This window comes from Equus przewalskii, chromosome 1 (genome assembly GCF_037783145.1).
Source record: "Equus przewalskii isolate Varuska chromosome 1, EquPr2, whole genome shotgun sequence".
In the NCBI taxonomy this organism is placed as follows: Eukaryota; Metazoa; Chordata; class Mammalia; order Perissodactyla; family Equidae; genus Equus; species Equus przewalskii.
In genome coordinates, this window is record NC_091831.1 from 102,318,617 (window position 1) to 102,462,795 (window position 144,179).

Genomic DNA, 144,179 nt, shown 5'->3' on the forward strand with positions numbered 1-144,179 from the left:
CGCCCCTTCCTCTGTCTCCTCTCGGCCTGCGGGTCTCCTCTCTTGGCAGTCGTGGGGGACCTAGCATATAGGTTTGGAGGTGGGAAGCCGGCGGTTGGCAGTGCTAGAGCACACGGTGACATGTATGCTGACTTGGCTTTGCCCAGAGACATCAGTGGACGCCCTCGCACCCCTCTGGGTTTTGAAGTCATAGCAATTGTTCCTGAGTTTTCGTGTGGCCTCTTGAGTACCCTGGCTTTGACCAAATCTTAGGTCGTGGGATCCTCGCTGGGCCAGCAGCCCAGCCCTGGGCACCATTATAGGGGAGGCGGCTGGAGGACGGAGGCGTGGGGCTCTCAGGCCTCCGGAGGGATCCAAGTGTCCCCAGAGCGGGTGCCTTACGTGCCTGCCCTCCCCAGGCTCCTTGGATCCCGCCAAGCCAAAGCAGAGGCGGCTGTTCTCCAAGATTAGGGTGTAGTCTCCAAGACAGGGGCAAAACTTCCAGGTCTCTTCCCCTACATAGACAGGGCTTCTCTCCCACCTGCCCCGCCAGAGACCACCCGGCCATTTTAAAGTTTTTGTGGCTGTGGATTTTTAGAATTTGGTTTGGACTGTGATCGTCAAGGCGCACAGCCCCAGTGACCGCCACCTCTTTCTTTTTTGTCTTTTATCTTTCTTTTCGAGGGGGAGGAAAGTGCTGGCCTGTTCCATCAAGCCCAGTTCGCATTTGCTTTGGCCTCTGATTTCTCTTTCTTCTTTGGAAATTTCATTGAGATGTCTCTGTACTTCGCTTGTCAGTTATCTTTGTTCCTTTTAAATAAAGGGCTTTTAAATGGACTTATTGCTCCCAGCGTGGGTTCCTCTCTCTAAATGTTAGAAAATTGTGCCATCTACCCGCTATGCTGAGTACTGTCACACTCGGAGACCTCGGGGACCTCCGGGCCGGCTTCAATGCTGCGTGTCAGGGGCCGCGGGCAGCGGGAGGAGGGGGCGGCTCACGTGGATTTTTACAGATCTCCGCCTGCAGCCGGCTCGCGTGGCCACACCAGGGCACGGCCCGCAACGCGCGCAGCCGCCAGCTTGATGGCGGCCGCGAACTTGGCGGCCGCGCTGCTCCTGGACCGAATCGCAGGCGTGGCTGGGACTTTTCCCTTCTCCGAGATGCCCTGGGCCAGGGAGGGGGACGCGGGGGCTGGTTTCAGACGCGAACAGCCGCTGGGGGTCTGGGACGGCGGAGGACAATGGGGGGAGGCTACCTGGGAGGGGCAGGGGAGGAATTTCTCCAAGCTGCTTTGGAGCGCTCCAGCTCGCCTGCAGCCCCCTCTCTCTCCCTCGGGGGAAGCCGGGCTGAGGCCGGTGGAGAGAGAGACGGCCACAGAGTGGCTTCCCAGCCTCTCGCTGAGAGAGAGAGGAGAGCTCGGGCCAGGCAGTTCGGCTGCAACTTTCAGCTCCGTTTCCCGGGTAGAGATTTTTCTGGTGTCTTTTGGAAGGCCAGAACTCGCTTTCCTTTAGGGGAGTGTGGCTTAGATGCACCGTGTTTGAACAAGTCAGATGTCTGATGTGGGGTCTCCTTACCCCAACCCCTCTTCTGCCAAACAACCTGCCCGCAACCGCAGGTTCTTTTTGAATGAGTTAAAATGGATTAACAGTTTAGATTTTATTATGTGGCTACCCCTCTCAGATGCCTTTTTTTTTTAACCCCTTAGGAGTATTAGCTAAGATTTCCAAGTGTCAGTTGGGTATTTATGCTTGGGGTGGGGGGGGGGATCTCCGATACGGTGTATGACTTTTATTACATGCTTCACACTGTTCAGAAATGGAGTTTTAAGCAACATACAATTAAATCTATATTGCTCTTTGGAGAAGGGCCAAGTAACTCGACAATCAATTAGTTTAGATCTTTTGATACTTGTTGCTAAAATCAAAGTGTAAAACTACAACCCCAACCGGTCGCTGCCTCCCCATTTTTTCCTAAGGTAGGGGAGCTACTGTGTAGGAAATAGCAGTTGCCACCCTCTCAACTTGTTTTTCCTGATTATTCTGCACAGATTAATCTGTGCAGATTCTTTAGATGATCAAACCATTTTCTATGTTTTTCCTCCTTTTCTCTCTCTTACTGCAGTGTCTCATCTCCTGCCTTTATCAGCCAGGTTTAGTTTCTAATAATACACTTATTTTTAATTTATATTATTTGAAAATGAATTTTCCATTCATCCTCTCTCTCCTCGCTCCTCTCCTTGCCTGACACCAAGAAGGGAAACCGTGTTGTTTAATAACCAAAATAATATGGTGGTTTTCAGACAAAGGCAAAATTATATTCTTTATAACCACAACAAGATGGGTAGAGGAGATTCTCTCTTTTTCTCTCTCTCATCTCTGTCTCTTTTAAATAAGCAGTTTAGGAAATAATCTCCTGCATTGAAAAGAAACTGCTTCCTTCTTGAAAATACACCGTTCCCACATCTCTGGTTCTCTCTGGGCCTGCCTGGCAGCCGTGCGCCTGCCCTTGGCCCTGGCTGGAGGTGAGGGTGCACCCATAGAGACCCTAGGGGCATCATGAGAAAGCAGTGGAGTCCCGCCTGTGTGTACTGGGCAGCTGAGTGAGGCAGGCCTGATATCAAGTTCCAAAGAGGGGCTTGCTAGTTTATTAAGTAATTCTCACTTCCCCTCAGCATCTTCTCCCTGTAGCCACCTAGGTTCCCGAAAGGAGCAGGGAGAGGTCTGGGGCTTCACATCTCTTCCCCTATTTCCTTCTTGGCTTTCCAGGCCCCGCTGCCCCTTCACCAGCCTCCTCACTGATTAAAAAACCCTGTGGCTTTGGGACTGAGCAGCCCAGTCCTTAAAGTTGAACTGTCATCTCTACCAGGATGGAGTGTCTAGAACATCCTCTCTTCTCCAAAAGGAGGTTCTGAGCCAAGTGAAGTGATTGGGCGGAGTGTTATTAACCTCTGTCCAGAAGCCTTCCTTTTCCTCACAGGGAATGAGGCCTCCCAGGGTGGGAGGGACTGTTGCCTCCAGTCAGTGCTGTGGCCCTGCCGGGTCACAGCCTCCTTGCTAGACTCCCCGGTTGTGCCCATCCCTATGCCGCTGCCCTAATTGTGACAAAGGTCTGGGACACATTTTCTTTTTGCTAATTTTATATTTCCCCTTTCCCTCTTGCAACATTAAACATAATTTTGTGCTGTCACTGTCACTAAGATTGTGGTTTGTTGATGTCTTTACTTGGAAACACGACCCCTTTGCCTCCAACAGGGAGTCCTCCCTGTGCAGCCTCTGGGAGGCCCCTTCTCCACCGGAGACTTCAGGGTTTCTGTGAAAATGCTGAGAGAAAGAGAGAGAGAGACCACAGCAATAAAGGCCAGAAGGGTACCTACCGAAACCCCACAATCATTTCAAACCCCCTTTCCCTATGACAGCAGGAGCAAATGTGTTTTTGATGTGCGTTTGGTTGTTGGCTTGTTTGTTTAATAAAATCCCTGTGTGTGTGTGTGTTTTTAATGCCTCAGTGTCTGTGACGTGTAACCACAGCCACTCCACTTTTAAAATTTCCCTTTGAATTTCTTTTTTGTTTGTTTTTGTGTCTGTCCTCTTCGGCTTCTCTCTGTTCTTTATCCGCCCCCCCCCCCCCAATATATTTTCTCTGGCTAAGCAATAATCCTCTGGCCCAGTGGCCATGTTCCTGGAAATAAAATCCATTTATCCCTTGTGTTGCCTCACAGAGGCCCAGTTATCCGGGGCCTTTGGTGACAGACTGGAGCAGGAGAGATGAAGATATTTCTCATTTCCCAGGCCCTGCTCCTTCCTTCCTTTAATGTGCCAGCCTGGAGGGGCTCCGGAGTTGAGCAAGTGTCCCCACGGTCTCCTGATTTGCTCTCCCTGCCTGGTTGTGGTTCTGGTTGCTTTTCATTTGTTTTCCCTTTCTTTGGAGGAGCTGCTAGTTACTCTCCACTCTCCACAACAATGTTTCAGGGCTTGTTTGCACCAAGGCTGGTGGGTTTCAGAGCGATTATCTCATTTCGCTGGTGCGGAGCGAAGCCGCTTGCAGCCCTTGGGTCAGGCATTCAACCGAGGGCCCATGTCACAGACCCAACCCGAAGGTTAATTTTCCCTCATTAGCATCTCCATAGTTCGCTCCTTGCATGGGATCTCGGGTCCCTGCCGCTGTCTTCTCCCTGCTCCCCTCCCAATGTCTCTGGCATATTTGCTCACTCTTGTGGTCCCCTCTTCACCATCTTACATTCTGCCTGGTTCCTATTGGATCCATAGACTCTAATCACCGAAAACCCATTTCATCAATTTCCAAACAGTTTGCTTATTTTTATCCTAGGGCCCTTTCCTCCATCCACATCTCTCTCTCTCCTCCATGCACCTCATTTACAAACATATTCTGCTTTATTTGAATTAGTTCGCTTCTCCCCTTTTACTTTCTCCCCCCTCCTTATTCTTTCATTCACTGTTAGTAAAAGCAAAAGATACAAAATGGCAAAGTTCAGCTGCGTGTGTGTGGGGGGGTGGGCGGGGGGAGCCAACCATCTCAGCCACCTAGAAAGAAGCTGGAGGTTTGTAATGACAGAAGAAACAACAAAGAAAAGAGAATTGCATTTGCGGCTTAAGTGGGCGAGTGTGTTTGTGTGTCTATATCTGTGTGTATTTTTAAGATTTCTTTGAACTGCTTTTGTGCTGACTCGACAGAGGCGTTTTTCGAAGCTAGTCACGGTATAGGAACTTTGAGTTAACCTCTTATATCAAATGAATCTTTTCATTTAGAGACCAATAAATCTCAATCTCTAGCTACCTTTTGTAGACCCAGCCTGAGCTCAATGAAACAAGACTGGGGCTTATAATAAAGACCAGATAAAGTTTGCCAAAGTTATTTTTTCCCCCTCCATCCTTTTTTAACCCAGCTGAAAATTTCCCCCCATCCAACAAATAAAAGTTCTGGGAAGTAACAGCTCTTCCTCAGTGAGCAGAAGGTTGGGAATTTCTTTCCCTCTTCACAGTAAGCCTGTTGACTGAAGTGGTTTTCCAAGCTGAGACGCTGAAATGATTTATAGTTTTTCAACAAGTCATTATTTTGGTGTGTTGTTTAGGTGGGGCTGAGACAATCTAATAATCAATGTAAGACTGGGGGAGGGGATTGTCTGTGACTAAGAGGAGAGTTAACACGAGAAACATGAAAGGCCGTCGGGTCTCCGGGGATGGAATTTGGGAAAGAGCTTGCACACGTCTGCTCCTGGGCTATAAAGAAATACATTGTTAACAACAACAAAACAGACAATGCCCTGAGCTCTGCCTTGATTCAGAACTGAGCTACTTTCAAGATTTTTTAGCAGCACTGTTCATTTTGATGGGGTTCCTGGGCCATTTGAAATTCAACCTTTTGCCAGCCTGCTCATGGGGTATGGTTACAGAATTCATTTTCTGATTTACTACCCCTCCTCCTATATTTTCTTGATTTCCTGATGGCCTCCCATGGGGCTAATCTTTTTTCCCTTTCTTTTATATTTTCCAGTTTTGTTCTCCCCACAAACGACTCAGTGTTTTTCCTGTTTCTACAGATCACTCATTTGCTTCCTTTCTCTCTTTCCTTCCTTAAGAGACAGAGGAAAATAAAGAGAATCGGAGGGGGATTTCCAAATCGTTCCTCTCTAAGTGTTATTAATTACTGTTACAAGGCAGGCAATTCTTAACTAATAACAAAGTTGTAAATTACCACTGACTTTCAAATATTTCTCATTTGTCAGCTCTGATTGATTTGATTAATATTCCACTCTTTGAGATAATTTTAGCTGTACTTACAATCAGCTCTACCCATGAAGCAAAGAGCAGGTCATCCCCCTGCGTGGGACCCTGCCTCTCTGGTTTTAGTCTTCCTGGGAAGTTTTGGTTGTCATCCTGAGGCCCAGGGTTCTGACTGGAAAGGTTCATGGGCAGTTAAAGCACAGGGATGGTGTAGACCGACATAGCTGCATATGTTTGGTGATTTACATGTAATTTTGAAACGGTGTCAAAGAAATTAACTGTATTGAGAGAACTAAACAACATCATTTCCTAGGTCTCCTAAACATTTTTTTCTCCAGATTCAAGGCTGAAGGAATGGATTTTTAAAGGATTTCTAAACCCAGGAAACTCTCCCAAGCGGAGCCCTGTTTCTACTTATCTTCCTCTGTACCAATTCTAAGAAAGAGCCAGCCTCCTCTCTGCTCATCTATCAGAGATGGGGATTACTGGTGTGGGGGGTCCGACAGGGACAGGAGCATCCAGAAACCCCCACCTTTTGGAAAGGGAGTGATATTTTCCAAAGGTCTTTTTCCCTTCCATCATCATATCCAGAATGCAATTTTTGAAGCTATCAATACCCGCTGCCTCCAATACCTCTCGAGTTTTAATCTTAATTATATTATTAAGTGAAGTACTGTGCTGTCAGGGAATTGAACATGATTTATGACGTCTGCCTATTAAAGGATCGATTGTGAATATCGCTACTATCATCTATCAATATTCTTAGGCCGGGGGTATTCCTCGCTCCACGGTCGTTATTTGTAATACCGAAATGATAGACTGCAGGAAAAGACTATTTCTTCTTTGCAGGACTAGCTTTCCAAGTGCAGCGGGGAGTCAGTGTGGGGAGGCAGGAGATTCCCCGTGGTCCAACTACGTCTCACCCCAGAGAGGGATTTAAAGATTTTTTTTTTTCAATGTTAAAACCAGTGAATTCTCCCTCGGGTCTGGTAGAAGAAGGAAAGCCAGAGTCGTTTTTAGGGAAAGAAGTAACCTCTGTAGGTCGATATCGGGGGCGACCGTTTCCTAGCTGCCAGGTGATTTGCAATGAGACTAGGAAAAAAAAAAACAGCAACGAGGGGGCCCCTTTATAGGAGAATAGCTGGATGGGGGCTGACCAGGAGTGCTGGGGGCAGACGGCATCTTTTTGGAACAGATGCCTGACCTTGCCTCTGCCCTTGGACTCAGAGGTGTCCAATTTCTAGGATCAATCAAGGCTCTCTACTCCAGCCACCGCTACAGCACAACGACACATCCACCTGCTCCCGCCTCCTCTGCCTAGGTGGAGGCGGGTGCGAAACGCGCAGCGGCGGAGCCCGGAGGAGCCCGAGCTCGGAGGTCTTTTGTCTCCAGACCGAGGCAGGCCTGCTTCTTCCACCCTCGCGGGGCACGGCACGGGGTCACAGGCGAGGCGCAGCCCCTGCTTTAGGGGGATGGGAGGGAGAGGCGGGGAGAGGAGCCGTCCTCCCGCTCTCGGGGCTGCCTGGACCGGAGGCTGGAGCATCCCTGCGGAGTTGGGCAGGACGGCGGCCTGGCCACGCCGAGCGCTCGCCGCCGGCCGGGGCCCAGCCTCCGCGGCCGTCACCGACCGCTCTCCTCTCCTCCAGAGTTCCAGCGCGAAGAAGGGGGACCGTCCCTGGAACCTGTTGGCCTTCGGTCTCTGGCCAGAGGCCTGGGCCAACGTAACCCCGCGGGGGAGGCCTGCTGTCGGAGAGACGGCCCCGCAGGCTGGGAGGGAGGATGCCTCCGCCTGGCTCCAGTGGCCAGCAGCTCCCCGCCTCTTCCGGGGCAGAATGCGTTGTGGGGCACAAAACTCTACCCTCATCCCTGCAATCCCACCCACCGGGCTACCTGCCTGCCCTGTCTTTGCCTCCCTGCTCCACTCCGAGGCTTATCCTTGCCCACGATGGTTTGTTCTCAGGTTTCCAGGCTCCCAGGGGTATGGACGCAATAACTGGTACATAGTAAGCACTCAATAAATGTTAGCTGCTGTTATCAGTATGAAGCACATCTGGTTTCCTCCATGAGCGTCTTCTCTCTCACACACATTTATCCCAGACTAGCCACAGCTGTGGTCCCCAAGCTCCTCTAGGGGCCCACCTGCTGCTTCTGTACCCTCTGTGCCCTGGAGCCACAGCCCTCCGACATGCCGGCAGAAAAGCCGAGGCCCGGGTGCTGCCTCCCCCGGGGTCTTTGTCCAGGCCTTGGCCACAGTGAGCAGAAGACACTGGGGCCTGAAGCAAGTGTCAGCAGGTCCCAAATGCCCCCTGCCAAGGACAGCGCCAGGGGAGGGGAATTTCGGTTAAATAAGAACCTCCTGGGAAAGGGGACAGTTGTTCGTCATTTAAAAACAAACAATAAAAAACAGACCCTTCAGGGAAGAAAAGAAAGAGTGTGTGTGTTTGGGCTAGACGGGAGGGAACCAGGGGCAGGCCGAGGCAGGAGAAGCAATAGTAGCTGAGTCAGAAGCATCGAATGACACCTTTTTCTTCCAGAAACAATTATTTGGGCAAGACTTTAATTGGTCTGGGCCGAGAGGAATAAGTTGTCAGAGACAAAGCTACTAAACATACGTACAACGCCATATAGACGGGATTTTGTCTTGCGATCTTAAATAAATATAACCCTGCCTTCCTGATTCTTCTTATTAATAATACTAATAATATTGTTGTTGTTTTGCAAACGACGTTTCAGTCTCAGGCAGCCCCTGGAGCAGCAGCACGAGCCACCCCAGGATGGCGATCACCTGCTGCGCTGGTCTGGGACTTCACCCCCCTCATCGTCTCTTCCTTCCCCCTAAGCCCCCTGGCCTGATGGATATTCTTGGATGTGGACTCCTTTTAAAATGACAAATGTCTTGTCAATACAGACCATCCATCCCCTCTTGCGTTCTAATCATTTTTCGGCTCGAGGAGGGACCCAGGCGCAGGCCCAGCAGCGCGTGTCACGCGGCCTGCATTGTACCGTAATCGCCAAAACCTTGGCCTAATTTGCAGCTAATAGATCTCGAGCGAGGGAGTCGGAAGAAATCAGTAGCCTGAGGAGCTAGGTTTAAGCTTTGGAGGGATCGGACATTAAGGGACTGGAAGGAGGATGTGATTCATATTATTCTCCCTCCTCCCCCTCCCACACACGACCGTGTGTCTCCCTGCTCGCCCTTTGGGGACGCAGCCCTTAGCTCTCCGCGGCCTGTGTCCCTGTCGCTCGCTCCTGTCGCTCCGGAGCACTGTGCGTTGGGGGCGCCCTTCGGTGCGTTCAGACCCCGCGCCCTCCGCCCGGGCTTCTCCCAGCCCCCGGGAGGAGGCGCTGGTGCCCCGGGCGGCCTCTGGTCCCTCCCAGCTGGCGTCCCTGAGCCCCCATTCACAAAGCCCCGCTTGGAGGAGGTGACACACACACAGACACACACACACTGAGAAGAGGGGAGTTTGATCTTGTCTCATTGGCGTCTCGGGCCTGAAAGGAAAATCGTTTGGGTAAACAGCCAAGCTTCCAGGCTTACCGCCGGCTCCCGCCCCCGCCCCTCCGCCCCCTCCCGCCTCCCCCAGTCCCCTTCCACCCCACCCGCCACCCACACTCCGCTCCGCAGCCGGGCCGGAGCGAACTCCGCGTCCGGCCAGCCCAGGGCTCCCGAGTTCAAAGGGCCGCAGCCCCCAGGGAGTGCCCTCCTCGCTGTGCCCCGGGGGCAGAAGCGGACTGCAGGGCAGTGGGACCGGCCTGGGCCACGGTAGGAACCGCGGAACCTCCCGCTTCCCTAAGTAGAGCTCTTCCCGGGGGAGGGCGCCGGGGAGTTTCGAGCCTAGAGGGACCTTTTCGCCAAGACCGAGCGGAGGCCTAGCCCTGGGCCGCAGGCTGCGCAGGGGCAGCCCCCTGGGCCCTGCCAGGCCGTCCCAGGCGTGTGTCCCTGTGTGTGCATCGCCAGGGGCGGGGGAGTGGAGCGCTGCAGGCCGCGCTGTGCTCTGCACACCCTAGGATGATTCCCGGGTCCCCCTCCCTCCAAGCGCCCTGGGGTCCTGGAAGAGCCTTTAATCTGATATAAAGTGTTTTCCGAAGTTTGACTCTTTCCAAAGGAGAGTTCTTCAGTTAACTGGCTGTAAACATAATTAATAGTTATTAACATGCCAAAAAAAAAAAAAAAAAACACCTTTGTGGTGTTTAAAAGGATATTGGTCTCTCTCTAGCTCACACTCTCAAGTGTGGAAAGAACCTTGAAAGCTGAAAATATCCTGATTAGATGATTAGACCTGATTATATGGTGATCCCCTCCCAGCTTTCTCTAAAGAAATTCCTCTCTCTTCTCCCTTCCTCTGTCTCTCTCTTGTTCTCTCTCTTCCTCCTTCTCCCAGTCTCAATTTCGCTCTAATCCAGGAGTCATTAGTAACACCCTCTGGCTACATGTTTTGCATCAGTGAAACATTGTGACATAGTTGTAATACAAACTCTGCCGCCTTGCACTGCATCTTGTGGTAGGAAGTGTAATAGCAATAAAAATCATTTTTCATCTCCAGGCATTATTCGATGGAAACCCCCCCCCCCCAGAAAATCTGAATGTGAGAAGAGGAAGGGGTGAAGGAGAGAAAAATGAAAGGAAGAAAAGAAGGAGGGAGGGAGGGAGAGAGAAGCAAAACCTTTCCAATTGAGAGACTTCTCAAAACTGTAGGCATGTAGATTCAAGCATATCATTTTCTGTGCTCTCCTCTCCTCTGTTTTTGTCCCTGCTCCTCACTGGTGTCCCTCCGTGGACCCCAGGACCCTCTCAGGAATTCCCTCTTAGCTCCAAGGATCTCTCAGCAGCTCCCTTCTCCCCAGCTGTAGCATCCCTCTGGGAGAGAGGGCCCCTGGACTCCCAGGGGCCAGGCCATCTCTCCTCGGCTGGCTGGGGTGAGGGAATCCTTATTCAAGTCTTGCTAGGAAATTGGGTCCTCTTTCCTGTATGGTCTCCCAGGGATCTTTCCTAGTCTGATGGGGAAAGGACAAACCACCCAGAAAGCCAACCTGGCTATTTTCCTGGCACAGCCCTGTAATTTCTGAGTGAGGGCTCTCCCAGACCCTCCTGATCTGCAATGAGGAGTGCTGGTTACAGGGAGGAGGGGCGCTCCCTCTATCCCCTGCCAGCCTTTGGGGAGCTCGTCCTGCCATCTCTGGGAGTGCAAAGTTTCAAGAAAGGGTCTCTATGCTGGGTTCGCTCAGATAGGAAATGCAGGGGCTTATGCACCACCATATACACACTGTATTCCCACTCCACAGTTCCCAGTTCAGCCATCATCACATGTGGGAACCACTGAGCTCCTTACAACAAAAACAAACGCAGTCAAAACTACATTAGAGAAAGGTTCTGCATCCCCCTCAAAACGAAGAAACCACACAAATCCTCACAGGACCACGGGACGCTGTACGTTTAACACCATGTATGGTGTCTTCTTAGGAAAAACCTTGTTTTGTGAAATTTGTTTTTACATGTAACACCTATCTCTGGGGCTGTGCACTTTGAAAACAAATCCGCCATAGAAAGGAATTAAATTTTCTCTATGTTTTTAGTCGTGTGGACCTAAGAGTGGGGCAAACCTCTAAAGTTACCAACTGGATAAAATAGGGTCAAATGCCCACTTGCACCTCGGAGAGAAATGCTGTGTAATTTGTTACTCTTGCCGTTGTTGCTTTCACCCACCGGTAGGTGTACATGTTAGGGGCTGTTTTTTGTGGTTATTGTGTCAGCAGAAGCGAAGGCTGCGGCATCGGAGGCCCCAGTAAGCTGGTCAGTGGAGGGCAGAGCCCCTCTGATGTCCCACTGACCAGAATGAGTGGATTTCAGTGGAAATCGTAATTGGGACGGGATGACTTGATAGGCAGCCGCCTCATGGGAGATATTTGCATTGGCCACAGCTGGGCGGCCCAAAACACTCGGCGGCCCGAACCCGTGGCCTCCGAGAAGACATCTCTCATTTACTTTATCTTTTCTAAGAAAGCTGCTTCACAGCTTAGACTTGGTGAAATTGTACCTATATATTTTTTCTCTTTCTCTTCTTATTTTCCCTTCATCTCAATGCAGACTTTGTGGGATATATCGGCCACAGATTATGGGTTTTAACGGGTGGGAAGAGGCCTGTGCACTTCGGCTTCTCTTAGCGTTTCGACGAAGGAAAAAGTCCGGTGGCGGTCAAGTTAGGCTGCAGAAGGCTGGGAGCATGGCCGCGTAATTCCAGTTTCCGCAGCGAGGTGGCGCTCCAGGGTACGGCAGCGCGCCCGGCTGTCGGTCGCGGGGCCGCGGCGAGGGCGCCGCCACCCAGCACCCGGCACGCCGGGTTCCTAAACGTCGGGGAACCTCGATCCCGCTAGGCCGGCAGGTCCGCGGGGTGGACGAAGGCCCGAGGCCACGACCCGGGAAGGGTGGAGGTGGCTGGGTGCGCGGCCGAGGCTGGGGCACGCTCCTGGGCGCTCGGGCGCCGATGCTGCAGGGAATCTGCGAAGTTTCGGGTTCGCGGGGGCTAGTGGGGGGGCCACCCCGGGGGGCCCGACGCGAGGGTGCGGACGCCCCGCGAGGCTCAGGGACCCGCGAGCGGGTCAGCCTCGGGCCAACCTTGAGAGGCCAGTCCCAGACACACCAGGGAGTCGCCCAGCTCCACCACCCCGGGTTCGGGAGACTTCTCTTCTTTTTTCTTTTTCTGTTTTTTTTAAGAAAAAAAAGAAAGAAAATCTTATACACTCGATATTGCTTTGTCCCCTAAACCAGGCAGTTTTCTTGCTTGATAGGTTTTTCTTTCCCTGTAAATTTCCTTCCGTTCCTTTTCCGTTCTTTACATTTTCCCCCTGTTTTTCTTTTCTTTTTTCTTTTTTTGTCTACTTCTAAGAGTTGGTTCTATGTGCTGGGTGGGTGGGAGAGAGAGAGAGAAAGAGAGAGAGATTAAGACCAGCCCTAGAAGACCCAGCATTGGGCAAATGGTAGCAAAATTGAAGAAGAAACTATTTCGATTTATCAAATGCACTTCCATCCATGCCATCTCACAGGCTCTAAGTCAAAGCCGACGGGGAGGAAAGGCCTTTCACCCAGCCACTCTCAACCTGCTGCCATGGGGCCCTTTAAAACCAATTTTGAAACAATGATAGAAATAACAATAATAGTCACAAAGAGCATCCTGCATGTGTTGTCTTGTGGGTTTGCAGCCAGGCCCTGTGGCACCGGAGCAAGGCAGGCACGGGAGCAAGGCGAGCGCCGAGGCTGTTAGGCGGGGCCCTCTTTTCAGCAGTTCGTTCCACCGGAACCCCTGACCCGGGGTGCTGCCCCTCACCAGTGGCCTTGGGTACCAGGCCTGGGCCCTGGCGGCCGGCCCCCCGCCCCCCCCCCCGGAGCTTTGCTGAGCCTGCAGCCGGTCGCCGACTTGTCACCAGCTGCACTTCTTTTAGCTCGTATTTCAGGCCATCTCCTCTTCCTTGAAGTTTTCTAGTATAAATGCAGGAATTTTCAGCCCATTTTGGAGTCTACAGAAACTCAGAGGGTCAGGTCATTAGGAATGTTAATGTGGCGACCAAGAATTATAAACATGATCTAAAAGTCTCTTTCAATTCATTTCTTCAAGTATTTATTTGAGTTAAACGATGAAAAGTGACAGTTGTGAAATAGACAGCTTTTAAAAGTAATGAAGTCAGATGAGGCTTTAACCTGTCGATTGCTATAAATCAACTTTGAAAAAGACGAATGAAGAATATTATTTGGGCGCCTAACCAACAGCGTTTGCAGTGCAGGTTTCGGGTCCCAGAGTCGGCTTTCAGCGCCATGGGAGTGGCGGCTGGTGAGGCCCTGCACTTGTCCCCAGGGGGAAGGGGCCAGCCGGGGACTCGTGCTACTTGAAGGCGACATTTTGGTGGAGGCGGGTCTCCATTTCCGCCTAGACTTTGGCTGTGGATATGGGTTGCCATGGGCTGCTGTAGCATCTCTGGGTAGGTGATCCCAGCCTTCAGCACAGCTGGAAATTCAGAGGGGCCACCACCCAGGACACTAAATACCATGATATAGATGGGCGCTCAGCCCAGCTCCGCAGCCCGCTGAGGGTGTCTGTCAACTTTCTTTCGCCAGCGGGCAGAGAAGGGCCAGGGCCTGCATACCTGCCTCTGCGATCTCACCAACCCTCTGGAAATGGGGGCGGCAGGGGCAGTGGAGGAAGGAGAGAAAGAAGAGCAGGGAATTAAACTTGGCAGGGGCCCTGGGGGGAGGGCCGGTGTGAGGGGACATCGGGTTCTCAGTGACATCAAATGGCCCTCATCTGTGAGGAAATCCTGGGAAGGAGGAAGACAGGGGCAGGCATCCGGAGGTCTTTTGATGAGGGAGAGGGGTCTCAATTCTGCACCTGTCCCAGTCAGGGAGTCTAGACGTGACTTCTGAGCAAGGTGAACTCCTGGAATGTTTTAAAACAAACTTTACACATTTTCTTGCAGATCTCAGCTCCTCACAACTGCAATTTCGGTCATAGCCAGGCTTGGGGGGATGGTCCTCTTTCCAGTGACTTCAACCCCGCATCCCTATGCCATCCCAAGTCTGAGGGGGGAACATACCTGGGGATTTTGGCCCTTGGGGTCTGCTAGTCTCTCTTTCCTCCAACACTTCCCCCAGGAAAGGAGGGCCCAAATGCTTCCCCCTTTCTCCTATGCCCCCCTCCGCTGTTGCTTCTAGAAGCCGGGCATACAACATCCTCCCAGAGAGGCCAACCTGCTGGGGCATCAGCAACAGGTCCTGCGGCGCTTCCTCCCGTGCCTCCTCCACGCCTTTCCTCTCCATCCTCATTTCTGGGGTCAACTGGGATGAGAGGCAGCACCTCTGGCCTCTTCTCCCCCTTGACCACAGAGAGAAACCCAAGGAAGGCGGGGAGACCGTCCCGGGGTCTCTGGGCAAGCGCCCGGCCAGGCGGCTCTAGAGACTGTGTGGGGCGCCGCTTTCGCCTAGCTCAAAATTCCCAGACTCTTGGCTGGAGGCTCCACTTAGAGGACTCCTCTGAGGATGAGACCCAGGAGAAAGTGAGGGGGAGGGAGAGAGAAGGGGACCACGCCCTTCCCTGGACAATCGCTAGCAATTTGGGGGCAAGCTGGGCTAGTGGCTCCATTCGGCCCCACCCTGGCCTGCGACGCCTCCTCACAGCCTAGGGGACTGATGGCCACCTCTTGTAGGGTATCCTCGCTCCTCAGGTCGATTTCTCTTCTTGGAGACCCGGACATGGGAACTAAGGCGCCCAACTCGGTGCAGGAGGCTCCCCCTCTATCCGCACCCAGCTCGCCCTCCGGGTCAACTGGTGCTGGAACCTGCCAACTGGGACTCTGCTGTAGGCTGCGCAGCCCCCGCGCCCCGCCCGCCCCGTTGGCGCCAGGGTTCCCAGCGTCCCAGGCTGGGGCGTTGAGTGCGCGGGGCCCTCCTGGACCTGCCAGGACGGAGGGTGGGGAGTGGGGTACGACAACCTTCATTTTCCAGCCGGGCGGAGGGAAACTGGTCGGAGAGGGCCAGTGGAGACTCCTCCTCCACTCCGCTCCTGGGCAGCCCAGACTCCGCTCGCGGCGCGTCTCCGCCCGCCCGAACGTTTCCATAAATCAGGCCGCTGGCAGGCTGCTAATTAGCTCTAGCCGAAAAGAATAGGAAGAGGGAGAATCCAGTAGTGCTCTGTGGGGTGGGGGTGGGGGCTCAGTAGGTGGGAAATCAGAATTTCCCCAGGACCGTCAGCCGACTTCCTGGGGCCCCTCAGCAGCCCCCCGCCGAGGCCACCGCAGATCACTTCCCCCCAGCCGGGGCCTCCAAGCTGGGGCCTCCGGATCACACGCCTCCCGCACTGTGCGCACCCCCCTGTTGGACCTGGCCCGCCCACCCACGCCGAGGCCCTCTCTCCTACTCGCTGAGCTAGCTCGGCGTTAATTAACTCTCGCCTTGCCCCCTGCAATATCGGAAGACTTCCAAAACTCATCCCCAAGTGTTTCCTCCTTAAGCCTGAAGCCTACGCTTGGAACACCCGCCAGGAAAAGAGGGAGCTGGGTCTGAAAGGAGGGCCAGTCACTTCAAGGCTTTGGGATGACAGGGCTCCAACTCCCCCTAGGATTGCGGGTTGTGGGATGGGATGTGCTAACCCGATTCCTCCTTCTCCAATGAAAAGGCAACACGGGTCGTTCAAAATTAGAAATAACACTAAAGTTGGATTATTGATTTCTATGCAAATCTGAAGTAGAGGACACGGCGAGTTCGAGAGCGACTTCTGTTTCTTTTCTTTCTTTTCCTCCCCCACCCCTCTCCCAGCCCGCCGGGCTCTGCGCCCCTCCCAGTCCTCTCCGCCCTCGGCTGGGAAGGGACTCTGCGATGACATCACCGCGGAGACCCGCGGCCTCCCCGCCCCCGGCCCCGGGACGCCGGAGCGGAGATTGACAGGTGTCGCTCTCAAGGACAATGCCTTCCAGGTGTCACCGTCACAGTCTCGTCCCTCCTAACCCGCGCTCTCTGCCCCCTTCACTTCCAACTCTCCTATCGCCTTTTTATCCTCTGAGGGAAGCTCTCTCCTCCCCCTCCCCAGCCACGCGCATCTGGGCGCTGGGTCTTGGGTCTAGAGACGCGGGCTGGGGGCTGGCACTGAAGGGTGGGAGTGACGGGGACTCCGCCTGCTGCCTGCCGCGAGGCGGCTCGGAGATGCCAAGAGCTCCGGTGAGGGTCGAGGCGCCGAAGCCCGAGAGCGGCGAAAAGGGAACCTGGGAGTATTTTAAAGGAACCAGCGCGTTCTCCGGACTTCCCTGCCTTCGCTCTCCACCCCCCACCCCCCAACACACACACATAACATAACAGACGCGAAGATAATCTGCCATCTGGCAAATCCCAAATTTGGCGACCAAGCTCAGAAAGCAACAGCGACGTGTCATCCCGGGAGTAGGTGGCTGGTCCTGTCGGACTCTCCAGAGCTGGGGCAAGGGCGATGAGCTCGGCCCGCCCCCGCCCCCGCCCCCATCTCGGCCGAATCCCCTATCCCTGCCCTCAACCCATAGACTTTGTGGGGTTTTCCTCCCACTGTGGGCAGCGGCTCTGGAGGTCGGGAATGGGGGAGCAGGAATCGTGGGACTCCCGCTCCATTTTCAGCCAATACTGCCTCAATGAGCTAAAACCCAAATTCGGCTTCATTATGTAACACCGAATGTAATTTATAGCCCGGCGGCCTGTCGGCGGCGATTTAGATCATTTGGTGATAAGGATCACACTTATTAGATTTCTTCAAAGCCGAGGGGGGTTTCTATCTTTTTTTTTTTTTAAAGGAGGGCATTTGTGCTAAATTGCCCAGTGCTGGTGTGATAACTGTCAAAAGTTTGACATCAAAGGAGCTAATATTATTCAGTTACCAGAGAAGCTGTCTGTCTAAATAAGAATATCTTAATTACTGCATCACAAAGGTAGGAAAGGGGTCGGATCTGAAAAGGGGAGGCATTCAGCAGCTCCTTTTGATGCTCTATCTATATTAGACCGATGTGCGCTCTTAATCAGGCCTAGTCCGATTTCCTTTCCTCTCCCCGTCGGTCCTCTGAACTTTATAACTATATGTAAACACGTTGTCAGTGGGGACATAATCTTCTCGGGTTCTTATTAGAAGAAATTTCCATCCTCTCCGGTTCTAGATTAGGCAGTGGAGTCCGCTCCATCAATGAAGGGACTAAGGTTTCGTGGACAATAATGTGGCAATTGTTGATGGTTTGTGACCCATAAAATGTGGAGGTGACTGTTCTGGCTTTGGTATGTAATTATGCAAAACACTTTCCATAAAGACTTGCCATTCGATCTAATGGCAGTCCCTGCGGTCTATTTCAAAAAGGGAGGGTCTATGTACAGAGAGAGAAAAGTAACATTTGTTTTAACACAGGTTTTATGGGGGGGATGGATAAATACAAACACATCGCAACGCCGCCCAAAGTATTTTTTCGAGTCAAATTAAAATAATTACGAGGGGGTTTAATAAGTTAATCATAACAACAGGCCCATCCAAACACGGAGGGAGGGTGTCCGGGCTTCAGCCCACCACCTCCGGACCTGGGACGGTGCTAAGAGTGGCGATTCACCTCCCGCTTGTGCAGGGGTGGGTGCTGACTCTGTCTTTGCTCAGTCCACCTGGGTGCCCGGCCGGGATCTAAAGCCTCAGGCTGGGGCTGAGATTGGGGGAGGGGTGGCCAACGTCTCCACCCCCAAAATCTTGTCCCTGGAATTCTTTGGCAGAGGGCATTTTAACAAAGCAGCCTTCTCCCAAGAAGCTTTGTCCCCATTCCCTTTCTCTTCAGTGCCCTCAAGCCCCCAGGATTTAGGGATCCCCAGAAAGGCCGGTGGGAGTGGATGCCCGGGCAGGAAGCAGAGCCTGACTAATTTGGGTGGGTTGTCTAAACCCTGTGCCCACGCTCAGAGATGTCAGCGGCGGGGCAGACTTCCAGCAGCTAAGGCTGCCCCAGCACCTTTGCAAGCCACCTGAGGTTTTGTTTTGTTAAAAAAAAAATAGTAATAATATAAGGAATTTTAAAGGGCCTGAAGGAGGAGAGGTGGAATAAGATGAGAGTGTCGTCACTGTTTCCGACCCAGCCCAGGCTGCTGGCTAAAAAGCATTTCTCTGTCACCCCGGACCCCCACCCCGCCTCGGGACGAGCCCTCCACACTCGGAACTGCTCTGCGTCCAGTTCCGCGGCCTCGCCGCCCGCCGCACAGTCACGCTGCAGTGTGAGCCCCGCAGACGCGGACGACAGGGGATTTTTCAAGGAGGAAATGATGATTAAAAGAGAGAATCATCTAAATATCAAAGTGACACATGGGGAGACCTGGAAAAAATATTTAAGCTAATGAAAAGCAAATAAAGAAGCAGGCACTTAGGCTGGGAAATTAAATATTATGTTTAAGATGGTGCTTTTGTGCGGGCTTGAAGATTTCCGATTCATGTACACATAATAAACACTCAGGTTTGTCATCCAGAGGTGCAAATCTGAAAGATATTCCAACAAATGAAGTGCTGGCAGAGAGAGGAATAAAGAGATCGGTGCCTGTCAGGGGTCAGGCAGCCCGAGATTGCTTCTAGAGATCTTTTGAAAATTTCACACGATTGAAGGCTTAGGGGCTTCACTGGGCTCGCATTTCAAACTCAGATCAGTGGGATCACAATCAAAAATAGAGGTCTGGAAAATTTTGATGCAAAGATGGCCACGGGCTGCAGGGTTTCTCTCACTAGCTAGCTCTCTTTTTTTTCTTTCCCAGACAGACACCCTGACATGGCTGTGATCCCTTGGATGACAGAGTTGTCAGAAAAGAAAGAGAAAATTGCATCTTGTCTCGTAACTTCCTTTGAGTCAAAATAGATTTAATGTCTTATTTCCAATAAAAGAGGAAATAAGTGATTCTTTTCTAGCAACCATGGAACCATAGCTCAAGAGTTTTGGATTTCAGAATTAGTGATCTACTCCTAGACATTGAGGTTTGGCTCTCTTCTTTATTTATCCAGATTATTAAGATGATTTCTCATTAAGTTTATGTTCCTGCATTCCATTGAAATTTCTTACCACTGTCACTTGTATGCAAGTACAAATGTATCCACTTGCACATATATTTATGCATACGCATCTTTAATCACTAGACCTGGAGATTGGCCTGGTTGCCTCATATTTCGTGGGAGTTAATACTCACTCATATTTTGCTCACCCCCCAAGATGTCAGCACTTTCTGGTTCAAACAGGACACAGAAAATCAATTGTCTCTGTGATTGTGACCAGGGGAAAGAAAATAAAAGGAACTGGGGAGGGAGGTTCTACGAAAGCAGATCAAATGAAGGAATTCTGAAATGGGACTAGAGTTGATGCAAAGGAGTGGAGAACACTTTGCAAGCACCAGAAGTAATGCCAATTATGCCAAAATGGGAATCATCTAAAATTGATTTCCATTGGTTTGGCGAACTTTAGGAAGAGCAGGAGAAAGTATTAATTTATCATCGCTTTGCCCGTTTTGATTTTTACCTGGCTATCTTAGACCAACAACAAGATGTTCGGGGGAAATAATCTGAATTATAGTTGGATTGCATTAACTCTGAAACCTAGATGGGCAGAAGTCAGATTCCTGAGAACTTCCCCTAAGTACGTAGCTTAAGAAATCCCTCCTGAGAAGGCATTCCCATAGTCAACGAGAGGTCTTGAAACACCGGTTTGAAGAATGTCTCCTGTTTCCTGAATTATCGATTCAAACCGTTAACAGCGTATGCTCTTTAACAGGTGGGCAGAAAGGGAAAAGTGTAAAAGTTGCTCTAACTGGTTTTACAAGTTCCAATCCTTGACTCCTCCAGCGGCTGTCGGTTGGGGCAGCCGCTGTGGGCACCCCGGAATTGGGGCACAGCGACGGGACCCTGCGGGGCGCCGGGCGGGCGGGACAGGCCCCAGCTGCCGCAGCTCCGGTGTGCCAGGCCAAAGAGGGGGGAACTCGGACCCTGGTGCCCTGGGTTTGGTGATTCCAGACGGTAGGCGGGGAAAAGTGGAGTGTGCTTGTCCCACAAGTGCCACAGTTAGAGCCTTTGCAGACGCCCAAGTTGCCAATTCTGGCCCCAGAACTTCCTGACCTGGAGGTTTAGGAGAGAGCAGCCCTATGTCTGAGGGCAGCTGCTATCCTCAGATCAGCTTCTCCAACTTTTTTTTCTTTCCAGATCCAGGGTAGTAAAGGAATAGACAGCAGGTCCCAAAGTATAACTTTTAAAAACTTGAGCAGAGATGCAAACGAAGCGGAGTCTTCTCTTTGCAGAAGGGCCACCCACAGGGCTCTCAATCTCGCTCTTTTTCTGTTTCCTACGAAGGACCAAGGCCCCCAACCGGGCTTTAAAGGCGGGGTTTTGTGCAGTGAGTGCGAAGGAGCCTATCCTGGCTTCTAGGACAAGCGCTTGGAGTGAAAAAAGGCCGGCGGGATAACAGGAAGGAAGGGGAGAGAAGCAGGAGGGGACTCTTGGCGAATGGGGACAGTGCACCTCCGAGCCCGAGCCGCGCCCGGGCCGCAGCGGGGAGGCGGCGCAGCCGGGCGAGGTTCCGAGGAGACCGACGCCACCGCAGGCGCCCGGGAGTCCTCCTGCCCCGAGCCGGAGAGGGATTCATTGCTCGTCTGGTGGAATAGGGGAGGTCTTGGGGTAACCCGCCCTGCAGAATGCAGAGCTGGCAGGAGGCTCTGTAAAAAATACCACACGACGCGGTCTTGAGGGCCACCCGCTTTGCCCACCCCAGAGGGATTTTCTCCGGCCAGGAGGAGAGGTGAAACTCATGCAACTCGGTCCCGGCCAGGGACGGGCGAGGAGTACCCCCCCTGCAACCACCTAATTAGGAACTCTAGGGGCGGAAAAGAGGGCGACAACTCTAAATCACGGGCTGCCGGTGACCGCCGGTTATATTGATGGGCCATCGTCGTTTCCTACCATCTCCAGCCCTGGGAATGAGGACTTGCGAGTAACCTTCCTCTCGCCGTCGCATTCTCGCCTTACCTAAACAAACAAACAAACAAAAAAAGTCGGAGTCCAGGGAAGAATTGCAAACTGGAGGTCACAGGCTTCAAGGAGCTTGAGAGGGACCCGTGCCTCTAGGTTTTAAAGCAAACAAAGCGGAAACAACCCACCCGCCACTGGCTGCCAGTGGGCCAGAGCTCGGTGCGGCTAGGGCCGTGTGGGCGCCAAGCCCTCTGCTCCGGGATCATCCCGGCCAAACCAGGAGCTGGGCCCCGCGCCTCTCCGCCTGGCTGCCCGTGAGTCCGGAGACCCTGAGTGCAGCCCTTTTCGCAGCTGCTGGACCCCTGGGACAGGCTGGCTGTGGGGGGCGCCGCCCAGGGCAGGGAAGGCGCGGGGCTCAAGTGGAGAGCTCAGGGTCGCTGGAGTCTGGGCAGCCAGGGCCGGGGCCCCGTCCCAATACCTGTGCCGCGCGCCCTACTCTTCCCAGGAGTCAACACTAAAACACTACGGGCCTAGCCTAGTGCTGCGTAGGGAGAAGTGGAGCGACGGGAGGCATTTTCTGGCGGCGTTAGTTACACTGGCGCGGAAAACTGAGCGTTTCCGGAGTTGGAAACCTCCGGTATCCGCTGGGAGAGGCCCGCTCCGCGGGGCGGCGAAAACACACTCGAACTCCCGCATTGCCATCTTGGCCTTTTCTAAAATGATGCTTTTTTAAAAAAAAATTATGAAACCAAAAACTCCAGGAGAGGCAACTCCTTTCTTCCCGTTTTGATATGAGATCCACTAAACAAAATCCGCTTTTAAGCCCTCTACACTCTTAACTTCAAAGGAACGAATGTTAATTTTACCTTTATTTGAATGATTGCCGAGGCTGACCTGTGAGGGGCTCCCCCCTCCTCCAGTCCTCCCTCTAGATTTTAACATATGGAGGACAGTAATGATTTAACGCCACTCTGGAGAGCAAGCAGCTCTTCCCGCCCCACTCCCCCCAACACCTTGCCTCCTTTTTGTTGACATTATTAATTTCATGGAACTATTTAAAGTTTAGCATGAAATGCACGTGCCCTGACACAATGGCGAGTGTGTCGGTTACCTCCAATGAGCTCGAAATGGCAACACACCAAGGGCAGACCCGACCTTTCCGTGGGTGTCTGCAGACCGTGTCATGTGGGGTTTAGGGGCACCACGTCCTAGTAGGCGGCTCTGTGATCTAAGCCCAGACACGGATATTTCTGCGTCGTGCACTCCCAGGTGTCTACACTGCCAGCCGGCTTTGCCTCTGGAGACTCAAACTCTGTTCCTCGGAGGCAAGGGCTGTAGCGGTGGAAAGAACCTCGGGGAACTTTGGGCGATCTTTTTTATGCCATGTCCAGTTTTTAGGATCTCGTGCCAATTTTTTTGGCGTGTTTCTCTCCAGATAGTCTAAGCTCTTTGGAGTTAATTAACCTGTGGTCCAGCTACAATTAATACTGAGAGAAGAAAAGACGGAAAGAGGAGGAATTAGAAGGAGGAGAGGGAAATAGGAAAGTAACGTGCGTTTAGCCGCATTCCTTTACTCCAGTCAGTCACGGTTAGTTGCCGACTTTCCAGCTGCGAGGACCGTGCGCGCCATTTACTGTAATTGAATTGCTGTTATAACACCTTTCAGGGGGACAGCAATGTGTATCAAAAAAAGTTGCGCGCGGCCTGCGGCTGGCTGTTCTCCCGCCTTCGCCCGCCGCCCTCCAGGCAGAGCTGCCTCGCGGGGGACTCGGGACACAGGGCTCGACGCGCCCCCGGGCGGAGCTGGAGGAACCTGGCCCTTGACGAATCCAGCCCGGCAGTGGACGTCCCTAGCCCGGCTGATACTCTGAGGATGCTGGGGACCCCAAGAGGGCCGAACCCGAAGCTGAGACTGAACAAGGAATGAGGATAGGACCGGGAATTGCAGAAACTGGGAAATCAATATGCGTTCGGGAGTAAACTCGGCGCCACCAAGGCCTTTACCTTTGCTCTTCCTTTGGATTTGGATTCTCTGGCGCTGCCCGCTGCCTGGGATAGTTACACAGCGCCGCCTTCCCTTCCCCTTCCCCAGCCTTAGCCTGACCTCTCTGGGTACCTACTCTCCCAGAGGAAATAGGAATTTCCTGCCCGGGGGCTAAGAGCCTGAAGTTGGAGCTCGATGCTGTGACGCCCCGTGGGATTCTCCACACCCCGACCCCCACCCCACCCCACCACGCCTTGGCTCTGATCGAAGCCCTCAGCCTCGGATTTTGGCCCTGTGGGCCGGGGCAGAACCTCGGAGCCAGCAAGAGCCATCACCTCCATCTCTCAGCAACAGCCTCTGGCCTCCTTTTTCAGCCCGTGGATACTTTGCTCATCGCTCCCACTCTTGGTCGCGTCTGCCTGCCCCCCAGCAGGGTCCTCGGTTTGACCTGAGGGCCACCTCTTCTCTCTGCCACCCCTCACTCGGTACTGATTCTTCTCGCGGGCTCCACACAGCTTTCCTGGCAGAGAGCAAACTTTAGATTCACATGCTCCCTCTCCCCTCCTCCACCTCCCTCTGTACAGCCAGGGTCTCCTGGCGTTCAGTATAGCCTTTGGCCTGGTCACCAGGAGCAAGTTGAGAGAAGTGTCTGGGCGGGGGATGGGCAGGGGCATCTACCCACCCCACTGCCTGGAATGAGATCCCTATACCTAGTTTAAAGAGGCCCTAAGGGAAGGGAGATTACTGGAGGCTGGAGGGTGCTTCACTGGCCCTGGGACGTGTCCAGAGTGCGCCTGGGACCAGCGCATTGGGCCAGCAGGGAATCCCGCGGACTTGGGCATCCTCAGTCTCGCCGCCCAAGGTCAGCCAGACAAGGCGGAGACCCTCGCGGCCGCCCAGGCCCTTCCCCCACCTGCACCCAGAGCCCTGCGGGGCAGAAATCAGTGAGGCTCAGAAGAACTGTCTGGGTCGGGGTGGGGCTGAAACCGGAGGGCTGAAGAGGCGAGAAGATGCACATGTTCCCCCAGGAGGAACCATCGTGGGGTCTGGCCCTCCGCGGCTGCGTGGAGAAGCGTAATGGCCTTTGTTGGAGGTTCACCTATCGGTGTGTGTGTGTGTGTGTGTGTGTGTGTGTGTGTGTCCGCGCGCAAGGTGGGGTGGTGAGAGGAAGACATGGGACGAGGGGCTTGGCGTCCACAACGCACATCAATGTGACTTCAGTTAATCTTCCTTTTTCCTGGGAGATCTTCAGCTTCCTCAGGGGCTTGCTAGACCTAAGGTTGTCTTCGGGACCAAAAAGTTTATCGCTCTTGGAGGCATCCAGCAATGAGAGCGAGGGTGTGCTCAGCGATCCTGAGAAACCGGGCGCATCCCCCGTCTACCCACCGCCGTCTACATCTACTTTTCTGAGAAACTAAGTTCTTTGCCTTTCCTGCGTGTAGTGTCCAGGAGACGGAGTGCGGAGGATTCCCTGCTCCACGCTGTCCCGTGGCCTCCTGCGGCGCGAGCGGGTTGGGTGGAATTGGGGAGGGCGGTAATACCTGCAAAAAAACTCGGGAAAGTGAGGTGCTGGCTTTGATGAGGAGGCCTCAGGGGCGGTAGCTGGGGATAGATTGCTTTAAGGCTCAGCTGAGGACAGGAGGAAGGCAGGACCCACGCATCTGGACCCAGTTTTCTCTCGGGAGAATCCCGTGGTCTTTGATTTGCACCTTCGCGTTCCCAAGATGCTACAGGCCCGCGCCTGCCTCGATTGGCACCGTGGCGAGGGCGAGGAGGCGCCCAAGGGAGAAAGGGCTTCAGAGCACACTTAGGAGTCAGGGGCAAAACCTCGTTCTGCTCACCCTGGGTCAGTAGCAAGTCCTAGGTGGATTTGGCTGACATGGGGCGCCCTTCGCTCTCGGACCGCGGCCAAGGCTGGGCTTGTGAGGCGCGCCCCGGCTCCCGGTCCCAATGCTCCGCTCCGTCTACTCCCGCCGCCCATCTCCACCCACCCCCACCCCCAGTCCTGACGAAATCCATATTCTTGCATTTTTTTACCTTCCTGTCTCTAGCCTTTGCTCCGCGGTGATTTTCGCTGGGTATTAACCTTTGAGCAACAAAGTTGATTGCCTACAGCTAGAAAGATTCTTTTGGAAAAGACATTGAGAAAAATAGAAATAAGGAGAGCTGCAGGCGGCTAAGCCCCTTACCTGCGCTCTCTCTTTACATCCTTACAGTACCCCAATCCCCCAAGACATAGGTACTACTATTGTCTCCTTTTTGTTGTTGGGGAAGCTGATGCTCGGGGAAGTTAAGAGCCCTGACCAAGCTTAGCCAGCTAAGCTCAGGCCAGGCCTGAATGGAACCGGGCTGGCCCTTCTGGCGGCTGGCTTCCATCCCAGACTGGACTCAGGAGAGAACCCGGCTCACATGGACACTAACTGGAGCCTCTCTCAGGACAAGGTGGTGCCCTTCCCTGGAGGTCTGTCCCAGCCTACGGGGACCAGGAAGGGGTTTCCTAGTAGGCTCCAGCGCCTGGACCACTCAGCTGGGAGGCAGTAGGCAGACAGGCCAGTGATTCCCCTCTAAGGCACAGCCTACTGCTTCCACGGCTGGGAGTCAGTGTGACCCTGATCTTTCTGTATTTTAGGGATGAACCAGAGGTGCTTACTGTGTCATGTGTCCATGAAAAAGGAGTGCAGGATAATTATTCCTATTTGAGAGACCATTAAAAAGAGCACTTGTGTTTATGAGAGGGGTAGGGAGAGGGAAAAATAAAAGAAAGCACATATAACATGGGACAGCACTGGGACTTATTTATCCTGGGAGATGAACACCGGTTGCTACATGGCAAACGGTGCTATTTGCAACATCAGGACAGTTACATTTCAAAGACTCCAACATGCTTCCTGTTACAATGGGGAGAGACACTGATGTGAATTCACACAGGAGAACTCTCTTTTACTAAGAAGTCCCATTGCCTCATGGGACCCCAGGAACATGTTCTCAAGCTGAGGCAGAGAGCTGTCCGTTTGTGTCACCAAAGGAACCTGTCTACAGGTGCTAACGGAGGGACAAGTGGCAAGGAGGGCATCTCCCCACTTTTTCCTTTTAATCTACTTCCATGCTCTTTTCACAGATTTCAATAGGAATCAAAGACTTTAAAACTGATTCTTTTCAGCCAGGAAAGCAGATTATGCCTTGAGCATCACTGAAATAGATGGATGTATTGGCAATGACAGAGAACCATTGACTATCCTACTATATCAGCGTGGGTAGTGATCCACTTAACCTTTTTTCTTTTTGTTTTTAGTTTTTCTTTTTCAACTTTCTCTCGAGGGTGATTTCTTAAGCTAAACAGGTCCATATTCACTGAATTTAAGAAAATACCCTCCTTAGAAACTATATGCATCTATATATTTATAACGAGTAAACAAATAACAAACAAAACCTGTGATTGTACTGACTTTAACCATGTAGACCCAGCCAAAGCAAGTGGAAGCAAGTGGGCACTGTGAACACAATTGTGTCTGTATCGTATCACTTCTGATATTAAGACCTGTAGCATACGTTGTTAACTCTTATCTGAAGAACCTCTTGACTGTGTCATCCAGGCATGTTCCTACTTCATTTGTTTATGTCATTTAATTTAACTGTTGCAACAAGCATAGGACACAATTAATTGTATTATCCCCATGTTATAGATGTGGACACTGAGGCACAGAGAGGTTAAGTAACATGTCCAAGGTTGTACACAGCTCATCAGTGGCAGAGGTAAGGTTTGAACTGAGGTCGTCTCACCCCAGACTTCGTGCTCATAAAATCGATATCACAGTTTTCTATTTTAGGTGTATGCAAAAGGGTATCTAAATTTAAGAATCTATTCTTTATGAAGGATGGGTGCATCAAAGAGTGGGGAATGCAAAGGTAACTATATTCCTCCTTTTCGCAATTGTTTTACTTTTCCATTTCATAACTGTCTTCAAAATTATCACTTCCTTAAGAGATCCAAATGTTTTCCCTGTCTAGATGCAATGCCACGTGTGTAGGTGTCCACTAACTTTGAGAAGCTTGCCCGGATCTTTTCCTGTTTTGCTGCTAGCTTGGGATCATCTTCTCCTCTGAGAGAAGGATCTTTGCTTGTTCTTCACAGGGAGGGTGTGATTGCACATGACAGCCATGCTAGGAAAGGGTCCTTGATGAGCAGGACCTACATGGATGCTGGATGCTAAGGAGCCAAAGCCTTGTCCTCTAGGAAACCAGCTCAAGCTGTTCTACTAGGGCTGACTGACTCAAACCAGATTTGCCAACCTTGGTGCACAGAGGTAGGACAGCCCCGGCTTCCTTGCTCTTCCTCTTTGGCTGATTGATGGGGCACTGGAAGTCAACCAAAAGTGTGTATTCAGCCAAACAGAAGGGAGAATCTAGAGTAAAGTAAACTGGTGGTTCAGATTACAATTTGGTGGCCCAGTGCAAAGAAAAGTTACATGTCCCTGAGGCTAAGGCATCTATATGAGACTAAGCATTTAATATTTTTAAGGCTACTTTGAAAAAAAACCCCAGTGTGCCTAGGTAGTCATTATTTTTTTGATTCCAAACAACAGAGTGACAGATAGTACTCGAATCTTCAACTTGTAGGAAGGAACCACCCATGTGTGTCTTACTCACCTGGTGGGAGGTGGTCAGCTTGTGTGAGCCAGTCCTAGGGGAATATTGTAAGTCAAGATCAGCTGTGCCTACCTGGTTTTATATCTCAAGCCTATTCTGCATTTAGATCTTTCTGGCTTGGAAAGTGGGTCATGGGATGCTGGGAGGTGGGAGGGTGGGTGAGGCCATGTAGCATGGGGAATACAGGAATCTAGTAGGAAGGGGAAGAGTGATTATTTTTCTGCTCTTACTAGAAACTTTTTCATCTATTCTTTTATTTAACATTTACTCATTGAGTGGGTAGGATGTTCCCAGCATGGTACAAGGCACTTGTGGATACAAAGATTACTAAATCATAGGCGCTGCCCTCAAGGAGTTTTTAAGTTTGTGGGGGAGAGGCAAAAAAACATGACATAATATACTCTGACAACTGGTACAAGGAGTTTTGGCAGCTTGAAAGAGAGAATGTTCCCTCCTGCGGTGGAAAACTGCTTGGGAAACACTTTACAGTGCAGGTGATTTTGGCCTTGGGGACTCAGAAGATGTGGGAAGTGAGGCTGAGCAAGGGTGGGGATGGTAGAGAGAAATGGGAACTCCAGCTGGAGGGAAGCAAAGAGCAAAGACACAGAAGGTCAGATCAGTTTCTTATTCCCCTGGGGGAGAATCAAGGTCCTTGTTCCTTGCATTACTGGAGTTTTGTGTGAAGAAGCCATAGGGTTCTGACACAGTTCTTAATTAGAGTGTGTCTTCTGCCTCCCTGTCATTTTCATGGGGGGACGAGTGGGTTTGAAATTGTTTCCAAGAGGATGGAGTTTCTTTTTAGCCTAACTGATGAGCCACATTTAGGTCCTTCTAGAGTGAATAAGTTCAGCTCCTTGTGTCCTGAGCATTTACCAGAAGGTTTAAGACAGAGAGAAGGACACATAAAAGTAGACAAGGTTGTGGAAATATCAGAGGAGATTAGTACAAGGAGCACTGTGGCCAAAAAAAAATTCATGCGAGAATGTATTCCTAGCTTTGCATGCGTGCCAAAAGTATTGGTACCATCGGCTTCCTCTTGTGCTTCTCTCAGAACAGATGAAACATGCTGTTTTGGTTGGTTCTATGTGTCTCTCTCTCCCTTGGGGTTGGAAGCTCCTTGGAGACTGGGATATAGCTGATTCACTTATGTTCCCAGCCCTTGGCACCATGCCAGGCACATAATAAGAGCTCAGTACATTATGAATGAATGGCTGATGCAAGTTTAAGAATACTGGTTTTTTGTTTTTGTTTTTTTTTTGTGAGGAAGATTTGCCCTGAGCTAACATCTATTGCCAACATTCCTCGTTTTGCTTGAGGAAAACTGCCCCTGAGCTAACATCCATGCCAATCTTCCTCTAGTTTGTATGTGGGACACCACCACAGCCTGGCCTGAAGAGTGGTGTGTAGGTCTGTGCCTGGGATCCAAAGCCAAGAACCCCAGGCCACTGAAGCAGAGTGTGTGAACTTAGCCAGTAAGCCAGCCCCAAGAATATTGGTTTTTAATTTGTGTTAATGGTAGTTGGAGCATCTGAATATCTTTTTATGTTTGTCCTTTGGGGGTTTTAATTGTGATGCAATCATTGTCAGCCTAGTTCTTGTTTGTAGTGGGACCAGCCTGGCTGAAATGAAGGGCATGAGCGCAGAAGACATTAGATTGTGTACTCTGCCTCAGGCTTGGACCGTGACCTCCAAGGAGCTCAAGAGTCCCGCATTTGAAAATCCCTGTACAGAGGCTTCAAATCAGTGTTGTCCAATCCATAGCTTTGGTCACTTCTCAGCATGATAATAAACTTCAGTCGTGCTCCCTATATTGGTCTTTTTACCATTCAGAGCCGCAGTAAAATCTCATTTGACCAAAACTTACCTTTGTGCATATGTTTTGTTGCTGCTGCTGTTTCTCATTTACATATAGTCTGAACATTAGTCAAGATACTTTCTTGGTTGGATTAAAGTATTGTTAAGAAGACAGTATCTTCTTCTTCCTATTGCTTCCATATAACTTTTGGATGACCTAAGGAATAGGAATAATCTGGACTCTTAAAAGTCAGTATCTTATGTATGGCCACTTGCCTAGGGAGAGGCCGAGATCTGCGTAGGAAGAGGGATTAATCTTAGATGTTGTGATGGCCTTCTTTTGCACCGCTGTTCTGTGTTAACATTTTCCAACATAGGCACCAATTAGATCTTGGAAACAAGCATGAAGAAAAGCGTAAAATGAGATCAAAACATGATCAGCTCCCTCTGAATTCTACCTTATGTTTTAGCCAGTCTATTGGCTCCTTAGCTTGGAGTAATTTCAAATTCCCACTGGCTTAGTGGCGAGACATTTTCTCGTTCTTCTTTTCTAAATACACTCTCGCTTTAAAGAAGAAAATTTCTGCCCACCACCGCATCTCTCCTGTGAATTCTCTTTTTAGAATTCAAATTGCATAGGAATTCACAAGTGAGATAGAATGCATTTTTGAGCACTATATTTACTGTTGTTCACAGCTCTAGGGAGCAGTAGAAATTTTCAGTAAAGAAGTTTATAGCTTTTGTTTGCTTTGAGTTGAGGAGGTCATGTTAGCTTGATAATCATCTAGAGATACTGGCCTATGTCTTAGTATCCTGACATCTGAGGTACTGCACAAATGTCATCAAGCCACCAGCTTGTGACTCTGAGAAAGCCAAAACTTTGAGGGCTGTGGGCCTCCAGGGACAAAGACAGAATCCAACTCATTCTTTTTTTTTGTTAAATTTTTTAAAATTTTCTATTGAAATATAATTGAAATAAGGGATTATATTAGTTTCAGGTGTACAACATAATGATTCCATATTTCTACATATTGCAATACGATCACCATAATAAGTCTAGTTAACACCCGTCACCATACACAGTTACAAGTTTTTTTTGTGATGAGAACTTTTTGAGATCTACTGTGTTAGCAACTTTCAAATATACAATATAGTATTAATAACTATAGTCACCATGCTGTATATTACATCTTGTGACTTATTTACTTTATAGCTGTGAGTTTGTACCATTTGACCCCATTCACCCATTTCACCTGCCCTCTACCCCCTGCCTCTGGCAACTGCCAATCTGCCTCTGTATCTATGAGTTCGTTTTGTTGTTGTCGCTGTTCTTTAGATTCCACGTGGTGAGATCACGCAGTATTTGTCATTCTCTGTCTATTTTACTTAGTATAATGCTCTCAAAGTTCATCCATGTTGTTGCAAATTGCAAGCTTCTTTCTTTTTTATGGCCAAATAATATTGCATTGTTTGTGTATATGTATAGATCACATTTTCTTTATCCGTTCATCCATCAGTGGACACTTAGGTTGTTTCCATATCTTGGCTATAACAGTGTAATGAATATGGGGGCACACGTATCTTTTGGAGTTAGTGTTTTTATTTTCTTCAGATAAATGCCCAGAAGTGAAATTACTGGATTCAAATTCTCTTATTAGCAATATTAAAATATGATTCCAGAGAACCCATGACAAAAGATTCAGATGGGACTGGATAATGCAAATGCAAAAGATGGGAAATTCATTTTTCCATCAATTGCCAACCCTTCTGCGTTTTGATGGTTCTGTGAAGACTGAAAAGTGGAGACTTCCCTTGTGAGGTTCTGATATGAAGCCAGTATAGTATCCTCTACCACCTGGGAGAATTATGTTCACGCTATGTACACCTAGGAATCTAAATTGTTACAACAAATGCATCAATGTAAGATTCCCAAGAAATAATAAGGAAGAAAGATCTATTACATCATTATGAAATAATCAGAAATAACATTCGTTAATATGTGATTGTATTTATTGGATGAACAAAAAGAATTGGGAGGAAAATGAAAAATTCATTAATCATTGAATCGATATTTAATATCTAGATGTTTAGGAGTTTTTATATAAATCATGGAATACCTTCCTACTTTGCAACTGTAGGCTTGGCTGAGTGCACATAGATTCAATCTGTTTTCCATCCAGGGACAAAATAAAGGAAAAGCTGGTACTAAATTCTGTCTCTTGCTAAGAAAGATAAAGCTGGGAACAAATAGTTAATATTTACCTGTCAAGAAAGCAAATATTTCAGAGCACTGAGCTATTATCTTGGTATAAATCTGAAATTGAAAAAAAAAAGAAAGTAGAATGAGTTATAGAAATAAGGTTTTCTTGGATTTGCCTGGCTTGAGGAAGAGAAACTAAAAAGGATAGTGTCTTGGAGTTGGACCATCTAAAAAAGGATTCTATGTGAAATCGCAGGTATCCAAAACCTGAAATTATAAATTTATAAATTAAAAAGATAAAAATTATTTTAATTTAAAGCTCAGGATGCTAGTATGTTTCTGCCTGTGCTGTTTGTACTTGCTTGAGATGGCCTTTAATAATCTTCCATGGTAGTCAAAGAAAAAATGACTCCTATGTTGCCAATTTAGCGAGCATAAATTACTGGGAAACTTATGTAGAATAAGTTATGTTCTTAGGCTTTCTCAGATGTGCAGTGAATGGAGATTTTAAAGCAGAAAACAAAATGAAGAATTTAGCTCGAAGGGGCATTGGCTGCGTCTGGAATCCTCTCTAGAGTGGTTTCCTCTCTACCTCTTTGAGGGGGATTACGAGGACTGCATTCCAACCTGAGGTTTTCTTAGCCACACGTGGCTCTTCAGAAACCTGTGTGTGGTTTTCTTCTTAGACTTAAATAAAGAGGCGAGGAATATTGCAACGTTGATGTGGCAGTCGGCCTGAAGAAAAAAAGAACTCTGCTGGAGTCACAGAGAGGACAAAGAGGGAAGGTGTCACTGACCCCAAATGTGCCATTAGCCCTGCGTTACCATCTTTTTTTGTAAAACCATTGTAAGTGTAATTCATGGGTACTCGTAAATGCCAGGTAAGTTTAATTGATCTGTGGCATTCCACACTGCTGATGATGAAGTGGTACTTTGGCAGTTGAAAGGTGAGGGGAACTTGATTTCAATGCGAAGACGAGAGGCTGCATTCTCCAATCTGACAGATGGAAATTCTGCTTCAAAACTCATTATTTGATGTGAAGGACAGTGGTGAAAATTTGAATCTGCTAAATAGTTCAACAGGTCAAAATACAGTCAGACCATTAAAAGTTAAATGAATCGGAACATTGAAAATTATTGGGAAATACAATTATGTGGCCGTGTTTTGGTTCCCCAATGATCTTTTTTGCATAGACTTTTCTGTGTCATCTTAAGTTTTCCCCACGGTCTTTGAGCTACTAAGGTGCCCAGCTAGAAATTTGAGTCTATGCAATACCTTGAGACATGAATGGAAAATAACAACCCTCATCTAAAGATACCAAATCGCATGATGAAAAATTAAAGCTTTCTGGGTCTCCTATGGAGAACATGAGAAAAGGGACTAGCCTCACCCCTGGACCCATGTCTATCTCCCTTCCCATCCCAAGTCCATGGCTATATATAGTCTATTAACAGAAAATTAAGTTACAAAACAGCACATGCTAATTGTTGTTAGTCAAAAATTTAAAAAGTATATAAAGAAAATTTTTTTCCTTTCTACTCAACCCTCTTCCATGGTTTAAAAATTTTATCCTGGAATTCTTTGATGCTCCTCTCTTTCAGAAGCAGAGCCTAATTTCCAGAAGTGACATAGAACTGCTTTGGAGCCTAGGTAATAAAAAGCCAATTGTGGCTCTGGTTTGGTGCATGCTCTCCCTTTTTCTCTCTTGGATCTCTGGCTCTGGGAAGCCTCACAGAAAGGTCCACATGGCAAGGAACTGAAGTCTCTGCCAAGAACCAGCGAGGCACTGAGCTTGCCAACAACTATAAGAGTGAACTTGGAACTGGATCCTTCAGCTCCAGTCAGTCTTAAGATGACCTCAGCTCCGGTTCAGCTTGACTGCAACCTCACCTGCACCAAAATCACCCTGCCAAGCTGGCCTCATATTCTTGACCCTCAGAAACTGTGAGATCATATGGGTTTGTGTTTTAATTTGCCAAATTTGGGGTTAATTGGTTACACAGTAACAGATAACTAGTGTATCCCTAAGACGTAACTTGCGCAGCGGCTGGTATTGACTAGGAAATTAATAAATATTTGTTGGGCGCAAAAGTTAAAATGGATAAATGGAAAGTTTAATTTATATCCTTCCACATCTTTCCCTATTTTTATAGCCTCTTTTAAAGTAGCTTCACAGAGCAATGTTTCTGAGGGAGGATCTCTTTAATTATTAAACATCCAATCATTCAACAAATATTTATTGCTGTTACTATTTGTCCATGAGCCATTCTTCAACTATGAAATACTCGTGAGTCCATTCGAGCATCTGCTAAGCTTTTATAAAGAAATATTTATTGAACTTCTCTCTGCAAGTTTCTCTGCTTATAGAAGTTAAAACTCAGATTTTGGGTTAGGTAGACACAACTGACCAAGAAAAGTGGAGGATGAGTGGAAGGACAGGAGTTATCTGTACAGTGACATATTCAAGGTATTCATGCGTGAGAATGAGATCAATCACTGAACTGAGGGACAGGAGCAATGCAGGGCATTCAATAGTTACTGGGAGCAACTTGGAGGAAATGTGGTTTGCCCCTACTCTCTGTGATGTGACGTGTGGCTGGAGCTGACTTTTGGGTCAGATAATCTGGCTCAGAATCCCACCTCTTCCATTTATTAACTGTGAGAACTTAAAGAACTCATTTAATCCTTTGAAGTCTCATTTCTTCCTCTATAAATTAAGCAAACAAATAGTATGATATGGGATTTTTAAAAAGACAAGGAATGTGAAAGGTTTAGCTTACTTCCTGGCATGTAGGAGGCACTTCAAAAATTATTAGCTACTTTTCCTTTGGTGAGTTTTCATGTTTGCTACATCGTTAGACCAGTTTCCTGCTCTCATGCATCTCCTTCTCTTTACCTATATACAGTTTGGTGGGATTGTCTAAATATCTAGAGTCAAGGATATGATTAGAGCATAGTTGGACTTCTCTGCTACCCTAGGAGGAGGAGTCTGGTGAGATGGAATAAAGGTAGACATATTACAGACTATAAATATAAGGGTTCAACTCTGGAGAAGATACTGAACACTCATGCTACTCTTCTCTCAGCTCCATGTGGCCTTCTGTCCTGTTGTGGTTCTGCATTTTGAATCATCTCTCTTAATGCATTTGCAGGCTTCTCTTGCACTGCTCAAAGTGACCTTGATGGTAGGTCCTGCATGTCTCTAAGCTACTTTGCTGAGGTTTGAGATGTATGGGCCATAGCAGAGTTAGCTCAGCTAGATTTCTAGGCTATTAAGTGAAGGAATGAGGCCAAGAAGTGGTTCTCCTTTTCACTTGGCTGCTTCACCACGGCTCGACCATGTTTGAAACTGTGTGAGCCTCCCTGCGTATTCTCTTCTCCTTTCTATTTGTCTTGTTAACTCTTCTTACTTTGCCAATTTCTTCTACTCTCACCCCCCCCACCCCCGCAACTGCCCTCAGTTTTTCACTCCCTTTTTCCCTTCATGGTGAGGCAGGGGAGGAAGAAAACCAGGAGTGGGACTGGCATCACTTTCCTTCCTCCCTTTCTTCCCTTCTCCTTACTCACGTTACATGCTTCCATTGTAGAAGCATTTCGGAATTTGCCAAGCAAATGAGTTTTTCGGGTGAATCCAGTTGTGTTTCAGATAGAAATCTAGGGCTTATGTGAGTGTCAATAAAACAGGTGAGAATTTCAGTGGACAAAATATCCCTCTCATTTAGCTTGCTCCTTGGCTTCTTAGTGATTTTATGGTATTGATGCAGATCGTTTTTCAAAATATTTCAGTGGTACTAATTCACGGACAATGGGCATAAATCTATGGTTTGATTCACAAATTACAAACAGCATAATTCTTATTCTCAGCCTTTTGCTATTTTCCTTGAATGGGTCTTCTGACCTCCGACAAAAAAACCAAACAAAACATAGAAACATAAAATTTACCATACACCAACCAGTTTGAACACACTCCTTGGTTATGAGAGTAAAGATATAATGAGCACAGTTAAGATTTGATATTATTTATTTGACTTATTAAATTGTACTTATTATTCAAGTTCTTTGGGCCACATCTGCAAACAAATATGAGTAATAAATTAAATGCGATATCCAATTATATTAAACCTACACTCGTATTCTGTGAGGTTTTATATTAACATGTGTCTTTCAAGTCTGACACCTATTTTTTTCATACTTAGTAAGATAAAACACATCTTTTAATTAATTTTTTTAAAAAGTCCTGGTGAGAGGAATTGGAAGACATATGCAAGGAAATTTTGTAGAATGTCCCCTCTTGGGGGTAGAGAAACTCCATGGGGCCTCTCTTTATTCCCATTTCTCCCTGCAATTTACAAAGAAATATATCCCAGCAGACCTGCGGGGTTCATGGCTTTCAGCATAGAAAACGTTTATGCATAGCAATTTTAAGCAAGTGAGAGTTGAGAGAAAGAAACAAAATTATTGTATTAGTCAGAATAAGCTAGTTTATAATGCTGTAACAAACTAGCACTAAAATATTTGCAGCTTAACAAAACAAAGGCTTATTTCTCATTTACACTACATATCAATTGCAGATTGAATGAGGGAATTCTGTTCCATGTACCCTCTCAAGGTCCCAAGATGATGGAGGCTCCACCATCTGCAACTGGATCATCTTGAATTAGTGGCATCCACTGTGGCCGTAGCAGGGGAAGAGGGTACTAGAGGGTCTCATGCTAAGAAGTGACATATAGCTCTTCTCACATCCTTGGCCAGAACTAGTTTACCTGGTCAAGAATAACTGTAAGAAGTCTGAGAAATAGAGTCTATTATGTGCTTGAAAGGGAGAAGAAAGCCAGATATTGGCAAGCACCAGTGATGTCCACCATATTACACAATTCAACCCCTTCAAGGAAGCCAAGGGCTAGAGGGAGCTGTGTCCTAGGTCACAAAATAAGCTAGTGGCAGAGCCAGTACTAGAACTCAGCTCTTTTAATAGCACTAGAACTCAACTCTTTTAATAGCAGGTATTATTTCTGCTGTTACTTTTACAGTAGTTAACTCTTTTTCTGTATAGGAGTTGATGGATCAAAAATGTCACAGAGCTATAGAATATGTGGAATAAATCATCAAACATGAATCAAGAATGATGACCTTGCGGGGCTGGCCCCGTGGCCGAGTGGTTAAGTTCGCGCGCTCCGCTGCAGGCGGCCCAGTGTTTCGTTGGTTCGAATCCTGGGCGCGGACATGGCACTGCTCATCAAGCCACGCTGAGGCAGCGTCCCACATGCCACAACTAGAAGAACCCACAACGAAGAATACACAACTATGTACCGGGGGGCTTTGGGGAGAAAAAGGAAAAAATAAAAAATCTTTAAAAAAAAAAAAAAAAAAGAATGATGACCTTGCTTGATTTTAACTTCTCATTTCCTATCCCACTCCTGGCAAATTTTATTTTCTGATTGGGGCTTGGGGATTTCCAGACCATATCCTCTAGTACCATGGTGAAGGAAATTTTCTCTCACTCAGGCAAATGTGAATTTTTGACACTAGAAGTAGCAACAATATCTTGCACGTACTTAGAAACTTAAACCTCTCAAATCATTTTCTAATATCTTATCTCATTTGCTTCAGACATAATGTACCAGAGTAAGCAGGTTGAGTGTCAATGACTTAATTTTACAGATACTCGGAGCAATGACATGCTATGCCCAAGCTCACATAGCTAGTTAATGGTGACATTGAGACTAGAATCCAAAGCTCCGATTTTCCAGACCAACGCTAGAGCGCCAGCTGGTTTGATTCCTTTCTGTTTCCTGGATTTCCTGGTGTGAAAGCAATAATTAGGTGACTTTCTCTAAGCTTCAACAGCTTTTCAGGGGCAGGATGAGAAGTATGTTTTGACTCTTAACCTACAATGCTTTTTCTAGGTTCTTGTGTTGAGAAAAATACAACACGTGTTGACATCTGGAAGGTGTTACATTGAGGCTCAACTTATATCTTCTGTGCTTAGATGTTTTTTGAAATACTGAAAACAATTCTGTTGTTTTGGTTTCCTTAGTTGGTGCAATGGGGATGATAATTATAACTAAAATATAGGATTAGAAGAGTGTCCGTCACACTGTGTGTGCTGTACGCATGTTTGCTGCTACTATTACTCAATATTCTGGAATGATCAAGAATAGGGAAAGCAAATGAAACAAAAGGAGTAAATCCAGCTCTAAAAATTCTTTTTCTATTTCCATTTTCTATTCCTGAGAAGCTATTAGAGACCTGACAGACAATATACATAATCTGTAGAAACTTTGCTCAACTGGTAAATCTCCTTGGGTTAGTGAGGTTGCTTTCAGTTGCAAGTAATAGAACCCAATTAGGAAATGGCTTAATCAAAAAGAGAATGTAGTAGCTCAGATAATGGAGGAGAACAAAGGAAGAGCCAAGTGTGCAAATGGTGCGCCTAGGAAACTATTTTTTATTTTTTGGCTCTGCTTTCCTTTGTGTTAGCTTCATTCTCAAGTAGATTTTCTTCAAGTGACAGCAATGATAGCTACTAGTACCTCAAAGATTGTATCTTACCAGTTTAGCGTCTTTCTCAATAGTTGCATCAAACATTCCAGGGTTAGTACCCATAGGTCTTGATTGGGTCACATAGCCAACCTTGAAGAAAAAATCACCATCATTTTTATTGGACAAACTTAGGTTATCTGCCAATTTCTGGAACCAATGGGTGAGTCTGTGTCATTTAAACCTTAAGGATTGAGAATAGAGAAAAGGGTGATGTCCTAAAGGAAAATGGAGGTGCTATTACATAAAAAGGCAATGGAGGGGCCACCTCCGTGGCCAAGTGGTTAAGTTCGCGCGCTCCGCTGCGGCGGCCCAGGGTTTGGATCCTGGGCGTGGACATGGCACCGCTCGTCAGGCCACGTTGAGGCGGCGTCCCACATCCCACAACTAGAAGGACATGCAACTAAGATATACAATTATGTATGGGTGGGGGCGGGGGGGGGTGTGGGAAGTAAAGCAGAAAAAAAAGATTGGCAACAGTTGTTAGCCCATGTGCCAATCCTTAAAAAAAAAAAAGGTAGATTGGCAACAGTTGTTAGTCTAGGTGCCAATCTTAAAAAAAAAAAAAAAAGGCAATGGATGCTGGATGAGAAAAGCTACAGATATCTATTCTAGTACTCAACTATATCCTCAAATACTCAACAAATCCAGGATAGAAAATAAATTATTGTGGTCAAGGGTGTTATTTTATACTGAAAGCAAGGAGAGTTATGATGCTAAGGACAGGTGGAAAAATCTGATAGATGAAATTGGATCTCAAGTTACCTTCTTCTCTTTAAAGCTACATTTTCCCAGAGCTTTGCACGTGTAATAGAGGTAGATAACATCTTTTATATTTTCATGATTTTAAAGAAAATTGTATTGGGGGAAGATGCATACGCTATACAACAAAATGTTAAAGGCTTGTAAGTGACCAGTTTTCTCCAAATAAATAAGTATGAGATATTGGTCTGTTCTTTGGTTAAGATAATTTTTTAATCCCCAGGAAATTCCTGTTATTCAAATGGATTTACCTTTGCTTAATCTGTAAACAGTGCAAGTCCCAAGGACAACTGTGTTCAGAAAGGGAACCTTGTCTTTGATGTTCTGCTTTTCTGTAGGTGCCAGTTACAGGTTCCCAAACCTGGAGTGCACAGTTATGGGACAGCCGCTTCCTTCTTCAAATCACATTCATTTATCTGTGTGGGCAAAGTCCGTCACTTTCATCCATTTATCACATGTGGTTTTGGTGGAACTTATTTTCAACTGCCACACTTAAAACACTCCCTATATACCAACTAAATTCACACAAATTCATCAACAAACTATGCTTGTAAATAAACCCTATCAACTGATATTTGTATAGCAGACTCCTGTTTCCTAAGTGCTTGCATGTAAACCATCCCACTTGATCATCATGGGAAGACAGACAGGGCAGGTAGTAATATTATTATTCTCATATCAAAAATGATGAAATAGAAATGGAGTGATTTACTCAAGCTGATAATTAATGTGAGTCTTCAGATTCCAGACCCCAGGTTTTTCTACTAGATCTCATTACCTTGGTTTGAGTGAGGGCATAGTGTTGGTTAGAAGCTAAGAGGACAAACTCAGCAATCAAATAACCAAGGGTTTGAAGACCAACTCTGCTGATTATTAGTTGTATGACCTTGGGCAAATTTCTTAATCACGTAGCCTCAAATTATTCAGTTGTAATGTTACACTTATTCCATACTGCATAGGATTCTTGTGATAATTAAATGAAATAATACATAGACAGCTCTTAGCAGAGGCTGTGTATTAACCTTGCTTTAATATGCTAGTTATTGTTATTGTTGTTATCCTATATCTCTAAGTGCAGATTTAACCTGCTTTCACAAAGAGAAATAAAGAACTGAGTCGTTGACCTGCACTGCCCCATGCTTCTTCCTCTATTAACTGCATCTTTCAGGCACGGGTAAAATGGGAGGGTGAATCAGTCCTTTATCTCACTATGCTTACCTTCTAATTGCTTGATTTATTTTTTTCCATTCTGATTGCCCCCAATAAAGCCAAGTATATGCTATATGTACTCAAAAGATTAATACCATTTTGCATATTCTAGGAGGTAAGTGTAAACTCTGCAATATGATTAAACAATTAAGTTTAGACTTCTGCAAAAACACCACTACCCATTTGAGTCTTTCTTCTTAGACTAAATAACCTCAAAGAAAGTATTTCTCCTATTTTACTTTGTTTTTAACTTCTCCCAATTCAGACTACATTATAGATTTTCCCAGTATTAATATTATAAAAGATAAACCAATTATCTCCATACAACCCCAACACGGTTTCTTCTGTAATGTTGGTTTTAAATATAGAGGCCAAAACGTCCATTTCATTTGAGCAGTCCCTCATCAGAAGGTGGTTTTGCGGAGGAAAGGCAAATGAAAATAGAAAGCAGGGTCCTGAGAAGGGGCAGGTTCCTTTCATCCATTCGGGGCTTTGAACAGTGTGTCAGAAATGGAGCTCAGTGATGGGGAGCAGTGGTGAATGAGCTGGACCAATCCCTGCCAAGCAGAGCCTGCAGTCTCATGGTGGATATGGAAAGTGAGCAGAAAATGAAAGATGGTGATAGAAGTAGAGGGGACTGTGAGTGCATGTATGAGGAGCCCCTAACTCAGATTTGGGGAATATTTCCCAGAAGTGATGACATTTCTCCAGAGGTGGATGCGTATGAGTTAGCCAGGTCAGAGTTTGGTCAGAGGAGAGAGGAGGCAACTATTCCAGGCCAAGGGAAGAACAGATGCAAGGACTGTGAGGAGGGAGTAAACTTACTGGAAGTGGTGTGCAGAATTTAAGGAGAAACCTGGCAGGAGAGGGGGCAGAAGAAGGGCTGGGACCAGAATGGGGAGAGAGTGAAACAATGGAGACTTCTTCCACTCCCACCCCAAAATTCACAAAAGAGGAAATGATCTCCACTGTCCCTCTCTCTCCCAGAACAAAGATGATGTCCCTTAAAACTCAGGCTTTCTGGGGGTTGAAGGAAAATAACAGTGACTGAGCTCTTATATGTGCCAGGCAGTTTTAGTTACTTTTTTTACTGATTCAAACTTAAAACTATCCTATGGTGTAGGCAATATTGTTCTACTTATTTTACAGCTAAGGATGTTGAGGCAAAGGAAGTGAAATGATCTGCCCGACATGACCTAGCTTATGAAGGCAGAGCCAGGCCTGGAACCCAGGGAGTCTGGCTCCAGAGCTTGTCCCCTCCACAAGGAATGCTTGTAGCAGTGAGGCGTCCCGTGAGCTGATTCAGGAGTGCCTTGTAGAGCTTCCAACACAGTCATGGCGCCTCTAGAAAACTCTCCTGACATTAAAATAAGATATTTTCCCTTGCATCTTTTTCATTTTTGGTTAGGAAGATGTTTTAATAAAACGTGCTTATGAAAATAAGGATGTCTTTAAGCTCAAATTATAACTGCTATTGCAAACTATGGTGGTTTTCCACGGAAGTATTTCCAGACATCTTTATCTTTACTTTCACTTATTCTTTAACATGGATAATGAAACTAGACAGGGCGATGTCCACAAAAGTCAATAACACTTCCTGGTTCCTAGGAGGTGACAAGGATGCCTTTTCTTTGCCTTTTCATTACTGCTACACTTTATTGAAATTCAAAGACTAGATTTTATTATGACTTGTTCAGAATTTTATACATTTTTAAAGCAAAATTTCTCTTTTTTGTGGAATCTGTGATGTTCTTTTGTTCACAAAATGAAAATGCAGGGTCCAACGATACCCGAAATGCCTTTTCAGTGTCTTTTTCAGAAGCTCATAATTTAGAATGTCAAAGGTGTCATATCCCTTCTGATGCATCTCTAGTAGCATAAAGTGAAGTCCTAGAGATGACACCAGGTTTTCAAGAAAAATAAGTTGAAGAGGTCAGGTAGATTAAAAATAAAAAGAAGAAGCTGAATTTAAACTGTGCTGACTTTATCGAAGGACTTTATTACTGACATTCAAAATGACAACCTCAAAATTAACACTGCCTTGCTAATATTATAGTGCATTCACAACTTTTGACTGAACTCTACTCTCCTTTGGGAAGAAGAAATGCGTGCATGTTAACTGTTTTCGAGTTTAGCAGGTGTACTCTGAGAATGCTTGTCAGAGAATCAGATTAAAAACCCAAAACATTATGTAATATTTATGGCACCAGGAAAAAATGCTTCTGTGAAAACATATTTTAGGAACACTTATAATTAGTTTCTGGAATTGATTTTTGCCTCTGTCCAAAAACATTTGTCATATCGGTTCAGGTCATTTGATCTTTATGTCCTAGTTCCACTTTCCTTCTAGGACATGTGAGCATGGGAAAACACCTTTTAACTATCCTGATCAAATGTAGGAGACATCTTTTTGCTGACCCCACTTGTAATCAACTGTGATCACCTAGAAGCAAGTGAATTGATTGCTTCTATCCTCCCCAACTAGCCAGAAGGGTGCTTCATGCATTATCCTGCCCCTTTGAAAAATCCAACTCAGTGATTGATTTTATGACTGCCTGTGGCAGCAAACTCCTCAGAATGAGTTCTACTAGGTGAAGGAGATTTCCTATAACTTGCTTTAAATTTCCTTAGCATTAACTGCTCCAAGTGGCCCAATCTCTATGGGACAATGTAATAAGGATCTATCAGTTTTACTGCTCAGCACGTATCTTTAATGTCTAAGTAAATCTCTCTTATTTTCCAGCCCAGGCTTAGTAATTCTAACTTTTGAAATCTCTGGTCATGAGTGAATCTACAGTGCCCTCGATTTCTTGCCCTGCTCTGGAGCCCTGCCATCCCAGAACTACATTCCTTAAGGTGAAGATGTGAAGGATGAAGATGATAAAGCGGATGGACGTGTATTATTCTCCTCTATAATGTTCTTGTACTATGTTCCCTCTTATTTTTTTATTTTTATTTATTTATTTTTGCTGAGGAAGATTTGCCCTGAGCTAACATCTGTGTCAATCTTCCTCTATTTTTTAGTATGTGGGCGGTCAGCACAGCATGGCAGTCTAGGTCCTCACCCAGGAACCGAACCAGCTGCCAAAGCAGAGCGTACTTAACCACTAGGACACCAGGGCTGGCCCCTCCCTCATTTTTTTTTAATCTTCTTGATTTCTCTGCACAAAAAAGGGGAAATTCATCAAAAGTAATGGAAGGTGTTTTTTTGAAAGATTTTTATCTCGTTCATACTCACATACAGTTCAATGTTCCCTCTTACAGCACTACACAGCTTGGGATTTTTTTTATCCTATCGGAAATGTCTTAAAGGGCCTTTGACATATCTTTTCCAATTTCTGCATGCCCTGGGGTGGGGTCAAGAATAGACACCTAGGGGCCCGCCTGGTGGCGCAGCGGTTAAGTGTGCATGTTCCACTTCGGTGGCCGGGTTTCACCGGTTCAGATCGTAGGTGCAGACGTGGCACCTCTTGGCAAGCTATGCTGTGGTAGGCATCCCGCATATAAAGTAGAGGAAGATGGGCATGGGTGTTAGCTCAGGGCCAATATTCCTCTGCAAAAAGAGGAGGATTGGCAGCAGTTAGCTCAGGGCTAACCCTCCTCCTCCTCCTCAAAAAAAAAGAATAGACATCTATTTTATAAAGTAAATGGACACCTCAACATTGGTTACTAATGAAATAAAATGCCTACTCTGAGACCACATATTCTCCAGGTTTTTGCTGAGATGTGCCTCATCTCCACCTCCACTCCCAAATAGTATTATTTCTAGTGTCTTCCTTTTATTAGTTTTGCAGTGTCACTGTCAAGGTGGAATTATTTGAAGACTTCAGAAAACTTTTGTAAGATTTGCAAACCTTAAATGAAAAAATTGTATTTTAATAAAACATTTTTTATTTCATTTAATTATTTCATGTTTCATTTGTTTATTAAGATGTGTGTGAGAGAGACATGATACCTCGTGCTTGTTGAGTCAATTGGCTTGGAAATATATTTGAATTATGGATACGGGGCCCAGAATTACCAAGAAAAAAGAAAGAAAGAAAAAGAAAAACATATCAAATTAGGGTACACACTGAGGCAGGGGTGATTTTAATTTTGTTTTAATTTTCGTGTTTCTATGAAGAGAAGATACAGGAGGGAGGAAAAAAGAAGAAGGATGAGGCTGGGTGGGAGGAAGTAGGACCAATTCGGAATGCCTTGCCAATGATTTCTTTTATTTCACTTTTTCTAACATTCCTCTTCCCTTCCTGCCTTTCTCCCTCCCTGCCTTCTCTCTCTTTTACTTCCATCAAAGATTACTGACCACCTACCATGTGTAAATACTGTGCTAGGAGGTGGGATATAATGGTAAGACAGACATAGTCCCTGAACTCAGAGCAGGAACAAGGCAATGAAAAAACAATCGCATAGGGCCCAGCCTGGTGGTGTAGTGGTTAAGTTTGCACGCTCAGCTCGGTCTGTCTGGGGTTCACAGGTTTGAATCCTGCTTGCAGACCTAGCACTGCTCCTCAAGTCATATTGTGGTGGCATGCCACATAAAATAAAGGAAGATGGGCACAGAGGTTAGCTCAGTGACAATCTTCCTCAAGCAAAAAGAGGAAGATTGGCAAAAAATGTTAGCTCAGGGACAATCTTCCTCATGAAAATAGAAGCAATTGCATACAGTGCGTTAGGAATCATCCTACAGGTATGACGGGAGCATGGATAAAGAGCATGTGACGTAGTTGAGGGGGCTGTGAAGGTTTCTTGAGGGAAGCCATGTTAAAACTGATGCGTGAGGGATGGGTGGAAGTTGACCAGGGAAGAAGGAGTTAGGGGAAGACAAAGGACTTCCAAGAAGAAAACATTAGAAATTCAAGAATATACTAAACATCTGCATGCCTGCCTCCTCTTCCCCATATGGGGACCTGAGTATGGGGTCGGGGCAGCCAAGGGAGAACTAGCTGGGTGCAGTGGGGGTCACTCTATCAATAAACTGGCAAAGAGGCTCACTTGGTGTGGAGAGATTTCTCTTTAAGTATACTCCTCTCAGTACCAGGCATATACAACTTAGAGATACCATAGAAGATACTTTTTCAGGTACTCAATACTTTAACATTAGCTCTCAAAGGTTTTCTTTCTTTTCTTCTTTTTGTAGCCAAAGCCATAAAAGTCATAAAAATTAAGCAACTTTTGGGCTTTCCCACCCAGGGGGGAGGGTCACTCTGTTGACAATGAAAGAAAGTTAAAGGTCAAGGCCATGTTTCCCTTGCCCATCCTCCCACTGGTGCAGAAAGATAACTGCAGGAGGATAAAAGCCCCAGTCCTCCTCATTCATCCATCCAAGTCAGTGGATCCAGTGTCACCCATCCAGTGTCAGTGATGGTGATCCAAGTCGCCATCACTGACAGGATACCCAGGGACATTCAACTTCAAATGGGAAAGAAAATGTGCTGGAAAAGGCCTCCTTGGAGGCAAGCATAGCTCTGCCTGATAGAGTCCTAAATTACTGGACGTCAAGAATGCGATTTGGGACTACATCCTTTTTCCAAAGCATTCTTGATGAATCAGCTCAACTCCTCAGTTTAATAGACTATCTGCTTATCTATCTTGGTTGACTCCTTAATGTGTTTTCCTGTTTGGCTGAACAAAGGCCTTAGACACCTAAGATACAGATCCTCTTTTGCAAAGGTACGAATATATTCTGAAGCTTGGTTGGGGGAGTCAGTGTAGGATCATACAGTATTATTTGGTTTCTGGCTTCAACATCCTTTTATGACCGGAAAAAATTAAAGTTGAAGTAGAGATTATGTGCCAAATTATTAAGTAGCCATGACTCATCCATGTCTACACAGTGGCAAATAAATGCTTTGGATGCAAGGAACGAACAGCATACAATCCCCTACAGGGCTGAAAACATTTGGAACCTGTTTTCCTCAAGGAATATATAGGACAAAATTCTTCAGCTTAGATACATTTTAAAGAAGTTTGAAGATAATACTTTAAATGGATTTTAAACTGAAGTTATTGTATTAAAATACAATATATGTATTTTGGGGAGGATAAGGGTCAGGATAAAGTGTGTGTTAACTCAGATTCAGAGGCCAATCTTTTATTCTGTCATGTGTCTTACTTCACATGACATCACTTGAACTAGACAGCCATGTTTGTGGAATTCCCCTGCACAGACAAAGTGCTTGTGAGGCAGGGATAACACGTTGCTCACTTGTATCCTAGCACACTCTCTGGAACCCCTCACTGAATCTTCTACAGAGAAAGTCCTCAAAACACATTTATTGAACTGAATTAATTTAAATTGTTGAGCTGGCTGACCCAGCTCAACTGGTGGCATCTAAGGATGCTGAAATACCCAACCCCAGTGTCCATGCTGGAACCCTACAACTGCTAACTCCTCTAATGCCTATTTCCTGTTCCAGAGAGAAAAATATCCATAACTGAGGTAGTCTACTCAAAATAGCATTGATGACAACAATAATGCAATAATGACTTAGACTGAGCACTCACTGTGCATCAGGGACTGTGTCAAGCACCCTTATTTTCTGTGATCCTTATAGCAGCTGGAGGTGGCATGTTGCTATTGCTATTTCTATTTCACAACCAAGGAAACTGAAGCTTAGAGAAGAAGTGCTCAAAGTCATACAGCTAGTAAGGGGTGGACCCAGAACTCCAAGTTGGTTTCTGTGGTCTGTTTCTGGATACTGTGCTGTTAATCATTATCCAGACTTACCAGAGTGGATCTTAAAGCACAGAAGATTCTAGAAAAGAAGAGAGGTTCCCCTCCCTGGGCACTAGTACAGCCAAAGCAAATTTAGAGTGGGAGACCACTCTTTAGGACAGATTCTTTCCTTCTTTCCTTTGTTCTTCCTTTCTTTTTCTCATAACTCAACTAAGCTGTGCCAGGAACAGTGAGACACTTGTGGGGGATGAGAGAGATGCACAAGAAAGACCCTACTCCTTCTGATCCTCTGCCCTCTTCCTGTTCTCCTTCCCACAGGACTGATGGGCTGAACAGTCTTAAAACCTGGCTGTGGTCATCCCTTTGGAGCACTCTAGCAGACCTACGTGTCCTACGGTTCAACTTTTCAAACCTGCCCCGTTCGTAATTCCTAAACAAGATTCTGAGCTCTGCTGTCATATTTCAGTGTTACGGTTATTCAAAAATATTTTGATCCAAATATGCCCTCAGTGTTATGCTTTATTGATGTGATATGACTCATATTAGTGAGTGTCTGCTTTTGAGCCATATGCCCTGAATAAGTTATCAGGTTTCATTGTTTACCCTTAGTTTAAAAAAAAATTCCATACGTTCTGACCTCATGACACCTAAACCCTGCCCGTGCAGTTAAAACAGGGAAGCTAGTTATCTGATATCATGAAGGCAAATCAGCTGGTAGAGACACTCAGATGTTTCCATTTCCACTGGTGAGTGGGCCTTGTGGGGAGCCATAGATTATTAATCAGAAATGCATGGGAGAGAATTTCTTCTTCGTTTGTTTGTTAATTTCCAAAATAACCCAATACAATGAGATACAACTACAGATCATTTATTTTTCATTGTTAGTGCATATCATTATGTCATCAAACAAAAATTGCCCAAAGAAATTTTTAAAAATTACCACACAGGTTGCTTAACGGCCCTCCTTCTGCCTCTCTGTGGAGTTGTCTGAGAAAGGAAAAACATGAGCATGCGTCAAGCCCTCAGGGTGAGGAGCTGTCTTACCACGAGCCAGTGCCAGGCTAGCCTGGGTGTCTGCAGAGCAGGCTTTGGCAAGCCACTGGAGAGCGGGCATTTCATAATCCAGGATTTACCCCAGAGGATTTTGAGCCAGCAAGTCACTAATGGGAGCCCAGGGAGAGAGCAGAGTGAGGGAATTTATTCTGTGGACCAAAACCTATGAACTGAAAGACGGCTCCTTTCTAGCTCTGGTTTCCTTTTATTTCAGCGGCTGCTCGATTTTTCTCACCAGATTTCACAATCTATCAAATTGTTCTGTTTTTGGTGCTCCTGAATGCCCTGTTATAGAAATTCATCGCTAAAGAATGTACTAGATCTTTTTGGAGGAAAGATGCTGGTTTTTGTAATAAGATATAAAAATAGTTAATATTTACTGAGCACTTACTTGTACCAAGTGTTGTGCTAAGATGTGCATGGAATTACTAAGGGGATTCTCAGAACCTTAGGGTCTGGTTGTTCAAGCCTAATTTCAGTTGAGGAGTCTAAAGTATGGAAAGGGTAAGTAATTCGCCTGAGGTCACAGAGCAAATTAGTAGCAAAGGCAAGAAGTGATTGCCTGTAGCTTGAGCAAGTTCATGCTCTTGAGCGACAGTAAATGGAGGCAGCTCTTGGCTTGGTGCCCACCAGGAGCTGTTGGCAGGGCCTGGGTCTCCATCTTTGCTCAGTGCCCATTGTGCTAACAATGTGTACTTTAAAACCATAAAAAACAAACATTGGGTTAGAAGACAGTTTGGCAGTTTCTTCCAAAACTAGACACTCTCTTACCATCTGATCTAGCAATCACGTTTCTTGGTATTTAATCCATATGAGTTGAAGATTTATGTCCACCCAAAGACCTGCACAAGAGTGATTATAGAAGCTTTATTCATAATTGGCAAAACTTAGAACCAATCAGGATGTCTTTCAGTAGGTGAATGGGTAAACAAACCCTGGGATATCCGACAATGGAATAGGATGCAGTAACAAGAAGAAATGAGCTATCAAGCCGTGAACAGATGTGGAGGAATCTTATGGGCACATTGCTAAGTGAAAGAAGTTAGTCAGAAAGAGCTACATAACATATGATTCCAGCTACATGATATTCTGGAAAAGGTGAAACTATGGAGACAATAAAAAGATCAGCTGTTGCCAGAGGTTTTATGGGGAGAAAGGGATGAATGGGGAGAACATGGAGAATTTTGGGGCAGTGAAACTATTCCATATGATGCCATAATTGTGGGTACATATCATTATGCATTTGCCAAACCTCACAGAACATACAACACAAACAGTGAACCCGAATATAAACTATGGACTTTAACTAATAATAATGTATCAATATTGGCTCATCAAATGTATGACATAAAACAAAATGTTAATAATGGGGGGAAAGGTTGCAAGAGGTGTGAGGGAATATACAGGAACTCTTTATACTTTCCGCTCAATTTTTCTAAAAGCCTAAAATTACTCCACAACAAAAGGTCTATTTAAAAAAAAAAAGGATATTCATGTGTTTGGATGGGAGGGGCTGGAAGATAGGACTGGAGGAAGATTTTTCACCCTTTCCTATCTTGTTTTTGTCTCAATTACTTGTTCAAAACAATTAAAAATTTAAAAGCCAACAAAGGAAAGAATTCTCAACTTTAGGTGTGATCCTGAGGCTGTGACTCCAAGTTTGGCCTGTTTTTAATGGTGGAATCTTGGTCTCCCGTATTCTTGCTGCATTAGAAATGCCGTGCTCAGGAAGGACTCACTTGGTTAGGAAGTGGCCGGGGATTAGTCAAAGGGGCCTTCATATTGCCTGCTCCAACCCTTCCCAGCTTCACACACTCTCATGTGTTCCTCAGATACTCTGTGGAGAGCACACTCTGGTGGGCCAGTCTGCCCTCTGGGGTTGATGAGGTAAGACAATGCTGGGGAGACAGAGGCAAAAAAGAAGGCAAGAGAAAGAAAGAACAAAGAGAGAAAGAAAAGAAAGACAAAGGAAGGAACGAAGGCAAGGTGGGAGGAAGGAGAATGTAGTTTTGTTTTTTTTTTTTTTAAAGATTTTATTTTTTCCTTTTTCTCCCCAAAGCCCCCTGGTACATAGTTGTATATTTCGTTGTGGGTCCTTCTAGTTGTGGCATGTGGGACGCTGCCTCAGCGTGGTTTGATGAGCAGTGCCATGTCCGCGCCCAGGACTCGAACCAACGAAACACTGGGCCGCTTGCAGCGGAGCGCGCGAACTTAACCACTCGGTCACGGGGCCAGCCCCAGGAGAATGTAGTTTTGATGGGCCAGTCAGAAGGCTAGTATAGCTTCCCATAAAAGGTCTGGTCTTGGCAAGAGATGCTGGAGAAAGAAAGAAGGCTGCCTTCAGATTTTCTAGCAAACAATGGGGCTGGAATTTTTCCTGATCCCTCTCTACTTTGAACCTTGGAAGGAGTATCAAACCAAAAAGCGGATCAGCTCATGTCTGTCGCCATTTCCTGCATCCTCACCACCAGGCCTAGTAGATGCCATTAATCATACAACACGTCCATCTGTGTGCCTGTCATCTGAGCTGCTGCCCATGGTCAGAAAAGCAGACGCCAGGCCATTGCCAAACACTTGGATGTGTGGTTCTTCTTGGTGACTGGGTAGGGAAGTTACTTCTCTTTGCCTACATTTTAATTTTCACTAAATGTAATTCGCTCTTAAGAATGAGGCAGTCATGTTTAGAGAGAAAGGAGCAAACCCAGTTCCATTTGGCTTTCTTGCTGAACTGAAGACATTAGAAGTTTTAAAATTCACTGGACAGTTGCTATAGTGGAAACACATATATACACCAAATCTGATACAATGAATCAAGGATGGGGCTCTCTGAACAAACTGGTTTTCCATCTAATGCTTCAGGGAATGTTTGGTTTCATATACAGAGACAGCCAGGACAGGCATTTTATTTAATTGTGTTACACATAAATGGCTCAAGTTGGAAACTTCTAGTTCTTACCAACCCCCTCACCTGGTGAGGACACTATACCCATGAACTCTGATATACAAGAGAATCTCCCTTGGGGGCCGACCTGGTGGTGTAGTGTTTAAGTTCACATGCTGTGCTTCAGCGGCCCAGGGTTCACTGGTTCAGATCCTGGGTGCGGACCTACACACCACTCATCAAGCCATGCTGTGGTGGCATCCCACATAGAAGAACTAGGACTTACAACTAGGATATCCCACTACGTACTGGGGCTTTGGGGAGAGAAAAGAAAAAAAGAGGAAGATTGGCAACAGATCTTAGCTCAGGGCCAATTTTCTTCACCAAAAAGGAAAAAGAAAGAATGAAAGAAATAAAATAAAAAACCAAGAGAATCTTCCAAGCTATGGAATATTATTTTCAACATGAAATTTTATTCTGCATATATGGATCCCCCAAAGGCCCCAATAAAATTTAAATGTTGGCTCAATGCAAAGTTCCTAGAAAACCAAGACTGATGGCTCCTTCTCAGGCAGTGTAAGTTTTCTGAGAAATGCCTGGCTCTTTCTACAGGTGCTAGAGGCTGCTGGCTTCAGGGTTCCTTTAGGTTCTTTCAAGATGAATCTTTAAATGGCACCACGGTCTATCCTTAAATACAAACTCCAGAAAGGTCTGATCCTATTTTTAGAAATGAATTAATACTATCAGGAAGTACATGATACATTCCAACTCTCTACGTTCTCCTTCAGATCTCAAGACTCATCTTTGAATCAGTGAAACACATTCCCTGAGTTTCCTTTTGTCTGATTTCATCAACAGTTGAGGTGGACTTGGGCTGTCTACCCCCACTCACTCTTGCTGGGGTTTATCTCCCTCACCCAGTGGGATGAATCCATGAGAGGGTGGGGTATGAATTACAGTCATGGGACACAAGAAGCTAGCCGGGCATTGTTCTCAGCTTTGGCTTCATTCATGACATCCTCTACCAACTGAGTCCCTAGATGAAGACATGAAGAACTACCCAGTGGAACTCTTGAAGAATGGATTTCTTTCCCAAAGCGAATATTACAGTCATTTCCACTGGCGTTCTGAATAAGCCACAACAAACCATGCCCACTCCCTAAAGGCCTGCTCTGGTTCTGCCGCTGTGCCCAATGCTTTACACTCTGTCTACAACCTTACTGGTATTATTATTTGTGCTCCACACATGAAGATTCTAACACTTACATTACATCATCGTCATCTTCGTAAACAGCAATAATGATGATTTACTGACTGAGAAGTAATTCTGTTCCAGGAACATGGAAAGCATGTTATTTCATGAATCCTCAAACGAGTTTGTAAATTAAGGACGATTTATATCCCCATATTACAGATGAAGGAACTGAGGCTAACTGACCTGCCCAAGGTCATAAAATGTGTCACACGGAGGTGTAAGAGGCAGCCTCTTCTAGAGCCTTTGACTTTTTCTTTTTGCTTGAGGAAGATTAGCCCTGAGCTAACTAACATCTGTGCCAATCTTCCTCTACTTTGTATGTGGGGCGCCCCCACAGAATGGCTGATGAGTGGAGGAGGATCCAAACCTGAGAACCCCAGGCCACCAAAGCAGAGCATGTGGAAGTTTAACCACTTGGCCGCAGGGCCAGTCCCGAGAGCCTTTGCCTTTTATTAATACAATTTTCAGCAATGAGGTGGAGTAAAAATGAACTAAAAATTAACATCAGATTTACACAAATATTCCATTAAAAAGAGAAGAAAAAAGTTAAGGCAAAGGAGAAGAATTATAAAATCTTCTGACTGGAAGCTTAAAATTTTTAAATTTGGAATAACTAAACATTCTCAATAATAATGAAAAAGTTACCCCAAATTAAATGTACATCTCTTCAGTGTCAACAACAGTGACTCTTCAGTTTCATAGTCACATGTGCTTTTTCTTTTCTTGCTTTTAAAACCTTTTACAACTTTAAACAACTTTAATACTTGTGAAAGCAGAGGTTAGACAATAAAATGATGTCAGATCCTGGGGTGTTACAAAGATTGTTTTTTTCTTAAGAATATGACTCACTTCACTCAGGAAGTGAAAGTCATTTTGCATGGATAATAACTTGGGATTGTAAAGATTTTGCGTAAAAGGGAAAGGAGAGATAAATCCATTTTTAGATTTGACGATCGCCGCTTAGATAAATGTGATAAAATGTGACATTAGACACCGAAGACAAGACAGATACTTCCTATTTTGGACCAGGTATTCCAAGATGTGATTCTTACAGTCACCACCCCCTCACAGCCAATATTAAAAACATGCAGCTCATCTGACCTATAGAGGAGGAAATGAAAATAAGGACACTTTCTTTGAGAAAAGAAAGATGTATGAAAATAATGCTTATTTAACAATGTATAAAGAACTCTTGGCTTATTTTATGTGTTGAGACTGATAAAAGCATCCTAAGGAAGACTAAGTGCCTCTTATGGACTTTCATTTGTGCACTTCTTTGTACCACGAGTTAAAGCACAAGACGAACTGCAGGAGAGATGCAGTTGCATATGGCACCGCTAGGAACCAAAGAGTTTCAGCCTTCTTAAGTTTCATGGACCTATATCAATCTTTCTGCCTCCAGCATCTCCATTTCTGTCCCCTCCCCACTGCCAGCACTCACACATGTGCAGAGACATCGCAGGAGGGAGGAAAGTTTATTCTCCATAAACAATTCGCTCTTTGGCCACTCTTTGAGCTTGCCAACCAGGTTGCCAATTCTGATGTAGACACCTGTCCATTTGGAACAGGAATGAAAACAGCCACTCATTTCCTAGAAACCATCAAACACCCTGTCAGTGAACAACAGCTCTCCGTTAACTGCAATCTGGGCAAGACATGAATGGGTCACATCGATAGCCAATTACCAATCCTCCGAGCCGTTCAGCTTCCTTCAGATTGATGAAAGATTCTGATTCCTTCACTGCAATACAGTTTGAAGAGGGTTATCTTTTAATTGCGGTGATAATAAGCTGCTGAAACTTTAATTTTTGTCGTGCAATTGGGTCTTTGAAACAATGCAAACCAGAACTTGCTAATAAGAGCCAAAGTCAATCCATATTTCAAGGTGGCTTCCTGAATGACATTTTCATTGTTCAAACAATGACAAAAATGATTTCCAACCACATTTCTATTGGATTCTGGAAAATTTGCATAATTTCAAATAGAAGCAAGTATATTCTCCAGTGTGTGGGTTTGTGTGTGTGTTGAAGTTTCTTCATCTTGTTCTTTGTTTTTTGTCTTGTAATACACTGGCCTGGTGTTTCTCAGTACAACATTCTCATGAATCTTGGGTGAAAAATATTTTAGGTTAGTGCTGCCTACGACTTTCAGACGAAATGTCACTATCGAAGTGAACTTTTTGAGAAGCCTGGGTCCTGCGTTTAGGAGCTCCCGCCTGGTGTAGGCTGGACACTAATGTGGGTTTAATGTTGTTATGAGCCAGGCGGCCGAGCGGGGTAACAATACGAGTCTGTTGGACATGTCTTCTGGGTTGTCACGTTCAATTTGCACATGACCTCCTGGCCAAAAAATGGGAAAGAAGTGGTAGAATGTGGGACTGAAAGCTCATATTATTGCTTTGACAGCTTCACTCATCTAGAAGTAATGCAAAATGCAATTTATATTTATACACTCTGACCTCCTGCACAGAGAGGGAAAGTATCTAATGATGGGCCGAGGTAGTGGAGGAAGAAACAGATCTCGTACAGCTGGAATTTGTCTACATTTTTGCTTTTCAACCATTCAATTACAGTCAAAAGATAAATGAAAGACGAACAGTGCACTGGTGAGGTAGTGACACAATTATTTTATAGTGACTGGGTTCTGGCTTTGAGTCTTGGCAAAGGTGGCTGCAACACGCCTTATTTCACTGGAGACAGATAATCTGCCTGCTCCCACTGGACAAAGGCCCTCTGCTTGTAGGTGCATCATTATGCCCATCAGAGAGGAAAAAAGACACCAGCGAGTCAGTGACACTCCAGATCTGCATTTGGAAATTCTTGAGAGGGGCTGACACGTTAATCCTATTAACCAAGATAAATCAAGTCAGGCCTGGTGGTAACTGGGGCATTATTCACTTTCGAGTGGAAATAGGCAGTGGGCAGAAAGCACCATTTTCTTTTGTGCATGAGGAAATTTACTGGCTTTTACATGCCCCCAAATAGCTTCATTCTGAATAGAGCCTATGAGCTAACTGGGGAGAATGAGACTATAATTGTCAGCATCCTTAAATATGTCCTGAGTATTTCTGAAAAGTGTTTTAAATGAATACTGTTTTTAGCATCTACAGCCTCATAGTTTCTACAAAAGTAGGACACACAGAGGAAAAGGACTGTGGCTTTGTCCAGAGATTAAAGGGGACAGTGATAATCACCTTTATTCAGGCAGTAGTGCCAGCACCACTGACGGCAAACTACCACTTTATGGTGTCCACACCAAGGGCCATACTCGAGACCCATAGATCCACCTTAGAAACAAAACAAAAAGGGGGGGAGAAAAAGGGAAAAGTCGACAGTGCAGTAGAATATTCCTAAAATGCTTGCTCAATCACAAGTGCAGTTTTCTATATTCTCACTAACTTTTTTTTTCTTCAGGGGATAAAAAACCTTCACTGCTTAAGTTTTTCCTGGATATAGTAACTTCTCCCCACTACATCTCACCAGGGCCGTTGGAGGCTGAAGACAGAAATGCATTTGTTTTGTTAACTGAGCAGAATGGACTTCTATGTGGAGGGACAGCAAATAACCCCTATTCTCAAATCAAATCCTTCTACTTTCCTTCTCTTATCACGGTTTACGACACAAACTCTTTTTCTCCCTCCCCAAAGAAAATCATTTGCAGAGTTCAGCTGGCCAATATCTGCAGGTTCCCTTTAGGGAATAGAATGTGGTTTGGGTTTGGAAAGTATTGTTTTTAAGGTTTTACTAGCTTCCTCCAGTGCAGAAAGAAATGAGTAGAGAGTGAGTGAATTGGGGTGGGGTGGGCGCAGGAACTCTGGAATCTCAGGCACACGGGCCAGAGCCAGTGCACATCTCTCTTGGGGACACCCCTGCGAAGGTAGGGTGACAGGTCTAGGAGCAAGGCAATGATAGGCTGTTTCCATTTCACAGCTGGATGGGAACAATCTCATAGCTGTCACCTGTTTTGGGGACCTCCAAGAGAAATTCTGGGGTTGGACATGGAGCCCCAGGGTTCAGGGAGAGGACACTCAGGCACCATCTCCATGAGGGTCCACCCTATTTCCGTCTTGAAACAAATAGACCAGGACAAAAGAAGGGCCCAGAAAGGCAGCTGCAGGGGTTCTGGTTTGGCTGGCCTTTCCCAGTCATGTGCCCCCCTCACCCGCCTTCCTAATCCTCCTCCCTAATCGGGTTACATCACAGCCATCTTGATTCTCCTGTGTCACAAATGTAGAAGACACATGAAAAATGTCTGGGAGACTCCCTGGCTTCCATCTGCAATCCTATGGTATTCTGAGGTGACTTCTCCGGGGGTAGTCACCTAAGAAGAAATGGAAGTGGGGGTCATTCTAAATAGATAACTAACGGTGGTGGGAGAGGGATGGTTCAAGGAACCAGGGCCGCAGTGCCCCTCGGTCAGGAGGATGTGAAGCCAGAGGATGCGTTCAGTGGCACTCACCCTTGCTGTGAAGACCGCGCACCTAGCCAGGCCGCTTTCGGGACATCCCGACTCTCGGCCCTTTCTGGGGATGCTGCCCCCGACCCTCGAGCGCTCCCCCTCCCCTAGTGAGATTAAATCTCAGTCCATGTGAACCTTTAGCATTCACAGGTCGGATAGAAAATCTCGATAAATCTTCCCGTTTTGATTCCAGGCTTATGAAAATAATTATAGGATGGGTCTGACTATTAAGGAAATGGTTTGAACCAGTTAAATAACTAGCCCAGTGAACAGCTCATGGGATGTTGGTATCATTCTCCTATCTGTCCCCATCCCGTTCAGAAAAGTGCAAACAGGCTCTTCTCATTTTGAGGAACACGCATTAGCAGCATGTGTGCGCGCAGCCCCCGGGGTCCAGAACTTTCTCCCAGAGCCACGCCCGGAGCGCAGCGGTCCCCGCGGGGCCCAGCCGGGAACTGGGGAGGCAACTCCCCAGGGGCGACTCGAGGGCCGGGTTCCCCCCACCGGGGACGTGGGAGGCTACGATCGGCAGGATGGGAGGCGATCACGGGGTGGGGGCAGGGTGTCCCCCCGCTGGCCCCGCAGGAGTTAAAGCCCAAGGCAGACAAAAGGGAGGCCGCGCGCCTCCTCTTCTCGGCTGTCAGTTGAAAATAGAACCGCTGCCCTCTGGACTTTACCTCCCGCCGGAAAGGCCATTTTATTACAGGTTATGACAAGTTGCCGAGAGACACGGAGAACTCAATAAGAAGGCGCGGCGAGAGGAATCAGAAATGCTCGAGATGTTTGGACGACAGAGCGAAGATGGCTTCAAATGATAGGTGTGAGCAGGACCCGAGATGGAATCTGCGCGCTCGGTCGCTGGGAGCCGCGCGGCGTCGGCGGCCGGCCGGGGAGGGGACGAGGAGGCCACCCGGCGGCCTGGAGCCGCTGCCGCCCACCCGCCGCCACCTTAAGCCACTGCTGCAACCGATCCATCCATCGTCCGAGAAAATTCGCGCCAACCCCCTCCGCTCATATTTGCTACGTTGTGTTTTGGGTTATACAGAGGAAATATGCACTTCCCTCTCTCCGGGGCGCTCTTTCTTTCTGGAAGTCTGTGAGAAGAGGCAGGGCCATCCCGTAATTTACGTTGTGTCCCATACACACGTCCACTAGACTTTCTCTGAGTTCTTTCGGGTTTTCTCTGAGTTTATATCCTCTCACCTAGTTAAAACAGAAGAGAAATGAGAGCGAGCCAGAGACTTATATTTCCTGCCAGGTGGGAGATGCGTCTTTTGGGGTTTCTGCTAAATCAGCACTCCAGGCTTAGCACTTGCTCAGGGTCCCTCTGACAAGCTGATTTTGCAGGGTGGGGAACATGTCCTCCTTCTTCCTGGCAGCTTTTCAAATCCTTTTCATCACCCATCGCCAGTGGAAAATAGTTCTGTCTGTGTGAGTGCCCAGACCTGCAGAGTTTTGTCGTGCTCTGAACCCCGGCTGGGGTGGGGGACCCTAAACAGAACACAAAACCCGTGCCCCAACTGGAAGTGGAACGTGCAAGATTTGGGTTGGTCTGAGGATGCCAACTGAGTTCCAGGGGAGAGTTCTCTGGAGAAACGGAGGAGGAAAGGAGTAGGGGGCAACGTTGTGTTCCAAGAAGAATGATAGGTTTAACAAATTTCATTCCCATCGCCCAAATCGAGAGACGTCCTGGTTAGCAGTTTCAAAAGCAAGCTTCCTTACAAAGTTCGTTTCTTGGAAGGGTTTGAGCTCGATCAAAGCCGGAAACTAGAAACTTTCTACCAGCAACACTTAGCACACGATGGCAAAATGCTTTAAAAAACAAACTCTGCACATCCTTCAACTCTCCCCCATTTTCTAGTTAAAAAAAAAAAAAAAGAAATAGATACAAATAAAATGAGAACATCCCTGCCTACCTCTATCATTGAGGAGGGACACAACAGATAAACTGCAAATATGTAGCTAATGTCCCTCGTGTTTCCCATTCTCGGAATGAGGGCTGGGTCTTGCCAGGCGTTTGAAAAGTTGCACCAGCGCTAGCACGATGGTTGAATTGGATAAAATGTAACAACTCCCAAATGTTGTAGAGAGTGGTTTCAAAGAGGCAGTTTCTTGGAGTGACAATCTTGGACATATCTTACCCCTCGCCCCACTATGCGATAGACCAACGCAAACCCAATTTTGTTTTCTTTCCCAACCACAACTCAATATTTTACCATGTTTCTTTCAGAACTATTTATTCTCCCCATGTCAAAGTGTGCCTGATTTTTATAAACTTTAATTATTTGCTTTCTCTCTGGAACTCTCAGTTAAACCTCCCCTCACCCAAGTTATATCAGACATATGAACAGATCTCTATGGTAAATTTGTGGCTGAAGTTGGAGAAGGTTCATATTAAAATAACCGAGCTGGAAAAACAAGTCCTAAGTGAGTGCAGAGCAGCTGCTGCAAAAACATACGCTAAATTTAAAGAGCCATGAAACTGAGTGGAAAAGGCTCCTGGAAAATAGGTAATTTTTATGGCATTGAAGACATGAAATGACTGGAATGGGAGATAGTTCTTATTTTTCTGTCATGATGTGCCCTTAGTGATAATTAAAAATTATCTTGAAGATAAAACTATATTTCCCAAAAGATCGATTTATTGTGTTATTTTTCTTTTAAACTTCAGAACTAAAAAATGAAAAGAGTTGATTTAAAAATGATTGTCCATCAGCAGCTAGCCAGCTAAAAGGTCTGCTGAACTATAGGATTCTTTTCACTAAATAACTAACACAGAGAAAAAGTTTTAGCCCTTGTGATGTAAAACTTTTCTCTAATGTTTTGCTTTTGCAAAGATTGGGGGAGAGAAATTGTAAACGAAATCGCTTCCCTGGCTTGGTCTGTGTAAATTGGCATGCTTAAAAATCTGCTGAGGCAGCATAAGCAACAGGGAAATGCAAACTGGTCGAGTTTAATGCTCATTTCTGCATTTGGGCAAAGTCTTAACAGGTAAGAATTCAGCTTTCTTCCTCTTCTTCTTCTTTCTTCCTTTCTGGAATCTAGTTATATATCAATTAGCCCTCCAGAATCAAACTCACATATGCTTAAAACTCCATTGATTTCACACGTTCTTGTCCTTTCTCTACGCTGTGTCCCTCCCTCTTTCTGGAAACAGCAAATTGTTGAGAGTAAAGAAAATCGCATGTCTCAAACTTACCCCCACACCTGTCCCAAAAGAAAGAGAATAGAGAGTTTTAAGTAGAAGATATGTGAAGCTGTCACCAGCAATGCCACACACACAGACACACAAAACAGTTGTAAAAACAAGGAAGGTTCTCTGTAAGAAAGTTGAAACAAGAGGCGTCATCTGTAAGTGAAATTGCCCTGGCAGAGGTGTTCTATATCTGGGGCAAAAATATGAACAGAATTGCCACTTGGAAGTGAGCAAGGATGAAGGTACTCATGAGGAGGGAAGAGGACAAATTTGCAAGGAGACGTAAATGAAACTAGACAAAGTCCCCAGGAATATTTTTTTGCACCCTTATCTTTATATATCTTCCAGGTAGCTTAGAGAAGAACTGGAAAGCGAGGCTAGGAAGATGAGATGAGGATCTGAGGAAGGTTTAGGCTGCTTTAGCCCCTTTTTAAGAAGAATGAGGACCTCCCTTTCTATGGTTTTCCTCCCATATGAAGCTTGGGATAATAAACTCAAGTGGCTGCCCGTCAGCCTCTGTCTATCTTCTTTAGCAAACTTGACATAGTGGAAGGAATATGACACGTGAATTATTAAAGAGGAGCTAGTTGACTTTTCACCCTGCTTGCTTTTCTCAGACCCCATTACCTGAAAATTTATCTAGCAATACACTGCAAGAATTACAGGGTGTGGAAGCTAGGAGGAAGAGAGGAGAAAGCGAAGCTAGGGATTTGTGAAAATATCAAGGAAAAACAGCGTGTTTCACCTTCCCGTTTGTACCACCCAGGGGATGAGTAATATGTTACAGAAAAACAGACCTCTCTTTTAAGAAGGGGGTCAGTTTCTCTGTCCAAGAAAGCAGGGACAGAATTGAAAGGATCTTCGGCATCACCCCTTAAGTCTCTCTGATTCCTCCTCCATGGGAAGAACATCTCAGATTTTAATTTTCTTTATCTTGATTTAAATTAATTCTTAACTTTATGAACAATAATCGTATAAAGGAGGCTTCTCTTTTCTGTCTCCTCTTCCTCCTCCTTTCCTTTTCGGTACAACTCCTGTTTTCACTCAATTGCAAACACTTCTCAAAAGCAAAGACACATTTTATAGCACTTTTAAAGATAGCCCAAAGACCCTTTCTAAGTTAGACCCTTCTAAAACTTTAGAAAACTTCCAGAGACTATTTAATTTGGGCAACTGGTAACATTATAAAAATCAGCAATAATCATTCAAGCATTCAAACAAAAGTTTCTTTGTGCTAATTAAGGACCCATTATCCCCTGAAGTTGAGTAACTTGGCAGCTGTTTTTAAGCTAACATAGGAAGGAATTTTTGAATACTTAGGAGTTTCTTCTTTTAAAATGGACAAGAGGAAGGGAGAAGTCAAAATAATAATAATAGTAGTGATAACAGCAACAATGATAATTTAGTCCTTTGGGCATAGATTTGTATATCCTGTTGCCAAGGTGAAGATAATAATTGAATCTATCCCAAATCTGAGTGATGGAGTAGTCAGAAATGACTCTATGTGACAGAAGAGCCAGGAGGCAAGTGATGGATACTATTGTCCAAATGTGACCCTCCATTAAAACCACCTATCAGCATCTGGATCCTGTCACTATGTCCCATCCCAGAGCCAAGAGGGCTGCCTGGCATATTCCAAGCACTTCAAGGGCTTCCAGGCTGTGCTCAACCCCAAATCAACTAAGTGGGTGGGGAGGCTGACCCAAACCTTGCTCCTTCCATCCCCACTCGCCTTATACCCCTCTCCAGGCCCATTGTTCAGCAGGTGCTGGCAATTTGCTCCTTATCGCACCTATGTTTATGAGGGCTTTTTATTAATAACAAAGGGAGAAATGGTATTAATATTAATTAACACAATAAAATGAAACAGTTTTGGGAATCCACCAAGTGAATCATCTCATCATCTAATTGGCACTGGAGAGAAAGGGGAGGAGGAGGGGAGGGGAGGGGGGAGATACAGATGACCTACTGGGTGACAGGCACAGGTTGGAAGGGTGACATTTTATTGTAAGCCTCCCAATGAAAGGAAGAAAAGGAAGGGACCAGTCAATTTAATGCAGGGACCAAGAGTGCAAGAGTGTTGCTAAGAGACAGAGATGCTGCTAAAGTTCTATCAGAAGCACTACTCTGACCTTATGCAAATAGAGGCGGCCAACTCTTTGTGGAACGGCTGAAAATTCCACCCCCTGTGTCACCAATACCTGGCATCGAGCCTTTTATTCAAATGTTCTCTCAAAACACACACAGAGGATGTGACAAAGCATGACACATTTAGGGACTGTAAAGAAAAAAAAAACGGACAAAATGGGGGAATAATAATAATAGTAATAATTTTTAAAACCCGGAAAAAAATCAACACCAGATCTTCCTGTGGAAATGTCACGCATCTTTACCTTCTGGCACTGTCATTTTCCTTTAGCTGAAAAGTAACCTAAAGACTCAGGAATTGCCTTCTCATCGCAGAAATAGAAGCTTATTAAGACACCACACTGATGCTCAAAATACTGTCATTAATTTACACCCCAGGAGTATGGGGAGGGGATGGTGTGAGGGTGGGTGAGCAGGGGGTGTGCGCGCCGGGTGCAGACTACAGACATTTCATCATATCCTCCACTCCCACCCCAAGATAAAGTAAGTATGTCTTTCTTTCTACTTTATCCACTCTAGGGCAAGGTTAAATGCAGAAGGTGAGAGAGAGGCTTGGGGACCGGTTGGCTCTCCCAGGAAGTTGACTGTCCCTACAGTTTATAAAGTGGGAGGGCCCCACACATCTCGGCGGGTGTCGTGCGTGTGGCGCTCGGGTATCCGCGGTGGAAGGGCCGCGGGCCGGTCTGAGACAGGACTAGGAGATGAGAGAGCTTCTCCATTGGGGGAGGCGTGCCTGCGGCCCGGACAGAGGACGATGCTCTCCCTGGCCGCCCCTCTGTGTCAGAAGGCACGCCTCCAGCCGAAGCCGAAGCCCGCCACTGTTACATCCTGACCCCACCGCTCCACTGCGCGGCCCTTGAGAGGCCGGCGAGAGAAATTCTACGCCAACTCAGCGTGGCCCGGCCCAGAGCCTCTAGGTTTGCCACCCTCTGGGCCACTTTAGGCACCACGGCTTTGGGGTGGGTTTTGTGCACTAGTCCTTCCAAGGTCCAGGCCAAATGCTCTCTCCCTCTCTCTCTTCCTCACATCCCTTTTCAATCCAAGTTAGCATTTGTCCCTCTAGGATGGGTTACACATCACTTGGAAAAGGAACCACATTTCCCAGACAATCTTTCTCCCAGGAAAACTCTCTAACCTTGGGGTGCCAATCCTGAAAAGCTGAGAGACAGGTGAATCTCACAGTTGTTGGCCCAGTTTGTTCCCCCGGGGCCACCCCCGGGACTGGAGCTTTGGGAACTTCTGGGGCTCCGGACTCTGGGTGCGGGGAAGCTGGGAGGAGAGGACCGCCCCCCATACACACCTGCCAGCCCCGGCAGCCCTGGGACCTCCACCTGGGACCGGCTGCAGCTAGAACCCAACACGACCTAGAAATTTCTACTGGTTCCTCTTTTTTTTATCTGAGGACACTAGCTGTGGAAGAGTAGAAAAATCTATGGGGCAAAACACCAACACACACAACTTTGCAGACTCAGTTTAACCAGGGAGCTTTTTACCCACTGCATTCCCTCCCTCACTTTTGATTTCAATATTGATAGCACGCCCCCTGGTTCCCATCTTTATGGTAATAGTTGCAAATGAATACATTTAACGACTTGGGGGGCGTTTCCAGCGGTCAGCGGCAGATAACTTCCCAGGACCACTTCTCCCCAGGACCCTCCCACCTCCCCTCTTAATTGTGGGACTTTTCATAATGTGCACAATACTATTAAAATTTCATATTAGCAGTGTGTATGGTGAACTTTGTAATGGGAAATTCAATAGCTGCTGTAAATATTAATGGAATATGAAATGAAGCCGCAGCCTCGACCAGCCCTGACAGTAAAACGGAGTGAGCATGTGGCGGCCCCGGGGCGAGAGAGGCCTTTCCTCTTGTCGCTCTCGCTTTATTACATTAGCGCGGGCCTCCTCGCGCAGGCGTGGGCTCAGAAGCCGAGGCGCCGGGTCACCCATGACAAATGTCCCCGTGTCTCGCCAACAGGCCCTGCCTGGCCCTGCCACTCCATCTGCCCAGCAGGCCCCCGGAGAGTGCTTGCGGGTGTCAGTTTCAGGTAAAGAGCTCTTGAAAGCGCAAAGTCTCCAAAAAGGTTACAAGGATTCCAGCGCCTCCTCAAGGCCCCGCGGCCCGGGTCGCCGCTACCGCAGGAGGGGTCTGCACCCGGCGGGCGGGGGCAGGGAGGTGTGGGGGCGTAGAGGGGAACCCCAAGAGAGTTTCTGGGACGGGCAGTGCTGATAGGCCAGCCAGATCCCTACCTCCTACCTCACCTCGATCCCTCTCCGCCTCCTGCCCAGAAGGGCTTCAGAATTGGGTATTGGGCTGGGTGGGGCGCTTGGGAGGGGGCTGGAGAGGGCGGTCCAGACTGGATCGTCCAGGTCCCGCGCTGTTCTAGTCTCCACCTGCCCCCACGTGCGCAAACTTGGCACCCGCCGTCCGGGCGAGGCTGCTACAAGGTGTGTGTGTTGGGGGCGGGGACTGGTTTGCAGTAATCTAAGGTCGCTCGGACCCCAGGCCCCTGGGTCGCCAGGGCAGTCTCCGCCCTGGTGTGGAGCTTCGGAAACCCGGACGGGAGGGCGTGCGGGGAACCGCTGGGAGGAGCAGCACTAAGGCCGCCACTGCTGCCGCGATTGGGTCAGTTCCGAGCTGGGGGCGCCGCCGAGGAGGGTTCGGGGAGGCACCACGCGCTGACAAACGTGGCCGTCAACACCTCGAGCTGCCCTGGCGAGTTGTTTCAACAGGCTGGGAAAGATCGGTATTTTGAGTGGCAGGCGACGCCTTTCTTCACTCCCAGTATTTATGTTGTCCCGACCGCACTTATGAGAGCTTAGTTTTAGAGGGGACATTAATCTTCACTTGTTAAGAGATAGCCTGTCAGCATTTACCCGGGGCTTTCCCACTCTCGGCGTTGGATGCCCTCCCCAGCGCCGACACAGGCGCGCAGGGGCGCGGGGCCACGTGCGACAGGGGATACGAAGCCGAGGTTAAACTGGGGCAAGGTGAGCGTGTGGGAGACGCCTGGCGCGAGCCGAAGGTTACAGTCAAAACCGCCTGAAATGACAGCCCAGCCTGGGCCGGCGCTCTAGAGGGTCCTGGCACCAACCCCTGTTATTTTTGCCTATTTGCGAGTGGGGAGAGTGGAATACTTAATCATAACCAGGAGCTTTTTCTTAAACCACAAAGCACGCGGGCGCTAACACCCTCGCTGCGAACTCAGGGCGATTGTCTTCCTGTTTCCCTCTTGCTGACCCCCAAGTTTCACCGGTGTGAAGTCGTCCAGGATCTTCTCTTGACCATCAGCTCTATGGGGTCACTTTTCTCTTTAGTTCACGGGGGGCGCCCTCGTTTTAAATGATTTCCTGTCCAGTAATTTTCCCCCCCAACGAATTCAGAATAGTTCCCTCATCCACTCCAGATGCACGCACACTGCAGAGCTGAAATGAGCTGAAATAAGAACAGAATTGAAAGAACATGGGTTTGCTTTTGCACCAGGGGCTTCACTGCAGGAGTAGTTTCAACAAGGTATCCACGTTTTCGAGAGCCATTGAAAAGCTTCAGGCTTGGTTTGCATTCTCCCCGACCTTCTGGACAGTTCCTCCACCCCCCACCGCTGTTATTTGTACACCCCCTAGTGAAATAGCTGTGCCTCACTGTTTCTCTGGCGCCATTAAATCTTCTTCCTTCCCCGGGAACATGCAACTTCTTTCCCTTGCCCTTTAAAAGAGTTACACTTTCGGAGAAGACTTAAAAAAAAAAAAAAAAAAAGGACAAGAAATGGATATAGGTTTTGTAAGTGTTAAATAACTTTCTCAGCGTGTATTAAAGGAAGATTGTATTTTATCAACAGCTGATTGATGCCGCCGTGTGATCCTGTCGGTTTGTCTATAGTATCATATTTATTTAACCTGCTGGGGCACTGTGTTCAGGGGCAGCCTGCTCACGCTGACAAGAGCATGCACATTACACACTACCCCAGGTATTTTGATTGATTGTTCCCACCCCAAAGCCTTTGGTTCATAATTTAGCACAGCAGGTTCTGCATCACAGACTAGGTTTCAAAAAAAAAAAAAAAAATTCCTGTAAGAGATTTCAATGAACAACTACCGCCAAGAAACCTTTCTCCACCTGCAACCCCCAAATATTTTAAATACCTCTTGAGATGGTTCAGCTTGTATAATTACAGGGCACACAACCTTTATTTACCCTGGTTCCCCAAGTGTGATCAGATTATTCATTTTAATTTGTGGTTGGACCAACATTTCCTTAGCTGGGGGGTGGCATGGAGGTGGGGTGTGGGTGGGGAAAATGTGAAAGATTGTGGGCTTTCTGTTTGTTCTCTTCCTTTCAATAACAGGTCTAGGATGTGGAAGCAGGAGAAAGGCAGACAAAATGGTTCTTTTTCACGGGCAGTCTCCTGAGGTTGCATTGGGATTTAATTCATGAAGTCCTTTGGCAGCAGACTAGATTTTTCCTACCAGTACTCAGTCCCCACCCACAGCCCCATGAGTGAAGAAACATTTTTTTTACAAGTGACAAACTGTCCAGTGTGCAGAATAAGCTTCCATGATATTCGTGTCTTTTCAAGTAAATCATGTGGGCACATCCTAGAGGTTCTGGAATCTGTGACCTGAAATTAGTATCACCTGCTGAAGGACCAATTAATAATTATTTCCTATGAGATTTCTTTAAGGAAGAAGACTTCTCCTTGACTTTTTTTGATTACACCAATAGAGTGCATGTGTATGTGTACTAACCAAAGTGTGCTCAAAAAATATTTTTTATGCTATAATGAAAATGGGACACATTTTTTTCTGTGTATCTTCTTGGATTACTATTATTCTGGCTCGCAATGGTTGTGTGTGTGTGTAAAATGGAAACTTCAAATGTGTGCTATGTTCCAGTAATTGAAATGCTATGTATTGTGCTTGCTATTTTTACATGTGTCCTTTAGAAACTCTTGGGATGACTCTTGAAGACTTGAAAGGCAGTCTTAGCACTATTAGGTATCTTTGTCCATCATTCTAGCTCGGATGGGAAGGTCATTACCAAGGTGGTTAATTGGATATGTATATAATGCTACACCGGAGGGTGGAGATACACAGCATTTAAAAAGATATTAATTGCATAATTGCCCCCCAAATAAGTCAACACTTCTGAAGTATTTATTTTTCCCTTTAGGTCTTAGGTTAATATTGGGGGAAAAATTAATATTTTATTAATATTGGGCAACAACTGGCAACATTTATAATTAAAACTTTCTTCATCATTAATTCATTCATTCATCCTCATTCTTTAATATTATTAGTCACAAAAGTGCATCTTTTTTCTTGATTGTACTTTATAATGATGGTAAAGAAATTAACCAAGTGTGATCCACACTGCATTCCAGTTAATTTTTCCTTCTAGCAAATATCCCTTATGTTTGGGGCAGGTTTGGGAGACCCAGAGGGTATACCTTCTTTGCTGATAATATCATGTTCAGCAACTTTTTTTATCCCAAAATATTGCTATTTACCCTTGGATGATGTTCAATGACAAAACCCAAAATATTTGCAAAACTCCAGGAGATGCATCTTTCTGCTGAGAAAACAACCATTATCAAAAGTAAGTATAGACACAATATCCAGAAAGAAAGAAAAAGGGCAGGCTGACAAAGGAAATATTTACCTCTGACTCACTGGCATCCGGGGGGACTAAGGCAGGTCAAGCAAGTGAAGGAAAGGCCAGTTTGCTTGAGGTGAACAAAATCTACACATTTTAATCACTTGAGCTAAAGAGTTTTGAGATACTGTATGAGTCGATTTGCAGCCATTTTCCAAAACGTTTTAGAAATCATTGGTTTGCACTAAAAATAAACCTTTTAAAGCCACCGACCACTAAGTTTCTTTATTAGAATACAATGTACGTTCCCCATAATCATGAAGAAAATACTTTCACCTGTTGTCTCCTGGGGACACGAATTGGGCGCAGTCCTATTTCTTTTTAAGGAGATGCTTTTACCTGTTTAATACATGCTCACACGCAGACACACATACAAATTAACTTATTTAAAGTTTAGCCACTTGCTGGCTGTGCAGCCCTGGGTAAGTTACTCCCTTTCTCTGTTCCTCAGTTTCCCAATCGACTGAAATTATAGAGTATCCATCTCAGGGGTTCCTGTCGGGAGTGAGTTAACACATGTGAAGCTCTTGAAGCAGTGCCTGACGTGACCTTCTTTCTAGATTCGCATCAGCTATTATTATGGCCCATGGTATGCATTCGTGTCTTACTAATACCATTATTAGCAATAGTGGTTTTAGTTGTGGTCACCCAGAATGTCATGACCAGACTCTAAAACTTAAACTGTAAATTTGAAGTGCTTCTATTGAGGCATTGTGCTCAAATCTGTACTATCTGAAGTGTAAAATTGCCTCTGAAGAGGCAAAGTGATTTCTGTCTTTCTCGCTGTCTCCCTAGGCCCCAGACACACTGAGGAACCTTTTACATAAATGCCAAGCTAAAATGTAGCTCCAGAGAGTGGCAGGTACACCAGTGAAATGTTTGTACGCCAAATCACAGGAAGATGCCATCAAGAGCCCATAAAAAGGCCAACAGCCATGTGACTTGCTCTCCAGCCACTGTGTTTGGTAACGGTGCCAGCATGTTCCTTCCTCATTTTGCCTTCGGTACCTAAGTCCTTCGTAGCGTATTTTAACATCCTCTGGGCTTCATGATGCTTTTCCTATGTGCCAGGCACTGTCCTCCATTAGGCTATTCAAGTTTAAATTTATTCTTAACACAAAGAGTTATTTCCTGATAATATGTTAGAATATTGATTAAAAACTAGGATCTTGATGTGAAAACAAATGGAATTAAATAATAAAATGTTTCGGGATTTGATTTTTTCACATGTTGTCTTTTGAAGTTAAGACAAACCAGTTTCACTTGGGAATAATAGTATCAATAGTATCAGCATTCCCTTGACTATGGAGTATCTTTCTTTCTGCTTTTGAGCTGACCTACTGCCACTTCAGATAGTAACTTGAGATCAGAGCTAAAGTGAAAGCAGAGAGCTTGCAAGGCAGCTGACAGCTCCCCTCCCCTTTCCTTCTAGGTCACCCTGCACGGGCTACAGAATATGACTTGCTTGGGTTACAGTTAGATCACAGAACCCCGCGTATGAATAGTTTTCATTTTATGTCACTCCCCAAACTAAATCATGCAAACAAGCCAGGACAGGATCTGGTGTTTTCTTACACATGTTAACATTGACCTTGCCACTTTGAGCCACACCCCTCATCTCTTTAAATCAGCATTCCACATCCTACTCACATCTTTTCTTTTCAACCTGCTCCATGGTGCAAGACAGTCTGTTTTCACTCTGTACCTGTGCCAAAAACCCATGAGGTCCCCAGAAGCTGGACTTTGTGTGAGGTTAGTTCTGAAAAACAGGCATGTATTTTGCGCATCTGCTAAAATATTTCCTTCTAAATGTCATCTGTCATTGCTCTATTTGATAAGAAAGGTGAATCTCAGCAGTGTTAGATATTTTCTCATGTTTTACTTAATTTGCTGTTTTAGACCAGGGGAAGGTAACATTCGTGAAATATATGTAACATTCTATATGTCTTTTCATGATTGTTTCATAAACCCAGAAGGAACCTTTGGCTTTCTCATATTTGGACCAATAATAGGTTCAAAGTTGCCTCAAAGATACTAAACAGAGATGTTGGAATATTCGCAGAAAGGGAAAGCCACCATGGCAATCGGCTGTTTCCTGCATGTGACTGTTGAGATTTAGAGGGAATATCACGGTTCTCCTTTAACTCACATATAAATTCCTTTTTAAAACATTGCTCCCTTTGAGATTTGCAAATAGTTAAACTAGTTTACACAGTTCTTTTTCCCCTTCCTTTTAAGTACAGTTCTTAAGTAAGCAGACACTTTAACTCGCCACCCTATTAGACAGTTCTTTCTTTATTGCCTTTTCATAGCCCCACTATCAAAAATAAGATAATGCCCAAGATCTGGGACCTAATCAGCTTTCTAGCTGAGTTTAAAGAGTCTAGAGGCTGTTTAAAGGTAGCCCCGGTTGTGTGTGTGAGCCTACTGCGGTGTTTGCCCTGCCACATTTTGATGGAGAGGGTAATGTGTTTGCTAGATAAGGTGAAAGAGACCAGCCAAAAAAGCAAGGCTCTGTTTGATAAACCCTGACATTTTTAGCCATTTTTCACACACATGAAAGAAAGCTTTAAAACTCCAAGGAAAATAGGGGTGTCCATTCAAGCACGCTAATGTTTATCAAGACAAAAAAGGTAAATAAAGAAAATTGGCATCTTTTAGGCTATTAAATTAATTAGCTCTAGAGCTTATCATTAAATTGAAAAGGTGGATGAAATACAAGTCTATTTCTCGTTGTTGTTATTTCATGTGAAAGGTAAGTTCTTTACGTCAGTGTGCTTTAAAAAGACAGTTGTTTTGTTTGGCTTGGCTTGCCCTGGTGGAAGATTTGAGCCCTGTGTAAGGAAGTTCACAAACTGCAGTTAAACTTTTCTAAGGCTGATCTGCATGGACTTGGGATGAGAAATCAATCTGAAATTAGCATTAACGTGCATGATGACATTTTGTTAAGTGACCTGACAACAGATTGATAAAGCCCGAATAAAAATATGCCAGTTAGCATCTACTTATAATTAGAACTCAGTTCCCAAAGTCCACTTCATATAAGTTCATATACAAAGACGTTTTAAAATAAAAGAGTTTTACAATATAGAATGATTAAAAAATATTGGAGGTAAACTGTTGATTGCCTTATAATTTCTTTTTTCTAGAAAAAGTAAAAGAAGAAAATATCAGAGAGTTTCACAAAAGAGAGCTGTCTCTCAAAATAAGGATTTAAATGATGTAAGTATAAAGATAATTTTGGGCTCAATTTTTATACTTTGATCATTTTAAGTTCATAGAAGGAAATATCAACTCTAAATCAGTATCCTAGTAAGTTTTTCTAATTTTTTTCTTTAGAAAAGATACTTTTCTATTTCTTATTTTTCTAAATCAAAAGTATTTGATAAACTAAAGAAATGGCCTCAAATGATTAGTTCATCTATAGAACATTTTACGGTATAATCACTTGAGTCTCTAGAAATGTGTTTCTTCTATATATTAATCATTTTAAACATTTTAATGCGTTGATTTTAATAATCTATATGAGTGTGGATTTTTAGATGAATTTAATGTCAACTAGGGATTAATGTGAATTAATTAAATTGACTGTATCTTCTTTAATGAGAAAAAAGGATTTAGTTTTAATACTGATGATCTTAATAAAGCTTCTCTCTACTTGTCTGTATTTTCTCAACATTAGGAATTATTTTTATTAGAAAGTGAATTAATTTAATAATGGCAGAGTGGCAAAACATGAAATAAATCAAGCGATTGCAAACTGACTTTGCTATTGTTATTGAGGTTACTTAAACCAAGTAACTTTCAATTAAAAAGGAATCAATTTGTGTAAGCTATTTAAAAATAAAAACATAAATTGGGGTTCACATTTAATTTTCTTTAGAAACAGCCATTCAACAGAATTTGAAACAATATCTATGATGTAAATAAGTCTTGAACACGCTTGACTCCATTCTCTAAATAGTGAAAAGTCTCATCTTACAAATGCATTTCCAATAAAATTATTGTCCCAAGATATGCAGTACCATAAAGTATAATCCTAACAGAAATCTGGAAGGTCTCTGAAATTAACTCATCGCTATATTGAAAAAGATACACAAAACTCCACATATATGGAAGGCATAAGGTTTCACGACGCCTCCCATATAAGATGCAAAAAGAAGATGAACATTGGTTGAGCATGTCAGACCATCTTGTAGTTCTTACTCTTTATTTTTGGGGTTATTCACTGGAATGATAGTTTACGGTTCCTTTTTTAAATTAAATTTTTGTTTATTTAATATCATTTTTAAATGGAAGATGGAGAAAGAATACAGGGAGAATAGGGACTAGCAAAACCAAATCAAACCCAAACCACAAAAAACAAAAACACACAACAAACAACCCAGGCTCTTTTCCCTTCCCCCTTGTTTTCCACATTCCCATATACAGCCCACACTTAAATGGTCAAAACTCACATGTAGTGTCAGCTCCCCAGCCCCTCATGAAGGCTCCTCAGGAGTGAATACTTGGCTGTCTTTCCCCCATGCTGTTGGGGCCCTTGTCTTGTGTTTAAGAGTCTAACAAGCTAATCTCTCAATGCCCTACACTTACGGGAGGCTGCATGCAATAGATCCAGCAATGGATCAAGCATTTGACGGTTGCTGCTGGCATCTTGCAAGGTTCATCTTCCAACAAGTCAGATATATGGCTGGGTCTAAAACAAATTTCCTTATTAACTTTAAACCAAGTGCCCACAGAGGCCTGACAGGGATGATATATGGGTAATGTGGACCAGGTGTGATATCATTGGGCGTGGTGGGGACTATGGCAAACTGGAGAGTGCAGGCTTGTTCTAAAGAGGAGCACTGCCATTTACCTTTTATTAAACATAGCCTTATGGAAATGCAGATTTAATTTTACTGTAGTTTTTGATTTTTCAAGATCACCTGAAAATTCAGATTTTCAAAATTTGAAAGCAGCCATTTAAAAAATTATTTTGCAGTCCCAAACTAATAATCCAGGAGGCTGGATCTGGCCTGTGGGTCATTGGTTTGTTCCATTTGGACTGTCTGATGGCTAAATGTACCTTCTAGCATTAGTATCTTCCAACAGCGCTTCTCAAACTTCAGTGTGCATAAGAATCACCTGGAGAGCTTGTTAAACTCTAAAGATACACTTCTGGCCTCCACAGGAGAGATTCTGATTTGCATTGCCATGTCTATTCAGTTTTTCTGCCCATTTTTTAATTGAATTGTTTGGGTGTTTTTGTTATTGAGTTGCATGAATTCCTTATATATTTTGAATACTAACCCCTTATCAGATATATGGTTGGAAATATTTTCTCCCATTCTAACAAGTTCCCAGTTGATGCTGAGACTGACACTGGCCAATGAACACGCAAGTGGGGAGCTGGGCATATTGCTGCCTCCATGGTCTTGATAGTTGTGGCTATTCACTTAAGGATTAATCCAGGGGGTCTCCCTGACCCCTCTTCCTCTGCTTCTCCTCTTTCCCTCCCTCTCTCTGTCAAGATGACAACTTAGGGTTGATTGAAGCTGGCACTTTTGCTTTGGGACAGGAGAAGAAGTTCAGTATTGATGTTGTTGGATTCAGTCTTCTTAAGTTGGCAGAAAATGCTCAATCCTGTTTACTTATTTATTTATTATTACTTTTTAATTGAGATATCATTGGCATATCACATTGCGTAAGTTTAAGATGTACAATGTGTTGATTTGATACATTTATATACCGCAATATGATTAGCATCATAGTGTTAGCGAACACCTCTATCATGTCACATAATTATCATTTCTTTTTTGTGGTGAGAACATTTAAGATCTAGTCTATTAGCAACTTTGAAGTATATAATACAGTATTCTTAACTATAATCACTATGCTGTGCGTTAGACCCCCAGAACTTATTCATCTTCTAACTGCAAGTTTGTATCCTTTGACCAACTTCTCCCATTTCCCCCACCCAGGAGCCTTTGGTAACTACCATTCTACTCTCTGTCTTTATGAGTTGGGCTTTTTTAGACTCCACATATAAGTGATATCACACAATGTTTGTCCTTCTTTGTCTAATTTATCTCGTTTAGCACAATGTCCTCAAGGTCCATCACGTTGTCCCAAATGACAGGATTTTCTTCTTTCTCATGGCTGAATAATATTCCATTGTACATATATACTACATCTTCTTTACCCATTCATCCATCGATAGACACTTAGGTTGTTTCCATATCCTGGTCATTGTGAATAACGACACTATAAGCATGGGAGTGCAGACATCTCTTTGGGATCCTACTTCTGTTTCCTTTGGATACATACCCAGAAGTGAGATTGTTGGATCATATGGTATTTCTATTTTCAATTTTTTGAGGAACCTCCATACTGTTCTCCATAATGGCTGCACCAATTTACTCCCTACTAACAGTACACAAGGGTTCCAATGTCTCCACATCCTCAGCAAGACTTATCTCTTGATGGTAGCCATCCTAACAGATGTGAGGTGATATCTCATTGTGGTTTTGATTCGCATTTCTCTGATGATTAGAGATGTTGAGACGCTATTTGGATGGTGCCTTTGGAAAAATATCTATTCAGTTTTTCTGCCTATTTTTTAATTGAATTGTTTGGATCTTTTTGTTATTGAGTTGCATAAATTCTTTACATATTTTGCATATTAACCCCTTATCAGATTTATGGTTTGGAAATATTTTCTCTCATTCCATAGATTGCCTTTTCATTTTGTTGGTTGTGTTTTTGTGTGTGTGCAGAAGTTTTTTAGTTTGATGAGGGCCCACTTGTTTATTTTTGATTCTGTGGCTTGTACTCAATCCTGTTTAGAAGATAAACTCATCCCTAAATACTTTGCAGATAACCTGCTTCATAAATAAGTATATCCAATGATACATGGGTGATTACTTGGTGCTAGGCAATGTGCGAGGTAATTTGACGATACTACCTTCAGTCCTGACAAACTTTTCTGAGGTAGACATTCTCACTCCCAATTTACAGGCGAGGAAACTGAATCTCAGAGAGGATAAATAACTCACTCAAGGTCACACAGGTACCAAGTGACAGAAGAGAGATTGAAAGCAGGACAGAATGATTCCAAAGCCTATTCTCTTTCTGTGATACCCCCAAATTTATGTGCACACACATTAATATGACTTGACATAACGTAATATGATATGAAAATCATACCTTGCCCCATAAGGATTCAAAGTGATTAACAAAAATGCACATTATAAACACATTATAAATAAAATGTAAAACACATTAGAAGCAAACAAAATAAAACAAGAATGAAAGGAAGATGGAATACAAAATGGCATTCCATAAAATCTTTATTCCCTTGCGAATAGTGGGTCGTGAACTTAACTCTGAGTTCATAAAGAAAGAGCAGTCTCTAAGGGCACCATATTAATGGGTGATGTGGGCCATGTGAAGGCAGACATGAAGCTGTCTCACTTCCCAAATGGGACTCTCACCTGGTCTCCATCCTTAGTCCAGGATGCCCTCTTGGGACTACCTGAGAAGACTTTCACGGTGCTCATGGATCTACCTGTACCCAAGATCTCTGGAGAAATGATGGTTGATGCCTCTGAAGAACACTTACTGCAAATGACCCAGAGCAATCTCTATGGTATGGTAAATCTGAAGTCTGGGATCTTGTCCATTTAGTTCCATTTGTAATGTATCTGGCACAGCACTATAGATAGATAGGATTTTAGTTAAAACAGTATCATCATGTTGAGGATAATACTTCAGACTAATTGCTTTAGGTTAAATGTACAATCATGTCCTTCATATACTTCAACACTGGGAGTCATTTTTTGGTCTTTCATCTCATTTGTTTTAAGGTTCAACAAACTTAGTTGGTTGAAACATATAGAAGGGCTTTAAGATGAATGCTTTTAGAAGAAATATAAAGAGCCGTGGGAAAGAAACAAGATAAACACAAAACAGGAAGATTTCTTGATCAAGGGCAAAGAAGTTATCTTACGCTTGAAAAAATTTCCAGAGCTTAGTTTGCAAGTTTCCTCATCTGAAAATGAGGGGCTTGGTATTCTCCTGGTCTCTAAGTTTCTTTCTGGCTCTAGCACTGGGAAGGCGTTAGTTGGACTGTGATTTGATGGGATCAGAGATGAGCAAAGGAGAAAGAAGAGGGAGGAATCCTCAGAACACCAGAGCTGAGCGTCCATCCCAGATGTAGCCACGCAGTTTCCAAAGCAGCCTTGCAGCTCACAGGATAGACACATCACTCATTCTCATTTCATAGCTGTACACCTAGAGATCAGCTGGCTAGCTCAGAGCAGGGAATTCAACCCAGGCTGGAAGACAGTTCCAAAAAATTTAGATCTTCTGCCAAGTGGATTACTTGAGTCATCCTTCAACATCACATTCCAATTATAATGCTCGTGCAGTGTCGTGAGGCATTAATAGGGAGACTGGCCTGGGTTTTGCTTTGGGCTTTATACATCTGCCACATCCGTGTTTCCTAACTTCATCTGGGTTTTCAGAAAATATTTGGCAGAGGCTATCCCTTCAGTACTTGCTTTTTAAGTTGTTTCCAATATTGAATCTCAACCTGAAAAGATGTCCCTTCTTTTTTTGTTTAAACTTGTTTGGTTAGTACAAATAAAGCAAAACCAAGCAAGGAAACAAACAAGCACCTTTTGAGGCTTCCTCATTTGGCGGATGTGATAGCTTGTCCTCACAAGATTGGCTTCTGGCTTCTCCGAAAGCTGAGCTGGCTTGCCCAGTTCTTCCCCAGAGCATGCTCTGAGATCTCTGGGATTGCTACGTCATCATGTCTCTTTCACATACTTTGATCTGGGTGCTGTTGTTTGTATTTCAGAGTGTATAGACAGCTTGATAGCTAGAAGCATATTTTAAACCAAATGAGTTTTTTCAAAAAGAGATAGTATCAAACACAAAACAAATCAAGGCACGTGTATCCTCTAGCCTGTTTATTTTGGGGCTATGTTGGCGGGGTGGTAGACATATACTGTTTTATCTACCTCTCATCCTTTCAGCTTCTTCTAGTTCTAGCACTTGCCCTGATTTTCCTGGGGAGCCATCTCTTTTCCACCATCAGTTCTTGGGGTTCTGGTGAAGCTGCCTCCATCATACTTCCTGGCCACAGTGATTGGTCCAGGGTTTGGCAAGCGGTCCATCAGAGCCGATCAAAGCTTGTATAAGTTAGGGTTAGTTTTGGTTTTCAGGAAAAGAGATCCCAAAGAAACTGGCTGAAACAAGATATGTGTTATTTCTCCCTGAAAAGCCCAGAGGTAGACTGTTTAGGGCTGATATGCTAGCTCTGTTAACAAGACTTTTTTTTTTTTAATTGACGTGTTGATTCCAAAATTTATATGAAAACGCAAGGGACCTAGAGTAGCCAGGAATGTTTGTAGAAGAAGAATAAAGTTGGCGGACTTAAACTACTTGATTTCAAGACTCAGTATAAAATTACATAATAAAGCAGTGTTGTATGGTATGAGGTAAGATAAATAAACCAATAGATCAAAGTGCAATCTTACAAATAGTCCCATATATACAGAGAGAGTGAATTTTCTACAAGGACACAAAACAATTAAGTGAAAAACAAAGGAGTGTTTTCCATAAATGGTTCTGGAACAATTGAATATCCAAGTGATAAACATGGTACCTACGTTACACAATATACAAACAATAATTTCAGATGGACCATGGAGCTAAAGTAAAAGCAAAAATTATAAACTTCCAGGAAAAAAAGAGACTAAGAATATGGAGTAGGCAAATATTTCTCAGAATATAAAGGCATTAAAATAAGATAAAAATTAGATATAAAAAAACATAAATTACTTCATCAAAATGTAAGTCCTGTATATAAAAAGACAATATTACGAGAATGAATAGGATTTGTTTTTGTCTCCATTTTAAAAAACTTTGCTATAATTTGGGCTCTTTACTATTTATCAAAATGTATAGTTTTTTGAACTTTGCTTCAAAATGGTGTGATTTAACTTGCTTTCTCTCCCTAAAACTTTCCTTGTTTTTTTTTTGTTGATATTAAGCATATACGTTACTCTGTGGCTTTTACCTCTCAAACCTCAGATTTGCTAACTTCTGTATCATCAGAATATTATTTGCCTTTCTACATGTACGAGGACTTAGAGCCAATTCATTCCATCCGTGCAATTACCTCTCTGTCTATAAAGATCTCCACTGGGATTTCCTTGGAAATATTTCAGTGATAGCTTCATTTTGCAGACAAAGAAACCTGAGAGAATAAAACATTTCCTGGAAATTTGACAGTCTCAGCGCTGAAAAGTTAAGCACTGTAAATTTAACAGATGCAAACAAACTAGTCCTCCTAAAACTGATGTCAGAACATCCCCTGAATTCCTATTTGATTGCAGCTCCCGAGACAGATCTCATTGGAAATCACTTCCCATTCTTAGGTTCTTCTGTGCAATACCTGAATGTTGCCAATTAAACCTGTAGGAGAACTACCTTATGAATAGCTTTCAGATGGGGCCTGTGTGTGTCTGTGTGACTATGTATTTAGCATACCCTGAGGGTATGCGTTCTTTCTGAATAAAATTTCTTAAAATTCTTAAAAAAAATTCTTAAAATTCTACTTTTGCTATGATTAAAACGTGATCTTGTTAAAAGGGAAGAGAGCTGGTCGATAGGGGAACAATGGTGGGGCAAGAGAATGTCTGGTTTCCCACTGATTGTGTGTAAATATGGCGTCTACTTTTCTAACAGACATCTCCTGAGACTGATAACACTTTGCATTCACATAGTGGGCTGTGTTTTATGAAGGATTTTCATAGCCATGGTATTGTTTAATCCTAGAAAAATGTTACAGCTCTGCTAGTTTATAGTCATCTTATGGTTTTATGTACCCTCTCCCAATGTAAATCCTTCAAAGTATTAATGCTAAAGTTCCCTGATGGGAGCTTGGACTGGTTTTCCTCCCAGGAACATTCACGCAATTATATTTAAGCTTCATGAGGTTCTATGATGCCTCATGTATTTGACTGTGGCCACCCCATGTTCAGAGGTTGTCCAGAATCTGTTCACACTTCTCCAAGCACCCATCCTTGGCAGTGTTCTGGGACTGGCATCCTGCCAGAGTGATCCAAAGGGACAGATCTTTCTTTGCTCTGTCCCAGTACAGACAGGCCTGGCGTGTGTCCTAAACCTTGTAAACAGAGGAATGAAAGGGTAAGACCTCATTCTCCCTAGAGTTTTTTTCTGAGCAGGTAAGGGTGGTCCTCGTAGGCCTGCTTCCACACTCCAGTGCTGCCTCTGTTCCCGCCTGCTCCCAAACCTGGTTCTCCAGCCCTCCCCAAAATATCCTGTGTTCCTAATCTCCCTCTAGAGATTTTCTTCACTTGACGTTAGCCAAAGTCATTTTGTTGTTGTCTCCTCTCAAAGAACCCATCTATGTAAGTTCTCTTTTGGAAACATGAACCCACAGTGATCAGGTCTAGTTTGCTGAAGTAGTTTGCAAGTGAGACTGAGAGAAACTTTCAGTAACAGTACCCTGATTCTTGTGAACAGAAAGGGGACTGTGTTGGAAAAGAGGACTCTTATGGCCTTTTGCCAAAATAATAGTATTCCTGTTTCCGTTCTTACAATTTCCCTGCCAATCATAGAGATGAGCTAGGTTGTATGCATACCAGTTATCACGGAATTCTGATTTAATATCAAATTATGCACAAAGCTGACCATTTCCCAAGCTGGGTACATAATAATTGTGCCTAGGATTTTCCAGGTGTCAAGGGTTATGGTAAGCCCTATCCATGCATCATCTCATTTAATTCTGAAAACATCATGATGAAGTAGGTACTGTTATTATCCTCATTTTACTGATGGAGAAATAAACAGGGAGGTTAAGGAAGTTACCGGTACGTGGCAGAGCCAGCATCCAACTGAGGTACCAAGCTACACTTTATACCACGTGCTCTGTGCTGATATAATAATCATGCACTGGATAATAAGGCCTGTTTTCTGATTACATAGACTGTGGAAATAGATAATTTTTATTCTTAATGTTTATTCTTAGCACCAACCACACATTTAATTAATAGATTTCCTATTTATTTCATTTGTTTATAAAAATATGCTTCGCTTTTACGATTAAATGACTAAGTGGCAAGGACTATAACTTACTTAATTATGTATTGCTTAATTGGTGTATTAGTTAATTATATGGAGTTAATTTTTAAAATTAAGTAATTGTATTTTATAACATGTTACTGTGCCGATGTCAATCATATTTCTATGTTAATTTTGAAACTTTGACTCAAGTATTATTAAATGTATAAATAATTTTAATACTAAAATTAGTATAGGTTATTAGTAAGATTATATTCACACACACACAGAACACACACACACACAGCTCAAATCTCTTAAAAACATTTATTTACAATATATGCAAAATATATTAAATATTAAGAAAAATATGCAAGTAACTTGTAAAAGTGAACTTCAATTTTGAGATTAGTGTGGAAATTTTATTTAATTTTAGTATTTCTTCGTTTTAGTATTCTTTCCTGTTATTTAAATGAAATAATTCTGTTTGAAAACCTACTGTTAGAAAACGACTTCACTATGTTGTCAGCTTCTTCAGGACAGAGTCATTGTTTTATATTTTTCATGTGGAATAGTTCCCGGCACGATAAATGTTTGTTGAATTTCAATTTTGAATTTAAGTGAAATGATGCTGAAAATTTTACATTAGTTAAAGCCATTCGTCTGAATTGAAACCAGTAGTTGCTATTTTGCATAGGGGAATCATTAATACTCAGGTTTCTAGTGAGATTATTTTAGTGATAGTACAAAATGAAACATTTCTTTTCCTTTGAGTTTTCTCTTTCAATCATGCATGGCTTAGTTGTTAGGCTAGTGTCTTTGACTCAAATGAAAATTATAAAATTTGTTATCATTAGGATTTCTAATACTTTATGGGACAAGAAATTAATAAATTTAATACTACCCCTATTTTGTGTGTGTGTGTGTGTGTGTGTGAGGAAGACTGGCTCTGAGCTAACATCTGTTGCCAAGCTTTCTCTTTTTGCTTGAGGAAGATTATTGCTGAGGTAATATCTGTGCCAATCTTCCTCTATTTCATGTGGGATGCCTGCCACAGTGTAGCTTGACAAGTGGTTCTAGGTCCACAACCGGTATCTGAACCTGTGAACCCTGGGCCACCGAAGCGGAGTACGTGAACTTAACCACTATGCCACTACGCCGGCCCCTGCCCCTGTTTTTAAGAACAAAGAAATTGAAGCCCAGAGAGGTTGAGTGATTTATTAATGTCACACAGCTAGCTACTACCAGAAGTGGCTATTGAGTATAGTGACTCTGGATCCCAGTTCAGTGTTCCTTCTACAGAACGTCTTTAGAAGAGATCTCTTCACAGAATGTCTTATTAAATGATTAGAAATAAATTATTTCTCATTATTGAGCTTAACACTTCCCTACTAATTTCTCCATTTAGACCCTTATTCAATGTATATGAGCTATAAAGAAAACAAAGTTATCTTGTGGGCCATTTTAGGACAAGAATTTCCGGTGAAATACTTAAGGCATCTCCAATACTCGGGATGAGGAAAGCTTAATTCTCCAATGCACTGCTGTGGAATTATAGGTTGGTACAACCTTACTGGAGAGAATTTAGCAAGGGCCATCAACAACCTTAAAAAGTATATTCCCTTCAACCCAGAAGTTCCATTTCTAAAATGTTATCCAAAGGAAATAAAATCTGCCAAGTGCATTGACATACACACACAGCTACGCACACACACGTATTCATTGTAGCATTGTTTAAAACAACAATAAACCAGAAGTATACTGAACGTCGGTCAATGGGGATTGGTTCTGACACATACTTACCATAAATATGCAAAGAAAATGAAGCCTTTCTATTTCTTGGCATCTGATTGGAGGTTTTCATGAGGCCCTAACTTATTGGAGGGGAAAAGTTGTAGTGGAGTTAATGATGGGTGACTGGACTTTCCTTGTGCCACTTAAGGAAATTACAGCCTTATATGCTTTAAACTCTCCCTCTTTCAGGCCAACACACAGTCTTTTGGGTTTCTTTCCTTTCCTGCTGCTTGTTCCCAAGGTAGCATCTAGGACGACCTTGTGGTGGCTGAGGTCGAAGGAGGCTTGGTTTTACATAACATCCTCTATATTCTTACTGTTCTGCTCCCATCTGGCCATTTTGGAGTAATATTCTTGGGTTCACTGTTGGAATATATAGTCTCAGACACTTGCTCTTGGTCTCAAAATGTAACCCAAATCCATTATCCATTCTCTTTTTCTTTGATGGTAAATATGTTAGGCTCCTAGCTGCCCAGGTAGAGACTAAATTTTCCAGGAGTCCTTTGCAGGTAGATGTGCCCATGTGAATAACACAGTAGAATGCAAGCGAGATACACCACTTCCATGCTCAGGTCTTAAAACATCGTACCTACACTCCTCTGAGTTTTCTTTCCACTTCCCATGAGTTGGAAAACTTTCCAACTTTGGCCCTGAAATAGTGACTATGAAAACTGGGGGAGGGATCTCTGAACAGTCACGTGGAACCTCACAACCCTCCTTCTCACTCAAGACTGTTATGGGAGACAGAAATAAAAATCTCCATTCTTAAAGTCATTGCATTTGCGGCTATCTCTTTCTTCCTACATCTCCCATCTTCTTTTTAATTTGTTTACTCCTTCGTTTTGGTGGAACACATTCTCTGATAGCTTTTGAGAAAAAGTGCACGGGAGGAAAATTTTAGAGACGTATCTAAAAATGCCCTTATTCTAGCCTTTAGTTTTATAACTAGTTTGGCTGGGTATAGAAGTCTAAGTTAGAAATCATTTGCCTTCAAAATTTTGAAATTTTTACCCCAGAGAATAAATTTCCAGTTCTTTTTTTCTAGGATGAGGGAGGGATCTTTTTGGGCTGTGTGATCTGGGGAAAAGATGTAGAGATTTGACTTATTCTTAAACAGATTTTTCAACCAATTTTCCTTATTTTACTCTTCTGCCTTTCCCTCACTTCCACACTATTGTTTTCAGAAATTCTTGGTACCTGGGCCAGCCTGGTGGTGCAGAGGTTAAGTTCACACATTCTGCTTCAGTGGCCCGTGGTGTGCTGGTTTGGATCCCGGGTGCAGACCCATGCACCAGTTGTCAAGCCATGCTGTGGCAGGCGTCCCACATATAAAATAGAGGAAGATGGGCAGAGATGTTAGCTCAGGGCTAGTCTTCCTCAGCAAAAAAAGGAGGATTGGCAGCCGATGTTAGCTCAGGGCTGATCTTCCTTGGGGGAACAAAAAAAGAAATACTTGGTGCCACCCAAATTTGCATCCTTGGAAATTTTTCCATGTAATTTGCGTTGGTTCGCAGATTCCCTGATGCTTGTCTTATGATTCATTTTTCTGGGATCTGATAATGTAGTTACCATTATTCCACCTGCTTTCCAGATTCAAAAGTCTTTCTCCTTCTCCTTGTATGTCTTTAAAAAAAATCCTTTTCTAGAATTTGGTGGGTTGGAGAAAATAGTGAAAGTATACATGTATACTCATGTGATAACATTTGCTTAGGATTTTGGAATGATTCTTCATTTTCTTGCTGCTAGATTTTTGCTGTACTATAATTGTAAATATTTTATTGTTCAACTGTAGAGTTAAAAACATATTCAAAGACTGTTTTCTTAATGAAATAACAAAAACATTTGAAAGTATAAACTTTTCAGTTCATGTTCTGCTTCCCTCTTTCCACTTTCTGGTTGAGAAAAAAGAACTTGGAGAATTGTTGCATTCCTGAAGTCGGGGATCTTGAACATTTAATGAAGATCAATATTTTATTCTTCTAGTCCTGGAGAGTACTTTTTTGGTTGTGTGATGCATTTGAACAGATCATACTATTCTCTCATCTTCTCTCTTTTGACCATAGCATACGAATTTGCAAAAATGGATGAGATTGGGGCTGCTGTCCTGGATTTTGGAATTAAGTGAAATGAGAACTGGGAATACCATAATCAAAAGTCCAACCTCAGAAGTAATGCTAACTTCTCTATTGACATAGTGAACTGCAGACTCAACAACACTCTGCCTTTCTCTTCAGGAGCCAATGTGCCTTCTCCAAAAATAGCGCAGTGTTTGGAACATCATAACGCACGGGCTCGACAAGGTCCCAGTATTTGGGATGACTATCAGTCCTCTTGGTGACCAAAGCATTTGTGGGATGGTTTAGGGGTACTAGAATTTCAGGATGGGAGGAGATTTTAGAGGATGTCTGATCTAGCTGCCATCAAATGCTGAGATAATATCTACCCCATGAATGTCAAGACATTTTATGGATGCAGGTTGAAGACTTCCAGTGAAAATACATTCCTGAGAATAGCCAAGCGGAAGTCATCTATGAAGACCACAGATTCCCCTTCCTAGGCTGCCATTCTCTCTCCTGACACCCTAAACAGTGGACTCCTGCTCTTGAGGTGCCCACTGAGCCATCTAAGTAAAAGATAAGAGCATCAGTTGTTACCACTCTGTGGGTCATATGCATTTTAATTAGGGCTTCCAGAACCCTGAACAAATATAGGAGATGGAAATACACATACCTATTAATAGTGGCTCGTCAGCCAAATGGAGTTAATACTGCCTACAATGAAGAGTTGTCTAAAGAGTTAAAGAGAATAAATAAAAACTGCCTAGCACGGGGCCTGGTAGCTGACACTATTGTGAAGGGAGAAGATTGTGGCAGAAATCTTACCTGCTTTCTCATGCATCTGCTTGCATGGGCTTCTGCCTGCTTGCAAGGCTACCCTGCCACAAAGGGAAAATTGTCAACCCAAATTGCGATGCATCAGTTGATTTGAGCCTCAGAAATACTCCTGGATTCCTGAGCTACCTGAAATTGTGTATTTATTAACCTGCTTGGCAGAATAAAGCCTCGTTTCATCCTAGGCATAGTGGAATCCTGATGGAGAAGAATTCTACCAGGTGAGTGGCAGGGTGCAGGCTTGGCTGAGCAAATGCATGAGTGTGTATTTTAATTAGTCTTTAGAATTTTTTTTTTACGGGTACAGGAAAAACAACAAAAACGTTAGACACTTGAAATCAGGTTGTTATATTTTGGGGAAAAAAAGCCAAGTAAAAAGAGAGGACAAAAAGTGTTCAGAAATTTTATTTTATTTGCTCCAAAGGTATCTGCATATTTACATGGAGTGGATAAGAGAATATCTTATGAAACCTGCTATAGATTGAATGTTTGCATCCTCCCCAAATTCAGACTTTGACATGCTAAATCTCAATGTGATGGTATTAAGAGATGAGGCCTTTGGGAGATGACTAAGTCAAGATAGGAGCCCTTACGAAGTGGGATTAGTGCCTTTATAAAAGAGACCCCAGAGAGCTCCCTCACCCCATCCACCATATGAGGACACAGGGAGTAGACAGCTGTCTGTGAACCAGGAATCAGGCTCTCACCAGACACGGAATTTGCCGGCATCTTGATCTTATACTTTTCAGCTTCCAGAACTGTGAGAAATAAATTTCTTTTGTTTATAAGCCACCTAGTCCATGGTATTCTGTTATAATAGTCCAAATGGACTAAGACAATACCCAAAAGTGCATAGAGCACAGCAATATTTCCAGAAATCTTATCCTATTCATATCCTAAATCACCTAGAAATTACTATTAGATGAAAGCAAAACTGGAAACTATCATTTTGTAGATATTTTAAAAGAAATGAATGTTCTAGTTATTAAATAGAGGTGGCTATTTGAAAATTAATCATCTTTGTCTTTCAGAATTTGACCCAGTAACACTAGCCCATTTACAAGTGGGGAAAATAGACTTTAAATTTTATTTAGAGGAAGGAGAGACTACATTTTAGAAGGTTCATTCTCTAGTTTTCAAAGAATATTTAAGGATGTGGAGAAGTAATTTACAAATTAAGCAAAATAAATCAGCTTAATTTTTAGAATATGATTCCAATTTTGTCAAGAATCTTCATTTATATATGAGCATAGGACAAAAAACTGAGAGTTTGTGCTACAAAATGTCTACAATGGCTTTGACAAATGTTTTGTTTTTATACTTTTTTTGGTATTTGTTATACTTTCTGCAAGGAATTTGCTTCTCTTTATGATCAAGAAAAAAATGTTATTTAGAAGAGGATTTGCTCTCTCAGTTTCTGCATCCATCTCCAAACACTTTATTTTTTCATTTTAAGTTAGATCTCGATTTTTATTAAATTAGAAACATTTTGGGCCTGCCCCGTGGCTGAGTGGTTGAGTTCATGCACTGTGCTTCTGTGGCCCAGGGTTTCACCGGTTCAGATCCCGGGTGCGGACATGGCATTGCTCATCACGCCACGCTGAGGTGGCGTCCCACATGCCATAACCAGAGGTGCCAACAACTAGAATATACAACTATGTGCTGGGGGTCTTTTGGGAGAAGAAGAAGAAGGAAAAAGAAAAGAAGATTGACAACAGATGTTAGCTCAGATACCAATCTTTTAAAAAAAAAAGAAACATTTGCACAGTCATCACAAGTTGTCCCCTGCTTTTGTAAACTCTTTTTTGAATGACACCTATTCTATTAAATTATTCATTTCTTAAAATAAGAGCCAACTCAACGCAAAGGAACATCCCATTGGATCAGATAACAAACTTCATTTTCTTATTTTGGCAGTAATCAAAAGGAGTTTGGGGCTGGCCTGGTGGTGTAGTGGTTAAGTTCACATGCTCCACTTTGGTGGCTCGGGATTTGAGAGCTCAGATCCTGGGCGCTGACCTAGCACTGCTTGTCAAGCCACGCTGTGGTGGCATTCCACGTAAAATAGAGGAAGATTGCCATATATATTAGCTGAGTGACAATCTTCCTCAAGCAAAGAGAGGACGATTGGCAACAGATGTTAGCTCAGGGCCAATCTTCCTCACACACACACACAAAGATTTTGATCATGTCACTACAAAGACCAAGAATCAATGCTTCTGTTTACACATGGTGCTGAAAATGCTGCTAGGATCATTTTACTGTGGGAGATGATAGAACGTTAAATCTAGAATGATCATGTGGATCATTCCAGAAGAAAGGAAAGCTCAGAGAAGTTGCACAAGTCCTCACAACCTTGTCATGGGCTGACCCAGCTGAGATAATTCTAGCATCTGTCATTCCAAACTGCCTCCATAGATCATTTGCTCTATCTTCACATACCCACAGCACATTACATGACTTGACAGGCTTGTCTTATGGAGGCTTCAGGTAAATAGTGGCTGACTTTTGTCATTTTAAAATAGAAGGAAATCCTCTTTCCTCAACAATCTTTTCTTCATACAAAATGCAAATTGATGCTAACTCACCCTCTCAGGCTGGATCCTTAACCTTGGAGGAGAACTTTAGAGGGAGGTACTTACCTATTTATCATAAGGACTGAGTATGGTAGTTTAAAGCCAGTGCCTTTAATTTTGAAAACGAGATTTTTTTTACTTACTCTTATGAAAATAACTCTGGCTCCAGCTTCAGAAGGCCTGGGTTCGTGTCTAGTTTCCTCACACAATAATATGTGAACTTGTTCAAGTTGCCTTCCCTCATTAACCAATGATAAAGGGCTAAGTAATCACAAGGCGTTTCATTAAAAAAATGCTTTATAGTTAAATTTGTCGTTTTCAAATGGCTCCTCCACTCATTCTAATTAGAGCAGCTTGAGTATCATGCTTCCAAAGCAGAACACTTTAAGTGACATTTACTTTCTCTCTTTCTCTCACAGACTGACATGCCGACACATATACCACTCCCTTCTACATTTGTTTCTGAAAACTTAACTCTAGGGTGACACAAGTTGCCACTTACTAATATGTGCATGTTGGGTGCAAGGATGAGCATCTTGAAGAACTAGATGGAAACTTGGTTGGAAAAGCACAGGAACCATCTAAGTGAGAAACAGCTGAATTGGGACAAGGACACAGAGTGAAAACTCAACTGGGTCTGTGCAAGGGGCAAGAAGACTGGCTTCAATTCACACCATCAACCCAATTTCCTTGCTGTTGTGTGGATATAAAGGCCACCTCTGAGAATGGTGCACAAGGGTCCCTGGGGGTGGGGGGAGAAAGGGCTGAAATCCTACCTGGTTGCCTGTGGCTGTGCTTGTGAGAAGGGTCACATTTTCCTAATTTGTATGAAGGTATCAGATGGATTAGAGGTGGAGCTAGTCTAAATTTCAGCAAAAACTACTGTGGGTAAATATTAAGTCACTGGCTAAGAGCTGATTTTTTATAGATAAGGCAGGGACATAAATGCCTAAATTATAGCAGGGGCTTAGATTAGATCAAGGAGCTTCTGTAAGAAACGACGGACTGCTGTCTTTCTAAGATGGTTCTAGATCAGCAATAATGCCAGCTTTAGTGACCCAACAGACTTCTATAAGATCATGGAGTCATTCCAACAGAACTCAAGTGTCTTGTTGGCTTAACCAGAAACTAAATGGTGCTCATATTGAGACAGAGTAAAACATATTATTGACAATTCATGTGTATAAAGGTTCTGAGATTTAGTGACTCTGAAATACCGTGACAAATGGGTAAAATATAAAAGAAAATATGAACAGATACTATTAACACTGAATCTCACTTGGCTGTCATGAGAGGGGTCTGGCAGAGCTTCCTCCTTACCACGGGTCTAACATCCTTGCGACTGTCCCTTTGCCCAATTACTATCTGTCTCCACTCTTTAAAAAACGTCCTTGATATGCTTTAGTTAGGAAGCAGACAAGATAAGGTCAAACAAAAGTCAGAGTAAGGTGGGATGCAATTCTTCTTCTTATGCATTCCAAATTACTAGGGAACGTAAGGGTTAACTATAAAGTATTCCACCTTGAACCCCCGCGCTCTCTTTATCTAGCACACCATAATAAAAGATCAAGAGTTCCTGCTTATTATCTTATTTTTTCCTGCTTGCTCCACCAGGCTAAGGCCCAGTCTGGTTATGGATTAACACGGTGATCAATAGTAAGCCTGCTGTCTCTCTCTCGGCAGGGGAAAATGAACTCAAAATGCAGTCAAACTCTTATTGATCAAGGATATAGGTCTCACTTTCATTACCTCTGTCTCCTGATAACCCACAAATAATGTGATGAGTTGCTAATCTCTCTGATTTTCAATGGACCCTTCACCCCTCTTGTCTGCACACTGCAGTTTTTATTTTCATTGGGATCCACACTCTGTGTAATTCATGTGGCACTCACTCTCACTCTCTTACTGTCAGACCTGGTCAATCAGAGCTAATAATATCACTCTTCACTGAGGATGGTGGCTCCAGCGAGTTGAAAGTATAAAGTCTCCGAACATGGCCAGGAAACGTGACGTGCAGCCTACCTCTTTCGGGGACAGAGAGATGTGATGTCTGCTTGGTGAAGCAACACTCAAATTGGTAGCAACCTTCTCAGGATCTGACTTGCTTTTACCAAAGTAGCTCCTGACTTTACAAATTTAACCATTCAAGTGTTTTGTAGGGCAAATCCTATCTTGGCTTCTGCTTCTCAGAGGACCTGAACTGATGTAGAACCTGAACTTTTTTACCACTATGCATATTGGCCCTCAATGTGGGCATGGGCAGTGGCAGAGGGGAGGGTCCTCTCACCTTGGTATCTAAATGACCCCAGAAGGTTTCCGTTAAATAGCTGTAGAATATACCATGGGATAAGCCAAGAAAAATGAGGATATTTGAAATAGGATACTTGTTGATTTCTTTAATTAAAGGTAGTGTGGTATGACAGAAACGGCATGGCTTTTGAGTCGAAAGCCCTAATTTCAGAGTCCTGGACTTTCTACTAACTCAGATAGAGAAAAGAGGATGTTGTGCTTGTCAAAAATAGATCACTTCACTTTTGTCTAGAAAATTCTTCTGTGCTTTAAGTTATGAGATGAAACCAAATCAGAGTTTTAACTCAGTTTTCTTCAGAAAATAATTGCTTTCAGAAGTACAGTTCCTGTTCACCTTCTTAATAACTTATCATGGCTTTATAATCTTTTTTTTTGGGTCTGAATCTTATTGCTTTTCTCAAAGCAAAGTAAAAAAAGAAAATCCGACTTTCACAGTGTGTCATGTCAGTCATACAAGTTAAGCATCGGCTTATAAGAGATCCTCAAGTGTAAAATGGCATCGAACACGGGTATAAGAATGACTGGACTGAAATTTATGATTTTCCTCAGCCAAATTATTAGAGCTAAATTAAAGCTAGCAACAGTTGCTTTACCTGTCTGATATAAAATCAGAGAAAATGCTCAACTAATTGAATCACTCTTGTGAGGAAAGTTGTAATATTTCCTGCTGCCAATCTGGTTAAAACAAATCGCAATGACACAAATAACGTGCTCACTCTTGGAGAAAATACCAGAGGACCAACAGCAACTGAGCTAATGAAATAATCTGCTTCCATTCAGCCCGTAGGGTCTGAATGGTGTTTTCCAGCTCCAATCCAAACAATTTGTACACCTGTTGAAGAGAAAATAAAATATGACAGTGGTACAAAGTCCGGGGGATTAGCGTGATTTGCGCTGAGCTCTTAAAGCTGAGGTAATTGTAGGTCTCATTTTCTTCTTTTGTTCTGCGGAGCAGCATTGGAAATTCGACAAGGAAGTCCTCTTCCCCCGTTTTTTCTAAGTAACTGGGTGGAAATTTCGCCAGATTTCCACCTTCCCTGTCTGCTGTGTCTCCTTTGAAATGCCCTGGTTTCATTTGGCTTTGGGGAATGAGAAAAAGGGAGCACCAATCAAGTGTAGACTTGACTTGGCAGATTCTGGAGTTACCTTGGCATCATGCTTTTGACCTCTTGTTCTAAAATCTGGAGATCAAAAGACCAGGAGAATGAGAGGAAAGCATACGTGGTTTAGGCTGTCGAGATAGCTTCCACTGCTTTTCATAAATGTGGAAGAAGAAGGCACTCAGCAAGCCCTTGTCCCTGCTCAGGGTCTGTGTGTTCCCATGGTGTGCAGTGTCATATACATTCAGGCTCTGATTTGCTATACTTCTCAAGCTGAACGTGCGCTACTGAATACCTTTGATGTTGCCATAATTGTGTGTGTGATCTTCAATCATGGATGTCATCAAATTTTATTAAACTTAATATAGATAAAACCAAGACATTATTGATTAGTTCTGCCATGTAAACCTCCCAGGCTTCCTCTTAGAGTGGTTTTCTTCTGGGGAAGCTGTCTTTATCCTTTCGATAATACTCATGCCCTCGGAGCCACTGTGGCTTCTGAATTTTCTTTTGAAGCCCACATCAATCATATAATTAAGACGTCTTAAGACAACTGCAGCAACCTCGCCATATTGCGAGGCGTGCTCTCTGGTCCGCTGCTGCAATTTTAATTCATGCCCGTCTTTCATGTGGGCATAATTACTGCTGTTCTTTGTTTAGGGTTGTTTTGTGGCATTTTTCTCGTTGATCCAGATTTAACCAGATAGACTCCTGTTTGGGTTTAAACTTTCCTATCTTATTAATAAGATTAATTTGATTCTGACAAAGTAAGCCACAATCATTTTCCCCTTTCTAGATATCTTCTCAGCCATGCTCTCCATAAATGATGTCTGGCGGTGTCCAAATGATGCCAAATATGTGGATGGAAAATGAAGAATGTGGACAAACTTCCAGATGTCCCAGATGACTAGATATTTGGTATCATGTAGGCATAACCATCCAGATCACTGGCTTTTTTAAAAAAAGTTATTTTTCATCTCGGTGTTTTGGAGTTAGGCAAACACATGCAATTTCCAACTTGCATCACTCTGTCCTTTTTTTCTTTCACACTATTACCAAAGCTTGTGGTCTCTGCTTTTCTCCCCTTTCTCCTTCCCTGTATTCATACTGCACATCCAATCTTAACATCTACCATAAAATCATGGCCTAGAAGGTGGGGAGGGGCAGTGTAGGGGGCATAGTTTTTGGGAGTAAGATCTGAGCAGAGTGGTAGTCCTGGCAGGGTTGCTAATTAGCTCTTTTTCTATGGTATGGCATACAACTTTGGATTTCAACCAGGTATCTGCATTTCTCGAAAAGAACTAGACCTACTTTCAGGTGAAAATATTGATCCCCCTGAAGAAAAAGCCTTTAGTTTTTGTTTGTCAGCTTTCTGCTGAACTTGAAAAAAAAATCTCACTCTTAAAATATAAGCAGCAGATTAATAACCTTTTCCTTCTTCATATGTAGTGTTTCAAGCATACAATTCTCGCTTAAATAAGATCATAAACTATCTTTACTATAGGTTCTTGCTAGAGAATTACCTCATGAGATATTGGCAATTCAGCATCTGCTAGAGGTTTGTTCAAACATCTCATATTCATCTAGAATGTTAGGTTGTTTTTTTTTTAAGTAGTCAAGTCATTTTGCCCATCTTCTTAGAGTGATGCCTTCCCTGAGTTGCACATAAATGGTCTGAACCCAGTGACTCATGAATGTCCGCAGGGAAACATTAGGGCAAAGTGTGTACTGCTTTGCTAAAACTGTAGTTGAAGTGACTTTTTTCACAATAACCTTATGAAAAGACCATGCACTACTTTCTGACTTGAGATTAGTTTCTAGAAGAAGTTTTGTCACTGAAAACTGGTGCTTGTCTTTTCTCTTAGCAGAAAAGGAAAACTGTTTGCCCAGTGCATGTCCTGTTGGACCTCAGCTACCAGAAAGCTGTCTCTAACTTGTCATCGGTACTGAGCATCTCAGGGACGTGAGAGCATCTGTTCTCTTTGCCGACTTTGGAAAAGAGGCTTTCAACCCTAGTGGCATGTTAACATTTTCTGAGCAGTTTTAAAAAAATACTGAAGCCTGAGATCCACCCCAGAAATTCTGATTTAATTGATTTTGGCTTACAGCTTATTTGGAAAATCCTTTTGGAAATTGGTGGAACAGATATACATAATAAACAAACTATATTCAATCTTATGTTCAGAATGAGATCGGAGATACATAAATATATACAGAATGCAAATAACCAAGCAAAGAAACTGGCAAGGAGGACAAGCCACTTAACCTGCCAGGCTTTAGCTTCCTCATTGTAATCACCAGGGCCCCGTCTGCTGCTGGGCCTCATGGTGGTCTGGGGTTCCCCGCCAGCCTCCCTTAGTCCTCTGCCTCTCATCCACCAATTGGCCCAATCTTCTGTACCTCGGATAATCTTTTATGCCTGCTGTTTCCATTCTCCCTTTCTCAAGGCCCTCAAATGACTTCCCATTAGCTTCTGGGTCATATTCAAATTATTACCTATTGGTTTCAAGGCCTTTAGTCAAGCAATCCCTTTTTATGTCACTTTTAATCTCTCCCCTTCCTGCTCCCTTTGTGGCTGTCAGAATCTTCACCAAGCAATCCTTGTTACTTTGTCTCTCTCTCTCTCTTATGAGCACTGCTTGCTTCAGCCTACAAGGGAAAACTTTCTAGATTATGTGCACCTGACTTAGCCATCTTTCCCGCCATCCTAGTGTTGAACATTTCCCACAAACCTTGGCTACTACTGGTTTTGATAACCGTATAACCAGGTTTTGCTGGCCTGAGGAAAACCCAAAAGTCACCGGTCTGTTGTCCAGGAACCCCTCTAACTCAAACCATTTAGAGGTGACCAAACAGAGGAAGGTATTAAAAAAACAGAGATGATGTAATTTGTATTCTCTGCACACTATCCAGGTCTGCTGGTGGTTCCCCTAAACCATTAATCAATAAATCAATTGTCTTCTCTCTCCTCTTGCATATGTTTCTTTACCAGTACTCAGTAAGATCTTAAAATGGAAACAGAATAATCTAGTACTCTAGATTTGGGGCTAATGCAATTAATTTCTTGTTGCAAAATATTCCTTGCAAGAAGGAATGCAAGAACCAAATTGTCATTGCAACATGAATTCAGATCTTCTGAGACAGATTTCCTAGCTTCTCAATGCAATTGACAATGGGTCACCACATCTCCTGTTTTAAGTTTATTTTCTAATTGTCCATCAGATAAAAAGGGAAGAAAGAAATTCGCCTTACATATCTTGTAGCCTCTGGGCATCTTCCCCTACACAAAGCAAGCATTCGGTACATATGTTTTGGATGAAGTGAAACCATCCTCAAAGCTTTTTTATTTCTTGGACTACTAGTAACAGAGTCACTGGTTAGGGATTGCGTGTGTGAGGGAGTGTGTGTTTTGTGTGTGTTTGTGTGTAGGGCGTGCCTTTTAAAGCTCAGGTTCTGGGGCTGTACACTAGATTTACTGAATTTTAACAAGCACTGAGGGAATTTTTATGTACATTAACATAAAAATTTAACATTTGAAAACCACTGCCTCATGATAATATTCAGATGTACTCTGTTATAAATTTTACCCAGCATTTGGAATATATTAGCTCAGATAAAATAAGTACCCAATTAAGGCCTTTTCCTACAGCTCACACTTCCACCCACATGCTACAATCTGCAGTTACCAAGACTCTAAGAAGTCGGTCTTGTACCTAAGTCTTCTGTTTGCAACATCCATCACTATAGGAGTAGAATCAGAGTCAATTTCAGTGTGGTCCAGCCTGCTAATGAGCTAACTTGTATCTTTAGTTCTTTTTCAGTCCTGATGTTCTATCCTTAACCGTCAAATGGAGGAAATAAAACAGCATGCTACACCAAGTATTATAAACTTTTTTAATTCGCAGAGACTTCGTATTTTAAAGACAATATATGAAAATGGCAATATATTCAAATTTATACTGATTTGAAGCTAACAACCATCAACAACTATAATGCAATAAGAAATAATGTTAAGAAGGATGAGAATAGAGATTCTGACTGTCCTAATAAAATGTTCCTTTTTATGTTATTCCTGAATAACATAAAATGTAAAGCAAATGTATCATTTTTATGCCCAATGGGGCCAGTGCTTATGCTGGTTGCTTTCTGGCTTGTGTTGGGCTGCTTGGGATCGCTCCACTGGGAAGAGATTAAGGTGCTATTGGGGGAAACAATGGGGAAATAAAAAAGAGCCAGAAATATCACATTCACACTCATTTACTTTTAAAATCATATTGATGATTTCACTGAAATTTTATATCCCTTAGAGAATTCTACGGCTTACATTGGAAATAGCCACCCCCTGCTTTGGCTGCCCAACCCTGGGTCCCTGGAGGACTAACTCTGTCATTGGGAATTTACATTGCATGTTGACCACCCAACTGGAAAATTCACAGTTTACTAGTGGTTTTAAACTCTGTCTAGTTGACGGGTTCTCAAAGACCTTTCATACTTTGGAGAAAGAGAAAGGCAGAACCAAATAGAGTTGCTTAAAATAAATGGTTTTGAAGTATGTTTGATGAATTGTGAACTTTTTGAGTGAGCTGCCAAATACAGGATATCTGTCTACTTATCTAGCTATTTCTGGAATGGCATGCATGTCTTGGGGTTATTGTGGACATCAATAGGGGTAATCCATTGCAAAGTGCTTAATGCTGTGCTTGGTATGTAGAAGGTACCCAAAAGATAACTCTTTCTATTATTGCTGTCTTTACTGCTATTTCTATGATTAACTATACTTTCAATATATAAAAATATACAATATACGGTGTAATTTAAAGCCAGGTTAGATTTCAAAACTGAATACTTGAAAACTTCAATGATTGGCTCCCAAGGCAATTGTTGAGAGTGTGGCGCACTCTACAGGGCCCAGCCTCCCTTGACATAATTGATAAAATCCGATGTCTGCTATACCTAGAGGAGCAGGCAGAGATTTTACAAGATGGTGAAAAGGAAAAGCCATCTTTGTGTTCTGGTTCTACCTGACTGGGGGTGAGATTTCCTCTTGGTGTGAGTATTAGGCCACCAGAGGGGCAAAGCCTCCTCTTCCTGAAACACGGCCCCATGTGTAGAATGACTTTCAGTTCCAATGACTCCTTTATAGTGTTCTTTTATTTTTTTCAATGCATTGCTTTTATTTTTGTCAACAAACTGTGTCATTTATGGTAAGAAAGCTCCTGTTGTTCGGGGTCTTTATCAGAGTTCCTACAAATCAGGTTAATTGGTGATCAACAGAGCTTTTCTGCCTTTAATGAGGCCTAGTAGCCCAAGGCAAGGGCCTACCTCTTGATAAGGGACTTTCTTTTTTCTTATTCTGAACTCTTTGATCACTTAAAAAAAAAAAACCTAGGAAGAACAACCACCGGGAATGTCATTGTTTTTTAATTGCCTGATTACCAAATGTTGGAGATAAAAGATAGATGTTCTCAATTAATAACATTTACATAGATTAGCATCACTAACAAGCCTCATTAGTAGCTGCTGATTTTTGTTTAGATGGGGCCCCATGTCATTTGCTCTCTCTCTGGTTGTGCAATCGAATGCACCTTTAGTATGACAAAACATTGCCTTCTAATCTATTTCCATTAATCAAACAGTAAGACGTTTTTAATACCCAGTCAGGTTTTTAATTAATTAAAAGTTAATATTACCTAGTATAGATTTAATGAAAGGTTTCATATGTTAATAAAGTCCAGAAACTGTTTCTAAACTCTGGCTATATTTTATAGAGTGCAAACACCTTCATCGGATTAATCACAACGCAACACGTCTACATTCACATAGATGAGCACCAAGGAGATACAATCCACTTACTGAGTGCCTACCATGTGCCTCACACTTTGCAGAGATTGTCTCCTTCATCTGTCAACAGTCCTGTGAAGGAGAGAATATAAGCATCCCCACTGTACACATGAAAAGGAAGGCTCAGAGAGTTTCGGTGAAGTGCTCAAGATCTGTTGAAGTGCTGAAGACCAAGCTCTGAGTTTAAAGTCCATGTTCAGTGCACTATGTACTGTTTTCCTTACACATATGGGAAAAGGATTCGCTGATATTCTGAGCAGAAGCAAATGTTCAGGGTTACCTAAAACAAACCATGAGTCTCATTTTAGCCCTTATCCTTCATTTTTCAATTTATGAAAATAAATAAAAAATAAAGAACTAAAACGAATCAATAAATATGTTCTTTAAATAAAAGGATTTGAGATATCTAAGTTTATAATGATCTATGAGCATCAAAAATAAAAATAATTTGGGGCCAGCCCCGGTGTCCTAGTGGTTAAGTTCAGCATGCACTACTTTGGCAGGCCAGGTTCAATTCCTGGGTGCAGACCTATACTGCTCTGTTAGTGGCCATGCTGTGCAGGTGGCCCACATACTAAAAAATAGAGGAAGATTGGCATAGGTGTTGGCTCAGGACAGATATTCTTGAGCAAAAAAAGAAAAAAAACCACAACTAAAAATCTGAAGCTTAAAGATCACAAAATACATATACCGTAAGGGGATAGATATGCTATGTTTGTCAAAAGAGGTTTTTTTCCCCAAAATATTTTGATAAGAATATAAAATTATTCTTTTTTGCATCTTATGGGAAGAAAGTACATGTGTAATGTCATAAATATTTCAGGCAGAAGCAAAATGTTTTCAGACTCTCTAAGATATCAACTTAAATTTCTTACAAAAAAGAATATGGAAGGCATAGAATGGATTAAAAAACAATCAATAATTAATTAAAACTTCAAGGGAGAGACACACTTCAAAAGACTAAAGAAAGACATCCTAATACGTATCTCAATTTTTTAAAATGTTGATATTTGTAGTGCAAAAAGAGACAGGAGACAGACTTTTCCACCACTATTTTAAGAGAGTGCTGATATAAACCACTAACTCCATGTAAACGTAATAAGTAAAATTTCATAAGAGACATATCAGGGAAAATTTTCCTAAAAGATTAGGTCTTTATTTTATTTTACTTGGAGTAAGACAGGTTTCTTTGCAATTAATAAGAAAAAAATGACAATTCTAAAATCCTATGGCACAATCTTATCAACATTTTCTATTTGAGTTTATAAAGCCTAGAATAAGTAGCGTAAATGAGAGGAAAGCATGTGATTCCATATAGGCATCTGGTCCATTATCCCATCATAGAGTTCAATTTAGGGTGGATACAATATGTCAGTGTATTTCCTTCATGCTTGCAGCACCTGTCAACGACACCCTGAAACAATTTTATTAATTTTCCTCTCTCCTTATTTCTCCCCGTTCCTACCACTCTATTCAACTACTCTTCTTAGGATCATTGATGAACTCCAAATGACAATATCTGACTCTCTCTTTGTCTCTCTTGATCTCTTGGCAGCATTTGGCACAACTAATCTTTCCCTCTCCTTGAAATACTTTCTTCGTTTGGCTTCTAGGCTACTGCACTCCCCTGGTTCTCCTTTTCAGCCTCTTTTTTTCTGTTCCTCACCTCTAGATGTTGGTGTGCTCAATAAGAGCTCAGTCCTTAGCCCTCTTTCTTTCTATATTTACTCTCCCTGTGTGATCTCATTTACTGCCACTACTCTAGGTACTATCGAAACCATCATTTCTGGGGTTTTCTCCCCAGTCTTGGCCTCTCTTCCAAGCTCCAGATGTCTTATCTAGCTGCTTAGTTTACATCTTCTCCTGCCTGTTTAACAGAGATCTCAAACTTAATATGACTAAATCACAAGTCTTGAGTTTCTGCCTCCTTCTTCAACAACCTCCCACCCCACCCTTCTCCAGTCTTCCCACTCTTAATAAATGACACCACAACCCACCCAATGGATCACAAATAATAAGTCATCCTTGATTCTCCCCACTTCTCACTTTCTCCATATCCAGTCCATCAACAAGCCCTATCCAGGCTGCCTTCAAAATACACCCAGACTTGGATCACTTCTTGGCTTCCTAAAGGCTAACTCCTCGATCTGGACCAGAACTGAACACCTGCAGTGGCTCTTTGATCTCATCTTCCAGCTTTTACTCTTATCCATCCATAGTCTTTTCTCCACATAAAAGAGGGAACTCATAGATGCAAATTGGCTCAAGTTACCTTTCAGTTCCTTCTCCAATGGCTTCCCATCCCCTGAAGAACATCTCTTTATGATGAGCTCCCCTGCCCCCAGACCCCTCCAGTTTTTTTCTCCTACTACTTGCTCAGGGGTTGCTGCTTTCTTGTCTCACAACATTCTGTGTGTTGCTCAAACTGACCAACCACTGCTCAGGCTGATCTTGTGGTTCTTCTCCTTGCTCACTCTCTCCTTCCATTTAGAAATCTGCTCACTCCCTCAGAGATTCCTCAGACCATTTTCTCTCTTTTTCTTTTTCAGCTTAACTGAGATATAATTGACATAAAAAGTTGTGTAAGTTTAAGGTGTGCAACATGTTGATTCGATAAATGTATATATTTCAAAATGATTACCACCATAGTGTTAGCGAACACCTCCATCATGTCACATAATTACCATTTCCTCTATGTGGAGAGAACATTTAAGATCCACTCTCTTAGCAATTTTCAAGTGTTATTAACTATAATCACCCTACTGTACATTAGATCACCAGAACTTATTCATCTTATAACTGGAATTTTGTACCCTTGAACAACATCATCTTCCCATTTCCCCCACCCCCAAGCTCTTGATAACCACGACTCATCTCTCTGTTTCTATGAGTTCAGCTTTTTTTAGATTCCACATATAAATGATATCATACAGTGTTTCTCTTTCTCTGTCTGACTTATTTCACTCAGCATTATGACCTCAAGTTTCATCCATGTTGTTGCAAATAGCAGGATTTCCTTCTTTCTCACGGCTGAATAATATTCCATTGTTGATGGACACTTAGATTGTCTCCATATCTTGGCTATTGTGAATAATGCTGCATGAACATGGGAGTGCAGGTACCCCTTTGAGATCTTGTTTTCATTTCCTTTGTATATATAACCAGAAGTGGGATTGCTGGGTCATATGTTAGTTCTATTTTTAATTTTTTGAGGAACCTTCATACTGCTTTCCATAGTGGCTGCACAAATTTACATTAATGCCAACAGTTCACGAGGCCAGATCATTTCCCCTTTATTCCACCCCTTACTGTGCTTCATTTTCTTTATGATATTTATCACTATGCTACTTTTTTGTTTAGTCTTATAACTCTAGTACCTAAAGTAGTGTCTGGCAATAGTATATGCAAAATAAATATACCTTCAATGAATAACTGAATTATCACCAAGTTTGAGATGAAGAAATTAATATACACAGAGATTGAAACCTCCCTGAAGTTCTATGATTGGGGGAGCTTACTATGTACCTACCTCTTCTGTCTTGGAGGGCTCCATTTAAGCCCTTGATAGTGGCTGAGGTGCTGCATACCCCAGAAAGAGTCCCTGAAGCTGCCTTCATAGCCCTGGAGACCACTTGGGCTGTGCCTTCTGCCCCTCCATTTCAATCCCTCTTGTATTTGTGATGCTGTGAACCTGGTTTCTCTTTTCTGCCTAGTCAGATGAGCAACAACCCTGCTCGATAAACAGGTCAGATTCCCAGGAGGGCAGTTCAGACTTGTTAGACTTAGTCATTCTATGTGTCTTTCTGCCTGGCTTTTACATTTCCATATGGTTAGACTTGTACATTGATGGATCTCACTTCTGTTGTGTTAGAGAAATAGGATAGTACACTTGGATTTTTAACCTTCATTATAGGATTCCAATGTTAGCCTTAATTGATGGCTATGCAGTCATGATGTGGAGTCCATTTATAATGCTTTAGAACTCAATTTTTCTTTATTAGTGCATACTTTGGAACATTCTTGTTCTAAATCTATCATAAAATGTGTTATTACTTATTTGCTTAAACTCTAAAAGTTTGTCCATAAGCCTAAAGCATATTTCGATTGTACATAAAAGGTAGTAGCTTTGCAGAAATTAAAAAAAATAAGAAAACTATATATTCCAGTTAGGTCAATTTGACATTTCTGATTTGGCTTGCATTTAAAGAATAAAGTTCATGTTTTATTATGAAATAAATACATGCTCATCTTAGAAAATAAGGGAAAAAAGCAGAAAATAGAAGGATCAGTTCCATTTGGTCCCACTCTATGTAGAGAATCACTATTGATAGGTATGTGTATTTCCACCTCTTATATTTTCTATGTATTCAAAACATAATTGTGACTTTATGAGACATATATATTCTATATGAATAAAATTTTTTATTCTATAAGAATAAAAAATAACGTGTACTTTTTCTGATTATAAAAATAATGCATGATTATTGTATAAAATTTGGAAAGTAAAAGAACCTATAAATCTATGTTTTTAATTATAAAAGTTACACATAATCATTATAGAAAATTGGGCTATTTTATAAAAATGAACATAAAAGTCATCCAGAATTCCACTCAACAGAATAAATATATTATTTACATTTGATATATGCCATTCCAGGCATTTTATGTTGTGTATATTTATATGCATACATAACTATATATAAATAATTTAAGCTCTAGAGGAGAACATACCGTATATATGAATATTTATGCTTAAGCATCATTTGTACAGCAAAATCCGAGTCCTACTCAAAGATGACATGAAGAAGGGCGAAATGACAGAAATATCTGCTATAGGTGGTTTGTTTGTCTTTTCCAATTAAAAAAATAAAACCAACGAAATGGCTGTAAAATGTGAAGTTTAACACCACAGAAAATCATTACTTGAATTCCTTGGCAGTGAAATTAGACAGTCTGTCGTCCAGGTAATTCTATCCTGTTCTGGGGAAAATAATTTTTTTTTTTTTTGTCTAACAATTTTCTTGGCACATTTTCCCAAGCTGTTGAGTCATTGTTAGATTGTGGGGTTTTTTTGACCTAGATTTTTAAGAAAATGATAAAATGTATTATGTTTTTTAAAAGTTAAAAAAATCTGAGCGTCCTTTAAGGCAACAGCTACTCCTATTCATTTTTGTATTTCCAGGACTTAGCTCAAACCTGTCTTAATATATATTTATTGAAAGGAATGAGTCAAATAAAATATCATTTGTAAAGTGCTATTGATATCTTTATTGTTCTCTTTTTTTTTTTTTTAAAGATTTTATTTTTTCCTTTTTCTCCCCAAAGCCCCCCCGGTACATAGTTGTATATTCTTCGTTGTGGGTCCTTCTAGTTGTGGTATGTGGGACGCCGCCTCAGCGTGGTTTGATGAGCAGTGTCATGTCTGTGCCCAGGATTCGAACCAAGGAAACACTGGGCCGCCTGCAGCGGAGCGCGCGAACTTAACCACTCGGCCACGGGGCCAGCCCCTATTGTTCTCTTTTAATGATAAAATTAAAACACACTGGTTGTGAAATTTCAAATGGTACAAACGTATTTAACTCAGAAGGTGAAAATATCTATAAAATTGGGTCATTGTGAATGCTTTTGTTTTGTTTCTTTCATTTTAGCTCTGCTATGTAACTAGAAGAGTGGACACTCCAAGAGCTCACACCTGTTTTAGCTCTGCCTGAGCAACTGGGCAGTCATGGCTACTCAAAGTTCATCAGTAGGACTTCAGAATGAACTACCGGCATTTGTATCCCACCTCCAGATCTTTGGGTTAGAGAATGGATCCCTGCTGAAACAACCGGGAAACTTCTGGCTTATTGCTTGGCCTGAAGACATACAGCTCAACCTCTTCACTTGCTTTCTCTGACCCTAAGTTTTCACTTGTACAAATACTTTCTTCCTACTAAAGAAAAACACTTTTTTTCCCCAATCAATGTGCTTCTCTGGAAAGATCATGGAATAAAGAAACAGACATAAAATCCAGCTGATATAATCACTTTGGTGGATCTTGGATTTTATGTTGGTACAATAAATCTTTTTACTTTTGATGAATGAAATAAGTAGTTTTTGTGACAGAAGTTATAGCCAGGCTCTCTATGTATTATGCAAACTTGAACATATATGTACACATCTTGACTCTTGAAATTAGCTTGCTTCTTTAATTAGTTATCTAATAAAGACAGCAGTCCTTATTCTCAGACTATAGTGTCAGAGGTGGATACAGCAAAAATCTCCTTTTCTAGTTAACATTTTATTGAATGATGAGTTGCTAAAAAAAAAAAAAAGAGCTATTTAAATTCCCCCATAAGGAAACATCAACCTGGAAAATAAAACCATGCAATCTTCTAGAGCCTCAAGGGGCTAAGTGTTTCTCCTAAGATCACTCACCCAAGATTAGGACCCAGTTCTCCTGGATCCCACACAATTGCACTTTTGACTCCACCATTGGGCTGGTTGCATTGGTAATGGTTGATAACTAAGCTTTGACAATTCCTGAAGCCATCATCAGGGTTTTTACCATAGGCTGTGGGGACCCAAGCTAAGTATACTCATGAAACCATTTGGGAGAAGAAGAATTATACCAGCTGACAAGTTTAAGGTGGTTAAAGAAGATATTAACTTTTTAAAGTACATTCTACATTTTTCATGTTGATGTCAATAGTCAACAGATTGGACTACTTTTGTCTTCAGAAGCTATAGTTTGTTAGTTGGGCAACTAGATAAACATCTTTTTATAACTCTACCCTCACCAACTTCTACGTGACCCTCAGTTCAATAACATTAAAGTGAGTAGTTTATAGTATTCTGTAATGCATTAATCTAGATTTATACACTCAAATAAAAAATTTGATTCAAAAGAAATCACTGAGAAACTGTGATGTGTTGAGACTTATTCTGAACAAAGTGCATCAGGAGTTGAGTCTTTGAATGAGTCTTTGCTGTGGTCCTGGTTTGGACCCCCCAGTTTTTTCTCTTACTAGGTGTGTGACCTAAGAGGGTTACTCACATTTCCTAAGTCTCAGGTTCCTCACCTGAAAAGTGGGAGAGTAATGATACTCATCTCAGAGAGTCATGGTGAAGATTAAGTGAGATATAGTGTATACAATGCTTAGCACAGTTCTTTCCATATATTATTCACTCAATAAACAGTAGCTACTAACAAATAATAATGGATGGCTCTATATAGCCCATAACTAGTATTAATATGATTAGGTATTAGGATATATGAGACAATCCAGACTGCGACTTGCTATAGAGACACTGGTGGAAAAATGCTTTAGACTGAAAACTGGTCACAGGGACCAACTTCCTGTTGACAATTATGATGGACTTTATAGGGTTAATGGATTGTGGCTGCCCCCTTTGGTATAGAATATTGAATCTTCCAGTCTATTATCTCCCTCTGTTTCTGTGTTTGAAATGTACAGAAGCTAAAATATAATTAAAATTAGCTAAAATAATTCTTATTCTTCTCTAGGCCCAGTGGCCCCCTGCTCTGCTGTGCTTCAGGTCATTAACGCCCCTGACATCCATGAGTGCTCCTGGTGGACGCTTCCACCCACTTGCCTGATAAGGGTATTCAGTGATGACATTGGATTTGGAGGTTGAAAGTCTTGCCTCAGGCCTTGGAATTAGGTACATGGAAGTCACTTGAGTATGAAATTCTTTAAAGTCTTTCAATGTATTTATTCATTAGCCTTGGATGTTTGCAAAAACATTGCTAATCTGGTAAGTTTTTTAGAAATTCAGTACACTTTTAAAAACATGGCTATGAATATCATGCAATTAAAACAAACGGAATCACTCAGAATGTTGAGAAATGATCCCAACAAAATAAAAAGGTTTAATTTCATCGGGGAATTTCTAATTAATGATGTTTGGGTGGGTTTTAAATTCCCTGACCACATTCCTACTATTCTTACTCACCACTTGGGGAAGATTTAAGCCTTAGGGCATCTTTTAGATGAATACTAGTAGCCACATTTATGCTGAATGGAATAGCACCAGTAATGCAATTATAGCAGAAAAGAAACGTCGCATTCCCAGGATACTCACTCAAACTCCATTACAATGTCCCATCCATGTTTCTTTGTTTCATTGTGTTAAAGAGTAATAGCAAATGGCTAACACAAAGTATAAAACAAAGTCTTCATTTAGCATTTCCCTGGGACAATCAAAGAAGCTCTCTCTTGTTTCTTTGTGGGTGCTGTTGAGCGCTGATATTTGCAACTACTTTTCTAACCAATGATTTCAACAGCAGAGTAGAAAGGAGGGTGACTTACCTGTAAAGCTACATTGGGCTGATCTTTCAGTAGCAAACCTGGGTAAGATGCATTCAGTTTACCCTGGAATTCCATTGTGGGGTACAAGAGATTATTTGTAGAAGGGTGTTAGTGTCCTAGGGGAGCTGATTTCATTCCGCAGGGTGAGCAGCTTACCTGTACAGGTCAATCTACTCATGGTAGGATTAGATTTCCATTTTGGCTCCCAAGAATCTCTGAAACCTCTCACTATGCTGGCACATAAGGGGGGATTTTCTTAAGATAGGTGGAGACCCAGTAGAAAAGAAGTTACTATAAAGATTAAAGGGGAAAAAAACGTGCATGGTGGTTCAAAGGGTTACAAGCCAAAAGAAGTGTGTCCACATAGTCTTCCATGCTCTAAACAGCTCTAGAGAAGTGAATTTTTGGAAATTACCACTTTAAATGTATGATTTCTAGTTCAGAGACTCTGGCTTTGTGACACCCTAAATTGCCTTTATTTGTTGCAGGGGTGCTGTGAAATTCTTAAATTCAAGTTACCTTTAATTAATTAGATAAATAATATGTATATGTCTATATGGACTCTTAGTGATATTTTGGAAGGACAAGTTCTTTTAAAGCAACCTAAATCTGATAAGTTGTGGGGGCATCATAAAAGTTGGGGAACAAGTTAATCTTAACATAGGGAGATTATCTTGGTGATAGAACCAGGATCACAGTAGCTAATTACAGGTTTCAATGATGCCATGGCTGCAGATGTATAAATACAGAATTAAAAATACTGAGTGAGAAAATACTATTTAGACATGTATGCATATATTGGCGTGTTATGAAGAAATAAGATATATCTTTAGAATATTTATTAGTAAGCGAGTTAATAAAAACAAAGAAAAACTGTTCAGAGCCTATAAAATCTCTCACTTTCTGTTGCATCCCGTCATTGCACTCTACTATGCCTAAAAGATGATGTTTTATAATATCAACATTATCCAAAGATTGCCCAACATCTGGAATCAGCACAGACAATGTTCTAAAGACTCAGAGTCACAGGCAACAATGTTTTAGAAGTCCTCACTTAGTAGCTGGGATGAGATTGAGAAATAGGTATTTTTTAGAAAGTTCTAAAAGTGGTGGTTCTGATATGCAGCTGGGTTCAGCAATTCTGGACCTTGCCTCTTGCCATCAAAAATTCAAAAACAAAAAAAATCTAAGCAAGGTAGTTCAATAAGAAAAATTAGTAGTTATGTTTGTTTGACAAAGGATTTTAGGTAGATTAGAAAATCTATTTCAGAAAATCCTGAGTAGCAGCATAGTAATTCATAGCAACCAGTGAAAGCATGCTTGGTAAAATGTCTAGGTGTGAGTGACATAATCTGTTTTGTTTTGTTATTTTAGAAAGCAGCAAGTGGTTGGGTTACTGCTTGGGTTTCCATTTAATTTTTTTGAGCCCCAATTTTCTTATCTCTTGGGAGGAGATTGGTTGGTCTTCTGACACCAACCAACAATGATTCTAGGAATCTATGATACGGCATTTTTTAAATGATGGAAAAATGCAAACTAGTGGCTGTATTTACTCAGGCATGTGTCTGAAAGGAGTCAGGAGAAGATGTCCCTATTTTGAAAAGAAGATATCTCAGAAAAAAAGAAAAGAAAGCAAGAGAAGAAGAAGAATATATTGAGCATTAACCTATATGAACTCTACGCCAGGTCCAGTACTAAGCACATTACATAAATTATTATTTAATTTTAATCTTCATGCAAACCCTAAGAGGACAGGTAGGTCTACAAAATGAGAAAACCAAGGTGTAGCAAGGTTAAGTTCTGTTCTCAGGACACATGCTAATGAGCGGCAGGGTGGGAATTCAAACCAAGAAGGTTGACTTTGTGCTCTGAACTGCAATATATTTTGGCATCAAAATACAAACATTTGACAATGTAGATGGTTTAATAGATAACTACAGACACTGCCCAGTGCTCCCTTTAGATGACAGTAGTGCTTATTTTGAAGGAAATTCATAATTATTTTCTCTGTAATTTCTTCTGTCCTCCCCTCCTCTATAATACCTCAGAGCTGTGGGAGATGATAAGGTTTGAAAAGCACTCCTTGTTTGAAAGCTTACCAACATGGTTTCAAATATCAACCTTATTAAAGTGCACCTTGCTGCCAAATGGCTTTACAAAATTTTTCTTCCATCTATGACATATTACTTGCTATGGTTAGATCATGAGCTTGTTAAAAGTTTGACAGCTTTCCTTTTGATAATTATGCTGAAATTATGGTTCCAATGATTGAAGAAGTCAAAGCATTAAATAACATGGACATCATTAAAGAGGAAAAAAATTATTATTTAATTAGGTGACTACTCTTTCTATTGTTACTTTATTTTCAAGTTCCGTGGAAATAGGATCCCTGCTGTTTGCAGTTTCTGGCTATCTTTATTCCCTTCATTATTAATTCCTTTTACCCCTCTCCCTCTAATCAGCCTCAGTGTCATGTACTGGGAAGGCTGGTTTCATTGCACATTTTATTTTGGATTCCAGGGTGACTAGTAGACCCAGGTGAAGACTCAGCCGGTAGCCAAGGTCAAGGGTATACCTTGTGAACACTGCAGCCGCATCTCACATACAGTTTATGCAACTGTTACACTTCAGTGTCAGAGTTCACGGAGAATTTCCATAAATCTGATGGGTAATATGCCAAATGAGATTAGAGAGGGCTTCATGCGATCACGGTCAAATGAAAATATCTTATGTTAATTTCCTAGTACAAGTTTGAGGCAGGTAGTTAATATTTTTTGTGAAAAGCTAGGGACACACACAGGGAGGAAACACAAGCTGTTGTCTAAATAGAAAGATGAAGCATGTGGAGCTTCTAATAGAAAAATGTAGATGTTGGAATTTGCAGAATTTTTCCACTAGGTTTGAGTCTTTCTCCTTATGTTCTTTATATTATCTGTTGACTGTTACTCTAATTGTTACCCTAAAACACATTTTTCACTTAAATCAATTTTGTAGGTTGCATTTATATATTTAGATGTCAACACATTCTTCAAGCCATTTCGTTGCGAAATAGAAAACCAAGGAAGACAAAAGAGCATTAGCAAAGGGAGGGCTGTTTGCAGATTGAATCTCTAACTACTTATCCACGCATGCGATTTTCTTTTAAGCCTTGACCTGAATCAACTCAATTCAGAAAAGTGCATTTTAAACCATCTATCTTGGAATTGGTACAAAAACATTGGCTCATTTATATTTGAAAATAAAACAATATTAATATTTTAAGGCAATTGTAGAAAAGGACTTAAGAAAACAGACCTGTCAGCTGTCCCTGGCCTTCTGGTCACCCAACACTGCCAAGAACACACAGTCTTAACCTTAGTCTTCTGTCTTCATTGAATGTGCTGTGAAAGGCCCAGATGTAAATACAATTCAAAAAGTAAATGCAGGGGGTTGAAGCATCTATTATTGATGATCAGGTGCTGTTTGTTAGTATTATAGACATTTAATTTAATTTATCATGCATTTATTGAGCACCTACACTATTCTCCCTCACAAGGCCTCTGGGACACCCACGTTGGGGTGAAGCTCAATAAGAATCCGATGGCTTCTGCAGAAAGCCTGTAAAAATCTCACTAGGGAGACAAGGTCTTCACAAGAAACAAGTAGGAAACAAGACCAGAGGGCACATGATTAAATGATGAGATGGCAGATACAGGCAGGACCACTATACATCAAAACTGGGAAGAATTGATGGAACTCAATGGACTTGGGGAATGAAGCTCTAGGTTGGCTTTGGAGAAAAGGGTAGGGTTTGGGTAAGAAAAGAAGGAAAGCAAGGTCAAGAATAGCATGAGGTCAGGTGAAGCAATGGGCCTCGTTTGTTCAAGATTCTATGAGCTACATAAGCAAAAGATCACGGGAAGCAGGAGATCCCAGTTCCTGTTCTGGCTCTGACACTTCTATCCTGTAAGACCATGAAAAATTTACCAGTAAAATAGAGCAAAGTCTCCAAGGTTCTTCCCAGTTCTAAAGCTCAGTGGGCCTTGGAGCTCAGTTGTTCTGACTTTGGGTCTGGAGGCAAAGAGAACTGAGTTCTAGTCCTGTCATTAACTAATTGTGAGAACTAATTTCTTAACCACCGGAAATCTCAGTTACTCATCTATACAGTGGGAACAATAATGGCATGAGAGTAGTTGAAAAGTGAATATGCTTGGCATGTAGTAAGTGCTTAGCACAAGTTAGTGAGTTTGCAAATTCTATGAAGAATGATTTTTTTTTTGCTGAGGAAGATTTGCCCTGAGCTAACGTCTGTGGTCAATCTTCCTCTACTTTGTCTGTGAGCCACAACCACAGCATGGCCACTGATGAGTGGTGTAGGTCCATGCCTGGGAATTGAACCTGGGCTGCTGAAGCACAGCACACCAAACTTAACCACTAGGCCACCGGGGCTGACCCTAAAGAATGATTTTTTTTTTTAACAGAGGAGATCTGATTGGAGCAAATTTTCTTTAACAAAGGCGATCTGATTCAGTAGCAAACTTGGATAAGATGCATCCAGTTAACTCTGGGATTCCATTGTGGGGTGCAAGAGATTATTTCAGAAAAGCCTTAGTGTCCTAGGGGAGATGATTCCACTCAGTAGGGTGAGCAGCTCACACATATAGGTCAATTTACTCACTGTAGGATTAGGTATCCATTTTGGCTGCCAAGAATCTCTGAACTCTCCATTATGCTGGTGCATCTTGGTTAGAATATAGTAATCAACGCTGATTACTGATAGATATTGATTTCTCATAGGTTGACTAAGATAGTTTTGGTAAATTATGAAGATCTTGCTAGGACCGAGAACCTGGAATTTATACAATGGAAAATGAAGGCTCATGATTGATTGAAAAAGGGAGTGAAGTTTTAGGAAGATTGATATGGAGGTAGGGTACATAGATTTGGACTGGGGAAAAATAAAGCTATAAGGAAACCCGAGGTGTGATGTACTAGAGGTGGGATAGTCTGTTGAAGACCAAGGTATAACCACAGTCATGTACCACATAGCAACGTTTTGGTCAACAATGGATCGCATGTATGATGGTGGTCCCATAAGATTAGTACCATACAGCCTCGGTGTGTAGTAGGCTATACCATCTAGATTTGTGTAAGTACACTATTCTACGATGTTCACACAATGATGAAATTGCCATATTCCCATATCCCCAGAACGTATCCCCATCATAAACAGTGTATGACTGTAGAGAGACATGGCAAAGAGAGAAGTTGGTCACTCAGGTGATGGGGAGAAAATGTAGACTCACGATTCTGAGCCCTGGTATCCAGGATAGCAGTGGGGGCAGGCACAGAGAGGGCAGGTTTGGGGATGAAGAACTGACGTCATCTCAGGTAGGACTGGGGAGGAAGAAAACTTAGACGTGAAGCCTCTGAATTTCACGTAACAACAGGCATATTAATTGCCTATGTGTAGCTAAAATATGGAACTGATTAACATCACAAAGCCTGGAGATGGAGGACGCAGGCCACCAAAGACAGGTGTTCAGTGAAGCTGTGAGAAGGGATGAGAAAGTAGATAGCTGTTCTCCCCAGTCTGGCTGCCTATGGCCATCACCTGAGTAGAGTTAAAAATACTGATTTCTGGGATCCCCCACAGATGATTCTGATAGAATTGGTTTGGAGGGCAGTCTGGGCATGTGGATTTTTATTTAAAGATTTTATTTTTTTTCATTTTTCTCCCCAAAGCCCCCCAGTACATAGTTGTGTATTTTTAGTTGTGAGTCCCTCTAGTTGTGGCATGTGGCATGCTGCCTCAGCATGGCTTGATGAGCGGTGCCATGTCCACGGCCAGGATTTGAACTGGCGAACCTGGGCTGCTAAAGCAGAGCGCATGATCTTAACCACTTGGCCACGGGGCTGGCCCTTGGGCATGTGGACTTTTAAAACCCCCTCAGGTATAGAGAGAAAAGAAAAGACCAAAATCTCAGCATACTTTAAAGAATGAGAAGCATCTGATGAAAATTAACCTCCTAAGTGCCAGGCTACTGGGCTGGGGGCATTGCATCCATATCACCTTGTGTAATACAACTGTTCTCTGGTTCTCTAGGGGAAGTTCTAACTAACTGCAGCTTGAGACTCAGAAACGAGGTGGAACGCACTGAAGTCCTGCCAGCTCTCTCTCTCCAATCATTGTTTTTAAGGGAATAAAAGTGAAGAGCCAAAACTGGTTATCGTGCCACCTCATGTGTCCAGATCTTACTAATAGCACTCTTCAACTCGCCGAAAGCAAGAATGTAAATTTAATGTAACACAACAATGTATATAAATATCCTAAATTTATTTAGTTCTTTACTTTATTCATTCACTTTATTTAAAACTTTTCATGGTCTCACTTGTAGCCTTGGTGTTTTAGTTTTACATACCATTCTGACCAGTTCAGTAATCTGGTTTACCAGCTCAGTAAATGAAAAATAGTCATTTCAGAGGTGGAGGGCAGATATAGAAGGACTAGATGATAGAAAGCAAGCCAAGAAAAAGGCTTGGAAGTAGAAAAGTGACTTTTATCAGGGCCAGCCCCGTGGCCGAGTGGTTAAGTTTGTGTGCTCTGCTTCGGTGGCCCAGGGTTTCCCCAGTTCAGATCCTGGGCGCGGACATGGCACCGCTCATCAAAACATGCTGAGGCGGCATCCCACAAACCACAAATAGAAGGACCTACAACTACGACATACAACTATGTACTGGGGGGGGTGGTGGCGGTTTGGGGAGAAGAGGGAAAAAAAAAGAGAAGTGATGTTTATCAAGTCCCTATTATGTGGCAGGTATTGTAACACACAACCCCTCGCTTAGTTCTCTAGCGGATCTATTGTCTGCCCAGCACCTGACCTCAATCTCTTTTGGGTGTCTCTGTGGTGTGGGTTTTGAGGAGGAAGGACCTTGCCTCCCACTAAGAATTCCAAAAAGAGCCAGTCTCCTTTGCCCATTCTCCATCAACCTGGTGGCCTTGAAACGTGTAAGGAGTAATGTGATGGCGGAGAATCAACTAGAGACCGTTTGTGTTGATGTCATGGTTGTGCCCTGGTTGTGGCAGCAAAAATCTGACAGTGGTGTGTCCAGTGAGGTCTTCTAACTGGACAGCCTGTAGCATGACTTCTCCTGTGTTCTCTGTTGCCTAGCTTCTTGATTCCTGCTCACTCTCCTTCCCTAGTTTTTCATATTTTCTTTTAATTCCACGAGTTTAATATTTTTCCAAATGTTTGTTTTCCATTTATATCAGCCGTAGTTCCTTTCTCTTCTTTGTAACTAAGAACCTTGACTGACGCAAACGCTCAGGACAACTCTGAGAGGTGTATTATACTATATCCTTTCTTAGAAACTAGGAGACAAATTCAGAGAGGTTGAGCAACTTGCCCAAGATCACAGAGCTAGAGCGTGGCAGAGCTAGGGTCCCATACCAGGTTTTTCCTGCACAGGCTATCATATATTTAGGTGAACAGCACTAAACCTTTAAAAATCCTGAGGACTTCATTGTATTATTTCATTCAATAAAAGTGATACTCCTTTGACCTCAAGGTACTGTCAAATAATGATACATTTATTTTAGAGAAAAGAGGGAGGTTTGCCATATCACTTTTAAATAACAGAATTAAAACCTGTTTTAAAAGATTTCAAAAAGTTTGCATTGAAAGATGAATTATTTGAACACGTAAAGGTAAATTCTTCAGTTACCTGGAAAATTCCCTTATGTAGAACACCTTGACAGAAGAAGTGCAAATCTTTCCTCCAACAAATGAAAAACAGAGGGATTCCAAATGCATGGGTTTCTTCCCAGAGGAGGGCTGTGCCGAACCCTCTGCTGAAGCCCTCGCCCGGTTGCACGAGGTGGAGGAGATACGAGTGGGGCTCCTGTCATCGTGCGCCTGCTCTCACGCAGCCCTCGAAGTATGTCGTGTTCCTGAAACCCTCAGATGGTGATTATGACCGATTACACAAGATGCCACGTTCCCTAATCATATCACTTACATTCCTGCGAACAGCAGTGACAAGGAGTGAAGGGAGAAGATCACAGCTGTCTAATAAAAAAAAAAATCAGATAAAGCAGACAGCATTGCAGCCAGGAGATCACACGCCAGCCTGCGAGCGAGACTTGGCGCGATGGGTTTTGCCCTCTTTCTAACTTAGCTTAACCCCTGCCCGTGCTCTTGTCTCCAGAACCCCTTGGTCGCATAATGACAGGAATTGGGCAGGTGTGGCTCATACACTGGGCTTACTTATTTATTATACTAGCTCAAGCTCCCTGTTCTGTGAAGTGAACATTGCACTTGAGTAAATTTGGAGCTTGTCACTGCCAGAATCTAAACAGCTTTTGTGAATCAAAGAAAAGCCCCATGGCCAGCCCCTCCCTGCTCTTCTCTGAAGCAGCCCTAAGCTTAAGACACCACCTCTCTCCTCTGCCACTCCGTTTTTAATCTGTCTTCAAAGAGAAAGCCAACTGTCTTGAATTAAACACAAGGCAGTTCTTGAAGTCATGTGTGATGAAAGTGATTAAATAATTAATTCAAACAAAGGTGACTTCTGAGCCAGGTTGGGGGTCAGGAAAAAGAGTCTTGATTTAAAGCAGCATTTACTCGTGTGCAAAAGTGAAAAAACTATTTCACTCGATATGAAATGACCATGCTGGGGAATGTTAACCCGTCTCCCTCACTTCCTTAGCTCCAGGCACACTGGCCTCTTGCTGCTCCTTGAACAGACCAAGGCTATTTTTCTCTGCCTTGGGGCCTTTGGGTCTTCTGTTTCTTTTGCTGGAAGATTCCTCTCCCTAATATTTATCTGGTTACTCTTCTCAGGTGTGTAGATCTCTCTATTCAATCCTCAGAGATGCCTTTCCTGTCGGTTCTAGCTATAAATTCCCTCCCCCACTTGCTTCAGTCTCTAGCCTGCACTGTCTTTTTATTTCTTTATGATACCTATTATTGCCTGGCATTCTGCCGTGTATTGATTCTTTGTTTTATCATCAGTCTTCCCCACCAGGATGTAAGATCCATGAAGACAGTATTTTATCTGGTTTTTTTCCCCTGCAGTATCCCAACATCTAGAACAGTATCTGGTACAGAAGACACAGCAATAAGTAGTTGTTCAATAAATGAACAAATAAATGAAGGAAGGAACTTCAAAGCCTAAATGTTTCCATCTTTTTTAAGACTAAAAGGAGCTCTCAGAAATTCTTTAGACCGTGAAAGGTACTGCATATACTTCTAGATTATAAAATGTATTCCCTAGAATTGTAAACTCAGATTTAGGCACAATCTGAATTCTTAAAAAAAAATAAAACAAAATGAACTAATGCTTACAACTCACTGCTTTCCTTGCTTTGAAACAAACCATTGGCTTTTTGAGATTCCTTCTCTGAAGAGTCAAGAATGTTTACAGAAGGTAGGCATGGCTTCCATTTTGTGATGAAATATCTCCCAGGAGGAGCCTGCCTCCCTGTGCGCTTTGCTGGGTGTGTATATCTGGTTTGTAGCAAGTTAGCTGAAGTAGACAGATCTGGAGGCAGTGTTGTGAGTGTAAGTGTCAGTCAATCCGATGGAGACTAACTTGTGTGTGTGAGCCTGGCTGTATCCAGCTGTCTGGATGCACTGGATACAATTGTTTGGTAAGCCCTTGACCCTTCGCCTGTCCAAAGTGGCAAGTATGTAAGTGGGTTTGTAATGGTAATTATTCTCAACGTCTCAATGCTCTTTTCTAATCTCTGCTGTCTCTGGACAACCTGTGAGTTTTTTCCAAGAGCCGAATCGTAATGCTAAAACTCACAGACTGAAGCTTCTCTTAAATCAGATATTCTGACTAGTTAGATAATACTGAGTTATAGAGCTGAGCTAGAGAACATTCCTTCTCCCCTTAATAAAGTTATCCCAGTGATATTTTATTCAGGATACTGAGCGGCAGAGCAAGCATGGGAAAAACTTAGGTAAAACAGTAATTATTTATATGCAGAAATTAACTGCTCATATAAAAATGAAAATACAGGGAAGTTTGATATTTCCAAGCCACTGGTATAATTTGGGTGGGCTTGAGTGCGAGGGACTGTAGGAGAAGCAGGAAGTTTGGCCCAGGCAGTACAAGGTTGTGGGGATAAATGAAACACGTTTGAAAGGCATGGCAAATTTAGTAACAGTTTCCATATAGAGGAGGCTGGGGTGAGAGCAGAAGAAAAAACCCAGCGTTGTTGTCATGGCTAGTGAGAGGGAATGAGCTGTAGTTAGAGCCCTGGCCTTCAGGGCAGAGGTCAGGAAAAGCCAGGCTTGGAGTCAGGGCCCCACTTGCCAGGAGGACACTGGGAGAGAGGTTCTCGTTCCATGGGCAGCTGAAGTGCAATTCTGAGAAACTAAGGCCAGTAGATAGTGACATATTACTGCGACCAGTGTGGGGTGAGGTTGGAAAGTGTGAGCTGGAGGCCACACAGGTGGAAAGTGACCATGTCTGGCTCACGGGAATCCTCAGCTGTGAGCGGCAGGATAATTTGAGCCTGTCAAGGCCCTGTTATATCAAAGCAATGGTATTACATGTAGAGATAAACTCTATTAATCAAAATACCTGTTTAAATTGGATCTATAGGCAATTATTTGCTATGACAATTTAAAGTTTTCAGTAAATATTTGTGATTTATTTTGAGTGTAGGATGACATATTATAATCAAATAATTAGGTTTAGGTATTATGTCATGGTTATAACTATGAACACAATTAAGAGAATCATTAAAAATTTCAGGACCAATGAATAAGCTTCATTTTAAAGTCTTCTGTCTTTAGGAGAATTCAAATGGAAATAGTGTGGTTGAAAGGGACCAGAAATTGTATGAATGTTATGATATATAGAGACATAATTGCTGTCAATGTAAGTAATGTGGCTTTGCTGAGTAAAATAAGATGATTGCTTAGGGTTTTCCAAAACCCCCTAAAATTGCTTCTATACCACATGTAACCACATGTGGTATAAATAAAATGCGAGTCAAAGGAATGAGGGAAGATAAACATATAATTAAAAACAGCTCAGTAGATCCTTGGGCTCATTCATTTCACTATGGCATCTGCAGTTTATGGAGCGGTTATAGACCCGCAATATATCGGCGTTGACTACACGCCATAAAACACATCAATGCAGCTTGGGCCCAGATTATTATACACAAACAATAAATCCATCCCGTTAACAGGATAAATATGATAACTGTTGATAATGTTGGAAAGTGGCAGAATGTGATCCCTAAGTAAATAGTTATGTGTTCTTAAGAATCAAAGATTACTTTAGCTTTTAGTGCCTCCCATGACTTCCGTTCTGTTATCTGCAGTTTGAATTAAAAGAAAGATTGTGGCCTTGAAAGCATCTATGCTGATTACTATTTGTGAGTCTAATAAAAGATGCCAGTCCAACCATTTATTTGTGGAAATGAAATCTTCATATGTTGAAGGTCAGTTTTAGTTGAAGTAACGTAATTAGCAAAAGTCAAGGTTCCTTTGCCATTAAAATTGCTCATGGAGCAAATCTTTGGTATTCTACCCTTAACCTTGAATCCTGCCCTGTATGTTGTGAGAAAAATAGTAAATGCTTGTCACAATATGATGATAGAGTCGCCGTGGCTTTGAGTTTTTCTCTACGAAACAGCTATCCAGACAGATGGAACACCTCTTCACAAACACTGTTAAATGAAAGACTCTGGTAAAATATATCTGAATATGATTTGAGAATTAGGTTTTCATCAACCATAGTCTCATCTTGTCTTCTAACAAATGGAAAGGTTTTTTTTAGTATGGTTTACGCCACGGTCTAGAGTTAATAATGTTTTGGGGTGGACTGCCAGGGAAACTGACAATACTATTTCATCTACAATTGGTGGATAGAATATTTTTCTGGGTGCAAAGGAAGCAATCATGTATACAGAGATTTTAGCAAAGACTTGTCATTTTTATGGCTGTTATCTTATTTTGGATAACTAGCACTTTATTCTGCATGGATGTAAATCTTTAGTTCGAAATATATATGTGTGTATGTGTGGTATGTATATATGTGTATGTATATACATAGATACTTTTTCTCTTTAAATCATCTTTATTGGACTGCAATTTACCTACAATAAAAATCACTAATTTTAGGAGGAAATTAAGATACTTCCAGTCGTTTCACATACTTGCTATTGTTAGTCTTTTTAATTTTAGCCATTCTAATGAGTGTGTGAGTCAGCTTTGCTGGTCTAACGGTTAAAATTCGATGTTCTCATCCAAGACCCAGGTTTGTTTGCTGGTAGGGACCCACACCACCTGTCTGTTGGTTGTCATACTGTGGCGGCTGTGTGTTGCTGTGATTCTGAAAGCTATGCCACTGGTATTTCAAATGTCAGCAGGATCACCCATGGTGGACAGTTTTCAGCGAAGCTTCCAGGTTAAGATGCACTTCTGAAAAAACATGGCCATGGAAACCTATGAATAGCAGCAGAGTACTGTCTGATATCGAGCTGGAAGGTGAGAGGACTGTGCAAAAAGACCAGGCAGGGTTCTGCTCTGCTGTACACAGGGTCACGAGGAGTCAGAATCCACTCAATGGCACTAACAAAATGAGTATGTAGTGGTATCTTATTGCGGTTTTGATTTGCATTTCTCTTATGACTAATGATGTTGAACATCTTTTTATGTTCTTTATCATTCATGTATCTTCTTTAGTTGTTTTCTGCGTATTTTAAAAATTGTATTGTTTGTCTTATTATTGAGTTTTAAAAATTCTTTTATGTTTTGATAAAAGTTATTTGTCAGACACATTTTACTCTAGTCTATGGTTTTCCTTTTGGTTTTTAAAGAGTCTTTTGAAGAGCAACAGTTTACAAATTTTGATGAAATCTAATTCGTTATTTTTTTCTTTAATAGTTAATGCCTCTTTATCCTATCCAAAAAATTTAGCCTAAACAAATATCACAAAGATTTTCTCTTATGTTTTCCCCTAGAAGTTTAATAGATTTAGCCATTACCTTTAGGTATAATATGATCCATTTTGGTTAATTTTGTTGATCGTGTGAGAGAAGCATTGAGGTTCATTTTTCACATATCGCTGTCCAATTGTTTGAATGTTATTGTTGAGAAGATTATCTTTCTCCCATTGAATTGCCTTGGCATCTCTTTTGAAAATTAATTCATTATGTACTTTTGGGTCCTTTTTTGAATACTCATTTCTATTCCATTGAACTATTTGTATAAACTTACAACAATACCGTGCTTTTATGATTACTTTACAGTGAGTCTTAAAAAGAGAGAGTTTAAGTTTTCCAAATTTGTTCTTTCTTTTTCAAATTGTTTTGGATATTCTTGGTTCTTTGAATTTCTACATAAATTTTAGAATAACGTGTCTATTTCTACACACGTGACTTCTCTTATTTTGATTAGAATTTCATTGAGTCCGTGTCTCCATTTAGGGAGAATTGGCATCTTAACAATATCGAGTATATGAACATGATGTACTTCTTCATTTATTTAGATATTCTTTAATTTCTCTCAGTAAGGTATTGCACATATTTTGTTAAATTTGTCCTGAAGTATCTTATATTTTTATGCTGTTGCAAAGGTTACATCTTTTATATTTCCATTTGCAACTGTTTATTCCTAGTATATGGAAATACAATTGGTTTTTAAAATATTGATCTTGTAATCTATAACTTTGCCAACCTCACTATTAGTTCTAATAGTATTTAAAAAGTATAGATGTCTTAGAATATTCTGCATAGGTGATCATGCTGTCTGTGAATAAAGAAAAGTTTGCTTCTTTTTCAATATATAGGCCTTTTCTTATTTTTTTCCTTACCCTATTGCACCCGTTAGGACCTCTAGTAGAATGTTGCATTGGGTATAGTGAGGGTAGATCGAATCTCATTCCTGTTCTGAAGCAGAAAGCTTTCAGTCTTTCACCTATTAGCATGATGTTAGCTGTAGTTTTGTTTCTGGTTTTTAGATTCTCTTTCTCAGGTAGAGAAAGTTTACTGAGTGATGCATGGATGTTCAATTTTGCCAGTGCTTTTCTGGCATCTTTGTTAGTCTGTTAATAGGTGAGTCACATTGCTTAATTTTCAAATGTTAAACCAACCTTGCATTCCTGGGTTAACCTCACTTAGTCTTGATGTAATATCTTGTTTATATATTTCTGCATTTTATTTTCTAAAAAGTGTTTTGCCAAGTTTTTGTTCATGCTCATGAGGGATACTGATCTGAAAGTATGTTTTCTTGTAATTTTTTGGTCTAGATTTCATAATAATGGCCAAAACCAAGGTCATGATGGTCTCATAAAATGAGTTGGGGGGACTTTCCTCTTTCTTTATTTTCTGGAAGAGTTCATATAAAGTACTATTATTTATTCCTTGAATATTATGTAGACTTCACCAGTGAAGGCATCTGCCTCTGAGTTTTTCTTTGTGGGAAGGTTTTATACTCATAAACTCAATTTTTAGAATAGATACAGGGCTACTGACATTATCTAATTATTCTTCAGTGAATGAGTTTTGGTAGATTGTATCTTTCAGGAATTTGTCCATGTCATCTAAGTTGTTCGGTTTCTTGGTATAAAGTTTGCTCACAATATTCTCTAACTAACCTTTTAACGTCTGTAGGATCTATAGTGATGTCCACTCTTTCATTCTTGATAACAGTAATTTGTGTATTCTTTCTCTTTTTTCCTCTTCATTTTGACTAGAGCTGTTCCTTTCAAGCAAGCTAACTTTTCAAACAGCTGTTTTCCTGCTTTTCTTTTCTTGGTTATCTGTTCTTATTTTTGTCATTTAATTTCTTCATTCATTTGGGTTTAATTTGATTTTTTTTAAACAGTTTCATAGGGTTAGAACTTAGAAAATTGATTTGATTTCTTTCTTTTTTTTCTAATATAAAAATTTAACTATATAAATACTCCACTAAGCACTGCTTTAGTGACATCACACAAATTTTGATATGTTTTGCTTTCATTTTTATTGTTAACTTTTTTTCTGATTTCCCTTGTAGTGTCTTCTTTGACAATTGGGTTACTTAGAAGTGCATTGTTGAATTTCCAAATATTTTCAGGTTTTGCTGATATCTTTCCTTTATTATTTTCTAGTTTAGTTTTATTGGGATCAGAGTACATTGTGTTGTTTCAGCCTTTTAAAATTATTGAGTCTTGTTATGGTCCAGAATATTGTCTGTCTTGGTAAGTGTTCTATGTACACTTGAAAAGAATGCATATTCTTCTATTGCTGGATGAAGTGTTCTATAAATAGCATTTAGGTCAAGTTGATTGTTGTCCAAGTCGTCTAAGTCCTTACTACTTTGTCTAATTGTCCTATCAATTATTGAGAGAAAGAATGTTGAAATTTCAAGCCTAATTGTGGATTTGCTCATTTCTTCTTTTAGTTTTATTCATTTTTACTTCACATATTTTGAAGCTCTCTTAATGAGTACATAAACATACAGGACTGTGACGTCCTCTTGATGAATTATTATGACATATTCTCTTTGTCCTGGTAATATTCGTTGTTATGAAATCTACTTTGTCTGGTATTACTATATCCACTCAACTTTCTTCTGGTTAGTATTTGCATATACACCTTTTTCCATCCTTTCACTTTTAACTTATCATTGCCTTTATATTTAAATTATCCTTCTTGTAGTTAGGATATGGTTGGGTCATGCATTTTAATCAAAATTTGCCTTTTAGTTGATGCATTTAAACCACTACAGTTAAGGTAATTATCAAATTGTTTGAGTTTAATCTATGACTGTGCTATTTATTTTATATTTGCTTTTTTCCTACCTTCTTTTGTACTGTCTTACTATGATTCTATTTTATCTCCGTTATTGACTTATTAGCTGTTTTTGTTTTACTTTTTAGTGGTTTCCATAGAGTTTACAGTATACAATGTTCTCTTATCACAGACTGCCTTCAAATAATATTGTACCATTTCATGTGCTGTTTAAGAACTTTGTAACAGTACACTTCTATTCACATCCTCTTGTTATTTGTGTGATTGTCATACAGTTTATTTTTACAGATGTTTTAATCCTCCAAATATAATGTGGTTTTTAAAAAATTGTTTTTTAAATAGTCAATATCTTTTAAAGGATTTAAAACATGAGAAAAATATGTTTTTACATTTACCCACGTATTTACCAGTTTTTCACTTTTCATTCTTTAGCATAGATCTAAATGTCCACCTGTTATTATTTTTCTTCTGTCTGAAGAACCTACTCTAACAATAGTGCATGACTTCTGGTGATGAATTCTCTCTGATTTTGTTTGTCTGAAAAAGTCTTTATTTTGACTTAATTTTAAAAGATATTTTCACTTGGGATAGAATTCTAGATTGAAAGACTTTTTTCTTCCATTACTTTAAAGAGGTTGCTCTATATAAGTTCTGATCAGAAGTTTGTAGTCATTCTTTGTTTCTCTGTACATACATCATTTTTCTCTGGGGGTTTTATAATTTTAGTCTTTATCACTGGTTTTCAGAAATTTGGTAATGGTATGCCTTGATGCATTTTTTAAGTGTTCTTTCTCCTCAAATTTGTTGAGTTTCTTGTGTCTTGTTTATAGTTTTCCTCATGTTTTTAACATTTTGATCACTATTTTTCAAAATATTTTTCCCTTGTTCCCTCTTTCAGGGACTCCCTTTATAGTTATGCTAGATTGCTTCACATATCTGATACTCTTTTCATTTAAAGAACAATCTCTTTATGTTTCAAGTTTATTGATCTTTTCTTCGGTAGTGTCTAATTACTATTAATTCCAGCCAGTGTACTTTTTCTTTCAGATACTTTATTTTGTAGAAGTTCCATTTGGATCTTTTTAAATACTTTATATTTTCCTCTTCATTATGTTCTTGTTTTCTTCTGCTTTCTTGAACTTCCAGAGCATATTTATTTATCTATTTATTTATCTTTTAAAGATTGGCACCTGAGCTAACATCTGTTGCCAATCTTCTTTTCTTCTTCTCCCCAGAGGTCCCTCGTATATAGTTGTATATTCTAGTTATAGGTCCTTCTGGTTGTGCTATGTGGGACACCACCTCAGCATGGCTTGATGAGTGATGCCATATCCACACCCAGGATCCAAACCAGTGAAATCCTGGGCCACCAAAGCGGAATCTGCAAACTTAATCACTTGGCCATGGGTTGGCAACCCCCTCCCCACTCTGAGCATATTTATAAAAACTATTTTAATATCCTTGTCTGTTAATACTTGTTCCATCATCTCTATCAAATCTGGGTCAGTTTGTATTGACTGAGTTTTCTTCTGGTTATGGGTCATATTTTTATGCTCCTTTGCATGCCTAGCAATTTTTCATTGGATGTCAGACATTGTGAATTTCACATTTTTGGGTGCTGTATTTTGATGTGCTCTTTTAAATAGTGTTAGATTTTGTGTTGCACACAGTTAATTTACTTGAGATCAGATTGATCATTTCAAGGCTTGCATTTAAGACTTCTGAATGGTCCAGAGCAGCCTTTAGTTTAGGGCTAATTTTTTTCTACTAATAAGTGATACATTTCCGAGGTTCAACCTGATTCCTTATATATTATGAGGTCTTTCACTATGACTAGCAGGAACAAAATTATCTCCAGCCCTGTTTGAGCCCTGGGGAGTGTTCAGCCCATTTATTTCTCATAGTTCTTTCCCTGTCTTAAGGTAGTTTCATGCTCATGCCAATTAGTATTAAACTAAAAACTCATGGAGACACCACTGCAGTTTTCCAGAGCCCTCTTTATGGTAGTTCTTGCCTCTCTACTATTCTGTCCTCCACCCCTAACAATAGCTGCCTTTGCCTTCTTAGTCTCTCCTCAATTTAGTGAGACAATTGGAGTGTCTTTGGGTTGCCCCTCTCTGTATTGTAGCCTGGAAACTGCCTCCAGACAAGAAAGCTGGACCAGTGATAGGAACCACCTCATTTGTTCCCTTCTCTTAGGCATGACAGTCTTATGCTGCTTATTGTTCAATTTTTGAAAACCATTATCTCATATATTGGTTTTCTCATTGTTTAAGGTAGGCGGGTATCTGGTCCTTTTTACTCCATCTTGACCAGAAGTGAAAGCTCTGTCAGGAGACTTAAAAAGCAAAACAAAACAACTCTTTATGGAAGTCTAGCAAACATGCACAGAAGTGCCTGAAAGTTTTCAGTTTAGTGGATTTCCACAAATTGAACGCACGCATGTAATTAGCACCCAGAACAAGTATCAGAACTTTATCAGTACTCCAGTCACCTTCTTTGGTTCCCTTCCAGTCTTACACCTCCCTTAGTGTTAACCATCATCCTGACTTCTAATGATATAGGTTTTCTCTGGCCCGTTTTGAACTTCGTGTAAATGGGATGTTGCAGTATTTGGTGTTTGGCTGCTTTCGCTAAGTTTGACTTTTGTAAAATTTTTTCACGTTGTATGTAGTTGAAGATCATTCATTATCATTGCTGTACAGTATCCCTTTGTAGGTATATTACTATTGAGGGCATTTGCACAACGTTCTGGTTTTAGCTATGACAAATAGTACTACCACAACATTTTCATGATGGGTTTTGGTGAAGATATATGTACATTTCTGATGAACACACACCTAGAAGTTCAGAACAGGGATGAGGTAAAGGTTAAGATTATGTGTTTCTCTTCCCTTTCTTCTGTCAGGCAAAGGGAGCTGTCTTGTGTGGCTAGCAAGGCAAAGGACACTCAGCTGATTACTATTTCCCTTTCCTCTTCACCCTATGAGACCCAGGGAAACCATCAGTGTCAGTGGCTTCCTCCTGCAACTAACACGAGCCTAATAATTTACCCCAACCAGGTCTTCCCCAGGCTTGTCTACAGGCTCTACCTCCACTTCCCCAGCAGAGTTTGAAATGGAGTAGAGAAGAGGCTTTAAAATATGACAAGCATTTAATCAATAGTTATTATTTATTTTTCATAAAACTTAAAATAGTCTAGTATCGAGATGGGTAACGAGTACCAAATGTGTACTGACATCCCGCCACATCCTACCTATGGAAGCCTGTGGAAGAGAGATGGGTCACCTGCTAATTACCGGGAAAACTCGAAAGATGTGGTATGAGCAAGAAGACTTGGGCATGGCAGGGGCCATCAAAACACCTTGCTTCCTACACAGAAATATCTGAAATAGAATTGGTTGAGGAGAAGATATATTGACTGGTGAAGTGGGAACCTTGCACAGAATTCAAGTGGCCAAATTGGACCTCACACTTGGGGAGCCATTGGAGACAAATCTGTTACGTACCCAAAGGTCACATATTCCACATCCCAAATTGAGATGCATGGTCTCGCAATAATAATAATGTGCCTATGAATACCCCAGAGAAGGATATTTGAAATCAAAACTGCCAGGAATATTCTGTTACTGCATCTACATGGATATTTATTGGGCATATTTATTCACTTTTAGGGTTTGGAGCTTCCCTGGAGTGTCTTCTATTTTTCTCTTAGATAAAAGTAAAAAGTGACTTCTCATCTAATTTTATCCCAGCATCACTCCCTTTAATAAATGGCTGAGTACACCTGTTTATAAGTGTCAACACATGCCTACAAAATACTTTGATGATGCCCTGTATGTAGTTAAGTGGATTTCTGAATTAAAAATAAACAAAAATGTGAATGATGGATCCATAGATGCCTTTTCTCAAAAACCATTAAGGATTATTATTGTAACTTTCTGTTTCTGTAATATAGATGTTTCTTAAATAAAGTGGGCTATATATTCAGTCCTTATAGTCCATTTTACAATAGTACTGTTATAATCTTTCTGCTTATTCTTTCACAGCCTGTTAGAGAAAAACTATTACACTAACTAAAGATAAAAATAGATACGGTGAACTTCTGAACCTCAAACTTTCTAATCTTCAGGCTGAAAGAAAGGTTTAAGGAAAGTAAATTTCCAAAATAGCAAATCTGCCAAATACCTGAATTTTCTGGAATAAATAGGAAACTGTGGAAGTGCTACAGAAATACCCAGGATGCTTTGATTTAAGTGTTTAATATTTTTAAATGAAAATAACTCATTATTTTTCCTTGGCCCTGGCAACCAACTACAACAGTAGCTGACATTTATTATTTTATCTGCATCAGGCTCAGTGGCGCAGTGGTGAAGTTTGCACGTTCTGCTTTGGCATTTCTGGGTTCACCGGTCCGGATCCCGGGTGTGGACCTACGCACTGCTTGTCAAGCCATGCTGTGGTAGGCATCCCACATATAAAGTAGAGGGAGGTGGGCATGATGTTAGCTCAGGGCCAATCTTCCTCAGCAAAAAGAGGAAGATTGGCAGCAGATGTTAGCTCAGGGCTAATCTTCCTCAAAAAAAAACAAAACAAAACAGAATATTCATCATAATTTTGTTTTATTTTAATTAAAGAAATTAACTTTTAAAGGTGAATTTTCTTGTTGCAGAGGAGATAATTTTGGAAATCAGGCTGATCCAGAAGTCCTCAAGGCAGCTGCTTCCTCTTCTAAATCGTAAAGCTGGGCTCTGACCATTTGGAGGCTGGGGGCGCTCTTCTCAGTCTCTCACCTCGAAGCTCTGAGAAATTCCATGTCAGGGTGAGCTAAGCACGTTTGCTGAAGAAGAAGGGGTGCTTTCTCTGCCCTCTCCACCTTAACAGAGGAGTGAAAGGGGATCAATGTTACCAAAATGCCTTGTGTTGAAGACTTCTGATTAATGCATAAAATCAAACAAGTATGAGCACTATTGTTTTATTCAGTATCATTTCTGAAAGAAGCACAGTCTCAAAAATACTTTAGTTTCCGGGTTGAAGTGGATACTTTTGTGATGCCAACTACGCTGTAGGTCATCTGCCAGGGGTTTCATACTGTATTATTATTTCATCTATGGTGGGTGGGCAGGTTGGGCGGAAGGGAAATCATTGGACTGCAATCTGCTCACATTCCCTGGAGGTCAGCCATGTAGGAGTGGATATATCTATTGAGTCCCCTGCCCTTATCAGCTCAGTGGCAGAAGCGATTTCAAGGGTGGAGTATGTTGAAGACTGACACTGAATGGGCCCCAGCATGTTATGATCTGGAAGCCTCTAACTCTGGGTCCTGAGCAATGTGGTCACCATGAAGAACCCAGGCACTGGCAATTTTGCTTGTAAATAGTTTACTCACTTTGGGTATGGTAGATGTGGAGCTTTATGTGATTTATGTTTAGGTAAATGGGTAAGCACGAATACTATGGATAATCAGCACATGCTTTTATCATGTATTGTTTTTTAGAGACGTGAAGATCAGGAGGTAGAGGATAAAAAGAATCTTGGCTATTTCCGGGATTTGAGTGTGGTTGGGTGAAAGAAGAATCTAGTGTGGCACAGAGGCCAAGAACATGAGTTCTTAAGTTGGACCGCCTAGTGTTGCCTCCTACTAGCTGCATTTAACTTCTCTAAGCCTGAAATCCCCCCACAGATAATAATGGTAATCGCCTAATTGGGTTGTTTTGAGGATTAAGTAACATAATCTGTTTCACATAGACTAAGTGTTCAAAAAAGGGTTAACTACCTCTATTTTTGGCTACTTTTACTTTTCAAAATTTCCAAAAGTTTTAAAAATACAGAGCAAGAATCAAACAATGTGTGCCTGTGTCATCACAGGCTATTATATCCGGATCATTTTCATTTTAGTTCTCTCATGAGTGTACAGTGGAACTTTCCAGAGGCTACAAGCTGTGTGATACCACATTAGATAAGTGCAGAAGCAGAGATGAGAATCCAGCTGTTTTTTATTAAGGTGAACTTTAAGTAGATTTGTAAAAATGTAAAGCAATCCTACTCTTCTCATTGTTTTTGTTTTGGTGAATATTATCTTTCATTGAAAATGCGTTATTTATGTTAACGTATAATGGTTTATCTTGGTTATTCTAAAATAAATTAAAAATTAATATTTTAAACACTTCTCAATTTTAACTTATAATACTGTAAATATTGACATATACAACCTACATAAAGAAAAGTTCTTTGGTTCTTAGTTTTTTTTTGAGTGTAAAGGGGTCATAAGATAAAAAATTTGAGAGTCTCTGATCTAATAAAAAGAGATTAGAAATTTACTGCCAGGCTTTGGTGGAGAGAGATTGGGATCCTCTTGTCAAAGCCTAGTTTTGGGTTTCATCAGTCATCACTGCTGTACAATTCACAGCCCTCCCAGATTGTGGCATTGGCCAGAAAGAGGCAGTGGGGGGTAATAGACTTGAAGGATGCTTCTAAGGAGGAGAACATTTGATAGCAGCCCTTTAGGCTGTGAATGATGAGTATGGTGTGTCCACCTAGTCGTGAGTCTGGGAATGCATGGCCCATTAGGCAATGTGAAACTGCAGGTGCCCTGTACATCAGTCTGGTCTTTCTGGGGTGAGGGTAGCGAGGGAATAGAGGTTTCTTTCCCTCATCATGGCCTCCTCTCCTAAATCATACTGGGCAGTTCTTACTGGGTTTAACTCCTTGTCTTAGTCTTTGAAACATTCCCCCTCCTCTGGAAAAAAGTAGGATCGATTGTCTGCCTGGAGGATTTGTCAAATATGGTAGAGATGCTTCAGGACATTGGTCAATAGCATCAGCACCCTCTGTACCAGCTGAATGTGATGCTTCTGAGGACTGTTCTGAGCTGTCCTCTTTCATCATGGCTGTATATTCACCTACTCAGGCATCACTCATCTGAGAGGTGCCAAAATAAAGAAGCTGCTGGCTAGATCTCTCCACCCAGGGATTCAAGGGGCCCCAGATGTGTGTGAATTTCCAGATGGCACCCTCCAAATTCTCAAGCTTCTTACTCATTCTGTGGACAGCCTGAGCATGTTGTCTGGCAAAGGATAGAGTGAGGTGAGGAGGCAGTTATTGTCTAAACTCCAGGCAGTAGGCAATGTTAGAGGTTACCTTTGGCCATTCACCCATCCATCAATACAATCCTACATTCAACAAATATTTCTTGAGCATCTACTACATGCCAGCTATCATTCTATGTGCTAGAGATACAGCAGGGAACATGACAGTCAAAAATCCCTGTCCCTGCTTTCTAATAAGAGACATACTCAATAAACAAGATAAGTACATACAATACATTGTGTATATTCAGCAAGCTTGGTTTCTGTCATAAGAGGCTTATGAACAAAGGAGAAACCATGGAAATCAAATTTACATGTCACATCCAGGGTGACTGGACAGATAATATGTGTTCAATGGTTGAACGCATTCCCATTTTATATTAAGACCTTTTCCCTTTATTTCCATATGGCTAAGAGCCAGAACTCTTTCCCTAAAAAACTAAAGAAAACAAGTAAACAAACATACACACACAAAACAAAAACAAGCAACAACAAAACGACTTACTGAGGCAGAGGACAGGGTGACTTTTTATCCTGACCATCCAAAAGGACATTTGACACTATGAATGACATAAAGCAAAAAGGCATTCAGGACCACATCTGATCAAAATAGATGGCCATCCAAATATCCTCCCAGGTCGTGATTTATCTCAGATGTCTCTGTTAGCTCCTGCTGGTTAAGAGTTAATCGTATGTTGTCTGTGTAAATGCAAGTGATGCACTTTCCAACGCTTGCCAGAGAATTTTATCCTTTGTCTGTGTGGGGACCCAAAGGAAAGAACCCGAAGCAAAATAACAACAGCAACAACAACAACAAAAGCACACACTTCCTTTTTGGGTCTCAGTTTGAAAAGTAAGGCTTACTCATGAGGATTTGAAAGTCTCTGTTATGTCTCAGATAAAAGCTCCTCTTGTTGTTGCTAGTGCCATGAGGGGCTTCTGTGAGCCTGTAGCAGCTGACTGGAAGCTTTGCGCATCCTCCTTGGCCACCTCTGGAGCAGTTTCTCTCTGCTCACCACCACACAGCCATAGTAACTGCTGGCAAACCGTGAGCCACAAGAGCTCCCACTGGCTGCCAGAAAACCGGGAATGGGGCCACCTGTCTGACCTTTCTCTCCTACTCTGCCCATAGACATCGTTTCTTCTCTTGGTAAAGAGTTGGAGTAACCCTTAGGCAAACGTTATTGGTTGCCAACCAGTAAGCATCCCATGGTGATTGTTTGCAAATGTTGGATACTTACTTTCCCAGGCTCTGTTGCTGATCCAACTTTAGAGAGTGAGATCTGAAGGAAAGACATTTTCTTTTTGTGGCAGGGTGGGCAGGAGGAGGGATGGGAGCACGGGACAGCTTCTGAGAAAGATTTTTCTTCCTGTACCACTTAGGGACCCAGAAGAAAACAGATGGCTCACTCAGACAGGGTAATTAATGAGAATTTAATAAAGTGACTATTTACAAGGGTCTAAGCAGGGTTAAGGGAAGCTTACAAGAAATGGTTAAGGGGATCTACTGTGGGGCTAGAACCAGCGGGGAGTCATTACCACTCTAGGACTGGAAGGGATGTGGGGAGTGGTTACCGGAACCCGGGGAGACTAGTTCTCACTGTGGGAGAGGGCTGCTCGATAGGAGCTGTGGCCTTCAGTCAAGGTAGGCAGCCCACTGGACGTGACTCACTGCGGAGGAAGCCAATGCAACTACAAGGCAGAGGTAAAAGGCGGCTACCTAGGTCCAGGAAGGTCAACCTCCAGGGCACAGAGAGGGTGGAGAAGGTGGGGAGATGGAGAGTGGACATTGAAGGGGCAAAGGAAAAATATCCAAGGTACTGCTTGAAAGAGAGAGAGAAACACCTAAAAGAAATCCCTTTCCCTTCCTTCATCCTTCAGTACTTATCCTGGGAGATCTACTGATGTTGGTACTGATGGAGCATGGTGGTGATTTTGTACCTCTGTGGAGAAGCTGCAGAGAATCTTACTCAAGCCTACCTGGGGCAGCTGGGCCCTGGGACCACCTCCTCCAATTTCATGTCGTTTGAGGAAAATAAGCTCCTGTTGTTTAAACCTCTTTTATTCCAGAGTTTACTTGCTGCCCAAAGCATCATAACTGCCCAAAAAGAAATAAGGAGAATAATTTTTCTGAGTGTATACTATGTATTAGAGCCTTTTCTCATACATTTGGTTTAGCTCTTTCAATAAGTCCACGAGATGACAATCATTGCCATTATTCCCATTTCACAGACAAGGAACCCAAGACTGAGAGAGATAGAAGTTAAGAGGTCAAAGGTTAAGCTGGATTCATGCCTGGGTTACCTCATGATTTCCCTTGATGCTCACTGCCTAGATCCTTTGGGTCCCTGGGTCTTTCTCTTCCTTGGGTCAAGAAAGCCATCCTGACGTTGAATGGTTTGTGTGTTGACCTCAGTGAAGTCTTCTTGAATTCCACCTCTCTCAGAACTTTCTGGAGCCTTCGCTTACCTCAGGAGATAGAGACACCTGATGTTACTTCATTTTTTGCTTTATCATTTTTACTTTATTATTCCCAGAAGAACACAGTCCCAACCACTCAAAGGGCCATTGGGAGACTACCTCTCTGTGTTTGAGCTGGTAAAGTACAGCATGTGCCAGCTAACCTCATTACTTTCATCACTGATTTAACAGTTATTTGTTGAGCCCCAACTATGTTCCAGGCAATACTTTTAGCTGCTGAGGGTCCAGGAGGGACCAGAAAGAGCTTATGCACTAGGGTAAAAAACAGACAAATAAACAAGACCATTTCACAGAATGATAAGGGGTCTAAAAAAATGTAGTATGATAGATACAGACTCCAGATGGGGAGGGAGATACTTTAGATGGGATGGTCAGGAAGGTTCTTTGAGTAAGTGACAGTGGAGCTGACACCTGACAATCTGGGGGGATGTCCAGGGAGAGAGAATGATGGAGTAAAGGGCCTGATGAGTGAGTTCAATGTGATCAAGGACCTAGAGAATATCTGTGTGGCTGGGGCACAGTAAGCGAGGGAAGAGAGTGCTAAGAAGAAGGGGCCAGGGGCTATAAGGGCCTAAAGTCCATGGAAGGGCTTGCAATTTTATTCCAGGAACAAGAGAAAGACATTGGGTTCCAAGAGTGGGGATGATCTGACTTTGAGTTTACAAATGGCACTGTGTCTGCTGGGTGGAGAACAGATTGGACTGGGGCAAAAGTGGACTCAGGAAGCTGGTGACAAGGCTCTGCCATATTCAGGTGAAAGAAAGTGAGCTTGGACCAAGGCTGTCACAGTGGGTATGAGGAGTTGTGGACAGATTTGGGGTATTTGTTAAAGATTGAATGTTGATGGTGGAAAAGAGGGAAAAAATATCAATGATGACACAGGTTTTTAGTTGCAGCAAAACCCTTTGGATCAATTGCATCACCAAGATTGTGCCCGTCAGTGTTCCTGACAACTGACATCACCTCTGCATCTGGGCCAAATCTCTGTTGAGACTCTTTCCAATTTGAGCAGGATTTAGGATCATAGAATGTTTGATCTTAAAAAGATCGCAAAGATTTTTCTAGGCCAATCCTCTTACTTTACAGTTGAAGGGAGGGAGGTGCAGAGAGATTAAGAGTTGTACTTATAGAAGAAAAGAGTAAGAATTGGACGGGATCTCAGGGCTGCCTTTGCCTGGCCAGAATTTTGTGAGGATTTTTTTTTACCCATAAAGATGCATTTCCTAAGGTGATCCTTTGTTCCCAAGTGGAAACAGCATTGAGATTTTGAAAAGAAACTGAAAAACACAAAATCAAAAAAAGCAGGTCTTGAATTTTGTGAAACCTCATGTAGTAGTAGCTCTGCCAGACATTCCAAAAATGATATCGATTTGCATTGGTTTCTTTATTCAGGAACACAACTTGTAACAGTTTCACCAGCTGACCAAGAAGAAGGCAGTCACCTGTTCATATCTGTCCAGATAAGTGTGGGAAAGTGGAAACAAGTTGATCCCACTTGTCACCAAGCTATGTCAATTCCAGACACATTCCTCAGTTTGTATCTTGGTCAAATCCAAAGTGCTGGTGTGTATGATGTCAAAAGGACAAAACACTTCTTTGTCAAAGAAGCTTATGCTTGAGTATCAAGTGATTAAAATGACAGTCTGTAAGGGTTTATCAGAATCATAGTTGAGAAATGTGTTGATAATTTTAAGATCCCTTAATCAAATAATTAAATGGTCAATAATAGCTACACATATTTTGGGTGCTTGGTGCTTCATATAACAAATCATTTGAACATCTTTATTATAACAATAACTATGTGGAGTGGGATGGAATGAGCCATTTGCACACATTTTCTTCTATCACACCCTTGTCCCGATCACTATGGGTGGAATATACTTCCCCATCCCATTGACATTGGGCTTGGCCAAAAAACTTGCTTTGGTCCATGTTCCCCTTAGGAACCAAGGTTGTAAGAGGCTTCATGTGTTTCTCTTCATCCCACTTGAATTTTTGATTTCTTCCATGAGAATAGTGTGCCCCAAGTCCCAGAATGAAAACATGGAGAGCAAACCTTGATCTCACCCAAGGTCCGAGTCCAGCTGAGTCCAGTCAAGGACACTAGAATCAACTGAACCTCAGCAAATATACAGACTCTTGAGTGTGAATAAATTATTGTGCTGTTAGCCGCTGAGATTTAGGGAATGTTTGATACAGAACGCTGTCACAGCAACAGCTGACTAATACATTCAGTATGCTTTGTTATTCCCGTGATGTACGTGATGAAACCAAGTCTCAGAGATGTTAATGGCCTGCCACTGGGAGGTGGCTCAGGTCAATTGGGCCCCTTCAAATTTTTGTGGCTTCTTCCCTCCACCAGCTCTGCTTCCTCCCCTCCTTCACATGAAGAGGGGTAGAAATTTTATCATTTGGCTCATTATTTTTCTTTGTTGTTGGTGGTGTTATTTCTTATAAGGTATTTTTTTTTTTCTCATGAGATCCATATTGCGGCACAAAGTAAAGGAAATGTTAAGCGTATAGATTAATATAAAAGGTTGCCTATAAATTTTATGTGTCATTTCTACATTCAATTATATTGTAGGTCGGGAGTGAAAAACAATCTTTCTGTTTTGTGGAAATATTAAATTTAGCCTTTAAAGATTAGCACAGTAACTATTCATGATGTAAAATATCGTCCAGAGAGGTGAGTACTATTCTCCTCAGTTCATGGAATAAATTAAGACAGATGAATGATTCACTTACTTTTACTTCATAGCAAGGTAATATATTGATTTTCCCCCTCTCTTTCCTCTTAAATCTAAAGAAAAACTTCAAATAAAACCTAATTACATCACTCTGATTCTGATTGCTTCTGGAAATTACGGGGATATTAATATTAAGTACACTTTACAGCAATTTAGAAATCTATTTTGCCCAGACATATGCCCAACGCCACTCTGATTTTTGAGCTCTAAAAGATGGTGTAATGTGGATTTTCTAATTATGTTAAGATAGTTGAGATTTTAAAACGTGAGGTGAAAATTGGGCTGATACTTAAAGGTAAAGGTATTCACATAAGAAAATGGAAAGGAAGTTAAAAGGAAGGCAGCCCTGCACAATTAGACCAACTCAGAGGGAGCAGAATTTCAGAAAAATGTGGGTGCCTAGACAGTGGAAATTACTAGGCAATCCCAACCTGCCACTTGCACAGAAGTGATCCTGAGCTCCTTGACTCCTTCACATTCAGGTTTAGAGGACCTCCAGGTGAAATCACTTCATAACATTCAATTCACAAATGAACTGGGAGAATACTAATCAGTTAGAGCAATGACAGTGACACAGATCATCCCTCACTGGAGATTAGGGCTGTGCTGTGCATGGAGGCCTCAAGCCCCAGTCCCTCCATTCTATCCGTTGTTCCAATGCCCTAGGAAAGGCACATAAAGGGGAGGGAAGGTGGCCAATTTCTGTAAAGAACTCTTGCCTTGGAGGTTCTGGTAAAGAGCTCTCATCTCAGGGAAAAAACAGGGTGGGGAATCATCATGGCTGAAAAGGAGAAGCAAAAGGCTGGACCCTCACGGTCTGCTGACTTTTAATCCTGGCTCTGCACTGCCTCATTAAGAGACATTAGGCAAATCCTCCATTAGCTGCTTCTCAAAAAGAGGAGGAGGTGCTGAGAGACAGGAGGCTGACACGCACAGCCCTGGCTTTTGAAATGGGGAAAGGGAATTTTGCAAACTATAGACTTGTGAGCTTAATGTCAATCCTGAGTGAAATTCTAGAATGGATTATTAATAGGATGGTTTGTGAGCCCTTGACAAAAGGAAGTGGTGGTCTTAGAAACCAGGATGGATTCACTGAGCACAACTCTTGCCACATTAATAACTTCATTTCCTTTTTGGATACAGTTACAAGTCAGGGAGATGAAATGTGAATGAACTTCAGAAAGACAATTGATGCAGTCTCTCACCATAGCCTTATAAAATAAGATGGATAAATGTAAATTAGTAGTGAAATTTGAGGCAGAAGGATTGATTGCTTTTTAGAGTGTTGTGTAAAGAAGTAATATGACACAAGGCTCTTTTCAACTCATTGTCATAGTCAGGATACAAGTGAAGCCTGGCTTGTTTTTGTTGGTGAGAATGGCTAGACTGGGTGGCCGTGTGATCTAGAACTGAACTTACTACTGAGATGAGGGTGGGAAGGGGTTGGAAGAGGAGCAGGTCAGCGGGCAAAGGCTATGGCAACTGAAACTCAAGCCTGGCATGCATCAAGATTTTCTGTTAGGGACTGGTTAACACAAAAACTAAGAGATGGTTAGTGGATAGTCAATGTCTGTGGCCTCCCAGCACCTATTTACCCATTTTCTGAAACAGCCCAAGTTTTCATTTGAAAATCTACCAAATCCCTATTTTATGTGCATGTGGTCCCTGCAGAGCCCTACTTCTGGCTCCAGGAAATACCATGTGACCCAGGTCTGACCAAACAAAGCAGCAGATCTCACGAGAGACAGTGATTGGTTCAGGAATGTGCCCATGGTTGGGCTGGTTAATCAGAAACAAGGAGACATGTATTCAGCACTTTCGACTGAGCTGTGTAGGTATCAGACTCACTACTCCCTCTGTTCCAGTTGTGCTTTGATGATGTGATGAAGTGAGTCTGGTGCCTTCAGTGTCTAATGCACGGAGCCTGAGAATGAAGCCAAAATAGAGACAGACATAGCCCAAGAGATGGAGAGAAGGCAAGTCCTGATGACATCGTCCCAGCTGTGAATTCAGAACTAAATCTACATTTGAACTTTGTTGCTATATGAGATAGTAATCTTCCTTTCTTGCTTAAATCTCTCAGTGTGGAATTTTCTGTTATTTGTAACAGGAGTCCTGGTAGTTATATAGGATCTTCCGAGCTTGTCAGTGATAAATCCAAGAAGAGGTGATCATAAGAGCTATGCCATGCAGGAAGCATCAAAAAAGTAGAGTCCTTATCACCATCCTTGGTTTGGGGAGGAATTTCATCCCAGAGGGAAAGAGGAAAAAGGGAATGTGAGACAACAGTTGCAGCACAGACAATGCTCTGTGCTCATCAAGTCCTATGTCATTTTCCCCTCCTAAGGCACACAAGGAGTCTTCACTGCTGTTAGGTGAGGGCCTTTTACCAAGTTCTGACACTGGGCCCAGAAGAAATGATTTGTGTGACTTCTGGGAGGAAGCACCCAAGAGCACAAGTGGGCTCCCTGTGTTCTCTCTCTTGTGTAGTGACTATGGTGGCTATGTGTTGAAACAGTAGCACTGTAAGATGGAATCGGTTTGGAAGTCAACTTTCCTCCTTTGCATGAGTGTGAAACAAACTTGCATGTGTTATTGGCTGAGCTTTAGGGGTTTGTTTTTTCCTGCGCATAGCCTAGCTTAATTGAACTAATATGGCCCTCATGTGACTAATATACTAGACTAATTACCAACCAAGGAACCAGAGTACCAAGGAATTAACCAAAAGTCTTGGAGAACAGAACTGGATGAAATAGGGTGACTGTATGCTCAGATCTCGAATACAAATCTTTTTTCAAGGATAAGGATTGGTTTTAGAGGCAGGAACAAGGAGCATTTGCTGATGGGGAGTGCAGATTTCACTTTACTGGAAAAGAGGGATTAAAGGGGAAACCACCCATGAAAGGTCTTCCTTCCACAGTAGAAATAAGATTGTGGATGTCTTGCTTTACAAATTCAAGAGTGAAATAAAAGCAGAAAGGGTAATGACTCTTTTCCATGACAGACTGAAGGATCCCAAAACATTCTAGCAGGCTAGATCACGGGCTTAGCATAAACTTTACTATGGGTAATGTCCTGCACCTAGATCTGAAAGCTTCTGTTCCAGCACAACATGGCTTACGAACAGACCGTACAAAATGATCCAGAGCTTCATTTCCGCTGACATTGTCATGATTCAGCAGGGTAACAAAGTGGTCAAAATTTTAACGTCATCTTATGCTGCATTAAGTGTAAAGTAGCACTTCCCAGAAGGGATGTGCTAGTCTTAACAAACTTAAAAGTCATATCATACACGGAGATTCTATTTCATTTTGGCTCCACACTATTTGAAGGACTGTAAAAAGTTGTCACAACTTTAAAGACAGACATTCAAGACGTTTTACATTTCTTGAACACCTACTACTGAAAATTTATTAATCACCTACTATATCTTTTAGAATTTATAGAGAACTCATTTTGTGCCAGGCACAGTGCTAGGTACTGAGGATGTGGGATGAGTAAGGAATGGTTCCTTCTCTAGAAAACCTTGAGTTTTGAGGCTAGGATCTCACATCGTTAGTTATAGGAAGTGTTAAAAATGAGAATTTAGCTTGAAGGAAAGAGGACTTAAATAGAAAGGCATAATTGTTGTCTCCTCGGGGTTTCAGGGTTTTTATATAAAAGAGAGACTAGACCTGCACTGCAGGACCTCAGCAGACTGAATTTCAATTAAAGGGCAGAATTTCAGCCTATTTCATGGAGACACAAAGGGTACTGTTTTAACTAGAAATGGCTGCTTTGGGCAGTACTGAGCTCCCTGTTCTTAATAGTATTCAAGGTGATATTGTGTGACCAACTGAGGAAATAATAGAATATTCAGCATTCAAGTCCTGTCTCCTCTTGATTTGGAAAGTCATTTACTTTCTCAGTTTCCTCATGTGTAAAATGGGTTAATAATACCCAAGTCACAGAGTTGATGGGAAGATTAGTGGAATAATGCTTGAGGAGGGCTCAGCATAATGGCTGCTCAACTAATGCTCTGATCTTTCCCTGATGCTGAAGATGCTGCTGCTGAAGCTGATGATGATGTGGCAGTAGGGATCTGAACATCCAAAGAGGCAGGGAATTGGACAACACAACCTCTAAGATCCTTGCCAATCCTGAACTGCTGTGAGTTTATGATTCTGTACCTCAGTTTGCTTATCTGTAATAAGGAAAGAACTCTTTCAAGTCCTGAAAACCAAGGTAACTCCACTGTTGCCTGGGTCCTGCAGAGGTACATCTCACACAGGATCCACATCCTCCAACTGACGTCCCCTCCGATGTGAGCATCCCTCTACACTTGGCTTTGCCTTGCCAGATTGAGCCTGTGTTTGAGGGCTGACGTTGGCCTCAGAGCTGAATTTACATTAAGCTTTTGTCTTCTCTATAGTCCCTTTTAAGTCTTTGTAAAAGACTTAAAACTCCAACTAGCTTATCATAGCCCCTATTGCTTTGGCCAGAGGGAATCTCTCTTTTGCTTTAAACTTTACAACAGCTGCCCAGACAGAAGTACAAGGGCCCCTGGTTGGAGTCTGAATTCTGTCAAAGAAGCTCTGTACTTTGAGGGCAGACACGTCAGATGTGGGAGCTCAAATTTGGCTTTTTAGGAGTTGACTAAAGCAAAAGCCACAGGATTTTTAACTCCTTTTGGTGGTCTTCAACACTTGGAATTCTCTGCCTCAGGGACAAATGAAGATTTTTCCAGTGATGTCTAAGCTCAACATCAGTGACAGATTTCAAGATGCCTCAGTTAGCAATACCTGTGGAGATGGAAGGTTGGTTAAAGCTTCTTCTCATCGTGCAGCATGATCCTGTAAACTTGACTCTGTCAAACAAGCTGGTATTTGACATCTGATTGTACAACCCTAAAGATCAGCACATCCTGAGGTTCCCTCCCTCTCCACCAATCATCTTCTTCCTCCAGTGAAAAGTTTAAGTAGCTAATGCCAGCGGGGGCATTTCCAGAACTTGCTGCAGGAGGCAATTGAATCAAAAGGTTTAAGATGAAAAAAGTTCTCTTTTTCCCACATGTCGAGGTTTTCTTTAGCCTAGAGAGTGAAAATTCCTTCAAAGCTGGAACAAACTTATATGTTCTGATTTCTTCTTCCAATGAATGTTGTGCATTTGCAACAAATCTGCTTCTTCAGTAGGAAATGTCAGGAGAAGGTCCTAAGTGTCACTGGCACCTAGAATTATGCACAGTAGATTTCTTATTGCCAAAAGCCTCTTATTCAGCAGAGAATAAACCTATCATACTGGATAGATTTTTTTTTTATCTGTATGAATCACAGTTATGGAATATTTGCAGGCACAGAGATGAACAATTCTCTTTTCACTGTGCTTTATAATTCTCTAAACGTGATTATTAATAGGTGTCAGAACAAGGGTAACTTTTTAAGCTCACAATCCCTGCAACAACGCCTCCTGGCCCTTGATTGTTTAGGTCTGCTAATGTAACCACACTGGGAAAATGTTTAAATGCACTAACGCTTCTAAATGCCATTTTCTCATCAAAATATTTTCCCTTATTTGGTCCACCGAACTAATGCATTTATGTGACACCTACATTAACACTGCCGTCACTCGCACCTTGACCCCTTCCCTCTAGTCAAAGCACACTCCAATGCTGTGGAGTACAACCCTCTGAAAAAGAGGGAGGCAATTAGGTAAAAAGTAATACCTGGGTTTGATGGGCTTTGTTGATTGAGTAACCACTAAAGTGGTTCCTGAACTGTGTGAGGTATTAGGCAACAAGTAAAAATATAAATGGCTGGGATCCATATCTATATCCATATCTAATAGTACTCTGTGTTAATCATTTCAGTCCTGTGGGTAGGAGAAATCCTTGGGACCCACTGTTTAGCATCCTAATCTCATATGAACTTATGGGCACTGGATTTCATATCCATAATCTTCACCTTGTAATTCCAGAAACCTAATTGAGCCAAAAATATAACAATGGAAAATGTGTCTAGAACTGAAATATGATCAGATAGCAGATGTAATGGGAAATATAAGCCATTTTCTTTTCTGTTTACTTTGTGTTGGTTTTTATGTGAATCTATATGGATGTGGGGTGCTGGGACACCCTGAGTTTATTTGCTATAAGTGAAATGTCAGTATTGTCTGAAGGAAGGAAAATGGAGAAGTAGAGAAACAGTGGAGGTAGCAAGGGGAGAAAAAGAGTGATAGTGCAAACTCATCACACTCCAGTTCTCTATGGTTTACTATCTACTGTTCCCAGGGTATTGGAAATACGAATTAAAATAAGGCCTAGATCTAGGGATCCAAGTCTTGAGTATAAGAGAATGATTCAAGTAGTGTGGAGAAAATTTGAGATGAGAGTGTGGGTAGCATGGAGAACAATGAAGATTGTGGGACGTTGTGCCAGGTCTTTGGTTGTAAGCTGGCACATTGGCAACATATGACGGCATTGATGCATCCTCGTGGCGTGGCTAGCCACAGAAAGTCCTAGCCAGGCCTGTATGCAAGCTGTCAGGAGTTCAGGGGAGGAGAATTTTGTAGAGAAGCTGCTGTTAGAATCTTATTGGAGTCTAGAAGCATTGCCTGAATTTGAATATGAAGAGAAGCACCTCTGGGTAGAGAAAACTCAGAGCAGGGAAAGTGTTGGACAAATATGGAGAATGCAAATATCTACCCTAAATCTCAGCATCATGAACCAAATTAGGAGATGTTTACTGGATGTCTCTGTTGTAAACACAAAGAGTCAAGGGGGATCTTTTCTTTCCCATATGCTCTGACAGGAACTTAGTATAAAGGGAAATACGGTTGTTTTCAGAGTATTAAACTGTTAAAAATTCATAAACAATGGGCATGATGAATCATCTGTGAGAGTAAACCAAGGCGTTTTCTGTAAAGTTGAACAGGAGAGTTTGAGAATGGCCAACAGTCCAATCCAGGCAATCCTGTAATTCTCAACAGGAGGCAGGACTGGAGGCAGGAATGTGATTGCTGTTTGGTGAGTAAAGAGGTGTTTTCTTATACTGTGTTTTGGAGAGAGAATTTCTGACAAGAAGGGACACAAGAAGCTGAGAGTAAGCTTCTCAATATGTGGGAAAGGGGTCTAGTGACAGCCATTTTCTCAATTAACAACTATTATCTTAAGAGACATCAGTGAGTATTTTGTGTGTGTTAAAAATGTTTTCTTATCCAAAAAGGTTGTATACCACCAGCGTAGGGCCTGATAAAAAGACACAAGAAGAGCCAGGAGTTAGTAAGGTTTCTCCAGTAATATCCAGGGAAGAAATATAGTATGAATATTTTGGTCTGAGGAGAGGTACCGTCTTTGTAGAATAAGTTACTGGGCTTCACCATGACTAACAACATCAATAGCTGCTATTAACAGAGTGTGTTATATACTTGGGACTTCGTACACACCTTTTTATTTAATCTTCATGATGATCCTGCGAGTTATACTCATTTTTAAAAATGAGGGAACCAAGGAACTTGCCCACTGTCACACACCTGGTGATGGAGCTGGATTTGATTTACATCTCGCTGGGTCTGCAAGCTCTGGCGGGGAGTGTGAACACAGAAATATTGCAGAAGGAAGAGTCTTTTGGAAGGAAGAGTGATCTTTCTACAAAGCGGCAACATTGAGCGCTTAGCCTGATGCTTCCTGAAACAGATTTGAAAAAAAAATTACGTAAATAAGAAACCTACTGAGACCCAGTCTAAGGTGAGTCAGAAAGAGAGTGGGTGTGATTCTGGAGGATGCATTGTTGAGTACTCCCCCCACAGGGAGGAGAGAAGAATCAAAGTAACAAAGTCTTAAATCGACTTAATCAAAAGCTTCCACTTTTGTTGGCTGCTTTCTTACCTCAAACAGTTGACCTGTTAGATTGTGATTGTGTGCAAGTTTAATTTGATTATATTTAAGAAGTATGAAAGTTGGAACATGTACCTAAGCTGGGTAGGAGGTTATACAAGCCAGGAGTCAAGAGGACCAGCTTTGAAATAAGACGGATCTGGGTTCAGAGCCTAAGGTCCACAACTTACTAGCTCCGTGGGCCTCCGTCTCTCACCTGGAAATGAAAATAAGAATCCTTAGCTCACAGATTGCTATAAGGATTAAATAAGGAAATGCTTAGTCCATAGTAAGTGCTCAATAAATGTAGCTGCTGCATTCTCTAAGCATTTTCTTTTCCTTTCTCTCTTTCTCATCATTTGTTTATAGGATATCTGGGATATCCTGTCTGACCTTGGGTGGTCTGTGGTCCAGGTGAACCTGGAAGGGATGGGGAGATGTAGAGTCTCCCTGGAGATGGGATCTTTTCAAGATGGTTGTGGGTCCTTTTATCTGATGCTTTGTTCATCTGCTCACGATATCCTCAGAGGAGAGAAGAGACCAAGGGGAACTTTAAAAAATAAAACTTATGCTTTTAGTTTTGGCATTCTTTTAGTTTAAGTTTGAGTTTTTAAAAATTTAAGTTGTTTCTTACATGATAGACTGTGGAGAAGGAATTAGTAGTTTCTTAGAAAGGTGAAAAGCTTTCTTAGTCATTTCTTCAGGTGAAGTTTCTTTTTTTAAAGGAGACCAAATAAATAATAGCATGTGAAGAGCTGTGCCAACATGAGAGACAGTTTCCTTTTCAACTGGGGAGAGTGAAAGAAAATGGGCAGGGGGCAGGTAGGTAAAGCTTCGACCCCAGAGCAGACAAAAGTGAGTTTTCCAAGTATAGTTTTTGAGACAGGAAGCAGATTTTCTGCATGCAAATTTGGAGATGAGGAGACCAGGAAAAAAACACTAAGTTTTTCTGAAAGACAATTTGCTCTGAGACCCAAATTAGAGAAATTAGGCACGCGGAGAAAATTCAACAAAAAAATGTAATATATCAAATTATATCATTCTCTAAATTTTCCTTTGGTGTAAACTCCTCTCACTGACAGTGTCAACTTTGCACTTCCTAGAACTCCTGTAAGATCAGTATTGTCTCTATTTTACAAATAAGAAAAATGAAGCTCACAGAGGTCAACAGACTTGCCCAAAGTCACACAGTTTGAAGGTAGTGGAAGCCAGAACTAAAGTGATTCTTAAGGGACAGTTTGGCTGGTGGGTTTTGTTGGGAAAAGTTCCTCTTTTCTACCCTGACTGGTACATAGATGCACAATTGTGCACTACATGTGTTTGTCTAGTCACTGCTCACGGGCACAGAAATTGGTTACTTACATTCTAGGACCCATTGGCTCAAAGATTACAGTTGTTTGCTTGCCACGGGCTGAAATTCTGACCAATGTAGTCCCAAAATGTGGAGAAAGCAGGGTCTTATTTCTTGAATGCCGGATAACAAGCTCATGTTTGTTATGTGTTTACTTGCTCCAGTCACTGTCTATGTTTTATGTTTATTAACTCACTTAATCCTTACTAACCCTAAGAGGTGGGTATTATTATCATCTCCATCTGATAGACAAGGGAAAGGAAGCAAAGAGAGGTTAAACACGCTGTGCAAGCAGTCACAGGTGGAGGTGGAGCTGGTGGCGTTTAACTCCGGGCAGTCTTGTTCAGATTATGTGCCCTTCACTCTCCTACCTCTACCCTGCTAGACAAGGGAGCTGGTGAATTTATCAGACCTGCTGGTTAGCATCCTGATCCTGAGAGATAGAGACTAGGGTGTGCAGTGGGATGAGCAGGATCAGGACAGGGACAAACCAGAGAAATGAGGGGTGACACAAGTATGCTCAGGTGATGGATGAGATGCCAGGGGGAAGCATGGCTGAGTGTTTTAAGGGAAGAGGCATGGGTCAACAAACTTTAAATCCACACTTTCCAGTTTTTCCTACAATCAAGATAAATGTACATTCAATTTATTTTGTTAGTTTCCCTTGATACAAACTGGCGTTCTAGAATTTAGATGGAGGAGGGTCTTAGGATAGCAGTCTGGTTGGAAGAAGGATTGGGGAAGTCACTGGAAGCTGTGGCTGCAAGTGCACTATTTTTACTTTAACCCATTTTAGGGTGGCTTGTGGGGGGGCTATGGAGATGATCAGGAGGAGGCAAAAACTCCTCCCACACCTCTTTACACCTACGGGGTATCTACCTGTCAATTTAGTTCCAATTTTTTTCCTTTCCATGAACTATTCCTGGCTTTGTTGGAAGAAAGCGGTTGAGAATTGCATATTTTCAATAAAAAAAGATTTACTTCCATTACATATGAGTTTGTAGAAGCATTCTACGACCTTGCACAATCTTCAGCAGCGTGGAATCAAACCCTTTCTATTACCTATTTAAGTCTTTAAATTTGGTATTTAGGTTAAATACAAAATATGATTCTTAGCATTATTCCAAGGTCACTATTCACGATGGAAAAAATGTTAAAAGCATAGAAGTAATGCATGAAAAATCCATTGTTAGAGCGGCACCCCCTTATCTACAATAGCAGTTACTTTAACATGATTTCCTTGCATTGTAGTGACATGCTATTGCCATCATTGCTAAAGCTCTGTTAATGTTTCCATTATACATCTCTATTCAGTGTTTCCATGAGTTTATAATTCAATGTATTCCTGGGCTAAACTTTGGTTTACAGAAATATCAGTTTTGAAACTTCCCCAAAGGAATTAAAAACATATGAATGAAAATGTGCAGACCATCCCATTTTTTGTGCACAGGGGAGCAAAACACCTTCTAGTTTGGGAGATTTGAGTGGGAAATTGATTTTTGCCTTTTAATCAGTTGTGGCCAGGATTATAATGCTATTAATGCAAAAGCATGCTGAACCAATTAAGAGCCAGAGAACTGGAAAGGATCCTAGGAGGTCTCCAATAGGCAAGGTTATATCAAAATCTCCCAGACAATCAGGGTCCACAGTCCAAAGAGCCCTGGGAAAACCATTCCATGATTGTTATTGCTAACTTGTTCCATTGTTTAACAATCCCTACTGTCAGGAATTTTTTCCTTATGTCTAACTCAAATTCTTGCAGTTTAAGCCAATTTCCCGCTGCTTTTAGGGGAAATGGCAAACAGCTGTTTGATGTCGCAGGGGTAATAACTTTTTTATTTGATATATACTGCTATTGGAGCTCTCATAGGCTCAGCCCTCCCAGTAGAACATTTCCCTCCTAGTTCTGCTTTCAAAATTCTGAATCATTGTCACTCTCTTCATAAGTATCGGAATCTCTTACTAGGCCCTAATCTGATATTCTTCTAGAATTAGTCCCCCCTGCCCATTGATGCAGAAATATCTCATGACTTTCATATGGTCAATTGAAGTTTTCCAGTTCTTTTGGAAAATAAAATGCACCCTGTTATTATGCTTGAAGTTGCATATGAACCAAGATCATTCTCTGATTCATTTGCAAGAAGCTATTTGGCTCCAAAATGTGCAAATCTAAATGCAGAGGTGTGATTTGAACCCAGGTTTCTGATTTCAAAGCACTTTCCACTGACCAGTGGTGGTTTCCCAATATAAGAGGGATTTAGGGGCAGAATCTGGCTGTCAAGAAGGAGACTTGAGACTTGTCATAAAGATGCATTTATTTAGTAAGTATCTGGATTTTACATAAATTGAGCATTTACTTACATGGGATTGGGAAAATAATTGAAATTAC

At 42.4% G+C, this 144,179-nt stretch overlaps 1 long non-coding RNA gene across 2 annotated transcripts; it reads left to right on the forward strand.

Moving 5' to 3' along the window:
• Positions 1-9,344: 9,344 nt before the first annotated feature.
• Positions 9,345-102,298, forward strand: LOC139083359 (uncharacterized). Of its 2 annotated transcripts, XR_011540006.1 has the most exons (4): positions 9,345-9,484; positions 70,783-70,855; positions 75,126-75,263; positions 101,872-102,298. It is a non-coding gene; the product is annotated as an uncharacterized lncRNA (long non-coding RNA). The 2 variants fall into 2 exon arrangements; XR_011540008.1 differs by lacking the exon at positions 75,126-75,263.
• The last annotated feature ends 41,881 nt before the right edge of the window (positions 102,299-144,179 follow it).